This window comes from Camellia sinensis, chromosome 6 (assembly GCF_055761805.1).
Source record: "Camellia sinensis isolate YWXY chromosome 6, ASM5576180v1, whole genome shotgun sequence".
Lineage (NCBI taxonomy): Eukaryota > Viridiplantae > Streptophyta > Magnoliopsida > Ericales > Theaceae > Camellia > Camellia sinensis.
The window spans coordinates 13,739,026-13,883,204 of record NC_138966.1 but is presented as its reverse complement, the minus strand read 5'-3'; the positions used below and the strand labels follow the sequence as shown (position 1 = coordinate 13,883,204).

Sequence of the window (144,179 nt, the reverse complement as noted above, 5' to 3'; positions counted from 1 at the left end):
TTGCATCACATTTGCACCTTGCATGCTTAGCATTGCATATTTGTCATGATAGTTCCATAACATTTGCCATGACTTGAATAATTGGTATCATGTTGCATTTGAACCATATTTGCATAGCATGCATTGCATTGCTTGGTTTGGGGTGTCAAACCAAGTGTGAGTGTTAAGGAGTGTTCATACTACAAGTGATGAAACACGCCTTAACTCTCGGTCGCCGGGGCCTTTGACTTCGACATGATAAGGCTTTGGATCTCATTTGTATGTTGCATGCATCTTTACATTAAGTGGCAAATTTGATCCCTTGGGTTATCATGCACCATTGATGGCTCGAGGATCGAAGGTCATACTTCCTTGAGTTCAAAGCATGATAGGAAGCATGACCATGCTCACATGTGCCCGAAAACCCCATGCCATGCACTGTCTGTTCTCTGTTTGCTGTCAAAACTATCTTCTGCAGGAAGTTTCTGCCGACCGGCAGAATTCAGTGCCGGCCGGCAATCTTTGAATGGCCGATAAATCAAAACAGTGCCGATGGAAATCCTGGACTGTCGGTGGGAATTCTGTTAAGCCGGTGGTACTCTGCAACATTCAAGGAACCTGTCCTAGGGTTTTGGCGATTTTCAGAAAGACAGGGCAGTGTAAACAGAGGTGGCAGAGATATGGTACGGGTTTTTTAGCCGAGCCGGGTTTCGAGCACGCATCATTCGCGCATCCCGAGGCAGAGGCTGCGGCCACCCTCTTCTTTCTTTTGCATTCTTTCTTTTTTTAATTAATTAGAAATTCTGTAATAATTTTATTTGCTTATTATTTGGGACTGTAATATTTATTTGTATCCTCCGAGTGAGGGCAATTGTGTAATAAGTGTGTGTGAGTGTGTGTATGTCTTCCAACCCCACGTCTTCCTTCCCATTTATTTACCCGCTTATGATGGTAGACTAGGACATATTTAATTTAGCATACCTTATGCTATGCATGCGTGCATCCATGCATTTGTATTGCATGCATTGGGCTCGGTACATCATGCTAACTGCATTTGTATTTCAGTTCCAAATTGAATACGTGCATCAAATTGATCGCATTTCATATGCCATGCTTAGGTTAGCCAAGTCTATCTAATTGCATCCTGTATGTGTTGCATTAGGCAATTTAACATGAACTAGGACATGCATGTTTGCTAGCTAGTTTATTGTTTTGGCACGGAGTACGATGTAAGTATTTTTGCTTTAGCATCCCGCATGCTTTTGAGTGTTGCCATGACAGTATGCTTGCCATGTGGCTAAATGCTTATCTGATAAACTGATTGAATGCCTGTGGGTGAAGGTTGGATTGTTTGAGTTGGAAGAACTCATTGAAATCCGTGTTTTAGTCTACTTGCGAGTAGCAAATTCCAAAGCACTTTTCAAAACAAACGGATATGCAATGCTTATTTCCAAATTAGGCAATCTAGTCTATACTTGTTTATTGCGCGCATAACATAGTAATTCTAGGCTAATAAATGGAATAAGAACACATAACGTTTTCAAAAACGGATATCATAGTTAGTAGAGGCCGGTCTTCGGACCGGGCGAAAGGGGGTGCTCATAGCTGACCTTCCCCGATCGTACCCAAGCTCCCGAGCCGAGACAACTCCGGCGATGACGGACATGTAGCCCTCGGCACCGAGTCAGGGTTTCCTAAATTTCCCCATTTAAAAAATATTTAGGTGGCGACTCTGTATCTGGCAAAGCAGTCCATGTTTGGCACTACCTTTTCAAAAATCTGTTTCTCAAAACGATTTGCCAGATTTGGACTCTTTGGTTCAGATTAAGAACCGCGACAACAAAATTGAGAGTCCGAACTGTAGTAGCGAGGCCCCCCTCCGCGGGCGCGTCTACAGCTCCATTTCAGGAGGAAGCGCTACTTGATACGCCACTGGATTGACTTTCTCAATAATCTCATACGGTCCGACATATCGCGGCGCTAACTTGTCTTTAACCCCAAAACGGGTCTGCCCTTTCATCGGTGTCACTTTAACAAAAACGTGATCACCAACTTCATATTCTCTGTCTCGTCTTTGGACATTCGCATAACTTTTCTATCGGCTCTGTGCGGTTTTCAGTCTCCGTTGGATCAGTTTTACTTTTTCAGTAGTTTCCTGTACAATCTCGAGCCCAAGCAAAGGCCCATCTCCAACTTCTGCCCAGCAAATTGGAGATCAACATTTCCTGCCATACAAAGCCTCGAAAGGCGCCATACCAATGCTTGAATGGAAGCTGTTATTGTAGGCAAATTCAGCCAACAGTAAATGACTTTCCTAATTTTCTTGGGAATCAAGAACACACATTCTTAGTAAATCCTCTAGAGTCTGGATGGTTCTTTCTGACTAACCATTTGTCTGAGGATGGTAGGCACTACTCAGTCTCAGTTCAGTACCCAATGCAGTTTGTAGACTTTGCCAGAATCTCGATGTAAACTTCGAGTCCCTATCAGAAACAATGGACACAGGCACTCCATGCAATCTAACAATCTCATCAATATAGAGTATAGCCAATTTGTCTGCATTATAAATTGTTATGACAGGTAAGAAATGAGCAAATTTAGTCAATCTATCAACAATAACCCAAATTGAATCCATACCTTTACTAGAGCGAGGTAAACCAACGATGAAATCCATAGTGATATGTTCCCATTTCCATTCCGGTATCGGTAAGGGTTGTAATAAACCTGCGGGTCATTGATGTTTGGCTTTAACTTGTTGGCAATGAAGACATTTTAACACAAAATCAGCAATTTCTTTCTTCATTTCTGGCCACCAGAAATTCAATTTCAAGTCTTGATACATTTTCGTATTTCCTGGGTGGATAAGCAGTTTTGAATTGTGGCATTCCTGCAGAATTCTTCTTTTCAATTCAAAATTACTTGGTACACACAATCTTCCATGAAATTTCAACACGTTATTCTCAAATTTGAAATCCGGCTTTGGTTTGGATTCCCGTTCTTCGATGATCTTCTTCAAGAAGTCATCCTGTTGCTGTTTCTCTTTAATCTCTTCAATCAGTGCCGGTTGAGCAGAAATAGCAGCTATTGTTCCACCTTATTCACGCAAAACAATCGCAATTTCAAGTCTTTCAAGGTCACAAAGCAACTCTTTCTGTCCGGTGAGTAAACAGGCTAAATTTCCAATCGATTTCCGACTCAATGCATCGGCAACGGTGTTAGCTTTCCCCGGATGGTACAAAATTTGCAAATCATAATCTTTTATCAGTTCTAACCATCTCCGCTGCCTCATGTTTAGTTCTTTCTGTGTGAAGAAGTACTTCAAACTCTTGTGGTCTGTGTATACTTCACATGTCACCCCATAAAGGTAGTGACGCCAAATTTTTAGTGCAAACACCACTACGACAAGTTCTAAGTCGTGGGTCGGGTAGTTCTTTTCATGTGGTCTCAGTTGTCGGGAAGCATATGCAATAACTTTCCCATTCTGTATTAAAACACATCCCAAACCCTTATGAGAAGCATCACTAAATACAGTATAACCATCCGTACCTGAGGGTAAAGTGAGAATCGGTGCAGTCACTAGTTGGGTTTTCAACTCTTGAAAAGTTGATTCCCTCTGATCGGTCCAGTCAAATGACATCCCCTTCTGAGTCAGCTGTGTCAGTGGTAGAGCAATTTTGAAGAAATCTTTGACAAACCTTCTGTAATACCCAGCTAAGGCTAGAAAACTTCGGACTTTGGTAACATTTGTCGGTCTAGGCTAGTTCACTACTGCTTCAATTTTCTATGGATCAACTGAAATCCCATATTTATTGATTACATGCCCCAAAAACATAACATTGTCAAGCAAAAATTCACATTTAGTCAGTTTAGCATACAGTTTCTGTTCTCTTAGGGTCTGTAGGGCAATTCTCAAATGATGTTCTTGTTCTTCCGTGCTTTTGGAATAAATTAAAATGTCATCTATGAATACAACAATAAAGTCATCGAGGAATGGTTTAAAAATCCGGTTCATAAGGTCCATAAATGCAGCAGGTGCATTGGTAACTCCGAAAGGCATAACTAGAAATTCGTAATATCCATACCTCGTTCAAAATGCAGTCTTTTCTATGTCCCTTGTTTTGACTTTTAACTGGTGGTATCCAGATCTAAGGTCAATCTTAGAAAACACTTGGGCACCTTGTAACTGATCAAATAAATCATCAATGCGAGGCAACGGATATTTATTTTTCACTGTTACCTTGTTCAGTTCACGGTAGTCAATGCAGAGTCTCAGTGAGCCGTCTTTCTTTTTCACAAATAAGACGGCGTGCCCCATGGTGAAGTACTGGGTCTGATGAACTTCTTATCTAATAATTCTTGCAGCTAAACTTTCAACTCTTTCAATTCAGTTGGTGCCATTCTGTACGGAGCTTTAGATACAGGCTGTGTACCCGAAATCACATCTATGGTGAACTCAATCTCCCTATCAATCAAATCCCCTGGCAGTTCATCTGGGAAAACATCTGGGAATTCTCTGACTATAGGAATACTGTCCACATTAGTTTTATCATCAATAGGTACAGTCAATACAGAACATAGATACCCTTTACACCCTTTTCTAATCAATTTAAAAGCTTTCATGGATGAAATCAGATATGGGGGAGGTACTACTCCAACTCTGTTAAACACAAATTCAGGCAGTCCGGGTGGACGGAAAACAACTTATTTTGTTACACAATCTATGGTAGCATGATATTTTGTTAACCAGTCTATTCCCAATATCACATCAAAGTGATCAATATTCAGAGGTAGTAAATCAATATACAGATGAACATCCCCAACAATAATTTCACATGCAGGGTACATATAAGCACAAGTCATAGATCCCCCAGCAGGTGAAGATACAGCTAACAGGTAGTTCATGGGTTCTAATGGTCTATTCAATTTTTGTGAAAAAGCATGCGATACATATGAATGTGTAGACCCCGAATCAATCAAAACATACGCATTTTGATCACAAATTGAGAGTATACCTGACACAATGGTCTCGGTATTCTGTACATCTCCTGGTACGAGTGCGAATACTCGGCCTTGCCTCATAGGCTCTTTTCCAGTCGCTTTAGGGTTGGGTTTTGGTGGAGCAGTTGATGCTGCTGCGCTTGGTGCAGCTTTGCTATTGCCTTGGGGAGCAGAAGGGCAATCTTTAACCATGTGGCCCACCTTGCCACACCTGTAATAAGCACCAGAGATTTTATAACAAACTTCCTAATGGTTCTTACCACATTCCGAGCAGGGCAGTATAGAACGGTTCCCTTGACTAAGACTAGTCGTTGACCCTGTATTCTTCTTTTTGTTCGATGAATTGTTTCTGCCTTTCTTGAATTTAAAACCCCATCTCTTACCACGCCATTTAGACGCTGGTGTTTTAGTCTGTTTCAATGCCTCGATGTTCGATTCAGCCATGATTGCTCGGTCAAGAACATCCACATATTTCAGTAGTTTCAGAACATTGATCCTATCAAGGATTTCAACATTAAGGCCGCCTTCAAACTTCCTGGCCTTTTTGTAATCTGTATCAACCATGTGTGGTGCATAATGGGCAAGTTCTATAAATTTTGATTCGTACTCAGCTGCAGACATAGTGCCTTGTTCAGTTGTTCAAACTCAGTCACTATTCAATCCCTGACATACTGTGGGAAATATTTCTCAAAGAAGGCTCCCTTGAACTGAGCCCAAGTCATAACGGTGTCGGTGTCACGGACTAGCATTCACCACCTTCTAGCCTCTTCTTGTAAGGTGAAGGTAACCCGTAGCACTTTGTGTGCTTCAGAACACGGAAAGACTTCAAATAATTTTTCTATTTCAAGCACCCACGCTTCGGCCTTTAAGGGTTCAAGGCCTCCCTGAAAGGATGACGGTTTCATCTTACTAAACTTATGTGTCAGAGCTATTATATCATCATTAACAGGTGGCTCTGGTTGTACTGGAGGAGGTGGGGGCTGTTGGTTCTGTTGTTGCAGCCTTAAGGCCTCAGTCAACATTTGCACTGTTCTCTCTAGCCTTGCCATTTTGGCATCAGATGATTCAGTTTCATCAATAGTTCTTGCATTATCCATTTCACTATAGACAATTATAGCAACAATAAACATAGGCAGTTGCATACTTAAACACATTAGCACATTAGCATAGATATTTATGTCATGGCCACACACACTTTTCATGTTCATGCAATGCCCTATTTACTTTTTTAGGACATCTTACAGCTCATTTGGACACATGTATGCGGTATAACTCGTGGTTTAGTATCGCTCTGATACCACTCTGTCACGACCCAAACCCGCCCCTATGGGTTTAGCACCGTAACTGGTCAGTAATCCGAGATTACCGAAGGCCTGCTTAACAGTAGTAACAGTAATACAGAGTACAGGGGCTGGCGGAAGCCAAAACAGTAAGAAAAGATGTCCAATGAGCTGTGACAGTTTGTATGCAACAAGACTTTTCATATCATATACACATATACAATCAGTACCAAAACAGAATGTATAATATATACAATCATTCGGGACAGGGACTTAATCCCTATTAGAACAGTACAGTACAACATCATTCAGTCTATACAGAACATAAACAAAAAGGGGAAAAACTAAAACACCCCAAGCAGCCTCAGCTTGAACAACTCTTGACCCTCAAAGTGAGACACAAAGGTTGGCTTGACAAAACAGGAGTTAAGCTTGACGCCCATAGCAACGGTCCGGTGCCTGAACACCTACATATATATATGAGCAGTGAGCTAAAGCCCAGTGAATAACATATGCGTAAAGAGGTTAAGAATGAATGTCCTTTCAGTATTGAAAACAGTCATTTAAACAGTATATCAGTCATTCAGTTTGTGGCTCATATTTCAGGCCATAACAGTCATTCAAAAACTATAATAGTCATATGTGGTACATCCAATAGCAAAACAGTACAGTAGGTCTTATCAGACCGAACAGTCAGTTGATGGCCATCATATCAGTAAACAGTAGTGGTTCCAACATGGGAACCGATAGAGATCTCTATGACAGTAGCAGTACAGTACAGTGACAGTAGGTTGCTATGGATGCCACGAATACAGTTCACAAATAGGACATCATTCATTCAGTAACAGTATCATTTCAGAAAACAGTACAGTTCAATTGTTCAGAAGATAATCATTATTGAACATATCTTTACAACATTGTTACTCACAGAGTTCTGAGCTACAGATAAGCTAGTACGCATCCTCGGATGCCAACCCTACACAGTTACAGAGTGAACACACAGTAAGCTACACAGTTGGGAAATAATAACTTAATCCCTAATTTGCCTTGGTGTGGTTCTACCTCAATATCTTCATTAAGATGCCTTAAACTTGGCCTATGAATGCCTAGGATGGAATGAGGATGCAAAGATGTACTTTAAAAATATTTTCAGAATTTTTAGAAAACAGAGGTCCCGCTCGAGCGTGTGTTTCACCGCTCGAGCGGACATGTAAACAAAAGGCTCCACTCGAGCGTAAACTTTCCCGCTCGAGCGTATTGCAAAAGTACTGGATGTGTAAAAATCACGCTCGATGGGCACTCGACACCCGCTCGAGCGTGTGACACAAGCCCCCGCTCAAGCGTATGTTCTTCCGCTCGAGCGGACTGCAAATCAAAGCAAAAGTGCTGGTTGCACGAATTTCCCGCTCGAGCACTACTTTCCCCGCTCGAGCGGGAGTCCAAAATCTGGAATTTTCAGATTTGAACCTGAAGCTCAAAATCAAGTTTCAATATACCAAATTCGATCCTTTTGGGCTAATTTTTTGGAAAACACTTTAGAACTCATAATATAACATGATTCAAAGCTCAATTTGAGAAATCAAAGCCCAAAGGTAGTTCAATTAAACACAATTTCAAACCAAACTTCAAGAACATACCTCAAATGTAACATGCATGATTTTAATCAACTTCAAAGCTTCTAATTCAAGAACAAATGATCCAATTCTATCAAAAACAAGATGAATTCATGGACTAAGCTCAAGGTATGAACATGCATGTGGGATTTCATGAAGAACAACCTCAAAATGCAAGACCATGCACATGCATGCATGGATTAAGCTCCAATTCAACAATCTACAACCAATTTATGATCTTAAGCTCCTATTTACCATGAACTATGCAATAATTAACTTGAATTCACAAACAAGAAGGTAAATGTCTTACCTTAGGTCTTGAATGCAAGATATGAGAGCTCAATTATACAAATTCTCTACAATTGCTTCAAGTCTCCAAGCAAATCTCCAAGTTGAACTCAAGTTTCTCTACTCCTCCCTCTCTCATTCGGTTTTGCTCTAAAAAAGGCTAAGGGAAATGTTGTATCAAAAGTGTATAAGGTGAAGAGAGGTTAGCCTAGATTACTCCACTAGGTGGCAAACTTGTAGATAAGTTCAACTCTTGTAATTTATCATTATTAAATCTAATTTAATCATATCCAATCACATTTCAATTAAATATACCATAAAATCACATAAATTCCACTTAGCATAAAACATTAATCAATTTCTGGTTCGGCCGCCGATAAGGCCTTCAATTTGCAGTTTAAAGCATAAAACATGAACAAATAATTTAACAATCAACAGATAGAATTGCATTCAACTAGCACAATCAATCAATCAGTTTAGTAATTCAGTCGGTCAGTCAATCAACATGCTTAATCATAGATTAGCACTAATCAGTAGTGTTATCAGTAAACATGAGTGAGGGTTGTCAGACTAAGTTCATGTATAATAATTGAGTTTAATGCATAACATTCCACACATAAGTTACTACTACCTAGTGGATACGGGCTATACAAATGAGCAAAGATTCTTAGCACCTTACCGTGGTCAGTGATACCGTGTGTCTATTTGGAGAGAAAGGGCAACTCCAAGTAATTACCAAGAATATTTCAATATGAAACATGCACAAGCCAAGAATGTCATAGAAAGGTGTTTTGGATTGTTGAAAATGAGATGAGCAATACTTCACAGTGCATCATACTACCCCATTAGAACCCAAAATCGTATTATCACAGCATGTTGCTTGTTACACAACTTCATTCGACGAGAGATGGCAATTGACCCATAAAGGATGATGATAATGATGATGATGATGACGACGACGACGAAGAAATCAACCACCAATGGGAGATAATTTCATTGATACTGTTGAGACATCTAATGAATGGACTGTGTAGCGGGATACACTCGCAATGCAATTGTACAATGATTGGTTGGCTAGTGGGAGGGCTGGATGAGAATAGTTTAGTGTTTATATTCATTACTATTGTGCTCTACTTTGATTTGTTGTTAAACCATTTAAATTTTTAATGTGACATTGCTATGTATTTTTATTAATATCTAACAATGTGGATGTTGAATTATTTGATGAGGTATTTTTATTAATATCTGACAATTTATTTTTTGAGTTATTAATGATTTATTGTAATGTGTATGAAATGTTGAATGATTACTTTAGGCATGGATAATGAGGTATCCAGTTCTCGTAAGAAAAAGAATGACAAGGTTGATTCATCAAAACAGAGGCGAATTTGGAGCCCACATGAAGATGATGCTCTAATTTCAGCATTGGTGTCCATTTTTAATGAAGGAATGAAAGTTGACAATGGTTTCAAGGTGGGCTAACTTGCGAGACTAGAAACTAAATTGGCGGATATCTTACCTGGAACAGACTTGCGTAGTTGTCCCCATATTGAATCAAAAATTAAAATATGGAAGAAGCACTATAATTTTGTGTTCGGTAGGCTTGCTACTAGTGGGTTTGGATGGAATGACACCGAAAAAAGAATCGATGTGGAGAGTGATAGTGTATGGGAGGCATATGTTTGGGTAAAGTTACCATGATGTTGATACTTTTTTTTTTTTAATTGCTACATGTTTATGTAACTACTTTTGAAATACACTTTCCTATATTAACTGGGATTAGTTGGTCATTGTAGAGGGACACCAATGCAAAACACTTGAGGAACAAAACTTTTCCATATTTCGATGAATGGATTCAATTATTTGGCAAGGACTGAGCTACAGGGGATTTTGCTGAAGGACCTGCTGATGCAGTTAAGGCTATGAATGCTGAGGAAGATGTGTTGTTGCATGGCCTTGCAGATAATAACACTTTTCTTGAACAAATGGGAGTAAATAATCACATTGGTGAAGGAATGGATTGTTCAAGCTCAGCGACTCAGCGGGCTTGTGAGAGCTTTGCCAAAAAGAAAGACAAGAAAAGATCTAGATTTGATGATGATGTAGTTGAAGAGCTGTCTATGTTTGCTGACAAGTTGGTAGATGTCATGGGTAAAACCAATGAGAAATTGGAATTCATTGGAAAAAGGATAGGGTACTCACATGATGTCGCATCAAAATGAGCATCATTAAATGATGAACTTACAAAGTTGCCAATTACTGTAGATGAAAGGTTAGATGCTTGCGAAATCATATCCCATGATGTCCAAAAGCTTAAAATGTTCTTCAGCTTGACACATGATGATAGGCTGAGGTGGGTAATGAGGCTGCTAAGTAGGAAAGCTCTATAACAAACTTGTGGCATGTGATAGGAATATTTGGTTTTTGGGTTGTGCTCCATAGACTTAATTGTTTCTTTTTCTATTCGTCAAGCACCGTATTTTGTAGGTTAAATTGTTATATCATGATTTGGTGCCTCTGACTCATTTAGTCATGGGATACTGTTGTTTTTGTTGTTGAAGGCTGCTAGTTGTAGGAACAAATATTTGTACCTGCTGACATCCTTATGAACATATACCACTTTCATGTTGGTTGTTGTTTTTATTTTGGTTGCTGTACACAGTTATTTGGATGATTGTTAATTGGTGTGTTGTGTGGATTTGCTAGTGTCAATATGAAGTGCTGGTGTGTTGTGTATTGTTGCTGGTGTGTTGCATGATGCTGCTGGTGTAATGGAACAAATAATTTTTTTGTTTTGGATAAAAATTAGAAGGGGTATGATGTTGGTGTGATGTTGCTGGAACAAATCATTTTTTTGTCTTGGATAAAACTTAGAAGGGATATGCTGCTGGTGTGATGCTCTAGAACAAACCATTTTTTTGTATTGGATAAAAATTAGAAGGGGTATGTTGCTGGCGTGCTGTTACTGGAACAAATAATTTTTTTGTGTTGGATAAAAATTAGAAAGTACATGGTCTTATTTATATTGAAAAAATGTGACCATTAAAAAATATAAATATTGGAAAAATGTATGTTTCAAATATTGAAAAAATTAAATAATTAATTGTGGTCCACTAATCAATTATAAATAAAGATTAAATTTAAAATAGATGTAATATTGTCATTATTTAGTAAACAATTGAAGAAGAGTAAATTAGTCTTTTATTCATTTATCCTTGTTCAGTCCATCTAACTAAACATTGGATTCACTAAAAATAGTCATTTTCAGACATCTAATCCTATGAGAAAACAAACACGGGATACACATCCAATCCAACCAAATAGTCGAGGGGATACACAGTCCTAGGATTCAAGTCTGATGGATTCTAATCCCCCCTTATCTAGTCCGTCCAATCAAACACACCCTTAGGCCACGTTTGATTCACAAGACTTATAGTGAGGTATTAATAATCCTATCAAATTAGTGTGGTATTCACTATCCAATTGGATTAATAGGATAAATTATCCATTGGATTAATAATCTCACTCCTACCCCGTTACTAATAATCCTACAAATTTGTTGGATTAATTATTCATTGGATTAATAATCTTAAACCAAAATGTTAAAACAACATAGGATAATTAGACCCACAGATTAATAATCTCAATCCCATGCTCTAATCCATCCAACCAAACATGCCCTTAGGGTATTCTGTGGCTAGGACTATTAATGGTTGTACCTCTTTGAATTTGGCCTCAACATCTACTACTTTGGTGGATGGTATGTGGAAGTATCTTTGGGGTCTAGATGTTCCTCCAAAGATCCGTCATTTTTGGTGGCAAGTGTGTCATAACCTATTAGCAACTAAGGCAGGCATATTCAAACGTAAGTATGGCAGCTCAACTGAATGCCCAATTTGTCATTCAGAGGATGAAAGTGTGGAACATCTCATTTTTTTACTACCCTTGGACAAAAGCGGTTTGGTTTGGGAGTGTTTTAAATCTTAGAATCGAATAGGGCTTTATTCCAAATGTGGCTCAATGGACTAGTGATCAATTAAGTTCATAACTTTATACGGTTGAAGCCCATAAATTTTTAGACATTGTGGCATTGATTAGATGGTTCATTCGGAAATCTCGTAATGAGTTTGTGTTCAATCATTTTCTAGTCGACCCTTATGCCACCCTTCACAAGTTCTCTCAGTTCTAGTGGAATCTTTCTCAGTTCTACCTCGGTCCATGATCACCTGCAGGAACTACTATCGGTGTCACCCTCTGCAGGTTGGGTTGTTCCCCCCCTAGGCCATCTCAAAGTAAATTGTGATGCTACTTTTTGCCATAGGTCCTCAATGGCTTCCATTGTTGCTGTTTTCGAGACTCTTTTGGGAAGATTATTGATGGTAATGCTAAGACGATAGCGACCTTGTCAACTTCTCAAGTGGAGGCTTATGCAGTTCGTATGGCTTGTGTCATGGTTCATGCTCAAAATCTTGTGCTTGTGGAGGTTGAGAGTGATAACTGTCAAATCATTCAGATAAGTGTCTCAGGAATAGTCCCTCATTGGAAGATTAGTGCTGTTATTTCGGACATTGTTGGTTTGCTTCTCAACATCAAATATCTTTCTCATGTATAGGCCGTGTGAACAACAAAGTGGCACATTGCGTAGCTAAGGCCCAGGTCTCCAAATCTCTCCCTATTTCGTGGGTTGTTGTTTCCCTTGTTCCTTTTAAAGATTTGTTATCATCTGATGTACTTTCCTTTGATGTTTAATCGAATGAGTTTTCATTGTTCAAAAAATATATATTTTTTGAGACATAAATAACACAACTTTGCTCATAATGTCAATCATATTTTGTATAACCAAAATCTCATTATTTAAGATGACAATACTTTCAAAGTGAATAGAAATAATTTGCAATTATTGAATTGGCATGAATTAAGGAGGTAATCAATTAGAATAATAGGTTCACAAATTGATCTAATCGATTATTGGTTTGATATAAGTTAAATAGTTATTTGATTAAAATAATAAAATACAATCTGGCATTAATTAATGAGGACATTAGTGGAGAAGGTTGTTAAGTTTTTGTTATTGGCAATCTTATTTAACAAAACTCTTTTCAGTTGTAATTTTATTCGATTTTTTTGTTTCAGTGAGGCTATGAGTTTTCAGATGCGAATCCAACCTGAATTGTGCTTTACAGAGGAGTTTGTGATCTTAATTCTTTCATATTTGTCACTTCGTTGCAAAAATGCAGTCGAAGTTATTTGACCGCTTGAGCGGTCATTTGTGCGCTTGAGCAAAGAAACAGATCATTTAGTATTTTTGCAGAGTGCTTGAACTTCTGGGAAGAATGTTTTACCGCTCGAGCAGTCTGCACGATCATGTTTTCTATAAAGTGAGATGTTCACTGTTTCTAGGGATTGTGTCATCTAGATTTTTAGAGAAGAATAAGATACAAAGTGTTTTATATTGAAGGGTGTGTTATGAGTGCTTCTTTGATGATTTAAGTGTGATCAATGGATCCATGAACATCATATCAACATCATCAAGGGTTTGTTTGTTTTCGTTTATTAACAAAAGAGAGAATTGTTCTTCGGTGGATTTCGTGGAACATGGGCCTGAAGCTTTGGCGAATTTCGGAGTGGCTCATCGTCGTGGATTTGACATTGGCATTGTGGATTCAACGTTGGGCAAGAAAATTTCGAGGTGAAGACGGTGGTAGAAGAGGCACATAGGGGTCGGTTCAATTCGAACGTGAATTCGTTAAGTAATTGAGGGTACACTTGTGTAATTTTTTTTTTTTTTTGTCTTCTTAGTGAATTGTTTTGTGGCTTTGTCACAATTGGAGGCGCTCCAATTGTGGTTTTTCCACATTAAATCGTTGTGTCAATTTGTTTTTGATTGTTTAATTGTGATTGTTATTTACAATTTAAAATTGATACATAATCACAAATCAATATCTTGGAAAAAGTTTGGCAATCCGTCATGTGTGGGTTGATCGAATCGACAATTACCATTGATAGAGTAACTTTTCCTCAAACCAATTGATAAGTGAGACACAACTAATTACAAAATAGTAGCTGGAATAGTAAAGCTATTAATGAAAACATTGGTGGAGAAGGTAATCTATTTTATTGCCATAGATATTGAACCAAATAGTCATTAGATTTATATGATAGTAAAATCAACTGTGTTGTTTATGCTTAAATTACTAATGAATAACGACAAGTAAACACCCACACTTTATTTTCCTTTTTTTTTAATTATTTTTTTATGACATCACATTATCATTGACACATGATATCATTATTTGATAATAAATCTACACATGAGAATATGAACCCTACAATTAAAATATAACTACCCACTCCAACATAATTATGTAACTACATATATATCGGATTGATCATTCCAACATAATTGTGTAACTACCTTATATATGATGAGATTGATCATTACATAATTGTTTTTGATAATACAAATTCAAAATTTTATTGTACATTTAATCATTTATTCTATTTAGTTTTTTAGTAAGAAAATAATCTTATTTTTGGGAAAAAGTTTCAGGTGGTGGAATGGAATGACTTGTAATGAAATGAAATGATTATTCTTTTATCTTTCTATGGAATAATTATTATTTCTTTTATAATATTTTTCAATTATTTCTTAAGTGAATCAAACATAAAATAAATATTTTACAAAAAGTGTCATATTATTTAATTTCATTTAGTAAACTCAATAAAACATTGGAATTAAAAGGATGGGCCTTTCCACTAATATCTATATAATAAGGGAGATGGGTTTTTGAATTTGTGTCAAAAATGTATCAGAGATACATTTCAATTAAACGGCTGAGATAATTTGTTTTTAACCATTAAGGGCTGAGATGCTTTGTGATATTTTCAACATCAACAATCCTCTCGATTTTTCCTGCACCCAAACATTATTTGCACACTTTCTCTCTCTCCAACTTATCAGGTCTCAATCTCTCTCTTCTTAGAGATCTCTCTCGCTTCCTCTCTCTCCTCTCCACTGCCACTCTGCTTCCACCGTTGCGCCTCCTCCGATCTCCACTGACAGCCACTCTTCATCTCTTCTCCCTCCCAGATCTCAGATCGTCCTGCGCCGTCACCATGTCTTCCCAAAGCAAATGCAAAGAGATGGTGAAACTATAAGTATCCAATTTTAATTTGGTGTAAACTATTTTAATTTGTTGTGGTTGGAGTGGTTGTGATTTCTGAAATGGGTTTGATGGGTTTTGATTTCTGAAATTTGAAATGAATTTGATGGGTTTAATTTGCAGACAAGTTTTCTGGCTTCGGCACTTTCCAGCTCATCCCCATGAGTTTACTCTCTCTATCTCTCTAGCATATACTAGAGTTCAGATATATTCAAATAAATGTATATAAATATATGAATATAGATATTCTCCATGAAATGAGTTTGTGAGTAGAGACCACCATCTACTCTTGACATCCAACAAATGGTATGCTCTCTCTCTGTCTCTCTCTTATTTTGGTTTCTATGGGTATACTTTGGTTTATGTTTATATGGGTTTCTATGAAAAGCCATGAAATTATTGAATTTTAATTTGGTGTAAACTATTTTAATTTGTTGTAGTTGGAGTGGTTGTGATTTTTGAAATGGGTTTGATGGGTTCTGATTTCTAAAATTTGAAATGGATTTGATGGGTTTTAATTCGCAGAAATTTGAAGTGGCAAACAAGTTTTCTGGCTTTGGTACTTTCCGGCTCATCCCCGTGAGTTTGCTCTCTCTGTTTCTCTAGCATATACTAGAGTTCACATATATTCAAATAAGTGTATATAAATATATGAATATAGATATTCTCCAAGAAATGAGTTTGTGAGTAGAGACCACCATCTGCTCTTGACATCCAACAAATGGTATGTTTTCTCTCTGTCTCTCTCTTATTTTGGTTTCTATGGGTATTTTGTAACAACCCTCATACTGTTTACTGATTAATGACTGACCGATTACCGATAATCACCGATTACTGTTAAACGGAACTGATAATGACTAATAACTGACTGATAATTGAACTGATTAAAGTACTGAACTGACTGACTGAAATTGGAAACTGAAATGACTGAGTACATGTTAGTTAATTGCATTTTATCTGTTAACAGTATGATTATCTGTTCATGTTTATATGTTTAAACTGCTAATTGAAGGCCTTATCGGCGGCCGAATCCGAAACCGATTAGTGTTCTATGAACCTTAGATTTAATGTGATTTTATGGTATAATTATCTGAAAATTGATTGGGTATGATTAAATTAGATTAAATAAGCTAATTGAAGAGTTGGACTTAATTACCGTTCCGCCACTTAGTGGCCACCACATCACACCTCTTGAGCCTTTTACACTCCACGTATGTGATCAAACCAAACATTTCTTCTCCTCTTCTTGCCTCAACCGACCTTAGAGAGAGAGAGACTTGAGGAGTTGGTTTTCATCTTGAATTGCTTGGAATTGTTTGAGAATTGAAGTGTGATTGCTACTTTGAGCTCCTACACCTTGAATACAAGACTAAGGTAGGACATTCATCTTCTTGTTGTTGTTCTTGAGTTCATTCTTGCACAATTCATGCTTTAATTGTAGAGTTAAGCCATGTTTTGGTGCATACATGTTGGATTGAAGCTCATCTCTTGCATGCATGTTAGTATTATTGCATTTTGAGGTTGATTACATGGACATTAGTACATGCATGCTCATATTGTTGTTATAGACCATGTTTTCATCTGGTTTTGAAAAGAAATGAGTTCATTTGAACAAGCATTGAAGCTTTGATTTGGTTTAAATCCTTACATGTTTGCATGTTCATATTGTTCTTGAAAAATGGTTTGAAATTGGGTTTGAATAAAACACCCTTGGGCTTTGATTTCTCAAATTGAGCTTTAAAACATGTTATTCTATGTGTTTATAAATGTTTTCCAGAAAATGAGCCCAAGAGGATCGGTTTTGATGCCTTTAGACTTGAGGTTGAGCTTGGAGGTGCAATCTGGGTTTCCCAGATTTCGCACTTCCGCTTGAGCGGGGTAAGTTCCGCTCGAGCGTGGAATTCGAGCATCCAGTATCTCTGCACTGTTTTACAGTCCGCTCGAGCGGAGGATTGGGCGCTCGAGCGGAGTCATATCTCAAGCTCGAGCGGGCGTCGAGCGGAGATTTCACCCATCCAGTACTTTCACAGTACGCTCGAGCGGGAAAGTTTACGCTCGAGCGTGTACCTTTGTTGCATGTCCGCTCGAGCGGGGAAACCTGCGCTCGAGCGGGACTCTGTTTTTCTGAAAATGCTTTTAAATGTACGTCTTTGCATCCTCATCCCATTCTAGGCATTCTTAGGCCTAGTTTAAGACATCTTGTTGAGGAGATAGATGTAGAACACACCAAGGCAAATTAGGGATTAAGTTATGTTATTTCCCAACTGTGTAGCTTAGTGTGTTCAACCTGTTAACTGTGTAGGGTTGGCGACTGGGGAGACACGCTCTAGCCTACTGTAGCCCGAACTCTGTGAGTAACAATTGTGTAAAGATATGTTCAACTGATATCTTTTGAATACTGAACTGAACTGTTTACTGAACTGAACTGTTTACTGAACTGGTATTACCGAATGAATGTATGTCCTTTATTTCTGAACTGTACTGTGGCATCCTTAGTACCTACTGTTTACTGTTACTGTTACTGTTACAGAGATCTCTGTCGGTTCCCTCGTGGAGCCACTACTGTTTACTGATTGATGGCCATCATTACTGTTCGGTCTTTTAAGACCTACTGTTACTGTTATGCTAATGGATGTACCACATATGACTGTTTACTGTACTGAACAATTGAAATACGGATTGAATTGAACTGTTTTCATTACTGTAAGGACATTCATTCTAAACCCCTTTACGCATTATGTTATTCACTGGGCTTTAGCTCACTGCTCATATATATATGTAGGTGTACAGGCACCAGATCGGAGCTAGGAGCGTCAGGGTAACTCCAGTTTTGTCAAGCCAGCCTTTGTGCCTCACTGCGAGGTTCCGAGTTGCCATGCTTTGGCTTGGGGGTGTTTTGTTTGTTTTCCCCCGCCTGTCTTCATACTGTCTAACTGTTCTGTATAGACTGACTGTTTACCATACTGTTATCAAGGGATTAGGTCCCTGTACTGTGTGATTGTAAATTTCGTATAGACCGTACTGTTTTGTACAGACGGAATGTTTTCTGTACTGTTTTGTAGGGTTGAGTCCCTAGTTTGATTGGATGTCAATATTGTTCATACTGTTCTGTACTGTTTATGTATGAATGCATGAAAAATCTTTTTGGCATACAGACTGTCACAGCTCATTGGACATTGTTTAATTACTGTATTGGCTTCCGCCAGGCCCTGTACTCTGTTTTACTGTATTACTGTTAAGCAGGCCTTCGGTAATCTCGGATTACTGGCCGGTTACGGTGCTAAACCCATAGGGCCGGGTTTGGGTCGTGACATATTTCTACTCTGGTTTATGTTTATATGGGTTTCTATGAAAAGCCATGAAATTATTGTCATATATTTGTTATAGGTTTTAGACTTCTTATCAGGCTTCTTTATTATACGCATTGTATGTGTGAATTGGAAGGACTGTCAGCAAAGGAGTAATGTTTTTTTTTTTGGTTTATTTATTTGATTGCTAATTTGTATTTATTTATTTATATTTATTTGTTTGTAGTACAGAGAATCATATGTTTCATACAAATTTGTTTATTTATTTATTAGTGCATGACCAGTGTCAATGGCACTCAATATAAAAAAAAATCACAGTTAAATTTGTATGAAACAATAATATTTGGAATCAATAACTCAAAATACACCCACACAAATATGAAACAACATTTGATGATAAAGAAGATTACATGGTATTCTTATGTGTTTGATTTTTACTTTCACCTAAAATTCATTGCTCTTATTGCAACCATGGTATTCTTCTTCCCATAAAATTGTTGATGCTCACATACTAATAATCATGATATCCTCTGTGAGAATTTGGTGTGAATTAACGTGTTTGGTGTAAAAAGGCTCACATTAGATAGCTTGATACTTCTTAAGAACAGTGAATGATCATTAGGCAACTTGAGGACTTCCAAACATTAAGGTAATAATTTGATTTGTATTCTTACTGAAGCAGTGATTGATCATTGTCATTTAGTAATTATTTTTTTGGTTGGTTGTCTAACTTGACTACACAATTTTTTTTTTTTTTGTCATGTGTCATGTGTTAATGATGAAATAAAAAAATCGTACCTACAAATTCATTTGATGAATGAATGTGTTAATAGTTAGGATTTGTATAGTCAAGTTAGACAACCATGGCTTTAAATTTTTATTTTGTTAATTGTTAGGATTTGAATCTTTTTCAGTTAATTTATTTTGAAATTCACGACTTAATTGGTTGGAATTTGTAGTATCATACTGTTCAAGTTTTAATTAATCTCATTAGCAAAGGTCTTTTTATTTTCTTAGAATTCTCCATTAGTATGATTTTAAATTTTAAACTTTTCCTCCCATTCTTTATTGTTTCAATTATGAAGTTATTTTCGAATTCCAACTTTGGTTTTAGATTTTATATTTGCATTGTAGAGTTTTTTCCCCTCATTGATCTATAGATAACATATTATTAGCTTAATGAAGAATAATATATACAAAGTTCCAAATTAAAACTGTATTTGTGTTTGTGTTGGAAAAATTAAACATGTTTGATTTCTAAAATGTGAAATGGGTTTCATTTTGAAATGTGTTCTGATTTTTGAAATTGGTTTAATTTTTAGAAATCTGAACGGGGTTGATGGGTTTGATATCTGAAATCTAAAATGGGTTTGATTCTATTGCATTTCAAACTCAACCCATTTGTTTGAATGTGATGTTCTCTCTCTCTCTCTCTTGTAGTTTTTGAATGGGAATTTCTGGCTCTTTACTCTCCCCAACCGATTTTATTCCATTTCAAGCTCAACTCATTTTAGGCATTGATTTCCAACCAAGGAAAAATTGTCAAAATTATAGAACTTATAGTTCCCAAGTACTCATACGAATATCCAAAATGTATCAGAGATACATTTGGTTTTAATGGTCTAAAATCTTCCCAAATAAAATGTCTCTCAAGGTACACGACGACTTCCAACTTTTGCAATTCATGATATTTTTGTGGGTTTGGTTATTTCTGATTGCTTGAATCTGGATACTTTTGTGAGTTTGTAAGGTTCAATCTGGATATTTTTGACTCTGGTTATTTTTGTTGAATCTAGATATTTTTTCATTTTGTTGAATCTCAGATCATTTATTTTGTGGATTGTGTATTGCTGTTGAAATTGCAATTCATCAATTTTAAACCATAAATCTTTCTGACATGTGGGGGTGTTTGGTTGGGTTGGTCATTGTATGGGTTTCTATTTACAGTTTGGCTTCTGACATGGTTTTGATTTTGATATAAGAAATGAGTTTTTATTTTTGAAATAGGTTTTGTTTCTTAAATGAATGTAATTTTTTAAAAGGTTTTGGGTCTAAAATAATACTTAATCTTCATGAAATGTGTTTCATTTTTTAAATGGGTTTTAATTTATAAAATTAATTTGAAATGTTTGATTTCTATCGTGGTTTTGATTCTTTAATGGGAAATGGGTGTTTACTTTTGGCATGGGTGTTGATTTTCTATGGTGTTGAAAAGCTTTTGATTTATAAAATGGGTTTTAATTTATGAAATTAGTTTGAAATGCTTGTTGTATGGTTACTTATCTGAAATGAGTTTTCAACATCTGCTCAAGTAGAAAGCTAAGCCACTTTTAGTTATAATAAAACCATCAAAATGGATCATATTTAAATAGCAACTATGTCATAATTACAATAAATAAATAAATTTGAGACCCACAACAACAATAAAGGTGTGCTTTGTTTAGTTTGAAGGATTTATGTATTTCTATTGAAATTATTAGTCATCAAATTTGATATTTGAATTTGATTTTTGCTTTCTCTGGTTCATTTTTAACTCAGGTTCTCTTCATGTTTCTACAAATTTAAAACTTTGCTAGGACTATTTACTTTTTTTTCTCCCATTTTTTTAAATTAATATTATTCCATACATTGCATGCCATTTCATGATGTACAATAAATTTTATATGTTTATTCCTTAAGTTTCTTCTAATAATGGTGTACAATAAACTTATTCCCTCAGTAAGTTTCTTCTAATAAAATTTTCTATTTTCTCCAAGTGATAGGTGCTTAACCTAATTTCAGTCTCATATTCAAGTTCGGAAAGTTCAAATCTCTTCTTCTATAAGGTTTCACTTTAATTTTTCTTTTTAGTTTTAAGTATGAAAGATCTTTTTCTCTTAAAATTAATGCACAATTTTTTGTTGAATTGGAGTGTTGTAGAGAAATTATCAATTCATGTAAGGCTGATGTTTTTATTGTTAATGTTTTGTTCATGTGACGGAGGCATCGGAATTTGGTGAGAAGAATAGTTCCAAAGGCTCTATCAATAGAGGTAATCAAGATTCCATCCTTTTTTTGTTTCTATTTTTTATTTTTTGTACATTCATGTTGTAAGTTGATGATTTAATCTTTTACTTGATTTCCAAAGTTTAAAGACCAACTTTTTCATGTCACTTGACATAAATTATAACCTATTTCCTATTATTTTAATTAAATTGATTGTTATTCATTCCATTGTAAGGATTTGGGTATAATTTGCAATAATTGATCTCCTCTTGGAGCCTCTCTGTCCCTCATTTTCCTGCATCATGATCTCCATATGGGCTGCAGCATCAACCAAGCGCCCATAATCTCGGATCATTGAACCTCCAACCCTTATCTTGAGGTCGCGCCTCAACCTCTTCTTGAACTCAATACAGCGGCGTTCCTCAGACGCCACAAGTTCAGGTGCGAACCTGGACAAGCTAGTAAAAGCAGCCTCATACTCGACTACTGAAGATCTCAACTGCAAAAGCTGACAGAACTGGTCTCTCAGCTTCTCCCTGATTGCTGGAGATAAATACTTCTCCTGAAAAGCCTCCACAAAAGCCTCCCACGTGCCAGTAATACGGCCCCTCATGAATTTCCACCACTGACCCGCACCCCTTTTAAGCTAGAAGGATGCCAAGGTCACTTTCAACGCTCCGTCCTCGATGCCAAGCATCTCGAACGTCTTACTCATTTGCTCTAACCACTTGTCAGCCTTCAGTGGCTCCTTCGGATCCCCAATAAACTCGTCCGGGTTAGACCGGAAGAACTCCCTTTTCAAGAAGGAAGGCCCTGCCTCAACAACCTGGGCCTGAACCGGATTCTCAGCTCGAAAAATACCCACAGACTCCCTCAAAGCATCGGCTATCCCTCGGGCTAAAGCGCCCATAACCTCCTAACCTTCTGGCTCGGCCACATTGGCCTGGCCAACCCCCTCCTGTTGTGCCGGAATATCATCTGGTAAAGGCATCTCCTGCCTACCACGTCTACCACGTCCTCGTCCTGACATTCTAATAAAGGTAACGAAGAACGTTAGCACATTCATAAATGTGCCAAAATTAAACACTCGCGTCCTAAAACATGGACAACTGTAATTCACTCCACGTAAGCACATAAACACATAAGCACTTACGAATTTCATTTCTGGATAATGATAGTCCCGAGACATTACTAGAGTTCCGGTTAGAAACAGCATTGATCAAGTGCTTTTCCAACAAGACTCACAGAAACCCAAGGATCCAATCAACATCTTAGAAACTAAATCCCATACCCAAGTAGTCACATAAACATGTTATCAAATAAACACATAATGTCGCACATAAGTCTCTAACAAACGAGACAAACCCATTGTGATACTAATCACTTCCCACGTACCCAAAGTATTCGAACCCGGTACGCTCTGATACCAAGTTGTAACGCCCTCAAAATAATATATAAAACCCATCTCTTTAGACATGCATTGATACAAAGAAACCAACCCTCTTTCCATTAATCTGAATAGTTCTTACAAAAGTATTACATGTTAACAACAAAGGCAAATGCCCTACGGGCTTACAGCTTTCCAAGTTAACACTTGGTTACAAAAAAAAAGAGTACTAACTCAATACATATTAAGCCCGTGGCTTGAATTTACATGTAATACCTCAAAAGAAAGCAAATAACAAAGCAGTCTGTCTGTTTCTAGCCTCCCAAGCTATCTCTTTGGAGGTGCCATACTACCTGTACCTGAAAATGATGTCCCATAAAAGGTGAGCCACAGCCCAGTAGAAATACACTAAACCAGCCATGAACAATGACTAAAAGATTAGCAGTTAATAGATGGCCAACACAGATACATCGACATATATCACATTTCGATTTCATAACATTAAGTCCATGTTACATTTCATTTCCCATGTCTTTTCCAACTTTGAGTTTAAAAACAAGGCTCAACACCTAGCCAAATAATTTGATGAGATTTAGACTCATCTTTAAAACACTCTCAAAATATATGAGGGATACGCATTCTAATGCGGTATCAATAACACATAAACCATTCCCACACTTTGCGAAAGATACACATTTCGATGCTGTATCAACATAACATAGAATCACTTCTATACTTTACAATTGATAACGATATACATTTTAGTGCTATATCAAATCAATTCAAACACTTCCATAATCAACACTTGATACACATTCTAGTGCTGTATCAATATCACACAAAATCCGGTTTAGAGGTTCATCCCCTATCTTCCCCTAAACCGTGGAGTACATCCCCTATCTCCTCCCACACAACACATGTATATAAACATAGATCATATACAATCAATCAATACATAGAATTAATGTATTATTTCAGTTGCTATATTCAATAGCATACTCAATCGATTAGTTTTAGTTTGCCTAATCATCATGCAGTGTCTACAACAATCAAGACTATCCTCCACCGATAGCCCAAAGCAGTTATTTCTATACTGAAAATAAATGCACCAAATGGATATATAATCAGCATTTCAACTAGGTGAGCAATGAACGAATCAAACTACACCCTTTAATCCCATACACATCCAATTCCAACATTCTCAATTTAATTCTTCTTTCCTTCAAATTAATTATCCCAATTAATTTATCAATGTAATTAGTGCATTTCAATAATTAACATCACAACCCTAAGGTTCCATTTTTACCAATAAACCAATATTGATCTCATTTCTCTATGCCAAATATGCATATAAGTTTATATAAACAAAACCCCAACTGTTGTAAAATTACACAAAGGCCCAAACTTTCTCAAAATTACCCAACAACCCCCAACTCATCAAAATGCTAAAATTCAAAGACAAAACTCATGAGAAGGAGTAGGATATCCCTACCTCGAAGTTAGAGCTCAAACGGGGAAGTTGAAGAAAACCAAAATGCTCCAAACTCAAAGATCCACGGATCAAAATGGAGCCCTCGACGATCCACACACTTTTTATAAAGGCCGGAGGATAGTGAGACACTCTAACTAGATCAAACCCTAGAGACAAGGGAGTTTCTAGAAAGAGAAGCTCTCAAAATACCTTTTTGGAAAGTAAGAGAGAGAGAGAGAACGTAAAAAGTGATTTTAAAATGCCCAGTTGCCGACTGATATACGACATTCCCGTTCGAGCAGAGAACACAACGCTCGAGCGTCAAGAACAAAAAACTAGGTACGCTCGAGCGCAAGAAGGCCCGCTCGAACGCCAAGACTCGAGAATAAAGTGCATCCGCTTGAGCGCGAAAACCAGTCCGCTCGAGCGTAGATTTCTCCCTCGCAGAACTTACACCAAAAAGTACTACCCGCTCGAGCGCCAAAGCACCCGCTCAAGCGCTACCGCTCGAGCGTAAAGAAACCCGTTCGAGCATAAAAATCACACCTACAGAAGTTTTGTAGGGACACGAAAAACTGGGAGTGTGCAATCTCCGCTCGAGCGGAACGACCAAAAACCTGGCAACAAGATTTCAGACCAAGGTTCAACCCACCTGTTCGAAACATGCCCAACACATCCTAGAACTCAAACAAATGGAATTAATGGATGACAACAAGATAGATACAACTACCAACTCCACGGAACCGAGTCCGGAATACAACAGAACAGTAAAGGGACAACCGGGATCGCTATAACCTCCCCCCTTAAAGAATTTCGTCCCCGAAATTAAATACGAGTTTTTCAAAAACAAGATTTTTCTCAATTCCCAACATTATCACAATGCGAATTTTTAACAACTCGACCCATTACCGGTCATCTCATCTCTTTTCAAGAGGCAGTTTACAACATTTTCCATAACATGCATTATAGTTATGCATTCCCTGAAATTCTACAAATTTCAATACTACATTCCACAATTCTATATCATATTCAGTATTCATGATATATTTCCATTTCTACAATACATCCAACATATGATTTTGAGGCAAGTTTCAACATACATCCATTAAATCAAAACATAAACCATGTTTTACAACCTAAGATATATTCAATACTCTTAAGGTTCAACACCATAACAAAATATACAATACATGCTCAAACATCCATAAATAGATCCGGATATCTCTCTCGGACCTCCAACTCACGTTCCCAAGTGGCTTCCTCCACTCCGTGATGTTTCCACAAGACTTTTACCAAGGGAATGGTCTTGTCTCGCAAGACTTGATCCCTCCTATCCAAGACCCGAACCTGTCTCTCCTCATACGAGGCATCCTCATCAACCTCTAAGTCGGTCCAATACAATACATGCGATGGATCTAGCTCATACTTTCGAAGCATACTCACATGAAACACGTCATGCACTCCGGCCAACTGCGGTGGTAAAGCTAAACGATAAGCGACCTCCCCAATCCTCTCAAGGATCTCAAAGGGACCGATAAACCGAGGGGATAACTTCACATTCTTCCCAAACCTCATCAAACCTCGCCTATGTGATATTTTCAAGAAGACATGATCACCTACCTCAAACGCCAAAGGCCTCCTCCTACGGTTGGCATAACTCTTTTGGCGACTCTGGGCTGTAACAAGCCTCCTACGGATAAGCTCAACTTTCTCCGTCATCTCCCTAACCAACTCCGGACCCTACAAAGGTGCATCACCCACCTCGGCCCAACACACTGGAGACCTACACGGTCGGCCATACAAGGCCTCAAACAGTGCCATACCGATGCTAGACTGAAAACTGTTGTTGTAGGCAAACTCCACCAAGGGCAAGTGCCTCTCCCACGTCCCACTAAAGTCAAGGACACAACCTCGAAGCATATCCTCAAGGATCTGAATAGTACGCTCGGATTGCCCGTCAGTCTGAGGATGATAAGCCGTACTAAAGGTCAACTTAGTACCCAAGGCACTCTGCAAACTCTGCCACAACCTAGCAGTAAAACGAGGATCTCTATCTGAGACGATCATCACTGGGACCCCGTGCAATCTCACTATGTCCCGAATATACAAGTCGGCGAGATGATCTACCGAATCTCTCACACGCATAGGAATGAAATGCGCCGACTTAGTCAACCGGTCTACAACCACCCAAATGGCATCACTACCCCGCTGAGTCCTCGAAAGACCTACAACGAAATCCATAGTGACATGCTCCCACTTCCACTCGGCAATAGGCAAGGGTTGCAACAAACCCGCTGGCCTCTGATGCTTGGCCTTCACTTGCTGGCAAGTAAGGCACTTCGATACAAAAACAGCCACATCTCTCTTCATACCCCGCCACCAAAACTGGCGACCCAAATCCCGATACATCTTAGTGCCTCCCGGATGCACCGCAAGGCGTGAATGATGGAACTCTCGGAGTACTTCCTCTCGACAAGACTCCAGCACAAACAAACGGTATCAGTATCTCACACTCTGGTCGAGATACACCGTCAAACCCTTCTCAACTTTCCCACTGGAGATCTTCTCTCGGAAGGACTCTACCTCAAGGTCACCTCTCTGTGCCTCTAATACTCGGGCCACAAGTGTAGGCTGTGCAACAACAGAAAACAAGGCCGCAGCCTCAACAGATTCGCCCAGGAGCAAATCAAACTCGCCAAGTGCACCCAACATCTCCCATTCCCGGATGGCTATACAAGCTACATCACTAATGGATTTCCTACTAAGGGCATCGGCCACAACATTGGCCTTTCCCGGGTGATAGTGCAACTCAAAATCATAGTCCTCAATGAACTCCATCCATCTCCTCTGTCTCAAATTCAAGTCCCTCTGTGTAAACATATATCTCAAACTCTTGTGGTCCGAGAACACCTCGAACCTCTCACCATAAAGGTAATGCCTCCAAATCTTCAAGGCAAAGATCACTGCTGCTAACTCTAGGTCGTGTGTAGGGTAATTCTTCTCTTGTATTTTCAACTGACGTGAGCCATAAGCCACCACTTTCTCCTCTTGCATCAACACACAACCCAAACCCTCTCGTGAGGCATCACAATAAACTGCATAACCCAACCCTCTCTCCGGAATAATCAAGACCGGAGCGGTGGTCAATCTAACCTTCAACTCTTGGAATGACTTTTCGCAAGTCTCACTCCACACAAACTTGACCCCTTTTCGCGTCAATCTAGTCAACGGCGAAGCTAGCATGAAGAAATCTTTCACAAACCGACGGTAATACCCAGCTAATCCCAGAAAACTGCGGATCTCAAACACACTCTTAGGCTGTGCCCAATCTTACATTGCCTCTACCTTGGATGTATCAACAGACACCCCTTCCCCGGATACCACATGGCCTAAGAATTTGACCTCTCCTAGCCAGAACTCACACTTCCCAAACTTGGCATACAGCCTATGGGCTCTAAGCAACTCAAGCACCACTCTCAAGTGTTCCTCATGCTCCTCCTCAGAAGGCGAATAGATAAGAATGTCGTCCACGAAAACAACTACAAACCGATCCAAGAATTCCCAGAAGATCCGGTTCATCAAGTCCATAAAGGCTGCCGGTGCATTGGTAAGCCCGAATGGCATCACCAGAAACTCATAATGGCCATACCGCACACGGAATGCCGTCTTCGGAATATCCTCCTCCCTGACCCTCAACTGGTGGTAACCCGATCTCAAGTCTATCTTAGAGAAACAACGGGAACCCTTCAACTGGTCAAACAGATCATCTATACGGGACATAGGGTACTTATTCTTGACCGTAGCCCGATTCAACTTCCGGTAGTCTATACACAGTCTCAAGGCACCATCTTTCTTTTTAGCAAAGAGGGCCGGTGCTCCCCACGGTGAAACACTAGGGCGAACAAAACCCTTATCTAGCACTTCCTAGAGCTGAATCTTCAACTCACTCAACTCAGCCGGGGCAAAACGATAAAGTGCCATAGAAATCGGCGCTGTGCCGGGCACTAAATCAATAGAGAACTCTATCTCTCGGTGAGGTGGCAAACTAACGAGATCCTCGAGAAAAACATCCGAATACTCACAAACCACCCTCGGCAATACAATCTAGGTCTCATCACACTCACCACTCATAAAGCTAGCAAGTAGACCACTAAGCTTATTCCGCCCTCACGGATCATATATCGGTGGCAACACACTACCAACCCGATCCCCCAAGAAATGGAAACACTCCCCGCTCAAGGTACAAACTGTGACCCTCTGGCGGTAGCAATCAATAACAGCCCGGTATGACGATAGCCAGTCCATACCCAAAATAACATCAAAACCCTTCATGTGCATGACAACAAAAGGAAAAGGAAGCCTATGGTCGGCGACCTCTATATCACAACCTCAAACACCTTGTTTCAAGATCAACTCACCACCAATCGGCGATACTACACACATAGGAGATGCTAACTATGCCAACTCCAATTCCAAAACAGATACAAATGTAGCAGCTACAAAAGAATGAGATGCACCCGTATCAATCAATACACTAGCAACCGAGTTGCAAAACAGAAAAGTAGCTCTCACTACTGATGGAGCCGGTACTAGGTCCTGCGCGGTAACAGCATACACGCGCCCCGTAGGCCCCTGATCCAACTGTTCACCCCTCGGAACAAACGACTGCTGCACTGACTGGGACGACGAAGCTCCCGGATTGGCCCTCGAGGCCTGCACATACTGAGCTGGCTGAAAACCCTGCGTCTGCCTAGAACCAGACGTGCCCGAAGTGGCACTCAACTGCTGGCAAAACCTCTTCAGGTGCCCAGGCTGACCACACTGATAACAAGACAAGGGCTGACCCCTGCCCTAACTCTGGCTCTGTGGTCTAGCTGAAGATGGAGCAGCTCTCTGACCTCCTCCCCTCGGTGGGCAAACTGAAGCCTTGTGGCCCAACTAACCACACTTGTAACAAGTGAACTCCCCGTGATTACCTCTCCCCGAGCCTACACTCGGCACTGGAAAGGTCGACCTAGCAACACTACCCTGAGACTGCTGAGGGTTAGCACCCCTCTGTCTCCTGCCATCACCCTGACCATCTTGGCTCCTCTTGGAGCCTCTCTGTCCCTCCTCTTCCTGCATCATGATCTCCATATGGGCTGCAGCATCAACCAAGCGCCCATAATTTCGAATCATCGAACCTCCAACCCTCATCTTGAGGCCACGCCTCAATCTCTTCTCGAACTCAATATAGCGGCATTCCTCGGACGCCACAAGTTCAGGTGCGAACCTGGACAAGCTAGTAAAAGCAACCTCATACTCGGCTACTGAAGAACTCAACTGCAAAAGCTGACAGAACTCGTCTCTCAGCTTCTCCCTGACTGCTGGAGATAAATACTTCTCCTGAAAAGCCTCCACAAAAGCCTCCCACATGCCAGTAATACGGCCCCTCATGAATTTCCACCAGTGACCTGCACCCCCTTTAAGCTGGAAGGATGCCAAGGTCACTTTCAACGCTTCGTCCTCGATGCCAAGCATCTCGAACGTCTTACTCATTTTCTCTAACCACTCATCAGCCTTCAGTGCCTCCTTCGGATCCCCAATAAACTCATCCGGTTTAGACCGGAAGAACTCCCTTTTCAAGAAAGAAGGCCCTGCCTTAACAACCTGGGCCTGAACCGGATTCTCAGCTCGGAAAATACCCACAGACTCCCTCAAAGCATCGGCTATCCCTCGGGCTAAAGCGCCCATAGCCTCCTGACCTGCTGGCTCGGCCACATTGGCCTGGCCAACCCCCTCCTGTTGTGCCAGAATATCATTCGGTAAAGGCATCTCCTGCCTACCACATCTGCCACGTCTACCACGTCCTCGTCCTGACATCCTAATAAAGGTAACGAAGAACGTTAGCACATTCATAAATGTGCCAAAATTAAACACTCGCGTCCTAATACATGGACAACTGTAATTCACTCCACGTAAGCACATAAACACATAAGCACTTACGAATTTCATTTCCGGATAATGATAGTCCCGAGACATTACTAGAGTTCCGGTTAGAAATAGCATTGATCAAATGTTTTTCCAACAAGACTCACAGAAACCCAAGGATCCAATCAACATCCTAGAAACTAAATCCCATACCCAAGTAGTCACATAAACATGTTATCAAATAAATACATAATGTCGCACATAAGTCTCTAACAAGCGAGACAAACCCATTGTGATACAAATCACTTCCCACGTACCCAAAATATTCGAACCCGGTACGCTCTGATACCAAGTTGTAACGCCCTCAAAATAATACATAAAACCCATCTCTTTAGACATGCATTGATACAAAGAAACCAACCCTCTTTCCATTAATCTGAATAGTTCTTACAAAAGTATTACATGTTAACAACAAAAGCAAATGCCCTACAGGCTTACAGCTTTCCAAGTTAACACTTGGTTACAAAAAAAAAGAGTACTAACTCAATACATATTAAGCCCTTGGCTTGAATTTACATGTAATACCTCAAAAGAAAGCAAATAACAAAGCAGTCTGTCTGTTTCTAGCCTCCCAAGCTATCTCTTTGGAGGTGCCATACTACCTGTACCTGAAAATGATGTCCCATAAAAGGTGAGCCACAGCCCAGTAGAAATACACTAAACCAGCCATGAACAATGACTAAAAGATTAGCAGTTAATAGATGGCCAACACAGATACATCGACATATATCACATTTCGATTTCATAACATTAAGTCCATGTTACATTTCATTTCCCATGTCTTTTCCAACTTTGAGTTTAAAAACAAGGCTCAATACCTAGCCAAATAACTTGATGAGATTTAGACTCATCTTTAAAACACTCTCAAAATATATGAGGGATACACATTCTAATGCTGTATCAATAACACATAAACCATTCCCATACTTTGCGAAAGATACACATTTCGGTGCTGTATCAACATAACATAGAATCACTTCTATACTTTACAATTGATAACGATATACATTTTAGTACTATATCAAATCAATTCAAACACTTCCATAATCAACACTTGATACACATTCTAGTGCTGTATCAATGTCACACAAAATTCGATTTAGAGGTCCATTCCCTATCTTCTCCTAAACCGTGGAGTACATCCCCTATCTCCTCCCACACAACACATGTATATAAACATAGATCATATACAATCAATCAATACATAGAATTAATGTATTATTTCAGTTGCTATATTCAATAGCATACTCAATTGATTAGTTTTAGCTTGCCTAATCATCATGCAGTGTCTACAACAATCAAGACTATCCTCCACCGATAGCCCAAAGCAGTTATTTCTATACTGAAAGTAAATGCACCAAATGGATATATAATCAACATTTCAACTAGGTGAGCGATGAACGAATCAAACTACACCCTTTAATCCCATACACATCCAATTCCAACATTCTCAATTTAATTCTTCTTTCCTTCAAATTAATTATCCCAATTAATTTATCAATGTAATTAGTGCATTTCCATAATTAACATCACAACCCTAAGGTTTCATTTTTACCAATAAACCAATATTGATCTCATTTCTCTATGCCAAACATGCATATAAGTTTATATAAACAAAACCCCAACTTTTGTAAAATTACACAAAGGCCCAAACTTTCTCAAAATTACCCAACAACCCCCAACTCATCAAAATGCTAAAATTCAAAGACAAAACTCATGAGAAGGAGTAGGATATCCCTACCTCGAAGTTAGAACTCAAACGGGAAAGTTGAAGAAAACCAAAATGCTCCAAACTCAAAGATCCACGGATCAAAATGGAGCCCTCGACGATCCACACACTTTTTATAAAGGCCGGAGGATAGTGAGACACTCTAACTAGATCAAACCCTAGAGAGAAGAGAGTTTCTAGAGAGACGAGCTCTCAAAATACCTTTTTGGAAAGTAAGAGAGAGAAAGAGAATGTAAAAAATAATTTTAAAATGCCTAGCTGCCGACTGATATACGACATTCTCGCTCGAGCGGAGAACACAACGCTCGAGCGTCAAGAACAAAAAACTAGGTACGCTTGAGCGCAAGAAGGCCCGCTCGAGCGCCAAGACACGAGAATAAAGTACATCTGCTCGAGCGCGAAAACCAGTCCGCTCGAGCGTAGATTTCTCCCGCCCAGAACTTACACCAAAAAGTACTACCCGCTTGAGAGCCAAAGCACCCGCTCGAGCGCTACCGCTCAAGCGTAAAGAAACCCGCTCGAGCATAAAAATCACACCTGCAGAAGTTTTGCAGGGACACGAAAAACTGAGAGTATGCAATCTCCGCTCGAGCGCAACAAGGCCCGCTCGAGCGGAACGACCAAAAACCTGGCAACAAGATTTCAGACCAAGGTTCAACCCACCTGTTCGAAACATGCCCAACACATCCTAAAACTCAAACAAATTGAATTAAAGGATGACAAAAAGATAGATACAATTACCAACTCCACGGAACCGAGTCCGGAATACAACAGAACAGTAAAGGGACAACCGGAATCGCTATACCTTAAGACAGATTCGTCTTCTCCACGGTGCTTTCAGAATGTGGATGTTTATCTCGCAGGATGCAATGATCAACAATAAATATATGCAGCACTACTATATATTTGTACAACGAACACACTAAGTGTTTTATACTCTTTCTCACAAAAAATTAAAAGCAGCAAAATGAAGAATAAATTTGCAGAGGTGAGGTACGAAATTTATGAATCAAACATCAAATGAGGGCTGTCCTATTTATAGATGGATTGGTGGCTGCAGGTTTTGAATTAAACAGGTAAAAACCTGTTTGGTTTTGAATTTAAACAGATTTGAATCTGTTGGGTTCAAAATTCAAACAGATAAAAACGGGAAGGGACCTGTTTAGGTGTACAGAAAAACAGGACCAGTTTATTTCCGGAATTAATTTGAATTCAGGATTTTATTTTTCAAAAAATAAAATTAAATTCAAATATTTTTGACTCAAAAATACAGGTATTGGGCCGGACAAGCCCAACCTAACCTCACACCAGGCCCAGGTCCAGGCCGCCCGACCGACTGGACGGACGATGGCACGTGGTGATTTTTAGGTCCAATGGGTCTAGCCCATTTTGCCCATAACCTCTCTCTCTACAAAACTTGGGTACCCCTTGGGGCACACCCTAAGTTCCAATGCCATGTCTTATAAACCCATTCAAACCTTCCTACCAAATCAATGTGGGACAAGCCTTATTCAAACCTTTATGGATTTTCCACCAAAACTCCATTTCCATGGAGCATACTTTGGCTTCAATTTCTCATTCACTCGATAATGGTTTTGAGCAACCAAATATACCACGTGAATCATAACGCGGCATAGAACACGTTACCACTTTGACCAGCAAAAATCGACGCACGGGTCCCACCTAAATATTAGACCAAAGTTAGGAAAAAAATCTGTTTTTTACCCAGATTTCCCAAACCATTTTCCAACAAAATTTTCTAAAAAGTGCTTTCAAAATACTTGAAACAAACATAGTAATTGGTTTTACCATTACATAATTTCTATTACCACAGTGTTCACCCAATGCTTGATAAATTGTTTGATAAAAAACCATTTTCATATGTTTGCCAAATGCTTCATAAATTGTTTCTATATTTGATTTGTTTGATGTGTTTATTAATTCACAAGGAATGGAAGGTGAAGGGAGATTAATTGAATGATCAAACTTTTGGTAAAAAGTTCCCCTTTACTTGATTGGGTTGAGTTTATGAATTTATCTATTTTTTGGACGATGTTCTCTTTGCTAATTATTTTTATTATTATTTATTGTTTTTGGGAAAGACCAAAAAATTAGTTTTTTTTTTTTTTTTTTTTTTTGCATTACTTCTAAATAGTTTGAATGCTCTCAATTGGATCTTAGTTGTGAGTTCATGAAATCTTTCTTTTTAGATTGTGGTTTGAATATTTTTGAAACGGACGCTCCTTGTATGTGGTGCCAAAGATATCCATGAAAGATTATCAAATAAAGAACATTTTTCTTGGTCAATAAATCTCTTTTTTCCCTCTATATGGATGTGTCTCTGTTAAACATTTTTTTGATATATAGAAATTTCCTGGGTGGACGTCACATCTGTCTGGGTGCATAAAATATTTGTTACATAAATTAAAAAACATATAGGGTGTGTGGGTGTGGGATGAGGGCGAGTAGAGATAAAGGGAGGCAAAAAATGAAATGGTGTGAGACAAATTGCTTCTTAAAAAATTGTCTATGTAAGTGCTGAATTTTATGTCTCTAAAAAATTGCTCAATGTTAGAAATTAAATATATTTGCTAAATCATTAGTGCTTGACGATGTAAGGAGGCATTTATAAACATTAGTGCTTGATGATGTGTTTAAGACCTAAAAATATAATAATGTGTTTAGAACTTTTTCAATATTTTTTTTTTTTTTTTTTTTGAGAACAGAACTTTTTCAGTTAGTTCTTGATGATTTTTTTTTTTTTTTTTGCAATTATTATAAATAGTGCTTGATGTTTTGAGATTGCTGTAATCCATAGACATATATGCTTGATTGGAGGGTTAGTCGATTGTCCAAAGGCAGGTGGTTTTGTTGATTAAAGTTTAGTTTCTATTTTTTTTACTTTCTATTTTTCTCTTTCTCTATAATTGGTTTATTAATTAAGCTTTAGAAAGAGAGAAGTGTAATATGAAGAGTCTGAGACTTAAGGTTAAGAAAGTGAAATGAGTGTTGTAACCAACTAATACTGTAATATCACTGGGACCTTAAGTGTAATATGTTCATAAGTTTGCTAATCATATATTTTACTTAACTGATACATTTTTCTTGCTAAACTTTGAGCTTTGATACACTTCAATTTTGCACAATGGGGGTGAGCGGCAGTGTACGATTTTTCTTTCCATGCCTTTTCTTTTTAAACATTAGAGATGGTTTGTTAATATTGCAATCATGGAGATTATATTCTTTTTTAATTTTAGTCTAAGTTCAAATGAGACCAATCTCTTCAATTAGAACAAGTAAGATTGATAACTTGGGTAACAATAATAGTGATGCTATAAGAAAGGAATAATTTCTCCAAAATTATTTTGTAAATAAAATTTTCATGTACTACATAAAAGATTGGATAGGATAAGATTAATCTCCATATTATTTCCTTCGTGCCTTTAGACACGAGCATACACTAATATATAGATATTAGACGCTGTGTAGATTCAATAGGTGTGCTAAGAAAATTAATCAATGGAAAATAGAAAGAGAAAAAAATAAATTATCAAAATTTAAAATTCAAAATTCAAAATTAAAATTTAAGTAGTTAGTAATTATGGGATTATGAGTTGATTTTTAAAAAATGATGAAGGGTATTCTTGAAAGATACTAACTTGAACATTTGCTTTATATAATACTAGAATGTGTGTTGTTCAAGTGATAAGAGTTTTTTTTACCAAATATAATATAATGGGCCTTTTTACCAGACATAATATATATAGTATATATATTTTAAAAAGAAACATTTATTTGGTTATTATATGTTTTTTTTTAGGGGAAAAAATGGCAATTATGCCAAAGCAATTTTTGGTTAAGTTGTTCACCTGAAATAAATTGTTGATTTATGTATTCAAATTCCTTTATTTATTTATTTTTATTTTATTCATATATTATATTATGATGAAATTTAATAAATTACAATCATAATAATAAAGATAAAAAATAAAATATAATCAATATAAAAAAAAAAAAAGAAGACCCAATAAATACATGGCGAATAAAACTACGATTCTAATCAATACAAGGAAAAAAAATCCCAATAAATACATAGGGGATAAGACTCGCCCATAAATTGAGGGATTCCAACCATTAACTTCTTAGTAAGAGACTCATGGAGATTTTGAGTTTTTTGGTTTTTAATTATTTTATATTTTAAGTATATCTAGATCAGGTGTATTTATATATATATATATATATATATTTGTATTTCGTTGTATTTAGTGACTTTATTTTATATTTTTTCACAAATATTTTACTTTAAAAAAAAAACTTAATATAAAGATAAAATATATGAACAACAAAACAATTCAAAAAATAAATTTTGAGTTCCAAAACCAATATAGTGTTTGAACCCGGGTGGCTCACATGATCCATATGATCCCAGATAAATTATTCAGACCCGGCGGTGGTCATAGGAGAAAGAACTTTTACTCCTTTTTTTGGATGAAGTAATGTAGTGAGAAATAATAATAAAAATTATGAGAAAGAAAATTATTTTCTTATATTTGATTTTATAAACTAAATGAGAAATAGCGAGAATTGATGATAAATAGTGAAAAATATAACTTTTTTACTAAACATATTTCATTACTCACTAAAATATTGTGAGATTTGATGAGAAAAAAAAAAATTGATAGCGAAATACTTATAAAACTAAAATTACCCTCTAAAGTAAAAAATAAATAAAAAACAAAAAAATTCACTAAAAACCCTTTCCCACATGATTGGGTTTTTCACACCTCAAAACATATGTTGAGAAATTACAATCACTTTCTTTTTCTTTTTCTTTTTTGTCTCATTGTACATCCAAACGAGGAGGGTTCATCGGAGAATTGGCTCTTCTAATTACTTTTTTTATAAAAAGTAGTGTACAAAAGCTAAGCAAATGAACTAAATAAATACATTTATTTACTTATTTATTATAAGTTGTCATATTATTTTTTTATTTTTTTTATATCTTTTCGTAAAAAATTAAAAAATCACTTACTAAGCAAACCCTCAACCATTCCTAACTTTTTGACTATTTTAATTAAGGGTTTGAATTCTTTTAAATTGATCATCTCAACTTGAGAAAGTGTTTAAGTTTAGTAGACTCCATTTTTCAGTACTCATTAAGTAGAATATTTATGCAAAAAATTAAAATGATCAGATATCGATAGTTATATGTTTGAATAACATTTTTATTATAAAAAATGGATTGCTCTTATTGAATTTATAATTGTTGTCAATTTTTTTTTTTAAACAAATGTGATTTAAATGTACAATTATAAGTATCTGATCATCTTAATTTTTTGTGTGAATATTCTATTCAATGAGTCTTAAAAAGTGAATAATTTAATTCACCGAAATTAGTCCCAAAATATAGGGCTAAGCAATGAATCCGTAAAATCTGTATATTGACCCAGTCTAGTCCAATTCGATAGGTTTGGATTGATTTTTTAAATCCGTGATTGGGGTCTAAATTAAAAATTTGAGGAACTGTGTTTCGCGGATCGGTTCTAGATTACACTTCACAATTTCAGATTAGAACCAATCCAGATCGTATATCATACACACCTGATACATACTATCATACCTCTTATATTCATATCATACACATGTCCAACTTGGTGTGGAATTTGCTGCTATAAAATTTTGTTGTTGTTGTTGTGTATTTTTTTAATGGTCTAATAGTGGAACTAGTTTTTATTTATTTATTATTATTTTTTGAATTTGGTGATTGTTGCTGCTACTATGAAACTAGATATTATGCATGCTTAAATTAATGGTGGAACAATATGTATGTTTATGTTTTGAAAAATTATGAAATGAAAATGTTATATAATTTTTTTTGTTAATAGATTATGTGAATCTGTGGATCCAAACAAACCGAATTGTGTTTAAATTATTTGGTTCCAATTGGTTCTACTATTTAAATGAATTGATTTGATTCCAATTTTTATAGAACCGTAGACAACAGATTGATCCTAATCTTACTCAAATCGAACTAATTCAGACTATATTCACTCCTACCAAAACAGATCAACTAAACCCAAACGCTCTCCCAGGTTGGGAGTGTTTGGTGTGGCTTATTTTGGTCAACTTATAGATTTTAACTTTGAAAAAGTTATTTTGAACTGTTTGGTTAAATTTATTTCAAACAGTTTCTAATTCTATCAACTTATTTTAACTCAAAAAAATTGATTCTGAGAAGCTACTCACCCCATGTTTCTAATTATCAGCTTCTACTGTGGACATATTAATTTACGATCATACCCTAAGTTTTTTATTTTAAAAATAGAAATAGACCCAAATGGACTATGAATTAAGTTCTTTTTTTGTTTTTTTTTTTTTTTTGGTATGAAAAATGTGAACTAGTAGTGAATAACAAAAATATATATATATATATATATATATTTCACAGCTTATTTACCAAACACTATATAATAATTTAAATCTATAATTCAACAACTGTACCAAATAGATTAACAACTTTTAATTAAAATTATAATTTATAATCCATTAAGCTATAATGTATAACGTTCGTTTGGGAAGTGGGTTGACTTTTTAGTTATTTTAACCTGGACTAAAAACTCTCGTTAGGGGTAGGTTTTTTTGCCTTTTGCAAGAAAAAAATAAAATAATTATGATGTGGATGCAATATTTTGTCGTATTAACCTTTTAACTTAGTTTTTTTTTTTTTTTTGACTAAAATAATCCCAACCCCACATGTCAAACATAATGGGTGTGTTTTGTTTGTGTTTTGAGATAAATTTTCAAAAAATATTTTGAGGAGAGGGTTTAGAAATTTTTTTGGTTTGTTTAGTTGTATATTTTGAAAATAGTTTTAAAGTTTGGAACGATTGAATATTTTATTGTAGTGTTCGTTTAGCTGACTTTTTAACTTTTTGGCTATTTTAACCTGGGATTAAAAAGTCTCGTTTAGGATAAATTTTTTGATTTTTTAGACTTTCGTAAGGGGAAAAATTAAAATGATTATGCTTTGGATGTGACATTTTGTCTTGTTAGGTTAAAAAGCTTATTTTATCTTTTCGTGGCTGTTTTAGCCAAAAAGTTCTATTTTAGCTAAAAAGCCCAATTTTAGCTCATGTCGCGTAATTGAGTAGATGTGTGTGAGAAAAAAAATAATTGAGAAGGATAGATGAGAGAAAAAAAGTGATTGATTGATATGTAGAAAAGAAAAAGTGATTTTAAAAAAGAAATTCAAAAAATTTGGATCAAACAAATTTTTTTACAAAAATTATATCTTGACATACAAACCAAATAAACCCAATATGTTTTAAAAGGGGCACCAAACACCTGTTACACTGTACCACCACATAATCCAATCTCTTTGATTACCAAACATCCCCCACCCTAGTGTTCATGTAACTCATTACATATGCTTATTAGTGGGTGGCACACGGAATGGGTGTGCAATTCAGATAAGTAAACATAAAAATAAATAATAAAAAAATTAATATTATAATATATATTATCTAAATGGTAAGAGTATTCCTAATGAAACTCAAGATCTTTGGTTCAAATCTCACTCGCGTTTTTGAATAATATTTTTTATTTTAGGATAGAAAAATTTATCACAAATTTACCACATGATAGAAAGAAAAGCCACTACACTATTAGAGATAGGAGTGAGCAGCGGATATACCGATTCGACCAAACCGGCCTAACCAAACCAATTTGCCTCATTTTGGACGAATGCGTGATGACGAGCGGACGATTACGGATTGATTTTTTCCAATTCACCTAGTTTTGGAGGAATGGTGGATTTGAGTTTCATTTGGCTGCAATTGAACCGTCAAACCGCGAGCACCCTTAGTAATTTGTAAAACTTTGTATCTTCAATTTGTTTAGATATTCTATTTATGTTTTCTATTGAAAAAGAGTGTAAATATTCTGTTGAAAAAGAGTTTTTGACTTGAATATATTTTTTGAATTAAAAAAATATATATATATTATTTATCTAATTTTTTTTTGTTTTTAAATCTAACTCTAAAAATAATAAATAAATAAGATGATATATGCTGGTTGGTTTTTGTTTTCAAAAACAAATATAGATGTAACAATACAGAGGCATACAATCTCTATTACTGCTCTGTTCATAGTTTTGGTAGTTTGAATTGTTTTTATATTTTAAGAACCACATACTATAATACTTTATATGGATGAGACATACAGTAATTGTAATATTCTAAAATTTCAAACTTTGTTTCTTTAGATGAGGCATGCAGTGATTGTAATACTTTTTTAAGTTAATACTTTTTTTTTTTTTTAGGAAGTGCATAAATTGAATTATGTTAAAAGTTTATAAAATTTTAAACCGCCAAACCGATTCATATCCATCCACTCAGTTGTCAATCCGCTCAATCACATCCGTTGAATTGATGGACGGATACAAATTGATTTTCTTCAATCCGTTAATCTAACGATGAATGACGGATTAGAGGTTATGTGGCCGTAATCAACCCGCGTCCGACACCAAGTCACTTGCTAAGTGCGTCTCCAACGATTCACCAACTTTTTCACCAAACCTGAGTAAAGAAAAAAAAAAAAACTTCCTCAATCTGATATTAGCTGCTCCAATGGTTGCACTGCAACTTTCATCAAAAGAGAGTGGACGTTCGGCGAGACGACCGGCCAGTCAACTGGACAAGGCAACTAAAAATTTTTTTCCCCTCAATTTCTGTTTCCCATTTCTTTTTCCCTCCATTAAATATTTTCCTTTTTTGTTTTGTCTCCAATAATGATTTCCTTCCAAAAACTGATATAAACACATGAATCCATGTACCATATACCAGAAAAGAGGTACATTATATCTGTAATCAACTAGAACTGAAACTAGAGCATAATGAGTGTCTCAAATTCTTAATTGCTCACTTCATTTTCATTCTCTTCTTCTTCTTCATCCTCTGATGATGAGTCTGATGATAAAAAAATGGTCACACTTTTGGAGGTTTATGAGATAAATAATGCTAGTATGATTCAGATTCTGCAATCAAGTAATCGATTAAAGAAAAGAGGTGGTTCTGTTGTAGGACATAATTACATACATCGCGATAGATGGAAGGGTCATGAGCGATTGTTTGCGGATTATTTTGCGGCAAATCCAGTTTATTCACTTGCAACATTTCGGAGACGTTTTCGAATACGTCGTCCTCTGTATCTGCGAATTTTGAATGCCATTGAAGCACACAATCCATATTTTGTTGAAAAACAAGATGCAACTCATATCCTTGGATTGTCTCCCTTGCAAAAGATGACTTTAGTAATGAGAATATTGTCCTATGGAGTGGCAGCATATGCAGTTGATAATTATGTACCTATTGTGGAAAGCACTGCAATTGAAAGTTTGCAACACTTTTGCAATTCAGTAATTGAAATCTTTGGACCAAAATACCTGAGATCTCCAACAACAATTGATATTGTTAGATTACTTGCTATTGGGGAGGTTCGTGGGTTTCCGGGTGTGTTGAAAAGTTTAGATTGCATGCATCAGGAGTGGAAAAATTGTCTCACGGTATGGCAAGGTCAATACGTAGGCCATTAGAAAAAGCCAACCATCATTCTTGAAGTAGTAGCTTGTGGATTTGGCACGTATTTTTTGGAATGCCTAGATCACACAATGACTTGAATATGTTGGATCGATCACCCTTATTTTCTGATCTTGCCCAAGGTAAAGCTCCCCATGTCCATTACACTATTAATGGACACAGTTATAATATGGATTATTACCTTACTGATGATATATACCCTCAATGGGCAACATTGGTTCAAACAATCTCTTCTCCACAAGGAGCGAAGAAGCAACATTTTGCAATGATGCAAGAGTCAGCAAAGAAGAATGTAGAGCGGGCATTCAGAGTGCTTCAATCTTGATTTGCAATTATAGGTGGTGCCGTACGTTTTTGGGATCCAAAAATGCTTGGAAACATAATGAAAAGTTGCGTTATATTACACAATATGATTGTCGAAGATGAGAGAGAGGAGCATCTTGATTTCAATTATGATATTTTATCAACCAACTCACCAATAGTACTTTCGTGTAGTAATAACAATGACTTTCAATCATTTATGTCTCGTCATTTAGGTATTAGAGATAAAAATGCATATCATGCTCTCCGCAATGATTTAATAGAACATATGTGGCATCTTCACGGAGAAAACTAAATTCACTATGTGGACACAAACATGAACTGTTGGTTATTTTTTGGAATGGAAGCTGATTACGCAAGGAAAGCTGTTAGTGTTTGTTTGTTGCTAGTGGTCTTCACAATGTACACATCCATTTTTGCTAGTATTTTTGGTCCGTTAACTTTGTTATTATCCAAAATAGTGTGCATTTGTTACCAATATACTGATGTCATAATTTACTGATGTTGTGTTCTAGTATGGCTTTGGACTACTGATTGTTATATATATCCATATATATTACAAATGAATGCAGTATATTTGAATGAATTACAAATGAATGCAGCACACTGAACAAATGAATTAAAACAATAAATATTCCAATTAAAATATATATTACAAATCAATTACAAATAACAACGGATAATTCAAAACCTCATGAAACACCTCTGTACCTTATAAATTTGAAAATTCATTTATTGACAATTCAATACCTCATGAAAATTCAATACCTCATACATTTAACAATTCAACACCTCTGTACAATCCAACTACTTGACCATTAGAATGTACATACGACTTGTAGGTTTGGTGAATGCCTTATGAAACACACACCACCATTCAACTACTTCATTTAAGCAATTTACCTACCTCATTACTTCCCTCCACCACCTACCTCATTTATTGACACTCTATATACATTCAATATTAGACAAAATCCGAATACAAATTCTGCTTCACAAACCGCAAGCCAAAGTAGCAACAAGCCACAACAGCAAGCCAAATTGTGCTCCTAAAACACTCTATATCCACTCAATATTGGAAGTGTGCATTGAAAGAAACAACAAGGCAAAGCAATAGAAGCAGTAAGCCAAAGTTCAGCACAAATTGAATACAAATCTGCTCCACAGCCGGTTAACCGGTGGGTCAACCTGTTTCTCTCAATTTTTTTTTTTTTTGTGCATGTCCTTATCTGTTGCACTTTTGCACAGTACACTTCACATCATTTGGTCACCTCACACTAAATTTGAGCTCCTCTGTAATCCACCATTCATATTTAACACATTTCCAATCAAATTTAACAGATATTTACGTCATTCTTAGAACCAAAAGAGCAAGATCAGAATATGGTGAAAGCTCCATCCCTCCACTACGCCAACAACAACAACAACAACAGTTTCAAAGTTCATCTTATCCGACTATTGATTTTCTCACTTATAATCATGAACAAGCCTTTCAAAACTTCTCCAGCCAACCTATTATAACCGGGAGAAGGGTTAATCTTCCACTTCAATATGATCCATTTTTAGTTAGCAAACTCGAGGCAATGTGGTGGGTAAATTTAATTAATTTAGCACAAAAAGTATATCCACGTCTTGTGTCTTTATTTTATCTTCACTTGAAATGTACTAATGAAAAAGATGGAAACTTTAGTCTTCTATCTTATGTAAAAGGTAAGAGTATTGAGTTTGATATCCCCACTTTATCACGAATTATTGGAGTTGAGAAAGGGGATATGCATATCTATTTTCACCGTGAGTCTAACCTACTTGATATTGTTGGCAATATCAGTGAAGTATATACTACTATTTGTGAGAGGAGACTTACCGAGAGTAATTTACAAGCAAAACATTTGAAACCCCACCTTCGGATTATCCGTCGATTTATAGTAGAAAATGTTACTTCGAAAAAAGGACATTTTGATGCTTTCTCATATTATAATGCTTATTTACTATACTATTTTGAAGTTGGCCACAAATTGGATTTGTGCTACATAATAATGAAAGAAATGATGGTCGCAAATCTTGATCAATTCATGGGCCGGTCACTACTTTTTGGGGCTCTGCTCACTAAAATTTTCAAAGCTTTTAAGATCCGACTTGTAGGTGAAGCAGAGATTAAAATCTCTTCGGCCATTTCGGAGTACACACTGACCCGTGTTGGTGGAGCTGAAAATTTAATAGGAAATCTTAGTGCACATGTCCCACCAAATGATGCTCCCGAAGACCCTCATGACAATGCGATGCTAGCAACTAAACAACCTCAATATTGGATTGATTTTTTGGCCATGGAACAGGAACGACATAATCAGCGTGTTCAATGGGAACAAGAAATGGCTAATCAGTTCAATGCATTGGGTACTCAGTTCAATACATTTGTCACTGCTCAAAACTAATTAATTAAACAATTTGGTGAGTTCTGTTTGGACACTGAAAAACGTCATAAAGTGGTAAGCAATCGCATAGATCAAATTGACCATCGTGTAAAAGAAAAATTATGTAGTTTTTGTTTGTTTTCACAATGTATTATTACATTCTGTATTTTCATTGTTTTGTTTTTTTTACAAGTTTTTATATTTTGTTGGGACATTTTGGTTTCTGATTGTGGTGGTTCTGCCTTTTATAACATATTGGACAATTTTCTGGTGGTCATGTAAACATGAGTAATTTGCAGACTTTGTTAACAAACACAGAACAAATGACTAATGACTATGTGAATGATAGATATTTGAACTGATAAATATTTGTGAGCATGTTTTAAAAATATTTGTGAGCATGTTTAAAAATATATATATATATATATATACAAACAAAATTGATAGATATTTTAATTGTGCATGAAATTTTTAAAAACTACCTCTGTACAAATTTTTTAAAAAAACTACTTCTACACAAAAAATATCTGTTGTGACCATGTTTTGTGTATTGCTATCATTTTTATTTTCAAAATTGATTTAGAGTAAGTATGTTTGTATTACTGTTTTTGTTTTTAAATAATAAAACCAATACAAATAATTCCAATACAATCAATAGAACCCACCATCAACATCAACTGTTTTTGTAATTCCAATACAACCCACTATAAACATATATATAATTCCAATGCATTTCCCTACAGAAAATTGATTAAAATGCAAGAAATTGTTGATTGAAATAAGAAATGCAATACAGAAATACACTGCAAGAAATTGAATAGAAATCATGATCTTCATGAAACAGTCAAGGAAATCTATTTGTTGATCGAAATAAGATTTGGCGTTGAAGATCTTCATAGTATGCCATTTGCATAGGATTTAAATTTGTCATGTTTATTGACATTATTTTATGATCCTCATTTTGTTATTCTCTTTCATTCATCATAGATAAGATTTTTAGTTGTTCCTCCTTATTCTCAGCCCTTCTTCGACGCTTTACAACCTTCTGTTGACGGTCTATGGCCTTTTGTTCATCTCGCTCAACAGTTCTAGCAAAGATAGTTAATAATACTTCAACAATTTTGGATTGGTCAGCAGCCATTTCATCAAATCTAACATCGTGAGTTGTTTGATTCTTTAACTTCTCTTTCGCAACCTTAGTACGAATTGGTCGTATTGATGTATTAGTCGGTTTTTGGTTCTCCGCAATATTGTTGTTGGGTTGAAAAGACTCACCTTTAGTTGGTGGATTCGAACATGGATATGCATGTTGCATGGCTTTTTTTGGTTCTGTTCTAAATTCATCCCACTTACAACTTTGGGGCAAAATATCCCAACTTGTATCAAATATGAAGTGTTTTTTCTGTATTGCATGATACATCCACTTCGCTTTAGTGACCTAAAAAAAGCAAATTATAAACATTTCAATAAAAAGTATACTGAGCACTAAGAAAATTGATATTTAATAACAGAAATGAAAATTACCATGTCTGCCTCAGTTGTTCCATTTTGTTGCCTCAATTGAATTTGTTCAAGAAAACCACAGAATTTATTAATTGCCTTTTGCATGACAAACCAATGGTGCGACAAAGAAATACGGTTTCGAGTTGATTCACCGCTCAATTGTGAATTAAAATAAACGAGTACTTGTTCCCAAAATATTGCCATGGTCTGACTATTACCAGTAATGGGATCTTGAGAGACTGCCAACCAAGATCTACATAAAGTTCCACCTTCTATAATTGTGAACGCTTTACTACGAGAAACATAAGAAGTTTCTGAAATAAAATTAATATTAGTGTTGTGCTTTGAAGTTTGTGATTCCTCAAACATTTCAAAATCTTCCATAGTTTGAAGAAAATTCAATATGATACAACATCCAACTTGAGAGGGTAATTTATGAGTAACTTGGACCGAGCTAAGTCTAGATGTTGAAACGGACCGAGCCATGGGCTGAGCTATGGGCCGAGGTAATTGTCTACATAGCTTTACCCTTGATCTTGTCAGTTTGGTTAGAGGTGGCTACTGGTGGCCTGGTCTGGATGTCTTGGACCGAGGTATCAATGGAAGGAAAACCAAGCTAGAGGATAACACTACAGGGCGTAATCTCAAGACTGACCGCGATGCCCAAGATAACACAAAGCTGAGTGAGCCCGGTTAAGTCTGGTGAAAGGCAAGGCTGTGCTAGCTCGGTTGTGCTGTTACCAAATCGTGATATAGGGTTTGAACCATCTCACTTGGTTAAGCAGTGAGGAGGGTGTTAAAAGATAAGCATTATCTTTTAGAGATATGATTCCTAGGCAGATTCTACATTGGAAAATAAGAGTCCTACTAGGATTGTACCAGGCAGAATCTATAAAAACTCGTATAGGATCTATGTACAAGTATCATAAGTTTTACTCTCAAATACACAAACCTTTTGTGTCTATTGTCTATTTGCTGACTCAGGTATCAAAGAGGTTTTCCGGCACACACCCGCCGACTAGCTCACGTTTGTGTTTTTAGGTAGTAAAAGTGATGACGTTTGGAAGAGTGCAAATTTTATCGACAGGATTATACGAGAAGATTATTTTGTGCTTGTACAATTGGTGCTGTTTATGGGAATAGCTTTCACAAAGAACAAACCTCTTGATTAAGTTTTCCTTCAAACTGATTTCAATGGCGCACAATGAAGATTTGTCACAATCTACTATTAATGGGCAAACCTCGGAGGGGGGCGGGAGACGCGAAAGCTTACCTTTTATCCCACCCATGACAGAGTTAGACCCCTAGCGACGGAACTCCCGGAGGGACACACGGGAGAGACGAGGCTCCAGTCCTCGTCACTCCTAAAGTCTTGAAAGGTAGAGGCAGAGGTTAGACCCTCAGGTTCAGGAGAATCGCGTGAGGGAGCAAGACGAATTAATAAGGAGGATGGCGGCAAACATGGAGACTATGAAGTGCTAGATAAAGGGCAAAAGGGCGACGGAAGAAGAAGTGGGCAAGAGTAAGGTGCACCCTCGCCACTCAGAAGATCGTGACAGGCAAATCACACCGTCCCAGACGAAAAGCAGAAGCCTAAGGACAGGTGATACCCAATCATGAACCTCTAGGACTCGTTACTCCAAGTCTGAGAGAACGAGGACTGAGAGGTCGTATATAGAGGGAAGCAGTTATCGGCCCTCGCACACGCATCAAACATCTAAGCACACAGAGTTGCCTAGGTCGGCAGACCTGCGAACAGTGCTAGAGGAGAGGGCCCGATGGAAGGAGGATACTAGGGCGCGCGATCCTCGTAGAGTTTCAGCTCTACATCGATTGGCTCCTAGGACACATGGGAATGTCAAGGTAGGGATGCCAATGCCGCGCCTTGCTTACAAACCAGTAGATAAAGTGTTAGCAAGGTTGCAGAGCTCACCGTTTGTTCCAGTAATTGAGAACGTACTGCTACCCTCAGGCTTCCACCAGCCCAAATTCATTACTTATGAGGAGAAGTCCGACCCCTACATGCACTTAAGCCACTTTCGCCAAGTTATGGCCGTGTATCGACAAAACGAGGCCCTAATGTATATCTTGTTTCCTTCCAGCCTTGGTGACCTGGGTCTAACATGGTTTGAAAGGTTGCCAGAAGGTAGCATAGCTTCATGGGCGCAGTTGACAAAGACATTTGTGACCAGATTCAGAACAAACACCAAGACACCAATAGAGATTGACCAGCTGCTCTCTATTGACATAGACGAGAAGAAAATGTTGAAGTCTTACAATAGTCGATATTGGGAGACTTTCAATCAGATTGGGGATTGCCCCATAAACCTCGCCATCATATAATACAAATGGGGTTTACCAGCCGGTAACAAGCTGAGGGATTCAATGAAGATGATGCCACCCCTCACGATAGAGGCCCTAATAGAGAGAGTACATCAGCACATCCGGGTAAAAGAAGATAGTGCCTGCGCTAAAGCAAAATCTGGCATAACAATGACGCCAGATAGAAAGACTGTAGCAAAAGTCAACACGGTTGAACAATTAAGCAAAAAAGGGTGAGGCAGGCGAGGCAACATGGGGGACTTCCAAGCGAGGAAGTTAAGAGTCCGCACTGCCATCACCACGCTATTCAATAAACCTATCTACTGGATTCTTAGCAAGATACGCGATGAACCTTTCATTTGGCGACCAGCCAAGTTGGGAGAGACGCAGGGAGGCTACGATGAGAGGTACCGTTGCACCTTCCATGATGAAAAGGGGCACCAAACTAAAAACTATACGCCATTACAACAACATCTGGAGGAGCTAGTAGTCGTAGGCCACCTAGACCAGTATATTGAATGGGGAACACAGCCAATCCCCTAGGACCGCAATAAGCCGGATGGGATGCCGGTCGACGGCCCACCCCAAGGCATAATAAATGTAATACATGGGATCTTTGAACTTGAACGGGTATGTGAACTCAGTGGGATGATCAAAAAGGTTGAGCACATGAGAGAGGTACTAAGTACACAAGCTACAGTCAAAAGGGGAAAACGGAGGCAACAAACGTCATCTCCTTTTCTGACAAGGACTTAGCAAGGTTACAATGCCCTCACAACGACGCACTGGTGGTTATTTTGCGCGTCAAGAACTTCGACATCAAGCGGATCCTAATTGACCAAGGGAACTCCTATGAGATAATGTACTATGAGCCCTTCAAGCAACTAAAATTAGAGAACAGAGACTTGGCGCCTGCAACATCTCCCTTAGTCAGCTTCAACTTAATGCCAGAATGGCCGGTGGGCAAGATAATTTTGCCAGTCAAGGCAGGAACGATAACAAAACAAGTGGAATTTTGGGTATTAAAAGTCTCTTCCACTTACAATATAATCTTAGGAAGAGCATGGTTGCACGCCATGCGATCAGTGGCATCAACTTATCATCAAGTGTTACGGCTCCCCAACGAAACCGGTGTGATTGAAGAAGTCTTAGGAGACCAAATCATGTCGAAATAGTGCTTCGTCACAGTAAACGGCAGTCGGGCTGCTAAAAGGTTTGTACAAATGGTAAAAGAGCCATAAAGCATCGAGTTGTTTGTAGACGTCGACAAAGCAGCCGAATAGAAGGCAGTAGAAGACTTGGTAGAGTTAAGAATAGATGAAAAGAACCCGAAAAAGTTCTTTTTGCTCGGCTCGTCTCTGTCCAGCACCGAGAAAATAGAGATCATGGAATTTTTTACCTCTAACTTCGAAGTGTTCGCCTAGACGCCGTATGACATGCCTAACATTGACCCTAATTTCATCTGCCATCAACTTAATGTCCATCCAACTGCCAGACCAGTTATACAGCGAACTCGGCGATTGACACTCCACCACGCAGAGATCGTGGCAGAGGAAGTGGGAAACTTGCTGGAGGCAGGAGCAATCAGAGAAGTACACTATCCTAGGTGGTTCTCCAACACTGTAGTAGTGCCAAAAAAGAACGGCAAATGGCGCGTTTGCATGGACTACAAAACAGTTAACAAAGCTTACCCAAAGGACAGTTTTTCCCTACCATAGATAGACCAACTGGTGGACCTGATAGCAGGGCGTAACCGACTTAGCTTACTTGATGCGTATCGTGGTTACCATCAGATCACTATGTATGAATCGGATTAGGAGGTCACATCATTTACAACACCCAGGGGACTATATTGCTACAAGGTCATGCCTTTTGGCACAAAAAACGCAAAGGCTACATTCCAACGAATGATCACCAAAATGTTTGCACCATTGTTAGACAGAACAATGGAAGCTTACATAGATGATATAGTGGTCAAAAGCAGGGATGAGAGGGACTATCTCAGGGACCTAGAAGAAATATTCCAAATTTTGAAATCCCACAAGTTGCGCCTGAACGCATCTAAATGCACATTCGGCGTAGGGTCAGACAAATTCTTGGGCTTTCTAGTGACTAACCGGGGCATAGAAGCTGATCCCTCTCAGATCAAAGCCATCCAAGATCTTGAGAGGCCCAACACAGTCAACATCTCACTGGTCTAGCAGCCGTGCTTAACCGGTTCATAAGTCGGTCGTTAAACAGGTGTCGACCATTCTTCCAGGCACTGAAGGCCAAGTTTGAGTGTGATAATGAGTGCGACCGCGCCCTGAAAAGTTTGAAAGACTATATAGCCTCTCCTCCGTTGTTAGTACCCCTAGTACCAGGAGAAGAGCTCTTTTTGTACGTAGCAGTTTTCCAGCATGTAGTTAGCGTAGTGTTGGTCAGAGCGGAGGAAATACAATACCTACCTATCGTTTATGTTAATAAGACATTGCTGGGCACTGAAACAAGGTACTTGCCATTGGAAAAGCTGGCCTTAGGTTTGATGATGGTTTCAAGAAAGTTGTTACACTACTTCCATGCCCACACTGTGATTGTCTTAACGACTTTCCCCTTAAAAACCTTGTTTGAGAGGGTGAATTTTTTTGGACGAATCTTGAAATGGGCAGTGGAATTAAGGCAGTTCGACATTAAGTTTTAACCCAGAACCGCAATAAAGGCCCAAGCTTTGGTAGACTTCGTGGCTGAATTCACACTAGGAAGTCATCATGTTTGCCCAATTGACTTGACCGAGGTAACCGAAAGAAGGGGGAAAGTGTCGCAGGAATGACGTAGCCCCCAGAACAGAATGCTCAGTCAAACAGCAGGCCATCCAACCTTGAAGAATGCAAAGAAGGAACAGACCGTAGCATTACTAGCATAGACTCACCCAAAAGCAAAGTCTTGAGGCAGTCAGACAGTGAGAAACAAGGACCAACGACAGACATTAACCTAGGAGAAGACAACGGCAACACCCCTGATCCCAAGACATCTTCAGATCCATCCACTTGCTGGAAACTATTCGTCGGAGAGATGTGGAAACTCTTCGTAGATAGAGCATCCAACAGGTACGGTGCAGGGCCGGGTATAGTCCTCATCTCACCAGATGGCCTAACAATTAAACAGGCAGTCAACCTTGGCTTCCCAGCATCCAACAACGAGGCGGAGTATGAGGCACTACTAACAGGTTTGAAATCGGCACTTCGCATGAAGGCCATCGAGCTGATGGTACACAGTGACTCCCAGCTGGTAGTCAACCAGATTTCAGGCGACTACGAGGCAAAGGATGATAGGATGGCTAAGTACCAAGACTTGGTCAGAGAGGAGGTCATGAAGTTCGAAGTAGTCCGGATAGAGCAAATCGGTCGAGAGGAAAATAGTAAAGCAGATACGCTGGCCGGTTTTGCATCAATGGCAGATACATTTATCCCACACCCATTGCTAATTGATTTCCTACCCAGACCAAGCATTGAAGAACCCGAAGCAGCCGAAGCATGTTGTGCAGAGCTAGGCCCTTCCTGAATGGACCCCATCATAATATTTTTAAAAGATGGCATCTTACCTGAAGAAAAGAAAGAAGCCAACAAAATTCAAGTGAAGTTATAACAATTTTGGCTTTTCCCATCACTAGCATTGTACAAAAGATCCTTTACAGGGCCTTACTTGAAGTGTGTCCATCCTAGCAAGGTCGAGGCATTTTTGTTTGAAATACACGAAGGCGTTTGCGGAAGCCACCAAGGGGGAAGATCATTGGCCTATAGAGCAATTTTACAAGGATATTGGTGGTCATACATGCAAGCAAATTTAGAGAAATATGTTAATAAGTACGAGAAATGCTAGAAGTTCACACACCAAATACATCAACCAGCCAGAGAGCTTCTACCATTGACCACCTTGTGGCCTTTTTCAATGTGGGGCCTGGACATAGTGGGACCATTTCCAACTACACCCGGCAACAGAAAGTTCTTTCTCGCAGCAATAGACTATTTCACAAAGTGGGTAGAGGCAAAAACACTCACATCTATAAAAGAGAAAAACGTTAAGAAATTCTTCTGGCAGAACATCATAACTCAGTTTGGCATACCCAAGGCTCTAATATCCGACAGCGGCACTCAGTTTGATGGCAAAATCTTTAGGGACTTTTACGAAGAATACAAAATAGAATTCTACAACTCTTCACCGGCGTAATCCCAAGCTGATGGCCAGGCTGAAACCTCTAACAAAGTCGTCTCAGACGGTCTGAAAAAGAAGTTGGAAAGAGCAAAAGGCAAGTGGGCTGAGGAGCTTTCTCATGTTTTATGGGCTTGCCGTACCACACCTTGGCGATCAACTGGAGAAACGCCTTTTTCCTTAGCCTATGGCATGGAGGCGGTAATCCCACTGGAAGTAGGCCTCCCCACCATTAGAAGCGAAAATTTTGATCCAAACTTGAATGGTGAGGCCATAACCTTGGAACTCGACCTTGCAAAAGAAAGAAAAGAAAGGGCATTAATACACATTGCCTCATACCAACAAGAGTTATCCAGAAAATATAACAAAACAGTGCACCCAAGGCAATTCAAGATTGGAGATTGGGTACTTCGCAAAGTAATGGGCAACACTTTGGTACTTGGAGATGGCAAGTTAGGACCTAACTAGGAAGGACCATACAAATTGATTGGTTTAGCAGGAAAATGGGCATATCACTTGGAAGATATGGACATCAAAGCTATTCCCAGGCCATGGAACACAACCAATCTCAAACTATTTTATTTTTAGCTTTTCCTTAAAAACACTTGTAATTTTTCTTCTTTTCAAATAAAGCAAGTAGTTTTTTCCAGCACCATTCTTTCTACTGTAAAAGTTGTTCATAGTTATTGCCAATTGGGGGTAATCAACATGGTTGGCAGGTTTAACCAACATTTAGTTCTCTTCTTCAGCTGAGATAAGGATCTAGGCTGGAGAAGTTCGGCAGGATGGACCAAACATCTTTTATTCTTCAACCGAGATAAGGATCTAGGCTGAAGAAGGTTGGCAGGTTTGATCAACACTTTTTTCTTTCCTCAGCCGAGAAAAGGATCTAGGCTGAAGGAAGTTGGCAAGTTTGACCAATACTTTTTTCTTTCTTTAGTTGAGATAAGGATCTAGGCTAGAGAAGTTTGGCAGGATGGACCAAACGTCTTTTATTCTTCAGCCGAGATAAGGATTTAGGCTGAAGAAGGTTGGCAGGTTTGACCAACATTTTTTTCTTTATTCAGCCGAGATAAGGATTTAGGCTGAAGGAAGTTTGACAAGTTTGACCAAACATCTTTTGTTCTTCAGCCGAGATAAGGATTTAGGCTGAAGGAAGTTTGACAAGTTTGACCAAACATCTTTTGTTCTTCAGCCGAGATCAGGATCTAGGCTGAAGAAAGTTGGCAGGTTTAACCAACACTTATCTAAAATCCTGAAGTTGTTGTCCGGCCGAGATGCTTATCTCGGCCAAAAAAGGTGGGCAGGATAAGGGGAGGCCGAGCCAAATTAGGCCAGCTAGGTTTGTAGAAAGTTAGTACTTTAAGGGAAAAAGTACATTAACCGAACAAAAAGTTAGGCAAAATAAGAAATTTCATTCACTGGAAATTCAATACAAATGAGGGGCTTGTAGCCCGGTTACATTTTTTAAAAAGGGAAAAGGGAAAAAAATATATACAACAAGAGAAAAATCAGGCAAACAGGTCATCTAGGTCGGCGTCCAAATCAACACGGGCTTCGCCACTCGGCAGGCCGGTTTTAGAGGCGACCTCCTGAGTTAGGTCGGTCACATTTGCCCCCTCAACTACACTTGGCATCAGTTGGCTACGCGGATCCACCCGAGCTGGCAGAAGAGGCTGGAGACCAGGGTCAGTGTTTGTAGATGGGGCATTATGCGGTTTAGGGTTTTCTTTCTCCTCTCCCTCTTGGAGAAACTTCTATTGGACTGCGTTAGTGTAGTCTGACATGTAGTTTGGAATAAAATGAAGGGGAGGGTTCTGAAAGATCTTGGTGTCTGGCCCCTAACCAAGCTTAACGGCAGCAATCTTCCACCCGCATTTGAAGAAGATACCTTTGGCAGCTTCACACTGCAAAACGTAGGTTGCCTCCCCTTCTTTGAAGCCTCGGTCTTCAGTGTCTTCCATCTTCTTCTGCAGCTTGGTGATCTTGGCACTCTTCTTTCTTTCCAGCTTTTCTAGTTCACGTAGGTATCGGTCTTTTTATTCGGCCAACGCCTTTTGCTTGTCGGTTTCCGTTGTATTAACCAATTCAGTGAGCCGTGCATTTTCAGATTCCAGCTTGGCCATTTTTAGCTTGGCCTCCTTTTGTTCAGCCGACTTGGCACTTGCATCTGCCATGGCTGACTGCGCTGTCTTGCGAAGTTTAAGTACGCGTTTGTAGGCAACATGGTTCTTCTGCAAAGCCTACAAGATAGAAGAGGTAGTGATTATGTTAAACTGAGCAAACAGACGATCAAAAGTGGAAACAAATAGAGGGGAGAAAACTTATAAGTACCATTTACTTGGTTGCCAAGCGAATGGCCTTGAGCTCGGTCAGGTGGTCATGGTGCTCCATGTCTGGTGGCAGACAGACACTTTTGGAGAGGTTGAATGCGAGTATATGGTCCTTTTCTACAACCACTGAATCCGTGATGGATACAGCTCGGTTCTTGTAGGACATCGAGGGCGCCCATTCAGAAGAGCTTGTTTGGCCCGAACGTGCGTGTTTTGGACTCAGTAGGGCATGTTCAGGTAATGTAGTCTCTTCTTCATCCACCAGGTGTTGCGGTTTGGTCGAAGAGGTACGCGCACATTTGCTCAGTTGGGATGATATTGCCCTGGTTGTTGGTAGAGCAACAACGGTCTCGCGTGGTTGGTCAGATGGGGCTTATTCCGATTGGTTTTCGGAGGAAGGTTGTTTAGTGATTAGAGCTCGCATGGCCCTTCATTTTTCCATTTCCTGTTCCTCAGCCAAGGGAATTAAATTAATCTGGGGGAGAGTGGGGTCCGGCTCGGGTGAAGGTTCTAGGAGGAAGTTAGTGACTCTGGTTTTTCTCTTTCCGTTATACCGGTAAGTCGGCTCAAAGTTTAGTAGCTCAGCCCAATCGCAGTAGTGGTATTGAAGTGCGGCATAAAGGGCATCTTGATTAGCGTAAGTATACTGTGATTTAAGCTGGTTCAAATCTGTAAAAAAGAAAGACAAGGAACGCAATGGGTTAGCGCGGTGGTTATTGAAAACAACAAAGAAAGTTGGACTGAGATGTTCTTACCAGCAGTTCCTTTATTCCAGTTTATATTATAGCCCGGTATCTGGGCTTCCTGGTCTTCAAACTAGCTAGAAACCCAGAAGAAATTGTCATTGTTCAAGTCTTTATCTGGTGTATAATTTTTTCTTGGCCTCTTCTAACTCTGAGGTAGTATACCCAACCGTCGTCATTTTGGCAGAGCGAATATTGGTGAAATAGCTCGGCTAATCTGAGGTTGAGGCCAAGCCGGCGGTTTAGCTTGGCGATGCCATTTATTATCCTATAAGTATTTGTGGAGAGTTGGGTTGGACATAATCTTGTTTAACTAAGGAACTCGCATATGAGGGGCTGGACAGGGAACCGAAGCTAAGCTTCTACGATCGATATTACTGTAAATGGAATGAAGCCCGGTTTGCCCCAGGGGGTGGTATCTAGCTCAGCTAAGGAGAGGTGGACGTCATCAGGAATATGGTAGTCTTTTCGGAATTCGGCCATGGCCTCAGGTGAGTCCACCAAGAATCGGTATTTGCCTATTATACTTAAAAATTATGGTGTTCCAAATGGACACAGATGCCTAGCCCGGCGTTGAGGCAGCTTGGGGTGGCTCGGTCGAGCAAAATCGCTCAGGGGCAAAGTGTAAAGGTGTGCCTGGCCAACCTAGTCAAGTCTGCAAAATGGAAATGAAGAAAGTGTTATGCCCAGATATACTGAACCAGGCTAAGTAAATAGGCAACAAGCAGAAAAAGCCTAGCTCGACTGCATCTGGGTTACAGACAGGTCGGTTGAAAAACAGGGCCAGCTCAAGGTTTGTAGCATGGTTGGTGATTAGTGCACGAGGGTATAACTTGCTTCTAGTTCGGTCAGTTTCCAGCCTAAGGGTCGCAAACAAATTCTTAGTTCGGTCACAACACAATTTTTCATCAAAGTCCATGTTTTAAACTAATTTAAAATCCAGCTAGAGTGTTCTTCAGGCTTGAGTGTGAGGTTTTGAGCTTAAACCTCAAAACACTCTGAGCGTACATAACATACTTATATGGGGATTAACTGCTGGGATTTTGAAAATTAATAAAAAAGAAAAGAACACTAGAAAGAGGCGATAGCAAACTTACGGGTTTTGAAACTTGAAGGCAGAATCCAACCAAACAAAGGGGCAAGTGATGCGGATGGTATGGCAACTTGTTTTGGGGCTAGAATACAGATGTAGAGCTCATAAAGGCAAGAAAGATAAGATGAACAACAGGAGTGCTTTGGTTCAAGAAATGAGTTTTTGTATAGGCGCGAGAATTGGTGGGACTGTTCAAATTTTCGTAGTACAAAGACGGCTATGACAGGTGTACTTGACTAGTAGGAGCATGCCACGTGTCAAGAGGAATAAATAACGTTTCAGACGTTCTTGAGTAGTGGAACGACGTGCAAAGCAACTGATAAGACATTTCTGGAGGGGAAGAATACTATTTAGCTCGGTTGGAGGCTTGTACATTTAGCTCAGCTAGAGAAGAATAATCCCAAATCATGCGTTGCAGATAGAATTAAGGGGCAATTGAGAGGGTAATTTATAAGTAACTTGGACCGAGCTAAGTCCAGATGTTGAAACGAACCGAGTTATGGCCCGAGGTAATTGTCTACGTAGCTTTGCCCTTGATCCTGTCAGTTCGGTCAGAGGTGGCTACTGGTGGCCTGGTCTGGATGTCTTGGACCGAGGTATCAGTGAAAGGAAAACCGAGCTAGAGGATAACACTATAGGGTGTAATCTCAAGACTGACTGCGATGCCCAAGATACCACCAAGCTGAGTGAGCCCGGTTAAGTCTGGTGTAAGACAAGGCTGTGCTAGCTCGGTTGTGCTATTACCAAACCGTGGCACAGGGTTTGAACCATCTTACTTGGTTAAACAGTGAGGAGGGTGTTAAAAGATAAGCATTATCTTTTAGAGATATGATTCCTAGGAGGATTCTACATTGGAGAATAAGAGTTTTACTAAGATTGTGCCAGGCGGAATCTATAAAAACTTGTACAGGACCTATGTACAGGTATCACAATTTTTTCTCTCAAATACATAAAGTTTTTGTGTCTATTGTCTATTTACTGACTTAGGCATTGGAGAGGTTTTCCGGCACACACCCGCCGACTAGCTCACGTTTGTATTTTCAGGTAGTAAAAACGACGACGTTTGGAAGAATGCAAACTTGATCGACAGGATTATACGAGAAGATTATTTCGTGCTTGTACACAACTCAAACAGTGAAATATATTGTAATAATATACACTGAAGCTGAGAAAGAGATAATATACACTGAAGCTCACAAAGAAAATAGAAATTGAAATGATATTGTCAAACTGAAACTCACAAAGAAAATAGAAATCCTAATGATATAGTGAAATTAAAAGAATGGTATAGTTTATAAATCATAACAACGGTAACTTTGTCAAATACCCTGAAACACCAACGGTAACTTTTGGAGTTGTAGCTACTGAACGGCCAATTTTGACAGAAATTTAAATCTATATACAATGTAATTTTTTCATATTACATTTTGATAGAAATTTAAATCTATATCAATGTTAAATTTATTGTTAGTGTCACATAAACAACCAACTTTTAAAGCAGTTTGTAGGTCAAACATTTACATTTTCTATATAAATCGGATGACCAATTAGAGAACCGGCCGATTATCCGGTGAGACCTACTTCTAATGTAGACCCATAATAAAATGGTGAAATTTGACCCAACTTCTCAGATTGATAAAAGTTTTGTCCCATTTTTAATTTGATCTCATTTTAATGGAATTGTGAGGGAGATAAAATCTGTCTTTTTTTTGTTTCCGTCAAATTTAAATTTGGTGGTCAGTCTGATGTAGATGGCTGAAGTATAAAATAGTATAGATGCAGTGTCTAGCGGAGACGAAGGCATTTCCATGGCCGCACAAACCCAACGAATCACTGCCTATCTCTCACGCTTCTACACATTCAGGTACAACTCTCACTTCCTTTCTTCCTCAAATTCCCTCTCTCAGTTCTCATTCTCGACCTGTGATTCACTTTCAAACTCTTCCAACAACGAACCACTCGAAAATCCACCCACGTTCCACACTATCACTCACGAATCTCACATCCTGAACGAGCTCTCTCATCTCTTACCAATCCCTCACAACCCATCAATCCAGACCCAATTTGCGAACAATCAACCAGAATTTAGGGCCGTTGATGGGTTTCTAGCACCCGAAGATAAACTACGAGGCGTTTTTCTTCAGAAACTCCTAGGTAAATCCGCAATCGAGCACGCTTTATCGAACACCGGTGTCGAATTGAGTGTCCATACTGTTGCCAAGGTAGTGAATAGAGGGAATTTGGGTGGTGAAGCAATGGTTATGTTTTTTAACTGGGCAATCAAGCAGCCCATGATAAATAAAGAAATTGATAGTTACCATGTTATTCTTAAAGCATTAGGAAGAAGGAAATTTTTTGATTTCATGGTCGAAATTTTGCATGATATGAAGATGGAAGGAATTACCCCTGTTTCGGATACTCTGGAGATTGTAATGGACAGTTATGTTCGGGCTCGGCATGTGTCGAAAGCAATCCAATTTTTTGGACAATTGGAAGAGTTTGGGTCAAAATGTGATACGGAGTCTTTGAATGTGCTTTTATTGTGTTTGTGTAGGCGTTCTCATGTGGGTTTGGCAAATTCTGTTCTTAATAAAATGAAAGGGAAGATACCCTTTAATTGTATGTCATACAATCTTGTTATTTGTGGGTGGTCGAAATTTGGAAGAATTAGTGACATCGAGACGGTTTTGAGAGCAATGATGGAAGATGGATTTGATCCCGATTGTTTAACTTTTAGTTACCTTCTCGAGGGTTTAGGGAGAGCTGATCAAATTGATGATTCTGTTGAGATCTTTAAAAGTATGGAGGAGAGATGGTGTGCGCCGGATGCTGGTGTTTACAATGCGATGATTTCTAATTTTATATCAGTTGGTGATTTTGATGAAAGCAAGAGATATTACGAGAGTATGTTGAGTAATAACTGTAAGCCAAATATGGATACTTATACCAGATTGATTACTGGTTTTCTTAAAGCTCGAAAAGTTGCAGATGCAATTGAAATGTTCGATGAAATGTTAAGTCGAGGGTTCATTCCTATGTCGGGGACTGTAACGTCTTTTATTGAACCTCTGTGTAGCTATGGTCCACCTCATGCAGCTTTGATGATCTATAAGAAAGCAAGAAAAGTGGGATGTAGTGTATCACTGGTTGCTTACAAGTTGTTGCTTATGCGACTTTCAAGATTTGGTAAATGTGGTATGTTGTTGAGTATATGGGATGAGATGCAAAAGAATGGGCACTCTTCTGATATGGAAGTTTATGAGTATGTCATTAGTGGCCTTTGCAATGTAGGCCAGCTTGAGAATGCAGTCCTTGTCATGGAAGAGTCTTTGCGCATGGGTTTTTGTCCAAGCAGACTTATTTGTAGCAAATTGAATAACAAACTATTGTCTTCGTATAAAGTCGACATGGCTTACAAGCTTTTTTTGAAAATCAAAGCTGCGCGTTGTAGTGAAAATTCACGCAGACTTTGGCGTGCTAGAGGGTGGCATTTTTGAGTTTCAAGTCTTACTCAACTGGCGAGAGCAACTACTTGATGGGCCTGTCAGTCTTATATTTCTGGGAACAGGTTTGCAACTTTCGTGTAAAAGAATAATCTTTCATAAGTGCAATACTTGACCTTCTTTGGATGCACTAAAGATTATAAATGCAGTGGCCTCACATATGTTTCCATTTTTTAAGCTTCCCTGTTTATCAGCTGGCAAGTGCTGCAACTATTCTGCACACTATATTGCCGAGTGCATACTGTAAAATGTGAATCAACCATGGCAAACTCCCATCATATCCTTCTATGCATGTATGATAACACTGCTCTTAAAATATTTTCCCTCAAAAAAGTTGGTTTGGGAATCTCTTTATATTCACAATTGTTCTTTCTTTGTTAGTGCTTTTAATTTGTTGTGATAAAGTAGCTTGTTGGTTTGCATATAAGATATACCCATTTTCTGACTCTAGTTTTTAGTGTTGTGCTCTGACTGGACAACAATGATACAGACAGGAATTTATGAAGGAATGGTTGCCTTTTTGGTTTCATAATGACCTAGATCAAATTAGACAACACAAAATATAAGCACATACTGGGTAATTGAAGGGCTTCATGAAGATGCAGACATTCAATGCATTGTTATTTAGAAGGACAGGGCACGTTTTCCTTGGATACCCATTGTTCATCGGTGCATAGTATGCTTTCCATCTCTTCCTGGTAAGGTAGTTAAGTGCTGTGCTTTGCCTGACTTTTTTTCCAACTATTTTTGGTGTGATTTTATTGCTATATAACTAAAACTATCAAGTACTTTTAATGTTTTTTTTCTTGGTTTTGGAAAGTGTGAGTTGTAGTGTTCTAGTTAGCATTGGCCTTACAATATATCAGGTACTGCACTTGTCTGAATACTATCACTTTCCTCAGTAATTAATCAGTATGGGAAGCTGGGTTCTGTCGTAAATTACCGCACAGTGAATGTTAAGGCAGTCTGATTAATTTAGAGTGGCATCAAAGATAAACCAAACTAAGCCTTAATTCCCATCAAATAGAGTCGGTTATATGAATCTTTCTTCTCTACGCGGCCCTATCAAAGGCCATTTCATTAGTCAAATTAGGTAGATCCATATATCTATTTACAACGCTAACCAACGTTAATCTAGGCCTACCCCGTCCCCTAACACTCTCATCTACCGTTACAGTACCGCATCTCTTCACTACTGCCTTTGTTGGTCTCCGTTGAATGTGACTAAACCATCTCAATCGATTCTCTCTCAACTTATCTTCTATCGGTGCTACTTCTACCCATTCCCGAATACACTCATTCCTAATTCTATCTTGTCCAGTTTTGCCACACATTCACCTTAGCATCCTCATATCAGCCACACTCATCTTACCTACATGTTGTTTATTGGTTGTCCAACACTCCATTCCATACAACATCGCTGGTCTAATAGCCGTTCTATAGAACTTACCTTTTAGTCCAGTGGGTATTCGTTTATCGCACAGTACCCTAGACGCACTTCTCCACTTACACCATCTCGCCTTAATCCTATGGGCCACATCCGTATCAATCTCCCCCACTATTGTGATAATTGACCCTAAATAATGAAAATGTTCACTCTTAGGCAGTTTTTGATTCTCAATCTTCACTTCTTTGCTTTCATTGTTACTGTTACTAAATTTACACTCCATGTACTCTTTCTTAGTTTTGCTTATCCGGAATCCTTTTGATTCAAGAGCTTTTCTCCAAATCTCTAACTTTGTGTTAACTCCTTCTCTAGTCTCATCCACTAGCACAATATCATCTGCAAAATGCATACACCATGGCACATCATCTTGAATATTTCTCGTCAACTCATCCATAACTAAAGCAAAAAAATAAGGACTTAAGGTAGTTCCTTAGTGTAATCCTACAGTGATAGGAAATTCATTTATCTCTCCAGCATACGATTTAATAGTGGTCACCACCCCTTCATATATGTCCCTAATCACATCAATGTAACCTTTTGTCACTCCTTTTTTCTCTAACACCCACCATATTATATTCCGGGACATTCTATCATATGCTTTCTCAAAGTCAATAAACACCATATGAATGTCTCTTTTTTTTTCTCTATACTTTTCTATTACTCTCCTCAAAAGATAAATCGCCTCCATTGTTGACCTGCCAGACATAAACCCAAATTGATTCTCTGACACTTTTGTTATATCTCGCAATCGGCGTTCCATTATCCTCCCCCACACTTTCATTATATGACACATTAACTTGATTCTTCTATAGTTGTTGTAATTCTGAACATCTCTTTTATTCTTATAGATTGACACTAAAATACTCTTCCTCTATTCATTTGGCATGTTCCTAATCAACAAAATTTTGTTAAACAACCTAGTCAACCAAGCAATCTTTTTTTTACCCAAACACTTCTAAGCGTCAATAGGGATTGTAGGTACTTGTATCAAGCCCAATACATGGCAAGCCCTACAGGTGCCACATCACCAAAACCTCACACGTGGCAGATAAGGCACCACACGGGCATGTCGTATGTTTGATACATGGCGAGCCCTACGGGCACCATGTGCGAAGGCACTACGTAAAACCAAGACTATATGTTTAGCCTAAATGGGAGCATACATATAAGCCCAAATATATCTAAATATGAAGAGCCTTACAACAGGCAGCACCATAGCCCCGCAGGGCCTATAGTCCTTCATACCTCGCTCCAAGACCAAACAACAATACAATCAGCCCCCGATTCACTTGGACTTGGATTGATAAACACTGGCTCTCCTAAATATTGAGTAGGCCTGCGGCCCATTCTCCTACTTGGTCGCTTAGAAGCGAGCTCCTCTCCTAAACATTGAGATAAGCCCGCGGCCCATTCTCCTACTTGGTCGCTTGGAAGCAAGCCCCTAGCTCTCCTAAACATTAAGGTGGGCCCTAGCCCATTCACCTACTGATATGCCTAGGTTGGGAGTAGAACCCAGGCACTATTGCCCGGGATCATCAGAAGATACCGGATTGGCGGTTGAGGTCATGGGATCGTCGAGATGGTTGTCTTCTTGCTAAGACAACTCCATCTCGACCAAGCTTGAGGAAGAGGCAACAACGACCTTACATTCATGTCATCCGATGCATATACGAAACGTTATTTTCCGTCTGCCATGAAATGTTGCTCTTCGGCTGCCGTTAAGCCACAGACAACAGAAGGGCTTATATCACTTCTGGCAGAGTTGAGGAGAATAAGCCATCTGTCCAATAGTTTGCTTGGGCTCCAATACTCCTGTGGCCTATATAACGTATTGTATATGCAGCGAAACAATAACACAACCAAGTCTCATGTTTAAACACCCTCTCTCACACTCTACATTAGTGTTTAAGGTCTATCACTACCAACCTCTCCCTCTCCAAGCTTGCTTTGACCTCCTCCTCTCCACCTCCGGTGATCTCAGGTCATTGAAGTGCCCGCTATCTTCCCGAACTAGCTCTAACCACACTATATACCCACATTATACTCTGCTGGGGAAGAGTGGTGCTTGCTTCACATGGCACCCAAAAAGAGCACTAGAACTGGAGCAGCGACATCCCAAGGTGGCAGTAAGGAGACCTTGGCGGAGACCTCGGAACACAACTCTGGCGGCTCTCCGGAAAAACAATCCTCCCAGCCGGTCATAGCAGATCAGCTACGTGTATTGACTGAGAGTGTCACCTCTCTTTAACAGAACCAACAACTCTTAATGGATGCCCTACTAGCCTTACAAAGGGCACCTGCGCTTCCATCATCATCTAACCCTCTTTCATCATCACAATTAGTCCAGAATGGCTCAGAAGCCAACCTCGCTACACAAAACAACTTACGAACCCAAGCGGGAGGACAAACAGTCACCCCGCTCCCTCCATTAGCTCCCAGCCAAATACCTCCACCACAAGTTGGATCCATTAGCAGAGCTCCCACCGCAATGGCTTCGACTGGCTCTCCAGCTCTTCTGGCGGATCATAACCCTTCCCAACCATTAACATTGGAGGTAGTAAAAGAGCACATACACAGCCTACTTCAGACGAACAAAGGTCACATCCCTGCCTCCCCAGAATTGGACCTCCGTCCCCCTTACCCTATTCACATCGCAAGTCTTCCATATCCAGTAGGATATACGGTACCCAAGTTTGTCCGTTTCGATGGACGAAAAGGGAACGCCAGGGAGCATGTTTCACGCTTTCTTGACGCTCTTGGAGCTCACCGAGAGGACCGAAACCTCCGCATGGGAGAATTCTCCAAATCCCTCACAGATTGAGCATTCTCGTGGTATGCCAACCTCGCTGCTGGCTCTATCTCTTCATGGTAAGACTTGGTAAAAAAGTTGTACATCAAGTTCTTTTACGTTGAAGAAAGGTTAACCACCCTTCATCTTATGAGGGAAACACAATGACTTGAGGAGGACATCCTCGTTTACGTCCACCGCTTTAGGAAAAAAGCAGTAGACATTCAAGACCCGATAGAAAAACACCAACTGGTGTCATTGTGCATCGAAGGGATGCTCATGACTTATAAACTCCAGTTGGTCAACCACCACTTCCCTGACTTTTCCATTCTATGTGCTATGGCCCGAAACATAAGTGAAACAGTAAGATCAGGGGCACGAATGACAGCACCACAACCCCACTCATGGCGGCCAACGGCACCTCAACCTTCCTCATAGAGGCCTAACCGACGCAACCACGCTATATATCCTCTAGAGGAAGAGGAGACCCGCAGGCAAACAAGAGAAAGTTTGATCAAATTCCCCTGCCGTACCTATCTCAGTGGACGAGGCACAAGCACTCCTCAATGCTTGGGTAAATGATGGAAAAGTTCACCTCCTCGAGCCAAGGCGACCTGTCACCTAAAAGGATCAAGCGCAGGCAGACTATTGCATATACCACTGTTCCATTAAACATCCTTGTACGGGGAGCAAATATTCCGGCAAGCCCGTATTCCTTTCTTCCGAGCTCCGTCGATGTCCGATCACCTGCGAGCAAGTAATGGTGAGCTACGCGGCGGTGTGTGGCCGGAAAAACCCTCCGACGGTCAAGTTAGCACACACCTTAGGATGGATAGAGAGAAGGGAGAGAGTGTTTGAGTGTAAGAAATCCTTACAGATGTGTTCGTGTGTCCCGTATGGGGGGCGCAGACATGCCTATATACCTTCTGAGCCCCTTACCCACTCCCAGTCATCTCCTGACACGTGGCTCTGCTATCCCATCTGTCAGCATAGACCTTGCTGAACATCACCTAATCTCAACTGCCTGACTTCACAGCTGGAGCTCGGCAGCCGTGCTGCTTTACCACGGCCATGCCATGCTTCATACCCATGCGCCTAACCGGACAAACACATGGAGGACCGGGCTAGGCGGCATCCCGGCAAAGCCTAGCCCGGGTACCTCCTTTGGTCGGCCTTCCTGCCGGTCAATCAACTACCTCGGCTGACCACGCCTTTCCGGGCGCCGGTCACTCGGTCTGTCTGGCTTCGACCATCCTCGGACCGAGCATCCTGGTCCGACCGGTCACTTCCTGGCCGAGCAGTTTCTGTTCGGTCCGGGGTGGCACACACTCAGTCCAAACTCTGCCCGGCCCAAATCTGTCTGGCACAACTCTGCCCGGCCCAAATCTGTCCGGCACAACTCTGTCCGGCCCAAATCTGTCCGGCACAACTCTGCCCGGCCCAAATCTGTCCGGCAAAACTCTGTCCGGCCCAAATCTGTCCGGCACAACTCTGCCCGGCCCAAATCTGTCCGGCACAACTCTGTCCGGCCCAAATCTGTCCGGCACAACTCTGCCCGGCCCAAATCTGTCTGGCACAAAGTCCATATCATTAATCTCCCTCTCAATCCTACTACGGAATGTTGGGCACTCAGATCCCTAGTTCAAAAAATGATGTCTGACGACGCTTTGGAGCTACCCTGCCAAACAGAAGATGTCTTAAAAGATCCTCTCCCACGCCACAAGGATAATGGCAAGACAGTTATGATGCTTTTGCATTATGACAAGACGGAAGAGTCGATGGTCTGCGAGCTCTCTGAACTCATAGCTCCCACTTGTCCGGACTTTGAAACCAGGAGTGTGATAGCGCTTAAGAAATCGACAAAGTTCAAATGGTTCTTCGACCAATTCGGCCTATCTGAAGCATCACGCTTTGAAGCCACCAAGGCCTCTTTAAGACTTGCGGAGCAGAATGGTGAAACATGCATGAGTGTAAGCGGATCAGTAAGGAAAGTATTTCGAGGCAACTCCTTGGCGATAACCTTTACCGAGGCCGACAAACAAGTACTGTTTCCACATAACTGTCCCCTCTACGTCCTAATATTCATCAATGGGATGGAGTTTCAAAGAGCATTCATGGATGGAGGAGCTTCACTCAATGTAATGCCTTATTCTACTTTCCAGGCAGTCGGGATCCCACAAAAGCACTTAGTCAGACAACCCATCTCCATCACCGGTTTTGGAAGCCAAAAGATTAAAACCATAGGTCATGTCCAGTTAGACTTAGCAATGGGACCAATTCGCTCTACTACTAAGTTCCATGTTATAGAAGTAGAGACGACCTATCAAGCTCTCCTAGGGAGAACTTGGCTTCATAGATATGCTACGATCCCCACCACCTACCATCAATGTGTCAAAGCAATTTATAACAATGAGGTAGTAGCCATAGCTGGCTCTCAAAAGCCTTTTCGAGTAGATGAAGCTCACATGGCAGATGCAGTATTTTACAACCATGTCGATGAAGATGAACCTCCCCTGCCACTTCAAGGAACTCCCATACCCAACTGGGATGACCTCTCTGAAGAAGATTCATCACCACCTCGCACCAAATCAGAGCCCTCAAGAAAGCACCCTAAAGTCACCAGGTTTCAAACAAAAGATGGCAGAATGGTATACCGTTTATGTCGGTTCGTGGGGTTGGCAAATGTTACCAATGTTGATCCCCAGCTAGACGAAGTAGCAATCGCCCATCGTGAATTAAGTGGAGAAGATCACTGTTGCTACACCTTGTCTGCGCTGGCCCAACGCCCTCCAATGGCAAAGAATAAAAAAAGTAGAGACAAGAGGAGTAAAAGGAGAAAAAAAGGTGTGGCTTTTCCAGCAACAGATAAACACTTTGATAGATCCTATTGTCCTGCGATAACTCATTTGGATGGAGCCGAAGGCTCAAAAGTTAAACCCCTCGCCAAGGCAACTGTTTCATCTCCTAACGAAGTCCCCGCCAACTCGGTTGCAATCCTAAAGGAAGATGGATTGCAAGAAGTCCGACCTGCTCCGGAGTGTTTACAGGACGACCCTCAGCCCCAAAAGCAAGAACTGGAAGAAATCAACATAGCCAATGAAGGAGAACCCAGGCGTCCTATCTTCATTTGCAAAGATCTTCCAGCAGAACAAAGGGGGCCCCTCATTGAGTTGATCAAGAAGTATTCGGACGTTTTCGCGTGGACATATGAACAAATGCCAGGATTAGACAAAGATGTTACCATGCATCGTTTGAACGTCATCCCCCTGGCTCGCCCAGTCAAGCAAGGGGTAAGATTTTATAAGCCCGAGGTGGAGTTCAACATCAAGGACGAAATGGTGAAGCTGTTTGGAGCAGGGTTTATCAAACCCATCCAACATCCCACTTGGCTTTCTAGCATCGTCCTAGTTATCAAAAAGAATGGTCAAATTCGAGTATGCGTCGATTTCAGAGACCTAAACAAATTTTGCCCCAAAGATGAGTTCCCACTCTCAAACATAGACACCTTGATTAATTCAGCGGCGGGGCACCATATGTTCTCATTCATGGATGGCTTCAGCGACTACAACCAGATCAAGATGGCTCCAGAAGATGCCCCAAAGATGGCATTTCGCACTCCCATAGGTAACTTTTTCTATACTATAATGCCTTTTGGATTAAAAAGCGCGGGAGCAACATACCAGAGAGCTATGACAGCCATCTTTCACGATATGTTGCACAAATCCTTGGAATGTTACATTAATGATTTGGTAGTGAAATCCAAAGAGGAGACTAGTCACCTTAGAGACCTCCAAAGAGTCTTGGAACACTGTAAGAAATACAGACTCCGAATGAACCCACTCAAATGCGCTTTTGGAGTCACTACCGGCAAGTTTCTTGGCTGCATTGTTCATCGCCATGGGAGAAACCCCGACACAGCAAAGGTCACCGCCATCAAAAATATGCCACGACCAACCAATCTAGACGAGCTGAGAACCTTTCTTGGTCGGGCATCTTACTTGAGATGGTTTATCCCAGCTATGGCCGAAATAACACAACCAAGTCTCATGTTTAAACACCCTCTCTCACACTCTACATTAGTGTTCAAGGTCTATCATTGCCAACCTCTCCCTCTCCAAGCTTGCCTTGACCTCCTCCTCTCCACCTCCGGTGATCTCAGGCCATTGAAGTACCCGCCATCTTCCTGGACTACCTCTAACCACACTATGCCTCCGTTTGGCAAGCAAAAAGCCAGGCTTTTTTGGCTAAAATAGCCACAAAAAACAAAATAGGCTATTTTAGTCACAAAAAACAAAACATCAAATCCAACCCATAATCATTACAATCCTCTCTCACAAAAAAAACCAAAAAAGCCAAAAAGCCAAAAAGCCCTTCCCAAACCAGGCTAAAATAGCCCAGGCTAAAATAGCCAAAAAGCCAAAAAGCCAAAAAGCCAAAAAGCCAACCCACTTCCCAAACGGAGGCTATATACGCACAGGGATATCATCGAGTCCTAAAACCTTATTTTGAAGTTCCTAATCCTGCGATAGAACCTATAGTCTTGGTTTATCGTATTACTGGCTATTTCTTCCCCTATTACTATACTTCTATGTTCCTTATTTAATAGTTTTCCAAAATAGTTCTTTCATCTTTCACTTATCTCTTCATCCTTCACCAATACTTTAGAATCCTCACTCTTGATGCACTTAACTTGATTAAAAGGCACTTGTTTTCCTCTCCCGTTCTTAGCAAGTTTGTATACCCTCTTCTCTCCCTTCTTACTATCTAGTCTAGTGTATAGGTCATCATAAGCTTTCAACTTAGCCTCTCTCACTACTTTTGTGACCTCCTTATTAGCCAATCTATAACTCTTAAAGTTTTCCTCAGTTCTATCCTTCTGTCACTTTTTAAAGCACTCTTTTTTTTGCCTTAACTACCGCTTGAACTTCTTCCCTCTACCACCAAGTTTCCCGAGAGCTAGGTCTTATCTCTTTCGACTCTCCAAGCACTTCCCTTGAGATTCTCCTCATACAATTGGCCATTGAGTTCCACATAGTGTTAGCATCATCTTCCAAATCCCAAGTACCTTCCTTATCCATTCTATTCTTAAGTATTTCTAGTTTATCCCCTTTTAGGTCCCACCATCTCGTCCTACGACGCCCACCATCCTTCTTAACTTGGTATTATTCTCTAAAACATAAATCTAGTACCAAAACCCTATGTTGAGAGGCCAGGCTCTCTCTAGGAATCACCTTACAATCATTGCATTTTAAGCGGTCCACTTTTCTCACTAAGAAGTAATCTATTTGGCTCTTACCCATTCTTAAAAGTTATCAAATGCTCCTCCCTCTTCTTATACATAGTATTGGCCACCACCAATCTCTCCAGCCTCATTTTTATTACCAAAACCGTATCCACCATGCACCCTTTCATAGCCCAACTTATCTATACCTACATGGCCATTAAATCTCCACCTACAACCAGTTCTCTCCTACGGGTATCTCCTGTAAGATTTCATCCATTTGCTCCAAAAAATCCCTCTTAGTTTGATCATCTAATTCTACTTGAGGAGCGTATGCACTAATAACGTTTACATAGTCCCTCTAATAACTAGTTTAACTAATATAATCCTATCCCCTGTTCTAATGGCCGCCACTACATTCTCCACAAGACCCTTGGCAATAATGATTCCTACTCCATTCCTGTGTCTATCCTTATCACTATAATATAGTTTAAAATCGGTATTCTCAATTTCCCTAGCTTTGTCACCCGTCCACTTAGTTTTCTGTACACAAGCTATACTAACTCTCCTCATAATCATAACATCTACCAATTCTATCGTCTTACTAGTTAAGGTTCCTATATTCCAAGTGGCTACCCTAAACCTGTAGTCTTGGATTAGCTTCTTTACCTGCGCTCGTCCAGAAAAACGTAAGAACCTTTGCCCATTTTTCACCGCACTCAGGCGTCGATGCGGCGCCCCTTGCTCACTTTTCGAAACACCCGGGGTTGTTAACAACTCTGCTGGTCCCAAGCCCGGGTTAAGGAGGAGGGTTGTGTGTTAGGTAGACTTAGAAAATATGAGGAAGAAGAACTCCGAAAATATGAGGAAGAAGGAATATATTTCTGTTATATTCAAAACTTCTTATCTTACAAGACCAAATGACACTCCTTATATAGGAGATATTACAAACATCATTATAACCCATTATATGCCACTTACATATTATATATTACCACTATCTACCACTATCATATTATATACATGCCACTATCTACCACCAACACCACTATCATATTCTATACATGCCACTATCCTTCACCAACACCACTATCATATTTTATACATTAACACAAATTTCCAGCACTCCCCCTCAAGCTGGTTTGAAGATATCTTCCATAGCCAGCTTGCTAGTCAGCTTATCAAATTGCTTCTTGTGTAGTCCCTTCGTTAGTACATCAGCTAATTGTTCACCTGTTGGAAGGTAGGTCATACAGATTATGCCAGCATTGATTTTCTCCTTGATGAAATGTTTATCCACTTCTATATGTTTTGTGCGATCATGTAGAACTGGATTATGAGCTATAGATATAGCTGCTTTGTTGTCACAATAGACCTTCATAGGTGTCGGGTGAGAAAGCTTTAATTCTTCAAGAATTCTTTTAATCCACATTACTTCACAGATTCCATGGGCAACAGCTCTGAACTCTGCTTCTGCACTACTTCTAGCTACCACATTCTGTTTTTTACTCCGCCATGTAACTAGGTTCCCACCTACAAAGGAGCAGTATCCGGATGTTGATCTCCTGTCTGTAACACTTCCTACCCAGTCTGCATCTGTGTATACTTCAACTTGAAGATGCCCATGTTTCTTGAACAGTAAGCCTCTCCCTGGAGTTCCTTTCAAATATCTTAAGATCTTATAAACGGCCTCAAAGTGCTCTGCCCCTGGTGAGTGCATGAACTGACTTACCATGCTGACTGCAAAGGCAATATCAGGCCGCGTATGAGATAAGTAAATCAATTTCCCTACAAGTCGCTGATATTGTTCCCTCTCTTTGACTTCTTCAGCCTTAGCAGCTTGTAACTTCAAGTTAGGCTCGATCGGAGTCTCCACCATCTTACAACCAGGCATACCTGTTTCTCCAAGGAGATCAAGAACATATTTTCTCTGATTAACGAATATACCTTCCTTGGATCTTGCAAATTTCATTCCGAGGAAATACTTGAGGGCTCCCAGATCCTTAATGTGAAATTCTTTTGCGAGTTTCTCTTTGAGGGCTGCTAACTCTGCTTCATCATTACCAGTTAAAATGATGTCATCAACATAAACAATCAAAATTGCAATTTTACTGTTTTTTGAATGTTTATAAAATATTGTGTGATCTGCTTGACTCTGCGAGAAGCCACAACTGATAACTGCCTTCCTAAAGCGTTCAAACCACGCTCTTGGTGATTGTTTGAGTCCGTATAATGACTTGTTCAATCTGCATACTCTGTCGCTTCCAAGTCTCTGCTCAAATCCCGGCGGTAGGCTCATGAACACCTCCTCTTCAAGATCACCATTGAGAAATGCATTTTTAATGTCAAGTTGATGTAGAGGCCAATCTGAATTTACTGCAAGAGATAACAGTATTCTGATGGAATTTATTTTAGCAACAGGAGCAAACGTCTCCTGATAGTCGATCCCATAAGTTTGAGTGAAGCCTTTAGCCACCAGTCTCGCCTTGTATCTCTCAATACTTCCATCTGCGTTACATTTTATCGTAAACACCCATTTACACCCAACTGTTTTCTTGTCTTTGGGTAGATCAACTATCTCCCAAGTACCACTTCTCCTTAAAGCATTCATCTCCTCCATGACTGCTAATTTCCAATTCGGATCATCCAATGCTTCCTGTATATTCCTTGGAACAAACAAGTATGAAATCCTAGATGTGAAAGCTCTATGGTTTTTAGACAGTCTTTGATAGGAGAGGTAATTTGCAATAGGATGTTTAATGCAATTTCGGACACCTTTCCTAATTGCTATAGGAACATCAAGGTCGAAAATAGAAGGAATAGGATTACCTAAAATTTCGATGCCAGAACTCGGGTGGACATTCGGGTCATTAGGATGGACATTCGGGTCATTATTCCTCAGATGAAATCGCTTCCTAGTATAAACCTGAAGCTCAGGATTTAGATCATTTTGTAGTACTTCTCCCCCTAAACAAGAATCTTCTTGACTAGGCACCATAGAACTTGGTTCTCCTAAGTGATCATTATCAGACAGATGTGATTTTTGTGTAGGATAAATGACATTGGGGAGCGGGATAGAAATATCCCAAAAACGGTCTTCTACTCCACTTGTCTCCCCCTGAAGAGAAGTGTTGGGGAAATAGGATTTTGTTTCCACAAATGACACATCCATACTCACATGAAATTTCTTGGTTTGAGGATCGAAACACTTATACCCCTTTTTGTTTGAGGAATAACCCAAAAAAACACATTTTATAGCACGGGGGTCAAGTTTTGAACGAAATTGACTGGGAACATGAACATAGGCAGTACATCCAAAAACTTTGGCGGGTAAATCAGAAAACAACCTCGTGTCAGGAAAAAAAGTTTTGAGACAATCAAAAGGTGTTTTGTATGTTAACACCTTTGTAGGCATCCTGTTTATCAAATAAGAGGCTGTTAAAATTGCTTCACCCCATAAATATTTAGGAACATGCATGTAAAACATTATAGCACGTGCTACTTCATGTAGATGTTTATTTTTTCGTTCTGCAATGCCATTTTGTTGAGGGGTATCCCGACATGTAGATTGATGAAAAATCTCCTTTTTTTCCAAAAACTCATCCAACTGCTCATTGAAATATTCTGTTCCATTATCAGAATGTAAAATACCAATTTTGGTTTGAAATTGGTTTTCAATCATATTGTAAAAATTTGTGAATAAATTTTTCACGTCAGATTTTTTATTCATCAAATAAATCCAGCATAAGCGGGTATGGTCATCAATAAATGTAACAAACCATTTTTTACCAGAAAGAGTAGTGATTTTAGAAGGGCCCCAAACATCACTATGAATCAAATAAAAAGGTTTGGAAGCCTGGTAAGGTTTTGGCAAATAAGTAGAGCGATGAAATTTTGCAAAAATGCAACTTTCACAATGAAAAGAAGAACAATCAATCCCTTTAAATAATTCTGGAAATAAATGTTTCAGATAAAGAAAACTAGGATGTCCTAGCCTATAGTGCCATAGCATTATTTTTTCTTGAACAGAGATTGAACTAGTACTATTAAAGCTCTGAGCTTTTTTATTACTAACAGGTACTTCATCAAAGTAGTAAAGACCTTCAAGCATCCTAGCACGCCCAATCATCATCCCCGAGTTCTGGTCCTGAAATTCACAATGGGATTCAAAAAATGTAACACGACAATTAGAATCCTTAGATAGTTTACTGACAGACAAAAGGTTACAGGCTAAGTTGGGGACGTGAAGAACAGCATTGAGATTAATTTTCTCAGTTAGTTTAATAAATCCTTTTCCTGCAATAGGTGAAAAACTACCATCGGCTATTTTGATTTTGTCATGACCAGAACAAGGGAAATAGGTACTAAATAAATGGGAAAAACTAGTCATGTGATCGGAGGCACCGGAATCTATGATCCACGGAGAGAAGTTTAGGCAAGAGAAGGCTTTAGGATTTCTACCTGTTTGTGCCAACAAAACACTAGGAGTACCGGATGAGGAGTTGGATTTTATCAGCTTTAAGAGTTGATCAATCTGCTCTTTGTTGAAGGGACCTGAATCGGCTTCATTAGGGGTAGGAAAGCCACGATTTTTCTCTCCTTGTTTGCTGCTTTTCCAGTTGACAGGTTTGCCATGGATCTTCCAACACGTTTCGCGTGTATGGCGAGGCTTGTTGCAAAAATCACACCAGACCCGTGGCTTATCATCAAACCTGCGCTGGTAATTTGCAGCCTTGTTGGCCGCAGCATCGCTAATTAAAGCAGAAATTTCAATTGATTCATCAGTACCTTTTTTCTTAAGCATGACGCTCCTTCGGCTCTCTTCCCTTCTGACTTCGGCAAATACTTCGCCAATGGATGGGAGAGGAGGTCTGCCAATAATTCTTCCTCGCACTTCATCGAACTCAATGTTGAGGCCGGCAAGAAACTTGTAAATACGGCTGTCTTCCACAGTTTTCTTGTGGTGGTTGCAGTCGTCAACCGATTTCCATTCGTATGTGTTGAAGATGTCAAGATCCTGCCACAACCTTTTCAACGAATTGAAATATTTGGTGACGGAATCATCTCCTTGACGAATCTCTCCCAACTTCAAAGTTAATTCGAAAACTTGAGATTGATTTCCTAGGTCAGAATACATCTGACTAACATTATCCCACAATTCTTGTGCAGTAGTATAGCACATGTAATTAGAGCTTATATCCTCCTCCATGGAATTGACCAACCATGTCATAACCATGGAGTTTTCAGCGTCCCAACTGTCGAACAGCGGATCATTAACAGCAGGAGCCTTCTTGTCACCAGTGATGTAACCGATCTTTCCTTGCCCACGGATATACATCCGGACAGATTGTGACCAGCGGAGAAAATTATCACCATTTAGGCGGATGGTGGTGATTTGGACAGAGTGAGAGTTGGACGTTTTCATCGGAATGGCAGCGGCAGGGGTTGAAGTTGTTTCGGACGTGACTTCTGACATGGCTATGACGGTTTTAGGGCTGCTGTGTTTTTTGTTGCTCTGATACCAACTTAGAAAATATGAGGAAGAAGAACTCCGAAAATATGAGGAAGAAGGAATATATTTCTGTTATATTCAAAACTTCTTATCTTACCAGACCAAATGACACTCCTTATATAGGAGATATTACAAACATCATTATAACCCATTATATGCCACTTACATATTATATATTACCACTATCTACCACTATCATATTATATACATGCCACTATCTACCACCAACACCACTATCATATTCTATACATGCCACTATCCTTCACCAACACCACTATCATATTATATACATGCCACTATCTACCACCAACACCACTATCATATTCTATACATGCCACTATCCTTCACCAACACCACTATCATATTATATACATTAACACAAATTTCCAGCAGGTAGCCGACAGCCAACACGTAAAAAAGCCACTTGGATCCCTTATGACAGTGGCATCAAATATCTCTTTAGGATTTTCTAAGGCATATATCTATGGGAAAATTTTAAGATAATAAGTTGCTGTTCTAATTTTAAGATAATAAGTTGTTCTTATTTTAATTATTGAAATTACAAATTGTAACATCTATGACTTATACGTACGTATGACACAACAATCTTGCTGGTTACAGGAAAAACAGGTTTTGTTTGTCCGTTGGGCATGTTTTGCAGTGCCATCATAGTCAAATCATAGTATTCAATGATTGTCGAGAAAGGTGGGTGGCAAGGAACTTCCCATGCCCTATTGCTGAAGCCACTTCTGTTGTGGTATAATGTATGTTAGTATTGCATTTACATTTGAAAATTTTATGTTCTGAGATTTTGTTGTTTGTTTCTACATGGAAAAAACAACAATTTTATTTTCTGAGATGTTGGTATATCCTTCAGAAGAGGTAGAATATGAGAAAGGAAAAAAAAAAAAAACTATAAAGTATCTCAGATGAGTTTACATGCCAGGTTATCATATTTATCTATTAAGCTTCTTTAGTAGGCATACTAGTAGCAGTCATTGTAAGTAATACATAAGATATGTTTATCTATTAACTACTATAATAATTGTTAAGGCCTGTATATTTTTCTATTTGCTATTTTCTATTATTCTTTTTTGTAAAAGGTCGCATATGCTGTTGAGAAAGGTTAAATTGAGATCTCCAAAAAAGTTACCACCTTCATACAGATACATACATGCATGCATTAACTAGTAGAATGGTTCAATGACCACCAAGACTGGTTTAACTTGTTTATCTCGAAGAAATTACTGTGGACGTAATGTTGTTGAATTACATGATAACACAGTTGATACATGAATGGCATAGCTGCATTAAAGGGTGGCATGGAATCTCTTTTTTTGTTTGGCGTATTCTTGTCAAAGTTTTAATTCATTTGCTGTATCTCATAGCTTTCTGTTTTTTGTTTCGAATGTAGGAGTTTGTTGCAACTTTTCCTTTATTAGCAATGGAACTTGAAACTATGTTTCATGTACCTGATAATTGTATTGATTAGGGCTAGGGGTGACAAATGGGTGGGTTTCGTTTGGGTCAAGACATGTGGATTAAAACATGCCAACCTGAACCCATCCATTTGTTAAAGGGTTAGAGAGTGGGTGGGGTTGTAACTTGTATTTGATATATATATATATATATATTTCAAATATGATTCTGGCCATTATATATACGCATGTATCAAGATGGTCATGGTCAACCTAACCAAACATGTGTTCATACAACTCATGTTATGTCAAGGTGATGCATATACACATATATATATATTGTCTCTGTTTTTTTTTTTGTTTTTGTTTTCCAAAGAAAAGTAAAAAATAAAGAGACCTTAGAATTCTTTCTAAGTTCAAAAGATATCAAATTTTAAAGAGCAAAAAAATTGGGCGTGAAAGGGAAAAGAAAAATAGAGGATTTCAAGTATACAAATATTAATCTGTCATCTTCTCTGAAACCAATAATTTCATTGATGATCATATCCAACAGAAAAGCGGATTCATACCATCCAAAAGAAAAAGACAATAAAGTAGGAGTACCATCCTATTGCTTAAAGATTAGAATTTAGATTCAAAAGGAAGGGGCAGAGGGGAAAAAATAATAAAGAGAAGCTTTGATGAGAATTGCGCAGCCTACAAACTTGTGCATGAAGAAAACAATAACAAGTTTATAGATGGTCAAAATTGACCATCTTACAGGGCAAAGGGTGGAAAAGTCAAATGACACATGTAATAGAAGGGGGGACTTGCGCTTGATCGAAGTGGGGCCTTTGGAATACGCGTAGGGTTCCTTCATGGAGGCAAACCGAATGAAGTGCAAAAGAAAAGTTGGGTACTTGTGGGGCAAGGCCTCCCAACCTTGAATAGGAAGGGGCTTAACTTTAGATCCCCCCTGCTTGTAGAAATGAATGGATCGGAAGGGGCTGAGTTCTATTTCCGGCTGAATAGGAGGTGAAGACCAATTAAAAGCCAGATGGATGAGCCATAAGTTAACACATATGATCAATAGTATTGTGACATGTGGACTAATGCACTAGTGCCATGTTGAATCACAGTAGAATGACAAGTCTTCTTAATAAGAAATCCCAAGTGTTGTAAAACCTCACCCCAAGTGGTTGGAATATAGTGGCGGCTACTAACTACAAACAAGGTTTGCCTACCCCTTTGAGGCTAAAGCGGCTTTTTACTCATCCCTTTCAAAAAAGCAGCCAAAGGGAACTAAAAGTGATTCCTTGCCCCAATAGTAGGTCATTCCAACTTGCACAATTAATGCAAGATTGGCCAAGGTACATGTGCCATGCTCGGATGAATCCTAGGATGGTCATTTAGGGTATTGGCCCAAGGTTAGAGATAAGGGCTTCATGGGTTGAGTGAGTGCCGGGCCCTGCCCGCCACCATGGCAACTGGCAATTAGGTTGTATTATTTTCAGGAGTGGCAGGCTGGCTGGGCATATTTAATGCAACCTAGCTGTGTTTCCTTTGTTGGGCTTAGAGGCCTCTTATTAATCCAGGGTCCAGCTCTAGTTGATAGGGACAGCCCTTTTGATTTATGAATATCCTGTGAAGCCTAAGGTCAAAGGAGGGTTCTTTTACGCCGTGTTTGGTTGAGGGATTTGAGAATGAATTTGGAAAGGAAAAGGGAAAAAGTATGTGAAACTAGCTGAAATGTAGATATATTTTATTCATATTTCACCTACCTTTTCCCTTTCCCTTTCCAAATCCCTTCCCAAATCCCCCAATCAAACATAGCGTTAGTGCTTCTGAATCTGCGTTTTGTCTCACGGTCATTACCTCTTGCTTCACTCATAAGTTGCATTGCATCTTCTCCTCAAAACAGGCCCACCCACTATCTTGTGTGGCACATCCCAATGTAGTGAAACAAAGATTATCGCCCTAATATCGTTATCGAAACAGAGAAAAACTAGATACTAAGGGGCTGCATTGTTTGTTGTTTTCCCCTCTCCCCAATTTAAGAAAGAGTGGCTGCTGGTGTTTATCAATTCTAAAGTTGGAATTCCCAAAGTCGTAAATGTAATTGTGTGGATTGCAGCACTGAATTCAATTGTGGACTCTGTTTAGCATGCATTACTCAGATGAGTGAATCTGGAGTTCAAAATTCATGAAAGGCACTAAGTTTAAAATCATTTATCCCAACATGATGGCTACCCCAGTCCAACCCACTTTTAACCCAAACTCTAAGTGGTTTTGCATGAATATCCTGGTTGTCACCCATTAACAAGTTTGGGTGGTCTTGGTTAGGTTTCCTAGGTTGAGGTTGAAATTGCTTCTCCAATTAAGAAAGTCTTCTGGACATTATTGTTATTAAGGGTCAACTGTTAAGTTCTCTCTTCCCAATTTATAGATGATTAGAGAAATGTAGGTCAAACAGCACATGTTTGAAGAAGGATTTCTCTAAGAATGTCCAACATTCTTCTCATCAGGGAATATTTTGATAGACACTACTCTTTGAAAAAATTTCAACAGAGCTCTCTTTGTGCCTTTGTGTGCAGGAGGCCCATGATGTTGTAACTTGTGTCCTTTTGAACAATGTAAATGTAATTCTTGGAGTAACAGTATGGGTAGATGCTAGCTTGGAATCAGATTTAAAATAAAATAAAAATTAAGGTTAGGACAGAAACAACCAAATAGTTATTACCTGATTAATGACCAGCAGTCATAATTCTGCTGCTTCAAAAGGCCACAGGAATTGGAGGAGGCTGGATGGATGAAAGGGAGACACATGTTAGGAAGGATGTGATGAAATGAAGTTGCTTTTATTAAACTGAAGGTGAATTAGGAGTTATTTGTTTAGTGCTGTATATGATATATCAAAAGGTAAAAATAGCAAGGCATTATTATGTATTCGTCATGCTCCATACTTCGCATGCTGAGGAGTTAAAGATGTCCATTGATTTATTGGAGCTGAACAAATAGGGGGGAGGAAAAAAAAGAAAGAAAGAAAGAAGAAAGAAGAAATAGTTGCAGTTATGAGAGTTATGGAACACTGATTTAGGGCAATAGATCCATTGCATGTACCTTTATGCTGTGTTTGGTTGGAGGATTTGAGGAATGATTTGGAAAGAGAAAGGGAAAAGGTGTGTGAAATAGGTGAAATATAGGCATGTTTTATTCATATTTCACCTACCTTTTCCATTTTCCTTTCCAAATCCTTCCTCAAATCGCCCAACCAAACACAACATTAATCTCCGTTACATTTATGAGTAATCAATTTGATATGAAATGATGATAGCATAACTTGTAATCACATGACTTATAATTTATTACTTTATTTTTATTTTTTAATTCTTTATACAACTATGATTCCATTTTCTTCTTTGTTAAATGTGAAGAGTTGCCTGTCACGTCATCCCTTTTAACAATATTTTAATCCTTATTTGGTTAAGCATGTGACTCCATTACTTGTTACGAAGCACATACACAACCACACGATATGGCACGAATGCACTAACATGTCAGTTTTTAAAAAATGCAGGACACGATACGTGAGGGACACATTTCAATTATACAGTTTTATATATTTATTATATTTCGTATATATGAATATTTCATTGAAAGATTATAAAAAAATGCAACATAACACTGTAGACACCCAATTTTAACTGACCCTAATACTTTGGGCGCTTGCAAGCCTCCTGATGATGAAATGGTACTTACTTCACCCTTAGAATGTTTAAAGGTGGTTTAGAGTTGTTGACATATAAACCCATTTTGGCCAAAAATCAACTTTTTGCAAATATGACCATTTTATCCTTGGACCCATTTTTAGCCAAAAACTAGTTTCTTAGCCCTAGAAAGACTGATTGTGCTTTAAAGGTTGTTTAAAGGCTTATTATATATGTTAAATGAAATCGTGATCCCTACGAAAGTGACTTAGAGTTATTTTATTTTTCTTATTTCTTTTGTTTTACTTGAGGACTAGCAAAATGTAAGTTAGGGGATTGGGTAAATATTCGCATGTGATGTTTGCACTAGGATAGTTGTTTGTGGTATTAGTAGACTTGTCATAAGTATGCCTTGGTTCACATGAACGCACTATTATAGCGGTGACCTCTCTATTATAATCCCTAGTGTACATTATTGATAATTATCAATGTTGCAGAAAAAGAATAAATGAGTAGCCTTGATTCTCACCAAAAAAATAAAAAAGAAAGAAAGAGAAAGAAAAAGAAAAAACGTGATTTGTTTGGGTTCGTGGCCTCTTTTAACTCGAGTTATTAAGCCCGTAGGGGTGTCAACTAGTATCCTAAAATTGTCTGATTTGGGAGTCATTGACTCAATATTTGCTACATGGGTTAATCAGAAAGCTTGAGGGACTTAGACATTGCACAGTTAAGGAAAAATAATGAAATGACTTGTTCAGATCCGTAGCCTTTTCAGCTCGAGTTATTAAGTCCATAGGAGTGTCTTCACACCTAGTGCCCTAAAAACATTTGGTTTGAGAGTCATTGGTCCAATACTTGTTACATGGGTTGATTAGAAAGCTTAATGGATTATGACATTGCACATATAAAAAAAAAAATTAAATAAAAAAAAATTTGAGAATTCTGGTTGCAAAAGGGGCCAATTAACCACCAAGATCATAAAATAGAAAGTTAGTAGAAGCCAATTTTCGGATTGGGTAAAAGGGGGTGCTTCTATGAAAATGACCTTTCCTTTTTGTACCTAAACTCCCGAACCTAGAATTTTCTTGGTTATGACGGACTAGACCTTAACTTAATTTTCATCGTTCAACGTTACTTAATTCCTCTTTAAAAATTACGTGGCAACTCTATATCAATAAAGCAAGTCGGTGTGGGAAGCAATGACTTAGACTCGAAAAAGGCACGACGCCCACAAACACTAATTTCTAAAGTTTAATAAATTTAATAGGTATAAATTTATATTGTTTTTTCTTTTATCATTGTATTTAAGTTATTTGGTTTAAACATATAATGCACTTTTCATGTTTGTGGACATGTTTGTCCCTTAAGGTAGTGTTTGACTCATTGGAATGAACTGAAATGGAATGATGATTTCATCAAAATGTTCATTCATATATTTGGTTGGACTAAAAATATAATGACAAATGCATTACAAATGGAATCATCTTTCACTATGTTAACGGATGGTCATTCCATAGGAAAACCTAAGAAATCATCATTCCATTCCATTCCATCTCATTCCAATGAACCAAATATAGCCCAAGTGTTCGAAGTATGCGCAGGTTTAAAAAATATTAAAAAATAATATGACACGTTTGGACTTGTGTCTGACATATGTCAATAAAGTGTCCGATGAGTGTTGGTGTCGGGTGTGTCAAACATGGACACGCACCTCCTTAGAAGTGTCCATGCTTCTTAGCTTGTTACTGAAGCCTTGCTCTTATAGTGCGTGGTAACAAACAACTTATTTCAGCTTTCAAAGTAAAAAAGAGGCCCATATCCATCATAAGTTCATCATAACAGTTTTTCATTCCTGAATTTGTTTAACAGCATAACTGATTAGGCAAAACTTTGTGGCAGGTCACAGGGACAGCAGAATAACTGCAAAATGAGTCTTGATTAGTGCCTTGTGGTTGTAAAGCAGACAGTGTGCTGGTTATTGGTATCTTTATTATCACTGCAGTTCTCGGTTCAGCGATCCTTAGGCCTTGGGAATAACGTTAGCCAGTAGTAATCTGTGAGCTAACAAGACAAGAAAAAATTGAAGAAGCATGCGGTATAACAACATGCCAAGAAGATAAAGAGAATCCTAGGGAGCTACTATTCTGGATGGTGCAATTATTTTGTGAGTATCATAGGGGTGTATTTGGAGCTGCCCACTAAAGTCTTGTTTCCTCTCTGGAAATGTTTTGTAACTTATAGAGGAGAGTGACCAGTCCATTGCATGTTCCATTGCTTGCATACTTACTACTTGTCAGCTTCAACAATGGAGCTTAGGCTATGATTCTTAGTCCCGTGGCTGATTTTTTACGACCCTAACTGATAAATCAACAGTTTCAATCTGAGAATCTACTGTGACATGGCGGTTGTATCTTATGTAAATTAAAACGATCATTGCATTCTATATGTTTATGGGGCTGTGATGAAAACCCTCATCGCCTTCAAATTATTTGTGAGTGCACAATTTATTGCAATAAATGACCTTCTCATGCGATTTATATATACATATATATATATATATATCCATGGCCCTTTTTCTTGCAGAACTTAGGTTCCCGTGTCATTTGGAATGGAGCAGGTACAAAGGGAGTTCTGCAGGCTCTGACTGTCAATTTTGCTTTTTGGTCTGGAATTATCTTTGGCACTTATGCTCTAAATTTTGTACTAATAATGTAGATTACAGTTTTAATGCAATGTTATTGATTTTTTTGTTACTATCCGATTTTGATAGATCACGACAATGGAGTACTAGAAAAATGGGCATGCATTTGTTGCAACTTAAATGTATTACTTATGAATTTTTTATTTTATTTTTTTTAACAAAAATGTTAGAGGTCTTAAAAATTCTACCAAAAGTTTTACCAAATGTCTCACATGGTTGTGGGTCCCATATGGGACTCACATTGTGTGGGTCCCACACCCATGTGAGACATTTGGTAAAACTTTTAGTAGAATATTTAGACTCTCTAACATTATTCTTTTTTTAACTCGGAATTTTGAGATTTAAAATGCTTGGCACAACACAGCAACCTCCCTTAAAGCAACACCTAGTTGTCAGTTGACAGATAGCAATGCATACAGCTAATGTTACTTTGCTAATAATGATGGTGTTTCCAATAGTGTAAATGGAACAATGATTTAATTTTAATCAAATATCCACAATGCTTAAAATTATGCTAGTAAAAATTCCAGACATCAAATGAAAAATTACTTGGAAAATTCTGAAAACCCCTCAAATAGGAGGATCATAAAATAATTCTATCTTGTCAAAAGAGAGAACTATTTAAAATTTTAATTATTTGTACTTACTCATTCCACCCTCCAGAATTCCACAAGAAGGAAACAAAAAACAAAAATAAATAGATAAATAAATAATTGCTGGTCAAATTATGATTGGTAAGGGCTAATCTGTTTTTCTTTTAATTCATGAAAATGAAAAAAAGGGTTAACATAAAAATAATAAAATTAAAAAAAAAAAATTAGGATGTGGTTAAGTAATATGCCAGCAACATTTTAATAAGGAGAAGTTTTATTTTCAAGTCATGGCCTTTGTCTGTTGTAATTTATGGGTGCTTAATTATTTTTTTTATATAATTAAATTGAGTACTACATTGTTTGGTGTAGTTTTTTCCAAATAAAAATGTAACTTAAGAAAGTTGATCATTGAAAAATTCAAAGATTTTAGTATCTTATTTTAAATTGTTAAGTTTTAGCTCGTCAAAACTTGTATCAAATAAGGACTGAAAAATGATTATAGTTTGGGATGTGGGTTTACTTTTTGGCTTTTGTGAGAGAAAAAATGAAATAATTATGGTTTGGATATAATGTTTTGTTTTATTGGACTAAAAAGCCTATTTTGTCTTTTTTGTGGCTAAAATAACCAAAAAGCCTAGCATGCCAAACGAAGGTAGAATACAAGATTGCATGAACACAAGGATTGATAGGTCTAAGAGCATCTCCAATTAGATAGACATTTAGAATATTTTTCATATTTTGCCTAGATTGGTTTGGGGTGTCCTAAAAAAGTACACTTTTTGTCTTTTTACGAAAAGATGTGCAGAAAAATAGAGAGGTGATATGATGGAAAAAAGATAAAAAGATGGATTATATAGCTTATGCCAAACCAGGTATAGAAAGGAACGCTAATAGAATTAGCAGCATGATACAAATTTTATTTGATATTTTCTTGACTAACTACATTTAAAGAGCGTTGAATGTTAAGCAAACCAATTTAAAGAGTAGAATGCATTGTTGAAATATACATTAGACAATGTGATTAATCAAAATATAGATAATATACTTTTTCATGTACTAATGTAAGAAAATGCCTACTAGTATTGAAGTTTGTCTAAGAGCTTCAATACCCATTAGCCAAACTAGGGGAAAAAAGAACCCCCTTACCTAAAGAGAAATTTGGCCCAAACCCCTTTCATCAGACTTCTTTTTGATGAAAAAGACAATTCAATTTATTTTACTTCCTAAACCCTTGAGCAGCAGACATATCTTCCATGAAGGGCAGATTAATATTTTTTCATTTTTTTTAGACAATCTTGCCCTTGCCTCCCTGAATCCAAATACTATCGGAACCTTCCAAATCACTAGTACCAAGTTTTTCGTTACAAATACCATTCACATGCTCCTCTTCAATAGGACTAGAAACATTAACTGTAAAAGTAACATCCCTGGACAAATCTTTTTTGCATTTTTTGTGTTTTCATCGACCTTATCTACATGTGGAGATTTGCTTACGAGCAGCAATATCATCCTCAAAGTAACTCTTGAGAAGACGTGGCCATTGTTGTTAAAATTGTATGATTAAATAAGACAAATAGATTCATATTTAACACTTTGAATTTCAGAACAAGAAAACATGCTGGAATTTACAGAAATACATGACAAAATAAAATAGCAAAAGGAAGCAAACCGAAACTTGTATTAGACAATCTCTTAAAACAGATTCACCGCCTCACCAATTGGGGTGCTGGAGGTTGTTCGACGTTTGTCTCCTAAGACACGACGGTTGAACCAGCTATAGCCAAGCACCTATAGTGTAGCTTTGGCTAACAAAACTTTAGCAGAACTCTTTCACTCGGAAGAATAGAAAAACTGGAGGAAACAAAAATTCTAGAGCTCAAATTTTCTGGCGTCTAAGAATGAAGGAGAAGGGTTTCCTTTTATACACATGGAGGGAGAGAAGAAAAGACTCCTGCAACAAATGTAGGATTAATTTCTACATAATGGTGCAAAACTAATGGCTTAAAGTCCATCATGAATAGAAGAGTTACTAGCTCTATTATATACACGTAATGTGTATAATTCTGCAGCCCATATATCTGGCTTAGCCCAAAAAGATTAAAATGGGTGGGCCAAGCCCAACCCCCACACTGAATCCAATCATGCAAGCCTCAAGCTCAAGCCCAAGCCTAAGATCCAAGATCCCCGACCTACGACCCACAGATCACGGACCATGGACCAGGACTCGGCCTGGTCCTGGTGGGCAACTGGCGCACGTGCATGTGTGGCAATTTTTTCATAACCAACTTGGACCATAGTGTTGGCCCAAATCCATCATTGAAACATCCATATCTCCCTTCTTTTGGAAAATTTGAATGCCCTAAAGGGCTCACACCCTGAGACAAAAAATGAGATTTAAATATCCATCAATGCTCTCATTTACAATCAATGTGGGATAGAAGGTTTCACACGTTTCCCAACACCTCTTTCATGAGGCCAACTTAATAAGTCAATTTCTCATTCAAATCTTAATAATTTTTTCTCATTCTTTTTATGGTGTAAAGATTTCACTACAAAGAATCTAAACCCACTTTAATCCACTTCAATTGAGGATTGGCACCACTTTAATATTGCAGCAAAGTCACCAAAAAATCATTATTTTCCAACAATCCCCCACATGAATAAAAACTGACCGAATAACAATAAATGGACAACGCTTAACAACAAAGACTCGAAGAGAGAGTGTAATGGAATAACTCCTACCTCAAAAAATGTAGTTTTTGGCTTTGAACTCTTCCTAGTGAAGTTTATTGGATTTACTGGCTGCCTAGTGAACACGAAGTCTTGAGCTGTGCTGCTGTTTATGTAAACCAAGACAACAGACCTCACACATGCATTACTCTAACCATCGTTCTGTTCTCACTTTTGTGTTCGGTTTGGCCATGGAACACTGGCCTAGTTAAGTGAGTGGTTTAAAGAATTAGGCCTTATCAATTCTTATAGGAGCGACTACACTTCACACTCACATAGTTGACTCTACTTGTGTATCCTTCTATACTCAATTCAACAGCTCAACACACCAGAGTCATTAAAAACTCAACTTAACCTCTACACTTGCAGGTATCACTAATAAAAGGAATATGGCGATCCTAATTTTTCTTTAGTCATTATTTATTATTATTATTATTACCTTATTTTGTTTTTGGACTTTATTAATTGCTTGGCTATATGAGAATTTAATGTAGTATTTAATTAATTTAATGTGTTATTTATTATATATAATTAATCCAATTATTTATATATATATATATATTATATGAAAAAAATTTATTTATATTGATCTTATATGGGATATTTATATTTATATATATTGTATTTATGATTTATTTGTATAGTATAATATGTCAATTAGGTTGTAAGCCTTAGAGGCTCACTAAACAAAAAAAAAAACAAAAAAAAAAAGAAGAGAAAGGAGCAGTAGCAGCCACGAGAATTAGAAAAAAGAAAAAAAAAAAAACCGAGAGAGAGAGAGAGAGAGAGACTCTGTGATCAAGAAAAAAGAAAACCTGAGAGTGCAAGTCGAGGGAGAGGAGTGTTGAAAATAAGGGTTAAGGTTTTGTTTTGTAGCTTCATTAATTCTCCAAATATTTTTTTGATCTTTAAAAAATAATTATGAGTGTAAAATTCACTTTTTTTGATATATGTTTATTTTGTTGTTATTATTTATTTATTTGATGTTGGTTTGATATTGTATTGGCATAAAGATGATGGATTGATTATAATTATTTTGGTTAATTGTGTATTTAAGGTTTAGGGTTTTATATGTATTTATTTTATGGTTGTAATCACACTCATGGATATATGAAATTAAAATAAATTAGGAACCCATAGATAAATTCCAAATACTCCACCATGACTCCATAGATTATTGTTTTAATTAAGTGTTGGTGAGAAAAAGTGTATAAAAAAAAGTGAGAATTATGAGATTTATTTGAATGCCTTAGGCTTGGCATTATTATGTTTGTTCTCATGAGTAGATGAGGAGTTGTATATCTATATATATATATATATATTGTTGCCTCATTCTTGGAGTAGACGAGTGCTTTGATTTACGTGCGTACGTATATGCTAACTGTCTGGGGAGTGTGAGTCAAACTCGGGACAATATTCCCGTGCAAGTTTAGTTTCAAAGCAGTGTTAGGTATATGGGAGACACATGGGATATATGTGTAGGTCGGAAGTGAAGAGCCAAAGTAGCGAAGTTAAGGTAAAAAGAATTAAATATGAACTTATTGATATAGTTTGAATTGCTTTGATTTGTACATCTCGAAAAATAGTAAACAACCTTGATAAATTATGAAATTTGAACAGAGGCATGTAAACGTAGTTGTAGACAACTTTTGCATTTTAACTTTTTACTAAAAAGATTGATTAGAACTTATAATAGGATGATCTTGGTTATAATAGTTTTTATTCATTTTAGCAATACAGATTTTAAATGCTGAAACGAGCTCATTTTTATTGATTTCGTGTAAACTAAAGTAAAAAATTATTCTTGACACTTTTCGTGTTTTGAAATTTTCTGAAAAAAAAAATCATATTAGGACAGTTTCTTTTCGTTTTCAGTTTTAGATTTTTTGATCGAATCCTGTCTAGGTTTTTCGATCAAGTTTTTCTCTCAACCTATTCAGTTTTTACTAAATCCTTCCACACTACCATTTAGAAAATGTGATTCTGTACAACTTTTATTTTTTGAGTTTTGGTCAATTCGAATAATTTAAGCATGAAACGGTACATTTTTATACTTCTTCAGTAATTTACTTATAATTAAATTATACTAACTTTATTTTTTGCAGAATGGTGGGTCTTACTAACTTTTTATGCAGAGCTAACCCACCATATTTTTATTTTTATTTTGTTTATTTTATACTTAATTTATATTTAGTTGTGTATGGGCAAGAAACTAAATGTCACCGTATCTCAGGAAACTATCCCTTCGTCTCGGTGTGAGTGGAACTACTTGTCTTGTCCCGTAACAAGAATTAAATACACTTTTGTTTGTATCTGGTGGACACGTGGGTGTCAAATCTTGTACTCATACCAGTATACTTGTATACTAACCTATTTTGTCTCTTAGCATCTCGGATGCGTTCTGTTTGAGCGTAGCCGAGCTTCCTTTACTGGATTAGTTGGGACTACGATGGTGATGAGAAATAACTATGATTGTAGGACATGTCTTTCGAGCTTCTTTTGTTTTCTGGAGTTTATAATTGATATTAGTTTATTTATTTATTTTTTTTTTATGACCTTAGTATTTTGACAATTTGGCATTGTGGGTTATTTTTTAACTTTACATTATTTAAGTTGTTTTGACTAATTGTTACTACTTTAATATTAGAGGTATTGGATAGTTATGAATCTATGATAGATAGTTTGGTTGACGTTTATTTTATTTTTTTTTATCCCTTGTATCTTTAGTTTTTTTTTTTTTTTTTAGTATTGAAATTTACTTAAACCTTATGGAGACGAAAACATTTAGATTTTGTTTCACCCCTAAGATTTGAATGATGGAATATTGATTGGGGTTTAGTCCTAATTTAATATTTAATTGTCCAAATTTTGGGGCGTGACAAGGAATGGCTGGATTTTTAACCTCCTCAGTGATATACCACCGTTACACACAATTAGGTTCTACCATTGAACATAAATATTGGGATCTCCAGTCAACTAGGTTGGATTTCTATTCCGATAACATCTTACATTAAAGGCCTTTACCCTATTCCTTCTGACGACTGCTCTACTAACTCTCGTTTTAACCCTTTGGCTAATGGATCTGTAATGTCGTCTTTAGACTTTACATAGTCTAAAGTGATAACTTTGTTCAAGAGTAGTTATCATATAGAATTATGTCTACGACGACTATGTCTAGACTTTCCACTATACATATTACTCTGTGCCTGTATAATGGCCGATTGGTTGTCGCAATGAATATAGATTACTGGCACAGATTTCGACCAATGTGGAATATCTTCAACGAAATGATGAAGCCATTCTGCCTTTTCTGTTGCTTTATCCAATGCTATAAATTTCGATTTCATCGTTGATCGTGAGATACACGTCTGTTTGGAAGATTTCCAAGACACGGTTGCACCTTCAAGGGTGAACATATAATCACTAGTGGATTTCGAATCCCTAACATCAAATATCCAATTTGCATCGCTATAGCCTTCTAATACTGTTGGATATCTGGTATAATGCAGCACATAATCCCAAGCGAAACGGAGATACCTTAATACCCAAGCAATACCCTTCCAGTGAGTGGTGTCAGGATTGTTCGTGTATTTACTAAGCCTGCTAACTAAGTAGGCTATATCGGGCCTTGTACAACTCATCAAATACATCAAACTCCCAATGACCCGAGAATATTCTAGCTGAGAGACACTTTCACCATTATTCTTGGTCGAGTGTCGACTCAAGTAACTGGTATCCTAGACACACTTGTATCTGATTTACCAAATTTCTCAATTATTTTCTCAACATAGTGAGATTGAGAAAGTATAATACCATCAGATGTTCTAGTAAGCTTAACACCCAGAATTACATCTGCAAAGCCCATATCTTTCATGTCAAACTTAGAGTTTAATAATCTCTTGGTAGTTCTAATCATCTTATCATTACTACCAACAATGAGTATGTCATCAACGTATAGACATAAAATGATATAACCTCTGTCAGTGTCTTTGACATATATGCATTTGTCACACTCATTGATTTTGAACCCATTTGACAACATTGTGTTGTTAAACTTCTCATGTCATTGCTTAGGAGCTTGCTTCAAACCATACAATGATTTGACAAGCTTACAAACTTTCTTATTTTACCTTGGAGCTGAGAACCCCTTGGGTTGCTCCATGTAGATTTCTTCATCTAATTCTCCATTTAAGAAACTGTCTTTACATCCATCTGATGTATCTCCAGACCACATAAAGCTGCTATCGCAATCACCATGGCGAATAGATGTAATCCTTGTCATAAGTGAATACGTGTCAAAATAATCCAGGCCTTCTCGCTGTATGTATCCTTTGATAACTAGTCTAGCTTTATACTTATCAATTGAATCATCCGCTTTCATCTTTCTTCTAAAGATCCACTTACTTCCCAAGGCCTTACTACCTGGGAGTAGATCAACCAACTCCCAAGTATGGTTCTGTAATATGGAGTCAATCTCATTCTTAATCATTTCTTTCCACAAAGGACTTTCAAGTGAAGTCACAGCTTCATGGAAAGTTCGATGTTCTCTCTTTAATATATAAGTCAAGAAGTCCGGACCAAAGGACTTTTTAGTCCTAGCCCTTGTACTCCTTCATGGCTCGTCTACATCCTCAACTTGATCATCTAGGTGATCATTGTCACCTTGAACCTCTTTCACGGAACTCAGAATCCCTTCTTGGAGACGACAAGGAAATACATCTTCAAAAAAAGATGCATTTCTCGATTCCATGATCGTAATTTTGTGTATATCTAGAATAACAGACCTATACACAAGAAATCAGTATGCACTGCTATTATGTGCATAGCCAATGAATATACAATCCACTGACTTCTGGCTATCCGAACCCTTTTGGGTGTAGGCACCGCCACTTTCGCATGATACCCCCCACATTCGTAAGTATTTATATTACGACATGTGGCCTTTCCACAACTCATATGGAGTCTAGTCTACATTCTTTCAAGGTATTCTATTAATAATGTAATTCGCGGACAGAATTGCTTCTCTCCACAAGTTCTGTGGCAACCCAAAATTTATTAACATTGCATTCATCATTTCTTTTAACGTCCTATTTTTTCGCTCAACAACACCATTTAATTGAGGGGAATAAGGCATTGTGGTTTGGAGAATAATCCCAAATTGAGCACAAAGCTCAGCAAACGGGGATTCATACTCACAACCATGATCACTTCTTAAAGCCTTAATCTTACAGCTTGGCTGATTTTCAACTTTATTCTTGAAAAGAATAAATTTATCAATTGCCTCATCTTTGCTTTTAAGCAAATACACATAATAGTATTTAGTGCAATCATCAACAAAAGTGATGAAGTACTTATTGCCACTACGTGATTCTATGACTTTCAAGTCACACACATCACTATGCATTAAATCTAAAGGCTCGGTACTTCTTTCAATAGAATGAAAAGAAGTCCTTATCAATTTTGCTTCTACACAAGTTTCACACTTGTAATTTGGATTAATCTTGAAAGATGGTTTGTGATCTAATTTGATTAATCTATGTAAAGAGGCAAAATTTACATAACCCAGTCTACCATGCCATAAATTAGGGAACTCAAGCATATAAGTAGAAGAATAAGTTTTCTCATTAATTTTAGGAACAAGAGTCATTATATTGAGCTTAAATATACCGTCCCGGCATATAGCCTTTCCCCACATAGACCCCGCTTTTGATCAACACGACCTTATCAGCCTCAAACATCATATTGAAGCCATGCTTACTTAAGAGTGATCTCGAGACAAGGTTCTTACGAATGTCCGGCACAAATAGGACATCGTTTAGAGTCAGCTCTTTCCTTGTAGTCATCTTCAAGACCATCTTGCCTTTACCCTCAACAGTTGAGGTTGTAGAATTTCCCATGAACAACTTCTCACCATTTGAAACCGGTTTGAAAGTTGTGAACATCTTCTTCTCAGCACAGATGTGGCGAGTGACTCTAGTGTCCACCCACCATTTTTTTGGGTTAGACCCCACCATGTTCACTTCCGAGACAACAACTGACAGATGCATATCGTTCACATCTTGTGACAGATCCTCCATTTCAGCCATGTGGGCACAACGCTTGTTCTATGGAGGGTATTTCTTATAGGGCTTCTTCTTCTTCTTCTTCTTCCAGCAATCAACTGTCTCATGCCCATCGCTTTCACAGTTGACGTACTTTCCATTGAACCTAAAAGTAGGTTCATTCGGCTTGTAGACTAACCTCTTGGAGACTCCGCCTCTAGCCCCTAACTTTGAGCTTTTTCTTATCGGTGGCTTTTCTTCACCCCTGAGGACTCACCATGCTCAATCACATTTGCTTTCATAGTGGAGGTACTCTCTCTTTTCTTCTTGTTGTCTTCCTCACTACGAAGCCTAAAAATGAGCTCTTCGACTGTCATCTTCTTTCACTTGTGCTTCAAGTAGTTTTTGAAGTCTTTCCAACCGTAAGACAGCTTCTCATTTAGCTCAGCTGCTTGGAATGATTCATTTAGGAACATTCCTCTGCATGAATCTCGTGCAGAATCACTTGGAAATCTTGGACCTACCTAATGACAGTTTTTGAATCCACCATTTTGAATTCTAGAAACCGACAAATGACAAATTTCTTTGCCCAGCATCATCGGTCTTGTACTTCTTGTCCAAAGCATCCCACAGCTCCTTTGCCGACTTCTTGGCATAAAACACGTTGAAAAGTGGGTCTGCCAAGCCATTTAGAACATAGTTCTGGAAAAAAAAGTTTGACTACTTCCAAACAGTTAGGGCCATGTACTTCTGCTTGTCTTACTCATTCTCTTCCACAGCTGGTGGATTTTCACTCAAAATCCTCGCAAGGCTTAGAGTATTCAAGTAGAACAACATCTTCTAATACCATCTCTTGAAATTCACTCCCATGAACTTCTCCGGGCACTCATGATGGTTGAACGGGCCTCCCAGAACAACAGAAGTAGCAATAGAGTTGACCAGAGATGTCACAATAGCAGGGGTTGGCAAGCTAGTTGCCCCGGGGTTCCGATCCCCACTAACATTAATAGCAGCATCATCGGTAACAGTTGTCATTTCTGAAAATTACAATAAAATTTTATTATTCTGTGTTTCTAGAAATCAAACTTAATACTAAAAAATTCCGAAGCAGAAATTTAATTCAAAACTAGTCTCATCACTTAATCTAGAATCGAACATGGTCAAGAAAGTTTCCAGGAAGACTGAAGGGGTCCCACTGATCCCACTTAAACCTAGTTAACCTTTTGACAAAACATTCAAGAGCATGTTAACTCCTAATCCATGGGAAACAATTTTCCGAATTAAGTTTTCCAGAGGATAAATTCGGTTAAAACCAAACCAAGTTCCAAACTTGCATGCAATTTAAAAATTGCTAACCAAATCACAAGCAATAAAAAAAATTGCTACAAGAATCACAAGCAAAAAAAACTTGCTTCTACATATTAGTAAAAAATCATAACTAAAGTCCAAGCAAAAAATTGCTTCAATTATATATGAAAGAAAATAGCCAATTCATAAGGATTCTATTTAGTCCAAGATTCCCTTTCCATGCTTAGGTTTCTTGTTCAATAAAAGGGTTCGTAGTCCAATTTTTTTCCATATGGATTTGTATTGTTTTGCTCCATTCTCTTTCGTTTAGGTATTCCTGTAAAGCGAGTTAGCAAAAAAACCACAACAAAAATACAAAACACATAATAAGGGGGAAAAAACCCGTAAAAGCAATAAATCAATTTAAACCTTCTAGCAACCTAGTTAATAGCAAAATTAACTAATCAATTAAAATGCTAGATGAGTTACAAAATAAACCTATAACTCTAGAAATTAAATTAAAAGTTAATAGTCAAGAGTTATATATATATAATTATTACATAAGTTACAAAGCCTTATAACTCCTAAATAATTAATTAAAATTCTAGCCATGAGTTACATATGAATTTAGTTCACATTAAACATGCAAATAACTCTAGCAATCAAAATTATGCAATTCTAAAAAGCAATAAGCATGTACCAAAATAAAAATGAGAAAACTAAATAACATGCACATTTTTCTACAACTCTAGGAACTTAATACACATGCGAATTATATAAAAAAAAATTATAAATAAAATAAACAAGTCTGGACAATAGACTAGGAATCATGTTTAAAAAATTAAAAGCATACTAGAACCAAATAGCATGCAAATGTATTTATGTGTCGAACTCAAGTAGAACATCTCAGCATGAACTGCATAAATTTACATAAATAAATAAGAACATCTCATGTAGAATAATTTTGATTTCCTAGAAGCATGCACTTTACATACACAAATAACACACTGTCGTGTTGAAATAGTAACATGAGTTACAGTAAAATACACAATCATGAATATGTTTTGATGGCAAACGAAATATAGAAATCTATTCATTTAAATAAATAGAAAACAACATCCTATGCATAGAACTCAATTGAATTTCTACACATTTAGCTAGAAATAGTAACATGCATATATCAATCAATAGGCTACGGAAACCAAAACCAAAAAACAAAACTGGGCAACACATGTTTTTATATTTCTATTATTATGAAACACAGAAAGCAAATCCAGTGTACCATCCTATTCCAGAAGAATCTATTTAACCAATTTCATGGAAACTATATATAATTTGTTTTAATATTGTTGTTATAATTGTATAATTAAATAAGACAAATAGATTCATATTTAACACTTTGAATTTCAAAATAAGAAAACATGCTGGAATTTACAAAAATACATAATAAAATAAAATAGCAAAAGTAAGCAAACTGAAGCCAGCACTAGACAGTTTCCTTAGAACAGATTCGCTGCCTCACCAATTGGGATGCTGGAGGTTGTTCGACGTCTGTCTCTCGGGATACGACGATTGGACTAGCTGCAGCCAAGCACCTACGATGTAGTTTCGGCAAACAGAACTTTAGCAGAATTCTCTCACTCGGAAGAATAGAAAAATTGGAAGCAAAGATTTGAAGCAAAACTTTTGGTGGCTTAGAATGAAGAAAAGTATTGCTGATTATGTGGCACAATGCTTGCATTGCCAACAAGTTAAAGCTAAACATCAATGATCTGCTGGATTGCTTCAGCCGCTTCCAATACCGGAATAAAAATAAGAACATATTACCGTAGACTTCATTGTGGGATTGCCTCACTTTTCTCGAGGTATGGATTCTATCTGGGTTATCATTGATCGTTTGACTAAATCTGCTCATTTCTTACATGTGAAAGCTTTTTATAATGTAGATAAGTTAGTTAACATTAATGTGAATGAGATTGTGAGGTTACATGGTGTGCTAGTATCTATCGTGTCTGACAAAGATCCTAAGTTCACCTCAAGATTCTGGCAGAGCTTGCAACAGGCTTTGGGAACTGAGTTGAGACTAAGCAGTGCTTATCATCCCCAGACAGATAGCCAATCCGAATGAACCATTCAAACCTTGGAAAATATGCTCAAAATGTGTGTATTAGATTTCCAACGGAATTGAAAGTCTTATCTACCTTTGACGGAGTTTGTGTACAATATCAGTTGTCATTCAAGTATCGATATGGCTCCTTACAAAGCGTTGTATGGTAGGAAATACCGATCTCCATTTGTTAGGCTGAAGTAGGCGACAGGCCTTTGTTGGGACCAGAACTTGTGCAAGAAATAACTAAAAATGTGAAATTAATTCAGCAGAGATTGAAAACTGCACAGAGTCGCCAAAAAAGTTACGCGGATGTCCGAAGAAAAGACAAACGCAGACTATGTGTTTATCAAGGTGACTCCTATGAAAAGGCAAACGCGGTTTGGAATAAAAGGCAAATTAGCACCAAGATATATTGGACTATATGAAATCCTTGAAAAGATCAATCCAATGATGTATCGGGTAGCCTTACCGCCGGTCATGGAACATATGCATAATGTTTTTCATGTCTCAATGCTTTGGGACTATCTACGAAATCCACTCCATGTGATTGAACCCACTCATGTGCTTCTGAAAGATGACTATACATACGAAGAGAGGCCAATACAAATTATGAACCGCTGAATCAAAATATTGAGAAACAAAGAAATACCGTTGGTAAAAGTGGATTAGCAAAATCACGGATGGACCTATGCAACTTGGGAGACAGAGGAAGATATGATGAGAAGATACTCTGATTTGTTTTTTTTGGACCCGATGTTCTTCCAAAATGAAGGTAATTCGAGTTTGGAGAACCAAACTCTTTAAGTGGGGAAGACTATAACAACCCCGACCTATGATTAGCCGATAAACCATGATTAATTATGCTTAATGAGTAATTAAGATGAAATTATGAATTAATTGCATGTGCGTTGCATTATTTGTGTTTCTATCTGTTTATCGTAGGAATATCTGCTGGAGATTCTGTTATATTTTGCGAATTGAAGGCCTTATTAGCATCTGATCATGAAATTGACTTGGTATATGTGTTATTTGGAATTTTTAGGATTTTATGGTAGGTTTGATTGAAATTCGATTCGAAACCAACTCAATAGAATAAATTAATGATAGTTGATCAAGTTAAGTTGGGATTCATTAAAACCATTAACTAAGCCTATGCAAGGCTAATATAGCTTCTATTAGAACACTCCACTCCTCATCTTTTGAGTTCCAATGTAGAGAGAGAGAGATAGAAGGAGGAAAATTGGACTCAACAAAGGAATTGGTTTGGAATCTAGCTAAAGACTTAAGAATTGGGAGAGACAACGTTGAACTAATTCAAGACTTTAGGTGAGTAAGCAACTTCTAAACTTTGTGATTAAGTCATGAATTGTGAGGAATCAAGTGAAATAGATGATTATATACAAGAATTAAGCTTAAAGAAGTGAATCAACAACTCATACATGCATGCATGCACTTTCATTACATTTTTGAGTTGAATTTCAAGTAATTTATTCATGCATGTCCTTAGTTCACCTTAAGTTTTGGTAAGTTATTAAGTTTCAGACCATTTTACTTTCATTGATTATGTTTTGAAAGATTTGAAGACAAACAATTACATGCATGTGATGTTTTCTATCTTTCAAGCTTGAATTTGCATAATTAGCATGCTATTGGGCCTTGATTTTTGCGAAATGATATTCAATCCTTGATATTCTACAAGTTTCTAAATGTTTTCTTGAGTTTTGGCCCAAAAAGTTGAGTTTTGTAATGTTTGATTCGAGTTTGGAACTAGGGAGTGCAATCTGGAAATTCCAGAATTCAGCCTCTCCGCTCGAGTGACAGAATCTACGCTCGAGTGACTATTCATATTTTGGCCCTTTTGCTCGAGCGACCATAAGTTGGCTCGAGCGTAAAACGCATATTCCCAGAAGTTTACAATTTTTACAGACCGCTCGAGTGATAAAAGTTACGCTCAAGCGAAGACCTTAGTCTCACGCTCGAGTGGCAGTCGAGCGTGTGCCAAGCAGAAAAATTAAGCAACCAATACTTTTGCAAAGTTTACAGACCGCTTAAGCAAGGGAAGTTGTGCTCAAGCGACCACTCACATGTTTGGACCTTCGCTCGAGCGAAGAAAGTTGCGCTCGAGCGAGACCCCTGTTTCCAGCATATTTGACTAAGTATTTTCAAGTGTATTTTAACATCCTCATTACATCCTAGGCATTCCTAAACTAAGATTAAGACATAATAATGAGGATAAGACTTAAAACATACTAAGAATGAAACGTAATGAGTTAAGTATATTCCGAGCATGTGTTTCAATATGTATTTGCTATGTGTTTGTGTAGGTCACGCGTCATAGACAATTCGAATCGCCCGCTTTCTCTATTTTGCTATTGGAGGCATCTGTAAGTAATAACTCTATAAAGTTATGTTTAACTTTAATTATTTTTGATGATACAAAATGATCAATTTTCTGAAATGCTTTGTTTGTTGAATGAATGATTGTCTAAATTTCTGAAAGGTAGTCGTGACATCCTTAGCATCATATGATATGTGTCCCTTTATGGGTCATCGGAAATGTCTCTGTGTACATGAGTCATCGGAGTCACGACCTAACCCCAGGGGATTAGGGTTGGAATCGCAACTCACTAATTTATTCTAATTGTGGCAAATTAAATGGCACAGGTGGAGGTAAAAGGAAATAAAAATATAATTAAACAGAAAATTTACTTCATTTTACTATTTTAATAAGAGAAAATGCATCTATAGGGCTTTTATTATTTTATTATTCAATGACCGGTCCTAAGTAAAAACAAAAGGGAGCAACAATAAAATAAATAAATAAAAAAGAAAAACAAAATAATGGTTCAACATCAAATTCTCGTGTGGGTTCCACTACGTGAAGTTATAGGTCTCCCTTACATCTCGTCACCTGAAAGGGTAACAACTATAAGCACACAGCAGAGTAAGAAATATTATGCCAAGAGTATAGGGAATACAAAATAACCATGGAAAGTTATTTAAGTTAAAATAGTAACAGAACTTAATTTGAATAAACAAATGATTTAAAGTGGCAGAAACTGAAACACAGAAATTATGTAATTAAATGATCATAACCACGATACAGAATAGAACAGAATAGAGGCAACTGAAGTGATAGTCAGAACAGAAGTCAATGGATCCATGACAAACATAGGACCACAAAGTGGCCAAACAGAGGCCAATGGTTATTTAAGTCCCCAAGGCATGGGACTTTCGTAGTGGTACTTACAAAATATAATTATTTATAGAGTCATAGTCAAATATATACTAAAATTTAAATAAACATATCCATGTGTTTCATTTTAAACAAATAGAATTCAAAAATTAATCCACGTAATTGGAATATTAATGTAATTTATAAAACATAAACTTATATAAAATAATTTATGGTAACTCAAAATATACGTAAAATATACTATGGAGACCCAAGGTATAATATAACTCGCCTTAAGATTGAATCTTACTAATTCCTTTATATTTCTGTTGGTTTTCGACCCTTCCCGTTTTTGCTGATTCCTTCTCTTTCTTTCTTTTTTTTTTTTCTTCTTCTTTGTTTTCACGTTGGAACCAGCTTCACAACGCTCCTCTTATTTATATACACATGTTGGGTGATAACTCACCCTTTATTAACAACCCTAAATGATGACTCACCTATCCCCCTATACCTAGACATACAGATGGCTCCTCCTCATTTTCTTAACAATATTTACAAATCCTCCTAATTAAAACAAATCTTCCTAAATCCTACTAATTAAAACAAATCTACCTAATTCATTATTACTTGAATTATTTAACTAAATCTATACATTCCAATCTTTTCACACTAATTAGTGATTAATTTAGCCCCTAAATGATTCTCTTCATATATTTGATAGCACGTATAGCTTAGTTATTTTATTATTTTTACTATTATTATTTTAATATTATTATTATTCTTATTCCATATATTTATTTTATTATTATTTTTATTAGTATTTATTTATTTATTGTTTTAATAATATATTATCACATACAACCACAATTATATATATCTATAAATATTTATGTGGTATTAATTAAACGTTCAGGGTGTCACATTTCTCCCCTCCTAAATAGAAGCTTGTCCCTAAACTTGACGTACCTTGGTTGTCGAAAAGGTGTGGGTATTTAACTCGCATTTGACTTTCAGTTTCCCACGTCGCTTATTCAATTCGATGATTTCTCCATAAAACTTTTACCCGCGGTATGGTCTTGTTTCGGAGAACTTGATCACGACGATCGAGAATTTGCACTAGTTGTTCTTCGTAAGAGAGATCCTCTTCGACTTCCAAGTTCTCATAGTCGATATGTTCCGGATCTCGGAGGTACCATCGGAGCATCAAAACGTAAAACACGCTGTGAACGTTGGACAGTTCAGGTGGTAGTGCAAGGCGATATGTTACAGAACCAATCCTTTCCAGTATCTCGAATAACCCGATATAACATGGGTTTAACTTTTCTCGTTTTCTGAATTGGATAACTTCTCTTGTTGGTGAGATCTTAAGGAACACATGTGTCACGACCCGAACCCGCCCTTATGGGTTAAGGCCATAACCGGCCAGTAATCACGAGATTACCTACGGCCTCAAACCAAAAAAGACAAAACTCATCAGAGTAAAGGGGCTAAATCGGAAGCAAATTTAAAACTTTGTCCATAGAGTCGTGCTTATATGCACATCATAACATTTCATACATACATATGTTAATAACTCACAACAGAAAGTATAGTAGCATGAAGTTCTATACAGACAGGATCATTCAAATCTAAGTCAGCCAAAACAAAGCTATATACAAACGTACACCAAAGTCCTCGCCAACATGACAAAATAACATAGAATGGCAGAAGGGCGAAGACGTGTCTCGTACGTGAGACGCAAGGGCTGACTCTTCAAAACCTTAGTTGTTCCATACAGACTTCACCGGGGCTGGGTTTGGACTTCTCTTGGCTCACCTACAAACACATGAATGAGCCTGAGCGAAAGCCCAGTGAATAATATCAAATAAAGAATATACATTTGAACAATATACATCAAACGGCCTTGGGCCCAATTTACATTTCTACTAATACATACATACATAGACATATGTAAGTTAAGTAACTGCGATTCCAAACACATCATACGGCCTCGGGCCCAATTCATTAGTGTCAAACTGTTATTCGTGTCAAACTGTCATTCGTGTCAAACTGTTATTTGTGTCAAACTGGCCTTTGGCCTTTTCAAACATCCATATCAAACTGGCCTTTAGGCCTTTCAAACTTTCATATCAAACTGGCCTTTTAGGCCTTTCAAACTTTCATATCAAACTGGCCTATGGCCTATTCATGCATGTCAAACTGGCCTCTGGCCCATTCATACATGTCAAACTGGCCTCTGGCCCATTCATGCATGTCAAACTTTCATTTGTGTCAAACAGCCTTTGGCCCAACCATTTATGTCAATCAGCCTTCGGCCCAATCAGTCATGTCAATCGGCCTTCGGCCCAACCATTTATGTCAATCGGCTTTTGGCCCAATCATTTATTCTTGTCAAAACGGCCTTCGGCCCATTCATTCATGTCAATCGGTTGTCCATAATTCAAACTAGCAAACTTGTAAAGAGTAAAGAAATAAGCAATTGGACAATTGACAAACTTCAAAATATCGATATTACTCACAGTGATCGGCTTGTGGACTTGCCCTGGAGCTTGACTTTACACATCACATAACACATATGGGTCACAAACGATTCAATCCGTTCTTTAATTCACATATTCCTCTTTAGGCTTCATTCTTATCTCCTTAACTCAATTACAATGCTTAATGCATGCCTAAGAGTGCTTGCAAGTGAAAGAGAACGGAAAACGAAACACAGAACGATCACACAAAATTTTCAGAAACAGGGTCCCCGCTCGAGCATGGACTTCCCTGCTCGAGCGGACCCTTGAGGCCTGTAAAAGTACTGGTTGGATCGAATTTACGCTCGATCGTCCACTTCGGTGCTCGAGCGGAATGTCTCCCTACATGGCTCCCAGCTCGAGCGTCAACTTCCCCGCTCGAGCGGACACCATGTCTGCAGAAAATACTGGGAGCTCGAAATCCCCGCTCGAGCGTTGGTTCCCCCGCTCGAGCGGACATCATGAATTCTGGGTTTTCCAGAGTGGTTTCTTGAGTTCAATTTCGACATTTCAACCACATTTCTTGCATTTCACAGCCCATAACTCTCATATACATATACCAACATGATATAAACACCAAATTACAACATATTGAAGCCCAATTCCCATGAATCAATCACATGCAAACCCAAATTATACCAAACTTACTTCCAATACATTAAATTCATGCATTTAAGCTTCATATCCTCATCAATCATGCATGCATGTCAATTCTTGACTCCATTTCTATTTCAAATGGTACAAATGGTGCTTATAACCATGAAACTCAACAAACTATGCTTGCATGTATGATTCAACACTCATATTTCCATATTCAACTTAATACATGCTTGGTTATGTAAAAGTCATGGTGATCCTATACATGCATGTGCACATTAACTTCAAATTCATCAATTATAGCACAACTCTTGTTCTTGATTACCAATTAATCTTTAATTCACAAAATTATAAGTTCAAACTCATGAATTTACTCACCTAGGAGCTTTATCTTCCAAGCTTATGCTTAATTCTTGAGTGTAGCTTCAAGATTACCAAGTTCCTTAGCAAATCTCTACCTTGAGCCTCTTCTCTCACTAAAATTCGGCCCCTCCCTCTCTCTAGAGCATAATTGCAGACGTTGGGCTCAAAAAGAAACAAAATGAGAGTGTAATGGCCTTAATAAGAGCTCCCTTGGTCACATTATTTTAATATAAAGTAATTGAGCACTAATTCATCAAATTCAATCTGATTAATTTGATCCGAATCAGTTTCTAATTAAAGTTTACCGCAGGCTCTAAAAATTATGCTAATCATAATGGCGTAATCAATTTCGGGTTCCGTAGCTGATAAGGCCTTCAATTTAAATTCCAAAGCAGATAATCCAACAGATATTCCTACGGTGAACAGATAGAAATTCAAAACCACATATAACAACAAACACATAATCATATGCATAAGGAGGATAAATTAGCATAATACAGAACAGGGGTATCGCAGTCTTCCCCCCTTTAGGAAGTTTGGTCCTCCAAACTTATTTTACCTTTAGTCGAACACAATTCGTAACACTTTTCATTCAACGGTTCCAGTCCTTTTTTATAGCCATTTACTTAGTCCCAAAATCAAGCAACACTCAGTTCTCAATCAGTCAAAGGCTTACCTTTTTCTTCCATACAAGGCTTGTATGGTGCCATACCGAAACTAGAGTGCAAGTTGTTGTTGTAAGCAGAGTCTGCCAATAACGAATAGACTTTCCAAATTCCCTGAAAGATTTGTTGAATATATTTGGAGCATTTCTCCCAAAAGTTCTTTCTAATTATACATCAATTAGCGGATGAGAAGTAGGGCTGACTCACAATCCAGTTCTCATCGCCTCTTAAAGGCTTTCCAGAATTCAAACACATTTTAGGATCCCTGTCCAAAACAATAGATACTAGGATCCCGTGCAAACGAGCAATCTTGTCGATGTAAACAGTTGCTAGTCTATAAGCATCACGCGAAGATTTTACAGAGAGGATATGAACAAACTTAGTAATTCTATATACAATAACCCAAACGGGACTTATACCCTGGGTGTCCAAGGTAGCCCCACAATGAAATTCGTAGTCACATATCCCTATTTCCATTCCGAAATAGAGAGAGGTCGAAGTAGTTCCGCCAATATCTGATATTCGACTTTGACTTGTTAGCACCGAAAATATTTAGACACAATTTCACCAATTGCCCTCTTCAAGGTAGGTTACCAACATATTTATTTCGGATGCTAGCTAACTTTATCACAGAAGTTCGGTCTATTCCCTTGTCACAAAAGTTCAATTCATTCTTCAATAATTCCACAATTCGCAATCTGATTCGGTATTTAGTTCAGTGACTCATCACAGTTATCCAAGGTTAACCAAAAGTCTTCAAGAATATGAAATGGATCTAGACACTGATTCCCGAATCAACAAAGGTAGCATCGAAGCAATCAATTTCTAACACAATACACGTGTCCTCAATTTATTCAACAGTTTACGGTTTACAATTCAGTCCACATTCAATCCCCTGTTCTATCAAGTCTTTCCATATTATCTGATAATCGTCAGAAGCATAAGGCAATGCATATACAAATTCCCATGATGTCAAGGACAATATCAAAGGAGTCAATCATACATTAAGCACAATTTACACATCTCCAGAGCCCCAATTACAGAATATAACGGCACTGAGAAGTTATTTACACAGAGCGTACTGAATTTACACACTTTCGGTTAATTAGGGTTTTTCCCAAGCTCCTTTGATGCTAATAATATCTACATAATACCAAAGGATGACATTCCGGACAAAACAAAGGAATAATCGTCTTGGAATCAAAGCACACCCGTTCACGACCGTCGGTGGCCGACTCGAGATCGATCAAACAAACCCACCCGTACAAAACCGTCGGTGGCAAAAAAGATGACTCAACAAAGGTGCTACATAGGCTTAACGTCCCCTAGCACGAAAGGACGTCCCAAGAATGTCATCAAACAAACACAATACCACTCACCATAACCTGATTTCCCAAAATTCGATAACACTGAAGCAGACATATGAAACATATTCTGATTAGTCGAGGATAAATATTCATTACTGTTTACAGTCAAATCAACCCATTGTCATTGGCTTCCATAGCGTCAAACAAACAAGAATGTGACAATACACAAGCATTGTTCCATAAAACTCCGAATTACAGGATTTGCTCAATCCCGTTCACTTGTAACACGTATGTCTCCAACAACTATAGGCCGGTTCTTCACAGTGTTCATGGTTAGATCGGTCAATTGATAGCCCACAAAAAGTCTTTCAAGTAAGTTGAGTACTCTAAACGGATTCAAGTTTTGAGTCTATCAGTTTTTCTGCCTAGAATAATCTGACCATTTAATTATACACGATTCTTAATCCCCTTTTTTTTTACAAAATCAGATTAGATAGAGGGTCTTATCGATCAATCCAAGCAAAGGTCTTGCCAAATTAAGTCAAACAAAGGCCCCATCAAATTATATTCAATGAGGGTTCTACCGGGCCAAATCAGACGAAGGTTCTATCGTATCAAATCGGATAGAAATTTTCTCAAATAGAGTACATTTGGTTCTGTAAGGCATACTTCGTTTGCTTAGGTACATGGTTGATAGATTCACAACTGTTCTAAGTTCATCAGTCCTTAAAGTCATATCAGAGTCATTCATTACATCTGTTCATATCAAAGTATTTCAAGTCATGTACAATATAGCATTGTCCACATAAGTTCAGGTGTAGTTACATATGCATGCAGTTGTTCATATCAGGAGGTATGTATCATAATCAATATAGCAGTTCTCAAATAAGTCTTAGATGCAAGCACAAGGTACACAATAACACATTAAACAAAGTTCTTTGATTACACATAATATAGGATTTGTCACACAGAGGTTCCAAATCAGTCACAAAACATAGGTTGACGAGTCAAGCTTAATATAGTCACATAGTCCAGTCAATTTTCTACCAATCAGAATACATGATCTCGCAATTTATAGAGTTCATTATTTGGGGTGCTCAATCCGGTCACATAATCACAGAGTCATAATTCCAGTGGTTCAGCCTTTAAAGACAATAATACAATAAATTACCCTAAGCATGGGTCCAGATGTACATGTGCATGTACAAAGTCAATCGATATCCCAATACATTCAATGAATACGGTCTCGATCTTGTGGGTCTAACCAATCTAGATACACATACAACAGATACGAAAAAAAGATTCCAAATCAATTAATATCCCAAGCAAGGATGTGCACATGTACTAATTCAGAATCAATCATCACATAAGCATACGTTTATAAACAATATAGATACCTGGGATAACAGTCGCAGTATTCTGAATGCTTTCTGGAATGAGTGTAATTACTCTATCCTGATTAGCAATTCCTACCATTGGTACGAATCTAGCTGAGGCAGAAGTTTTATCAACATTTTGTCCAGTTCAATGACAGTTCCTTACCATATGGTCCATTTTACCACACCTATAACGAGCCCAGAAGTCCGATAACAGACCCCTCGGCATTTCTTACACTGATGGTGGCAACTGACATTGTTGTCTCAAAATCTCTGTCATTTCTTGTACTATTCTTTCCAGTCTATTAAATCGGGCTATGGAAGAGTCTGCCAACTCGTATGCCCTTACTTTATCCGTATTCTACACAAATTTTTATAAAGTCTTGCCAAATATCGGGATGCCCAATACAAAGATAAACATCGATACACATGCGTACATTCGCACATAGACACTTTGTTATTTTCTCATTTTATGTATTGACAAGACACAATTAATCACATACGTAACAGATGATTGCATACTTATCAGCTATCATATGCTGAACATTTACTAAGTAGTTACATACTCAAATCATGTTCATATTTCACATAGACACCCATTTGCAGAATCGAATGCACATAAGCAACTTCTCATGACTCATATGTTCATGTATGTGTATTATAACAAAGCAAACTTGTTGTACACATAGTATAACAATTCGTATCTCATATAATCACATGTTCTCAACATTTGGTTAAACTTGCATTATAGTTTATACCAAAGATTCACAGATATGCATATACTAAAGAGCATACATGGTCAAGTATTTTGTAATGCAAGCAATTCACAAACCTATAACACATAATCGTTCATATCAAAACAGTTAGGCATATTCTCGATGCTTCCAAATTTATACTTATCACATGAATCCATCCTAGATCTTTTCTAGACGCTCACTGCTCTTTTGGACAAGTGTCTGGGTTATTAACTCGTGCTCTGATGCCACTCTGTCACAACCCGAACCTGCCCTTATGGGTTAAGGCCATAACCGGCCAGTAATCACGAGATTACCTACGGCCTCAAACCAAAAAAGACAAAACTCATCAGAGTAAAGGGGCTAAATCGAAAGCAAATTTAAAACTTTGTCTATAGAGCCGTGCTTATATGCACATCATAACATTTCATACATACATATGTTAATAACTCACAACAGAAAGTATAGTAACATGAAGTTCTATACAGATAGGATCATTCAAATCTAAGTCAGTATAGACGCGCCCGTGGGCCTCGCTACAGTTCGGACTCAATTTGTGTCACGGTTCTTAATCTGAACCAAAGAGTCCAAATCTGGCAAATCGTTTTGAGAAAACAGATTTTTTGAAAGAAGTGCCAAACATGGACTGCTTTGCCAGATACAGAGTCGCCACCTAAATATTTTATTTTGGGGGAATTGAGGAAACCCTGACTCGGTGCCAAAGGCCACGTGTCCGTCATCACCAAAGTTGCCTCGGCTTGGGAACTTGGGCACGATCGGGGAAAGTCAGCTATGAGCACCCCCTCTCGCCCGGTCCGAAGACCGGCCTCTACTAACCGTGATATTCTGTTTTGAAAACGTTATGTGCTCTTATTCCGGTTATTAGCCTAGAATTACTATGTTGTGCGCACAGCAAACAAGTATAGACCAAATCGCCTAAATTGGAGCAAAACATTTCATGCTCGTTTTGAAGATGGTTTGCTACTCGCAAGTAGGCTAAAATGCATGTTTTGCCACCTTCGAGTGGGCTTTTAGAAAAGATGGTTTTGCCAATATCTAGTGGGCTTAAAACTCACAGTTTTAATGCATTTTTCCAATTTAGGCAATTCAACCTCCATCCACAGGCATTCATGCAGTTATATCACATAAGCAGCTAGCCTCATGGTAATCATGTTGTTATGGCAACACTCACACGCATGCGGTATGCTAAAGCATAAATGCTTACCGAGTACTCCGAGCCAAAACAAAAACTAGTTAGTAATCGTATGCATGATCCTAGTTTATGTTAAGATGGCTAATGCAACACATGCAAGATGCAACTAAGATAGGCTCGGCTAATCTATAATGACATGTGAAATGCTACAACTAACACGTATTCAATTTGGAATTGAAATACAAATGCAGTTAGAATGATGTGCCGAGCCCGGTGCATGCAAGACAAATGTATGAATGCACGCATGCATAGCATAAGGTATGCTAATTTAAATATGCCCTAGTCTACCATCATAAGCGGGTAAATAAAAAGGAAGAAAGACGTGGGGTTGGAAGACATACACACACTCATGCACACTTATTACACAATTGCCCTCACTCGGAGGGTCCAATTAAATATTACAGTCCGAATAATAAACACATAAATTATTACAGAATTTCTAATTAATTAACAGAATGAATGCAAAAAAGAAAGGTGGCCGCAGCCCCCCGCCTTGGGATGCGCGAATGATGCATGCTCGAATCCGTCTTGCCCGAAAAGTCCGTACCATACCACTACCGCCACTGTTTACACTGCCCTGCTTCTTTGAAAATTGCCAAAGTTCTGGGACAGGTCCCCTGAACACTGTGGAACACCATCGGCTGAAGGAAATGTCCACCGGCCATTGAAAATATCCATCGGCTGTTTATGAAACTATCGGCCCAGGATGGATTGCCGGTCGGCACTGAACACTGCCGGTCAGCAGAAAGTTCCTGCAGAATCTGGTTTTTGACAGCAACAAGGACAGACAGTGTATGGCATGGAATTTCAAGCAAGTGTATGCATGGCTACTCTCCCAATCATGTAACGGACTCAAGGGAGTATGGCCCTTGACCCTCGGGCTATCAATTGTGCATTTGATGCATGACAGCCTAAGGAGCCAAGGTTGCAATTCAATGTAAAAATGCATGCAACACACAAATGAGGACCAAGATCCTATCATGCCAACGTCAAAGGCCTCGGTGACCGAAGGTTGAGGTGTGTTTTGTCACTCGAAGTACAAACACCCCTCATCCCTCAAGTTTGGTTTGACGCCCCAAACCAAACAATGTAATGCGTGTATGCACTTGTGATTCAAGTTATGCAACATGAGGCTAAGATGCAAAACATGTCAAATATGATGCAACCTATCATGTTAAGTATGCAAAGTGCTAATCATATGAGATGCAAATGTAATGCAAACATGGACAAGTATGCCCGAAGGCTAGCATGGGACAACATGTAATGAGCCAAGTAAGCAACAAGCATATGATAAGCATGTAATGGTGGACTTAAACCATAAATGGCAGACCTCAACCTTGCCATAAACAGTGGCCAAAATGATGCAACAAAGACATGAAAACACACAAAAGCATGCATGCACAAGGCCTTAAACATGGAGCATAAGCCATCAACTCTTCAAAGCATGAAAGGGATGGAAAATGCAAGTATGCAAGCATGGAACATGGACTGAAATGTGGTCTCCAATGATGCCAAATCATGAGAACAAGCCAAGTAAAGCATACTAGTGACCTACACACCTAAGGCTAGTAAGCTAGAATGCAAAGAAGCTATACAAAGCATGGAAAACATGAATCCAAAGACCCAAGACAGACCTTAAGCATGTTAAAACATGACCAAAAACTTCACAACGCTAAGCCAAAATATGCAAGCATGGTGGTCCAAAGGCAAGATGCATTTCTAGGCAAAATAGAGGAATACAAAGCAAGCGTATAATGCATGCCAACGGTCAACAAACCAACATGGGACAGAGGTAAAACATGCTAAATAAACACCAAATACCTACTGAAATAGAGCCAACACATGTTAGAATGAGGTGCTCCTTTGGAAAGCCATGCAAGGGGTTGTTATACACATGCAAGAGGGACACTCAATATGACCAAAACAACTCTGGAAATGGCTTATGGGGGTCCTAAAACCCACTGAAAAATATCTGAACCGAGCTCAAGAAGTGTGCAAATATAGGCCCCTTTGTAAGGCCAAAAAGGGCATCAAACAAGACAACAAGGAGAGGGGATGACCCTCTCCTTCTTAGGACCTTAAACCACCATCCTCACCACTGAAATCCCTCAAGATTTCAGTGGTGAGGAGGCCCAAACAAGGTGGTTCCGGAGCTCACTAAAAATGCACAAAAATGAGGCCAAACAAGGCCTAAGAGGGGTCAAACAACCCCAAACACCAAAGTGGTCTTAAACAAACTTGAAAAGGAGCTAAAACCAAGACTTTTTTCAGTTATACACTAAGCTCAAAACAGAAAGCAAGACAGGCTAAAAATATGTGCAAAAATGGGGGATAAAAGAGGGTTAAAGGCTCACCCTTGTAGACCAACGAAACCAGCAGCTTCTTGGGCAAAAAAACAGTCCCTTAGCCTCTAAAAATGGCCTCCAAGATCCTTAGGTTGATGATGGAGGTGTTAGGCTAGGGGTTGGTGTGCAAAGGAGCCAAGAACCAAGCAATTTTGAGCTAAAATGGAGGAAATATGGAGAGAGATATATGTATGGAGCCTTGGACCAATTCTTGGAACCTCTTGAATGGAAGGATAGGCTCTATATTTATAGAGCAAGACAAGTTGCCAAGCTTCTTAGAGAAGCTAACAAAAAAAAGGGTCAAGGGGGTCAAGCTTCCCTTAGAAGCTTGGAGCAAAAGGGCCAAGAAGGCCAAGCTTCTTGGAGAAGCTAGACAAAAGGGCCAAGCTTCTTGGAGAAGCTAGACAAGGGTTCAAGCTTCTCTTAGAAGCTTGGAGCAAAGAGTTCAAACTTCTTGGAGAAGCTAGAACAAGGGTGCAAAAGGTGCAAGCTTTTCTTGGAAGCTTAGAAGGGTTCAAGCTTCTTGGAGAAGCTAAAAAGGGTCAAGCTTCTTGGAGAAGCTAAAAAAAGGGTCAAGCTTCTTGGAGAAGCTAAAAAGGTTCAAGCTTCCTCAAGAAGCTAAAAAAAGGTTCAAAAGGGTCAAGCTTCTTGGAGAAGCTAAAAAAGGTTCAAAAGGGTCAAGCTCCCTCAAGAAAAGGTCTCGGCCAGGAAAAGTGGCCGATTGATCAGAAACAGTGGCCGGTCAACCAAACACAATGCCGACCGACCATCAATAGTGCCGACCGGCCATCACCAATGGCCGGTGGCAAGGAAACAAGGCCGATGGCCTCAAGCCATGGTCGGTGAGGTGTGGGGATGGCCTACAAGCTACTTCCCACCCTCAAAAGCAAAACCACAAGTGTTTAATACAAAACCAAACACAAAACAAACAAGTCAAGAGGTCTTGAGGTAAGGCGCATAGCCGAAACCTCCGAGAACTCAAGACGAACACAAACAAGGGTAATCATCGAGTGTTCAAATGATGACGTCCAAGTCTTAAGGACAGTCAAAAATGGGGTGTCTACAGTTGCCCCTCTTTGACAGAAGTCGAAAGTCATAAAAATGACGGGAGTGAATGTCAAAGCCCAGAGACGACCTATTTTTGACAAAGCCGAAGACTTAGACAAAAGCATACAAGCTACAAATAAAGGTATGCGCCCAAGGGCAGGGGCAAAATGCAAGACAATGCACAAAGCCGAGCATAACATATGATCATGCAAGAAACATAGGAACGTATCCCGGTGTTTCGGAAATGTATAAGCATTGGAACGTATTCCAAATGCTCTTAACCAAAGAGGGAGAAACATAGGGACATATCCCGGTGTTTCGAAACGAATGAGAAACATAGGGACGTATCTTGGTGTTTCGGAAAAAGAAGGAGAAACATAGGGATGTATCCCGCTGTTTCGGAAAAAGAGAAGAAACATAGGGACGTATCCCGGTGTTTCGGAAAGAAGGGAGAAGAAACATAGGGACATATCCTAGTATTTCGAAAAGAAGAGAGAAACGTAGGGACGTATCCCGGTGTTTCGGAAAAAGAGAAAGAAACATAGGGACGTATCCCGGAGTTTCGGAAGGAGAGAGAAACATAGGGACGTATCCCGGTGTTTCGAAAAAAAGAGAAAGAAACATAGGGACGTATCCCAGAGTTTCGGAAGGAGAGAGAAACATAGGGACGTTCCCCGGTGTTTCGGAAAAAGAGAAAAAAACATAGGGATGTATCCCGGTGTTTCGAAATGGTGTGAGCATTGGAACGTATTCCGAATGCTTTTAACCGAAGAGGGAGAAACAAAGGGACGTATCCCAAAGGTTAGGGACGTATCCCAAGGATTAGGGATGTATCCCAAAGATTAAGGACGTATCCCAAGGATTAGGGACGTATCCCAAAGATTAGGGACGTATCCCAAGGATTAGGGACGTATCCCAAAGGATTGGGGACGTATCCCAGTGATTAGGGACGTATCCCAAGGATTAGGGACGTATCCCAGTGTTACGAACAAGGAGGAGAAACATAGGGACGTATCCCGGTGTTTCGACAAAGGAGAAGAAACATAGGGACGTATCCCGGTGTTTCAGAGAGAAGGAAGAAACATAGAGACGTATCCCGTTGTTTCGGAATGGAAGAAGAAACATAGGGACGCATCCCGGTGCTTCGGAAAGGTAGGAGAAACATAGGGACGTATCCCGGTGTTTCGGAAAAGAAGGAGAAAGGGAAACGTGGGGACGTATCCCGGTGTTTCGAAAGAAGGGAGAAACATAGGGACATATCCCGGTGTTTCGGAAAGAGAGAGAAACGGAAACGTAGGGACGTATCCCGGTGTTTCAGAAAGGTATAAGAAACAAAAGGACGTATCCCAGTGTTTCCAAACAAAGGAGCGAGCAAAACAATGCAATGCAGGTGCACAAGATAGTGCGATAAAATTCATTTTCTATGCAAGTATGGGGGCATTTTCTATGCAACATTGAAAGCATATTCTATGCAGAAACATAATGATGCGCGGCACGCATGCAACCGAAGTGTATATGAAAGTCCACATTCTATGCAATGGAAGGGCATCAAACACGTACTCTGGTGCCTCCGATTTACCTTTCGGAGGACTTGGCAACACAACTCTGCTAAAAAAAAAGGGACACCCTATTTACATTGGCGAGAGATAACATCTGCTGCTGCTTTAATTGCCATTCTGACTTGAAGCAGGCTTAAGCTTGGAGTAGAGGCACACTCATTCTTCGGAGCACTGACAAGGCCTGAAGAGGTACATCCGGAGCACAATCACGGAGTTTTCCGAAGTTGAAGCACACTCAGATACCCGATATTCTCCTCTTTTGCTTTTGTTTTGTAGTCTGGAACCCATATAACTTCAAATAGGTCCTGGTTTTACTGTTCTGACATGACTTGGGTTGAACCCTGCAGTTTTATGAAAGAACGAATCTTGTTTTGTACAAATGTGAAGAATGGCACAGCACTCTGAGCACAAAAAGATTTATTTTTGAAATTGAGAAAGGAGTTCTTGACTAGGTATTGAGCCTACGACTGAACACAACGAAAAAGACTCAACAACGAAAAACAAAAAGTAAACAACCTAAACACATCAGGACACGCTCGGAACGACTCAAATCCAGAATCGAGACAAACAAAACAAGAGACATGACACATAGACGTGTTACAAAGACGAGAGACCTCTCAGTACGCGAGGAGCCAGTTTTTTTTCGGGTATTGTTTCCCACCCTTTTCTCATTTGTGATTCTCACATCACTCTGGCACTCAATCTCTGTTTTTCTGAAGAAAAAAAAAGAAGCCATTTTCTCACTTTTTCTCTCAGCGCACATCTCTCTATTCTTCAATCTCTCATTTTTTTATCCCTCCCCTGTTTGGTGGATAAACAGAAAGTTGCGGGGTCTTACCCCTAGCATTCCGCTAGATTCTTCTTCTTGTTCACAACAGTGAGTTTCTTCCACAGAGGGGCTGCGCTACAATTGGGTGTGTAGCAAATCTGCAGCTGACATCGGTTGACGATGCTCTGCTGGGGAGTTTGGACGTGATTAGATCTGCCCAGAGGAGGGAATGGGATATCTTGTCCCATTTCGGTTCGTGCTTCGCACTTGGCTTGATACCTCGTTGCTTGGAGGATGTGAGAGCTTTCTGCCCTTTTGCAGTCAGCTTCAGTGGTGCCTTTTCGTCAAGTAGAGTGCCCTTTCTGGCAAGTATGTTGACAACGGGAGAAAGACAGAACACCTGACTCAACTGTGCCCCTATTTCATCATTTTGACCATTTTTTGTTTTTGCTTTCTACTAAAACAATCTTGACCAATATGAGAGTTAGATTAACATACTTGTTCGATTTTTGATTTGAAAATCATGCAAGTTAGGTTATGAGCACTGAAATTTTTTCTTTTTGGGTCCAAGAAAATGGTCCAGTTTTGGAAAATGGAATAGTTTTTGAGAGATCAGTCAACCTCAGTAAAAATTCTCAATAATTATTTTTGCAAACGGCTAATGCTTAACAAGCACGAAACCTACTCTTGAGACGCACAACCTCAGATTTGGAGGAAAATTGCCCCCTTTGCTCAAAGAGAGCTGCATGGCAACGGAAAGTTGCCCCTTGTTTGAACGGCACCGCAGCGCATTGAATGGAAACGGAAAGTTGCCCCTTGTTTGAATGACACCGCGGTGCATTGAATGGCAACGGAAAGCTGCTCCTTGTCTGAATGGCACCGTAGTGTATTGTAATCAGTCCTCAGAGCGATGATTGCAACCGAACTCCCGGATACAGAAAAGACAAAGATGACTAGAACCATCACATGGACACAGTTGAATTTGAAGTATTTTACGGCTGGACTTCAGGATGAAGTTGCCTACGTATCCCAAAGATGGGAATCAAGCCTCACGTAGTTCGGGGTAAGGTACACTCGGGTATTATCCTCTCTTTTTTAGGCTCTAACTTTTGCCAAGGCGCCCGTTGCGGGTTTTCGACCTTGTGAGCTTTGTTCTTCTTTTCTTTTCAATTTTTTTCATTTCTTTTTCTCTTCCCTTTTTTTTTTGCATTGTTTTTTCTTTTTTTTTTTCTTTTCTTTTGCATTTTTTTTTTTGCTTTTTTTTTGTATTTTTCTCTTGCTCTAACTTTTGCCTGGGCCGCCTTTCCGGGTTTTCGGCCCAACGAGCCTCTCAAAGGGTAAAAGTGTAACAAGTCCATGCCAAATGGTTTTAGGGTTTTGAAGCCATCTGTATCTAGGAGAGTGGCTGTTGTATTGATCTACTAAAGGATCCATCTTCGGCTCTTCGAGCATATCTGATATTTTTGCCCCTAGTTTGAGGGGGGGCATCATCTCCTCAATTCCTGCATAGTTTCTTGCATTTGGCGCATCATCTCCTCAATTCCTGTTGGTGCCGTCATACTGTTTTGATTTGTCTGAACTACTGACAGATTTGCCTCAAGGGGGATCTCAGTCCAACTGTCCACTGGTGGGGGATACCACTGTTCTGGTGCTCTCAATTCAGATGTACTGCGCTTCCTTTGTTTCCTTCTTGTAACAGGGGGTAAAGAATGGAACACTGGCTGTCCGTCGATTAGATCCTCAGATCGGTGGAGTCGACGACCTCGCGTCCAAGGTGCTTGGGGAATGCCTGTTGGGTCGGAAGCAATCGTGCTAAAACTGACCTAGCAAAAGATAAATAAAGCGAAAAGGAAATAAATAAACAGATGAATGGACAGCGCAACAGCTTAAAATAAAATGCATGACACGCAGTCGGGCACACAGTCAAAAAGCTGAACAACATACTGTCCTCAAACACTGGTTATTATCCCTGTATCATTGTCCCCTAACACTGAATCTGATACCCGCAGATACCTGATTCTCAAATACTGGCTGATGCTCGCAGGTCTGATACCCACAATGCTGAACTGATGCCCGCAGGCTCGGTACTCAAACTTGTATACTGATCTGATGCCCGCAGGCCTGATACTGACAATACTGAATTGATGCCCGCAGGCCTGTTGCCCAAACCCATATGCTGATACATGCATTCCCTGTAGAGACGCACTCCTAAGCACATAACAGATAAGTGAGAGCCAAAACACCCCTATGTTTGGGGTAGGGTTTCCCTGTCCTATTTTGTCAGGAGCTAGGGTTTCACTATGCACGCAGCGGTTTCAAACAACCTATAAACGGGTAAGCAACCTGTCCTAATTTAGAATGGTCACTATGGATCCGAATATGCACTAGGTCGAATGGTCAAAGAGGGTGCCCCGGTAAAACCGGGGTTTGTGTTCCCATACTGGCAGAGCCCACAACCGGTCAGCCTTATGGTCATGCCTTGACAAGACAAGCCTCCGGCAAACCGTTCAGGAATAGCAGATGGCAAACACGGTGTCCTAGGCGCACCAATGCAAATGCAATGCAAAGAATCACACAAGTGTAGTCAAAAACAGATATCATGAGTTCGAGTCAAGTTCTCTAAATCCCCAGCAGAGTCGCCAGAAACTGTAACAAGCCCGCGGGGGGATCTCGCTACAGCTCGGACTCGACTTTTGTTGTCACGGTTCTAAATCTGAACCAAAGAGTCCAAATCCGGCAAATCGTTTTAGGAAAACTGATTTTTGAAAGAAGTGCCAAACATGGACTGCTTTGCCAGATACAGAGTCGCCACCTAAATATTTTATTTTGGGAAATTTAGGAAACCCTGACTCGGTGCCAAAAGGCCACGTGTCCGTCATCACCAAAGTTGCCTCGGCTCGGGAACTTGGGTACGATTGGGGAAGGTCACTTCGTGAGCACCCCCGCTCGCCCGGTCATAGACCGGCCTCTACTAACCATGATATCAATTTTTTGAAAACATTGTGAGTTCTTAATCCGGTTATTAGCCTAGGTTACTATGTGATGCTCACAGCATATAAGTATAGACCGGGTCGTCCGAATTGGAACAAAACATTTCATGTTTGCTTTTTGAAAATGGTTTGCTACCCGTAGGTAGGTTTGAAACATTTTGATGATTCATTCCAATTCACATAACCCAACCTTCACCCACAGGCATTCAGGCAGATATATCAGATAAGCACGTAGCCTCATGGTAAGCATGCTATTCATGGCAACACTCACACGCATGCAAGGATGCTAAAGCATAAAACTTACCGGGTACTCCAAGCCAAAATAGAAACTATATTAGAAATCATGCATGATCCTAAATGTACAGAAATGCCTAATGCAACACATGCAAAATGCAACTATAGTAGGCTCGGCTATTCTAAGATGGCATATGAAATGCTACAACTAACATGTATTCAATTTGGTATTGAAAGTACGATGCAGTTAGTATGATGCGCCGAGCCCGGTGCATGCAAAACAGATGAATGATGTAGACATGCTGTCATACTGTATGCTAATTTAAATATGCCCTAATCTAACCATCATAAGCGGATAAATAAAAGGGAGAAAGACGTGGGGTTGGAAGACATACAACACACTCACGCACACTTATTACAGTTATGCCCTCACTCGGAGGGTCCAAATAAATAATACAGTCCGAATATTACAGTCCCGAATAAAAGAATATTACAGAATTCTAACTAATGAATTAACTAGAAAGCAAATAAACTGGCGTGCAAGCCAGGGACTGCCTTGCTTCTGATGGATGATGCATATCCGGATTGTCTTGCGCGGAAATCCACCGGAATGCCCCAATTAGCCTCTGTTTACACCTATCCTTGAAGTGCGCGCCAAGTCCCGAAAAGTTGTTGATTCCTGATTTTGCTGCAACAGAGAGCAGGAAAGGGGCATAGCAATGTATTTGCACAGATATATGCATGTCTCGATCCTCGTGCCACCAATCGCACAAACCGAGGCATGATGGCCGAGGAATCGAAATGCACAACTCAATATAGGATGAATGCACATGAAACTACAGCTAAAACCTAACTCCATCATGGATAATCCGAAGTGTCGGTGACTGGGGAATTGAGACACACTCCGTCACTCGGAGTACGAAATGTACCTCGTTTCCCGTGTCCGGGCTAACCCCTATTCCGGACACGATGCAATACGCATGATATGCATGAAATGTAACTAAGATGCGATCCTAACATACACAATGCTAAAAATGAGATGCCTCGAAATGCGTGCACACGGACACGCAAACCGAGGCGATGGCAGATACAATGAAAATGAGATGCCTCGAAGTACGTGCACACGGGCACGCAAATCGAGGCAATGATAAATGCAATGAAAATGAGATGCCTCGAAATGCGTGCACGCGGGCACGCAAACCGAGGCGATGACAGAATGATGGAAATGAGATGCCTCGAAGTACGTGCACACGGGCACGCAAACCGAGGCAATGATAAATGCAATGAAAATGAGATGCCTCGAAGTACGTGCACACGGGCACGCAAATCGAGGCAATGATAAATGCAATGAAAATGAGATGCCTCGAAATACGTGCACACGGGCACGCAAACCGAGGCGATGACAGAATGATGGAAATGAGATGCCTCGAAGTACGTGCACACGGGCACGCAAACCGAGGCGATGACAGAATGATGGAAATGAGATGCCTCGAAGTACGTGCACACGGGCACGCAAACCGAGACAGTGATAAAATGACATGGAAATGACAAATGGGCTTACACCAACATGAGTGAGCCTCAGCCACACTCACATCGGATGCCGATGGCAGAAAATGAAGTGCCTCGAAATGCGTGCACACGGGCACGCAAACCGAGGCGATGCATACGCAATGCAAATGACATGGAAAATGACAAATGGACTTATACTAACATGAGTGAGCCTCAGCCACACTCACATCGGATGCCGGCGGACGAAAATGAAGTGCCTCGAAATGCGTGCACACGGGCACGCAAACCGAGGCGATGATAAGATGTGATGAAATAACATGGAAATGACAAATGGGCTTATACCAACATGAGTGAGCCTCAGCCACACTCACATCGGATGCCGATGGCAGAAAATGAAGTGCCTCGAAATGCGTGCACACGGGCACGCAAACCGAGGCGATGATAAGATGTGATGAAATAACATGAAAATGACAAATGGGCTTATACCAACATGAGTGAGCCTCAGCCACACTCACATCGGATGCCGATGGCAGAAAATGAAGTGCCTCGAAATGCGTGCACACGGGCACGCAAACCGAGGCAATGATAAAATGATATGAAATGACATGGAAATGATATGCAAGCATACTAATGGAATTTCAGCAACAAAATATGAGGGAAAACAGTCCCGAAATGAAGCGAAATGACATGAAATGCAAGGAAATGTCCCGAAATGCAACATTAGGCATCCGAAATGGCCTATAGCCATACTAAACATGCACAACATGGACATGCAATGCAAAGACAGAAGCTAGACAGTCCCAAAATAAGCACTTTTCCAGTTATAAACATGGCCAAACAGCAAATATAGGTATGGCAAAAATAGCATACAAGAATAGGGGCCAAGATAGGGGTAATGAAGCAAGTGGTATAAGATAAACCCAAACTGAAAAAATTCCTTCTACAACACTGAAGATGGACCAAAAATATGAACATTTACAGCATATGGCAGCCTCAAAATCAGTATACAAACATGCTAAAAATATGATGCAAAATAAGGCTCAAAAGGTGCTAAAACATGAAGTGTATAAAATAATCACCAAACAGAAAAAAAGTGTGAATGAAACATGAAGTATAGGCCAAAATAAGACCACTTTCAGTTCGGACCAAGGTCCAAAAACAGAAACAAAGAGGGCTACTAATTTATGCAAAAAAGGGGCCAAATAGGGGATATAACTACAAGTGACATATGGAAACACCAAACAATGTTGAGCCCTTCTCCAATGTTGAAGAGGGGCTCAAAATAAGCCCTAAATCAGTTTACCACATGCTCGAAAATAAATTACTCATGGGTCAAAAATAGCATGCAAAATTATGACATACAAGATGGTCAAAGAAGCAAGTGTATTATGGAGGGCTCAAACAGGGTTGAGCCCTTGATGAGAAGTGAAGATGAGCTCAAAATATGGCCCTTTTCAGTTAAGGCCGAAGCTCAACACAAAAAGCATGCATGGCTTACATATTGATTAAGAAAAAGGGTCAAAAGGGTAAAAGTGTAACTTACCCTTGAAGATCTAGACTTTGGTTGCTTCTTGGATGGATTTGCTGCTCCTTTGGCCTTCAAGAACCCTTCTTTGTTGCTGGAAATGAGATAGTGGTGGTAGGGCTTGGTGGTGTAGAAGAAATGAAGGTTAAGGAGTTAGGGTTTTTTGAAGTTTTGAGAGTTATAACAATGGAGTTTAGGGTTGAGCCTTGGAGATGAATTTTTCTAACCTCTATGAAGAAGACCCTCAGCTGGTTTATATGGTCAAGAAAGGGGTGTAAAAGGGGGGGTCAAATGGAGAGGAAAACTCTCTCCCAAAATATCCCCCGGATACAGAAAATATCTGGGGGATATTGCCCCACAGCTGGAAAGGGCACAGTGAGGAGAGCACGGCCGGCCGCTCACTTTGGCCGGAGGTGGCCGGCCGGCCACACCCCCTAGCCGGCCGGCTAGGGGTCAAAAGGGTCAACCATCTTTTCTGGCCGGCCAGGTATTGGGGAGGTAGGCCTTTGTGTGTACAACACAACCATGTAATTGAAATTCCAAGAAAGTGGGCCCAAGGGGTTCAACAGTGGCTCGGAAAGAGGGGTTCAAAAGGGTCAAGTTGACTTACTGGCCGGCCATGAACTTTTAGGGGCCTCTCAGGTGTGTACATCACAGATATGTGGTTCAAAGTTCAAGAAAAAAGGTCCAAGGGGTTCAACATTAGCCCGGAAGAAAGGGGTCAAAAGGGTCAGGTGACCTTAATGGCCGGCCATGAACTTTTAGGGGCCTCTCAGATGTGTAGATCACAGATATGTGATCGAAAGTTGGCAACGCTAGCTCTAAGGTATTCAACATTAGCCCGGAAGTGCGAAAAACGGGCGCCGGGAGGCTCGGGAGGAGAGATAACTGGTTGCTGCAACAATTGCTGGCCTCCCACCCTTCAGTGACCTTCCTCGGGATAAAACAGAGGTACCTGCCAAAAATGAGCGAAAACCGTTGCAAAACGAATGTTCCGGAGCCAAAACACGCAGTTCGGGGTCCCGGAAATGGGCTGTTAAGCAACGAAAATTGTATTCGACCTCGAAGTGGGTTTCTCAGCCCCCAGTGTCCCTCAAAAGGGATGAAATAAGATGTATGCCAAAAATCAGAGCAATAGGAGATGGTCAAGCGGTCCCGAACCGAGGCACACGGCCTGACGGCTCCGAAAACCGGGAACCGGACTCCGAAATGGGCAAAATGGCCTACGGCCACCAAATGTAGCCTACGGACATTGAGAGATGGTCTACGGGACCTCTCCCTCCCTTCAGGAAAAGAAACAGAGAAAACCGAGTCTGGTTCGCAAACCGAGACAAGGCACAGAAAAGGGTTCGGGAGTCCGGAGGTAGGGCTCACGGCCGCAACTCCGAATCTTCTGAACAAGCATATTATGCAATATCACCCAGCGCTCAATCGGTGACGTCTGAGTCTTAGGGTCGGTCAAAAATGGGGTGTCTACAGTTGCCCCTCTTTGACAGAACTCGGAAGTCACAAGTGACGGGAGTGAATGTCAAAGCCTAGAGACGACCCATTTTTGACAAGGCCGAAGACTCAGACAAACATACAAGATAGAAAAAGATGTGCCCGCAGGCATGCCCGCAGGCAGGGGGGGCAAAATGCAAATGACATGCAAGAAGCCGAAGATAGCCCAATGATCGTGCAAATGCAGCTAGCTGTAATGAGGCAAGTATTCGCAAATAGATGCAACAATTTTAAGCAAGAATGCAAAGCAAAAACTACATTTCATGCAGTTAAGAATGCGGAGGATTATTCAATCCCCGCCACGTCTCACACGGAGAAGATACGATACCTGCGCGATTCGTCTGGTCGCACCAACCTCAATTGAACCGTACATACAATATCGTGCCTGCAAGAGAGAGAAATTGCAACAAGCATAATATGCTAACAACATATATTCAATGTGATTCCGAAAGTTTGACACACGCAGTGCTGGTGAGTGGATGCATCGTAATGCAAGAATGAGATATGTGTGACGACGCATGCTCAAACACAGAGATACACAAATATCAAGAAATGTACATGACAATGTGAGTATGCCCATGAGAGTGCAAGACGTGTGCATGAAAGTACAAAACGAGCATGAATCGGAGTGTCATTCGTCGTGAAACAACGAGTATGGAAATGCGTGTTTCGGCGAAGGTAACTCGATCACGACCTCTGATCTGCTTCTTTGAAAGGTTACAGCTCATTCAAAAAGGATACACTTTGATTTCGATGAATGATGATGAGACACATGTCAGCACTCGAAACCGAAGTCCCGACGGAGCAATTTCGCGACCGGAAGTGTACTTTTCTTGAACTTTTTCAGGTCCCGGGAACTCCGATCTTCCTCAAAATTTGCAGAGAGCTAGGTGAGCATGTGGGGGGCATGGCCGGCCGTTTATCTTCCCAAGGGGGGGTGTCCAACCGTTTTCCAAAAAAGCTAATGGCTGGCCGGCCATTTCTGCAAAAAGCAGATGGCTGGCCAGCTATTTTTAGAGGCCGGCCGGCCGTGCCCTTTTCCCAGGGGCATTTTCGTCTTTTTGCCTCCTTTTTGCATGCCTTTCATCCAAGGCTTGAAGCCTATAAATAGCAGCCGAACCCCATTTCATTTCTTGTCTCTTTCAACACTTTTCTCTCCAGTTTTGAGTTTTACGCGCGTTTTCCAACACCTCGCGCAAATTGTTTTCGTAAAAACACTTAGTTTTAAACACTTTGGAGCGACTAAATTCCGGTTTTGAAGCTTCTTTTTGCATTTCCACCACTTGAGGTAAGTTCATCTTAATATTTAGAATATTTTCTCGGGAGTTGACTTTTGTTGACTTTTTATTTCCCGAGAGTTGACTTTTGTTGACTTTTTTCAATTTTTGCGCATTTTGTTCATTTTTGCTCCCCTTTTGCAGATTCTTGAAAATGGCGGGTATTTCTTCTCACGGTGGGGGTTTCCCAGGTGCCGGAGATGACTTCGATCCCATGACTCTACCTCCGAGGACCCGACCTTTCGTGCCCGAGAGGTACCGTCCGGCAGTGCACGTCCTCCCTCGTGCCGTTTTCCGTCATTTTACCAGTTTCGACGAGAGAGCACCTGCGGATCTGCTTCTCAGAGAGCCGGAGCAGCATCTCTCTCACGAGGCCCGAGAGGTATTTACCTCATCTTCCGTTTTTTTACATTTCGCACCCTTGCCATGCTTAAACATTTAGCTTGTGACATAGTACTTTGCTTACATCTTTGAACATGTAGTTTCAACATTCAAATTTCTGAACACTCGGTTCATTAATTAATTGCGAACACACAGCCCACATTAGAACACACAGCTCAAACACTGATTTGTCGAACACACAGCCCGAATTCGAAAGTGAACACACAGCCCACATTTTAAATTTTCTGAACACGCAGCCCAGATAGATAGTGAACACGCAGCCCACAGTTTAACTGAAAGTTGAACACGCAGCCCAAATTTCAAATTTTCTGAACACGCAGCCCAGGTAGATAGTGAACACGCAGCCCACAAGTTAACTGAAAGTTGAACACGCAGCCCAAATTTCAAATTTTCTGAACACGCAGCCCAGGTAGATAGTGAACACGCAGCCCACAAATTAACTGAAAGTTGAACACGCAGCCCAAATTTCAAATTTTCTGAACACGCAGCCCAGGTAGATAGTGAACACGCAGCCCACAAATTAACTGAAAGTTGAACACGCAGCCCAAATTTCAAAATTTTCTGAACACGCAGCCCAGGTAGATAGTGAACACGCAGCCCACAAATTAACTGAAAGTTGAACACGCAGCCCAAATTTCAAAATTTTCTGAACACGCAGCCCAGATAGATAGTGAACACGCAGCCCACAAATTAACTGAAAGTTGAACACGCAGCCCAAATTTCAAATTTTCTGAACACGCAGCCCAGGTAGATAGTGAACACGCAGCCCACAAATTAACTGAAAGTTGAACACGCAGCCCAAATTTCAAAATTTTCTGAACACGCAGCCCAGGTAGATAGTGAACACGCAGCCCACAAATTAACTGAAAGTTGAACACGCAGCCCAAATTTCAAATTTTCTGAACACGCAGCCCAGGTAGATAGTGAACACGCAGCCCACAAATTAACTGAAAGTTGAACACGCAGCCCAAATTTCAAATTTTCTGAACACGCAGCCCAGGTAGATAGTGAACACGCAGCCCACAAATTAACTGAAAGTTGAACACGCAGCCCAAATTTCAAATTTTCTGAACACGCAGCCCAGGTAGATAGTGAACACGCAGCCCACAAATTAACTGAAAGTTGAACACGCAGCCCAAATTTCAAATTTTCTGAACACGCAGCCCAGGTAGATTTCGCATGTAGCTTATTTCACTTCATCGATACACAGCCCATTTCATCTCTTTGGCACACAGCCCATTCATTTCATTGGCACACAGCCCATTCATTTCATTATTGACACATGTATTCATTCTGAATGCAGGGTGGTTCCCGCAGTGTGCGAGGGTATGGCTCCACCATGGCACGAGATTGGTATGCTGAGCTCCCGGAGGGCGTCAGAGACTTAGTAGACTTGGCAGGGTTTGGGCCCTTCTGCGCCGGGTTGTCACGCTGTCCTGCTAGGAGGACCTTGATGGCAGCTTTGGTAGAGAGATGGTGGGACACCACCAATTCCTTTCATTTCTCTGCCACCGGGGACATGACCATGACCCCTTTTGACTTTGCTGTATTGACCGGCCTTGATGTCGGAGGTTGGGCCATCCCCTATGACGAGGATATGGGCGAGTGGGAGGCTGCCTGGATGTATTTGTTGGGGGCTCGCCCACCTGTTGATAGGGTTTCAGGGAGAGTCAGATATACTTGGTTCTCCTCCCATTTCCGGCGGGCTGAGATGGTGCCCGAGACTCCTGAGGAGACAGAGCAGTATGCTCGTGGCTTCCTGATGTTCCTCTTCGGGACTACCCTGTTCGCCGACAGAGGGAACACCATTGGGCTATATCTGTTGAGCGCTCTAGTCGACCTATCACAGGTCAGTAGATATGATTGGGGTGGCGCTGGCCTGGCTACCCTCTACTTTTACATGAGCGCGACCTCCCGCGGGCGGGGCGATTTGCTTGGCGGCTACTGGAGAGCCTGGGAGGTACTTTCTGTCCCCTTGATTTATATTTCTGCTTCTCATTACTTGTACATCGCATACACAGCGCACTTTTACAGTCTGTATTTTGCTCTCAGCATTTTGTACTTATATTCTGCACTGCTTCTCTCAGTTATGGGCTTATGTATACTTCCCATCGTTAGCCCCAGTGCTGGAGGTGGTGGGGATTCCCGTGACCCCATATTCATTGATATTTGAGGGCCCGCACCGGGCGAGGCCTCGAGAGACCCTGGTTCGCCTGCGACAGTACTTCGACACTGTGCGACACTCAGAGGTACTTCAGAACTTTCAGTTCTTTTCATTTTCATCTTTGACTTGCTCTGTATATTCTCATTCTCTGATTGGTTTATACATTTATCATCCGCAGATTACTTGGCAGCCTTGGGCACCCTTGGGTGATGATCTCCTACTTCAGTATACCGGAGCATCAGGCATCTCCCGGTATAGGGTCCTGCTCGAAGGGCCAGTCGGCAGAGTTTGGTTCCTGGGGGAGCGCTTTCTGTGCCAGGTACGGGGGTATCTTTCTCAGGATGTTCCCGCGGTACCTCCAGCTAGTATGCGGACCGCTGACAGGCTCTCTTACTCAGAGGTAGTCGGCGCCATGCTGGGCAGTGATGCTTTGTTATATGTTGCGGAGGGGGACTACGCCACCTATCGTCACATATATTTGATGCCTCCATTGACAGAAGCTCGTATTCCGATGATGAGACCTGCCGGTATGTCATCCTCGGATCAGGCTCAGGCTCGGGCTACAGACATCCCTTCTTCTAGCAGGGCTGGCGCATCTAGAGGTGGGAGTAGACCGTTTCCTCCGAACCCGTCGATTCATCCTCATCTGGGATGGCCAGATATGCCTACTGAGTTGATGGCGTGGCAGTATGGGACTAGCTCTCCGATTCCAGTTCCACTAGAGCCTCGGATGCCCAGTGATCGATATGCCATTGATCCGGACTCACCGCCGGTACGCTCCACTTTCGTCATTCATCATTTCAGATGTTTAAATACTCATTTGTTCACTGATGATTATGAACTCATTTTTGCAGCCATCGCGAGGGTACATGGAGGAGATGGTTGAGCTGGTGGCCACACTCGAGGGCATGGTCCTACGCAGGGAGGCACAGTTGTCTGTTGCGGGCATTCAGGTACCCTTCAGTTTTTCCTGGCATTTATCATACTTCTGATGACATGCTGATTTCTACTGCATTGATAGACTACTTGTGTAGAGCACATCTGACACACACCTCACTTGTACACTGTATTTACACGCACCCACTTCATGTAGCTTTTGCTCGTATCTGTATCCGATGTACATATTTGGACTGATGTATTTGATTTGAACTCCTCGTTTTCAGATGCCTACATGGTCCGGTCAGCCGCAGGCCAGGCCACCTGGGCCTCATTGGGGAGCTGGGCCATCCGGGCCTTATCAGGGAGCTGGGCCATCCGGGCCTTATCAGGGGGAGGGGCCATCTCGGCCTTCCCGAGGAGCCGGGCCATCTAGGCCTTATCGAGGAGCTCGAGGAGGACCGGTCCGCAGGCGCAGGGCTCACGTCGTGGAGGTGGAGCCTGATGAGGAGGAGGAGGAGGAGGAGGCTACCGACCGCCAGTTCGAGACATCTGTTGAGGAGGGAGGCTCCGGTTTTGGCTCGGGGAACAGAGGCGAGGCTGAGGAGGATCCTGAGGATGACAGCTCCGACTCTGACGATGGTGTGGAGGTTGTCCCGCAAAAGAGGACTAGGCGTGCTTCTCGTTCCCGCTCCCGAGGATTTTGATGCTGCTATTTCCATGCTTTATTTTTCTTTTTACTAGTAGTTTGTAGCACTTTGCACATTGTTAGGCGGTTTTATTTTTGTAAAACTTGTACCTTTATTTGTTGTAATGCATGATGAAATGAAATAGCTTTTGGAAAGGTGTTTGTACTTTTAGCATCGTATCGCATCAATTTGTTTTGCACAAGAAATGAATTTGAGTGGTAATGCGCATTGTAATCACCAAATCAGGTAGTGAACCGACGCAACAAACTAAACAACCCAACTTACTAAGATATAACAGAATCTTTAGCAAGTTTACAACTCGATAAGCAAAAAGCAACAATGCAAACAAACAAGACTTTAACAAAATTTGCTTAAACAGAGAGCAAGGACTCAAAACACAAAACACGTCCGCTCGACAAACAACTCGATAAACAAAGTACAACAACTCGATAAGCAAAAAGCTCAAAAACAAAAGGTGTACTTCTGACGATCTGGGCATCGGAACGCGTCTGAAATGAAGGCCTTCGGCTCTCCTGTTGTATGGTAATGCTTGGAGTTCTCCTTCGAAGAGCAAGACAAGGCCGAGGGGACACACTGCAACATTGCCAGTCATCCATGGGAGCTGGCCGGCCAGAGATATGCCACGGCATGGAGGACTAGAGAGTTTCTGGCCCCTGTTTCAACCTTCAGTTGCACTTTGTTAGATGAATATGTGGATTGGCTCAAAAAAGGAGGTACAAGTTGGGCCCAGCTTGGCATCAGATATCCCGTCCAACTCTGGAGTGGGACACAGAGATACTTGATTCAACTATGCCCCAAATTTATTGCTTATTAGTATTTTCAAGTTTTCTTTATGATTGTACTAAAAAGCAACCTCGATTGTAATGCAAGAGCAGGAGAACTCTATTTTGAAATCAATGAAATTGAAAGTTATGGTACTGAAAATTTTCCACTTTTGGTCCAAAAATGGTCTAAGTCATAAAAAGATTGATTTGAACAAAGTCAACTTTTATTAAAACTTTTCAAAACCATTTTCGATGTGGATCAGAACTGGACATGCCGAAAATCTGTCACTGAGATACACAACCCCAGATCCTTGCAACTGGAAAGTTGCCCCTAGTCTGAAGAACAATGCGGCACTCCAAAGCAACGGAAAGTTGCCCCTTGTCTGAGTAACTCTGCACCGTCGCGGCAACGGAAAGTTGCCCCTAGTTTGAACAGCACTGTACCGGAGATCACGGTAAACGCTGATAGATAAAGATGACTGAGATGATCGAATTGGACAAAGTTGATCGGGGAAAAGTTTATGACTGAACTTCAAGACGAAGCTGCCTACGTATTCCAAAGATGGGAATCAAGTCTTACGTAGTTCAGGCTTAGGTTCGCTCGAGTATTTTCACTCTCCTTTTGCGCTCTAACTTTTGCCAAGGCCGCCCTTTGCGGGTTTTCAACCTTGCGAGCTCAGTTTTTATATTTTCTAATAATTTTTTTTTGTGCTCTGAATCTTGCCTAGGTCGCCCTTTCGGGTTTTCGGCCTAGCGAGCCTCTCAAGGATAGTATTTCTTCAACTTGTCCATATTGATCGGTTGTGAGAACTCCAAGCCATCTAGATCCATCAGAACCGCAGCCCCACCTGACCAGATAGCTTTGATGATATAAGGACCAGTCCAATTGGGTTTGAACTTGCCCCTTGGGTCGTGGATGGGAGCTCGGTTGTCTTTGAGTACCAAATCTCCCTCTTTCAGATTCCTGGACTTAACCTTCTTGTTGAAAGCCCGGGCAATTCTGCGTTGATAGCCTTGGATGTGGTACAGTGCTTTCAGTCTTCTTTCATCAAAAAGCATGAGTTCTTCGAATCTGCTTTGCTGCCAATCTGCTTCGGCTATCTGGCATTCAGCCAATACTCGTAATGATGGGACCTCAATCTCAATGGGTAGAACAGCCTCCATTCCATAGACCAATGAATATGGAGTTGCTCCAGTAGAAGTTCTGATTGAAGTCCTGTAGCCCCACAGAGCAAATGGCAGCTTGTCTGGCCAATCTCGATAGGTTTCCACCATCTTCTGTAGTATATGCTTGATATTCTTGTTGGCGGCCTCAACCGCTCCGTTGGTCTGCGGCCTGTATGTAGAGGACTTATGGAAAGCCACATTGTATTTCTCCAACAAGTCTATCACTTCTTTCTTGAAGTGGGAACAATTGTCTGAAATTATTTCGTTTGGCACCCCGTAGCGACAGATGATGTTGTTCCTGATGAACTTTGCGACATGCGACGCCTTCAACACTGCGTATGATTGGGCCTCGACCCACTTTGTAAAATAATCTATCGCTACCAGGATAAACTCATGCCCGTTTGACCCCTTCGGGGTAACAGCTCCGATCACATCAATTCCCCAGACTGAAAAAGGCCACGGCGAAGTCATGTTGTATAGTTTTGACGGTGGGATGTTCATGCGATTTGCATGAATTTGACATTTGTGGCATCGTCGAACAAAACCAATGCAATCCTCCTCCATGGTTGACCAGTAGTAGCCCTGTCTGAGGATCTTTCTGGCCAGCATTACTCCATTCATGTGTGCACCGCACTCCCCCCCATGGATGGCTTCCATCAGGCGTTTTGACTCTTCAGCTTCTACGCAGAGCTTATGCATTCCCAGATGACCCCTTTTGTACAGCTTTCCCCCGCAGATAACGAACTGAGCAGCCATTCTTCTGACAGCCCTCTTATCCTTGGCATTTGCCCCTAGTGGATATATCTCCTTTTCCAAGAAGTTCCAGATGTCGTAGTACCAGGGGTTGCCGTCTTGAACCTCATCTATGGCGGAAATCGACTCGTACGCTGGCGCAAACTTCTGATCAATAATGACTGGACGCATCCGGACTCCGGACGAGATGTCTATCATAGAAGATAGAGTTGCTAATGAATCTGCAAACCTGTTGTTCTCTCTTACGAGGTGGGTGAAATTTAGCTTCTCAAACCGAGGAATTAACAAATCCAAGGTTTGGTGGTAGGTTATCATCCTTTCCTCTTTGACCTTCCAATCTCCTTTTGCTTGAGACACAACGAGGTTCGAGTCCCCAATGACGTCCACTCGTCTCGCCCCTAGTTCTAGGGCTGCTTCTAGGCCAGCAATACATGCCTCATACTCTGCTTCATTGTTGGAAACTTTGAACCGGAGCTTGAATGCTAAAGGAATACGGGAATCATCAGGCGCTATCAGCAACACCCCTATCCCATACCCATACTGGTTTGACGCTCCGTCAAAGTACATTGTCCAAGTTTCATCTTCGACGTGCAGAATGGCTTCATCTGGGAATAGATACTCAACCGCTTCATCCCCCTCAACCGGGTGGTCGGCAAGGAACTCCGCTACCGCTCTGCCTTTTACTGACTTGCGCGTCACATACTTCAAATCAAATTCGGAGAGCAACAGCAGCCAACGAGCTAGCCTACCTGTAAGTGCTGGTTTCTCGAAAAGATATTTGATGGGATCCAAACGCGAAACCAACATTACAGAGTGGGCTAACAGGTAGTGCCGCAGCTTCCTGGTTGCCCATACCAAGGCCAAACAAGCCTTCTCCAGCGGTGTATAGCGGGTCTCGTAATCCAACATCTTTTTGCTCAGATAGTAGATGGCTCTTTCTACTTTGTCTTCTGATTCCTGCGCAAGCATGCAACCCATGGTGGTCTCAGTTACTGAAAGGTATAGTATCAACGGTCTCCCCGGCTCTGGCGGTGACAACACGGGTGGGTTCTGTAGGTACTCTTTGATCTGCTCAAAAGCTGCTTGACATCGGCCGTCCCATTGGAATTTCTTTCCTTTCTTCAGGAGACCAAAAAGTGGTTCACAAGTCAAGGTTAGTTTAGAAATAAACCGCCTTATGAATTGCACTTTACCTAGAAAGCCTCGCACCTCCTTTTCAGTCCTTGGTGGTGGCATTTCTAAGATGGCCTTGATTTTGGAAGGGTCGACCTCGATGCCCCTTTGTGTGATCAGAAACCCTAACATCTTCCCTGCTGTAACACCAAACGTGCATTTCTGGGGGTTCAGTCGCAGCCGAAACTCTTTGATCCTTTGAAAGAATTTTTGTAAGGCGGTGTAGTGGCCCTCTCTATCTTTGGACTTGACAATCATGTCGTCCACGTACACTTCGACCTCCTTATGGATCATATCATGTAATATTGTAGTTGCTGCCCGTTGATACGTAGCTCCAGCATTTTTCAAACCGAATGGCATCACTCGATAATAATATGTCCCCCACGGGGTAGTGAACGCAGTCTTCTCTCGGTCTTCGGGTGCCATTACTATCTGATTGTAGCCTGAGAAACCATCCATAAACGAAAGCAAGGCGTGTCCTGCCGTGAAATCTACTAATTCGTCGATGTGCGGCAAGGGAAAATCGTCCTTCGGACTGGCCTTGTTCAAATCCCTGAAGTCTACACAGACCCGAATTCTGCCGTCCTTCTTTGGCACCGGGACTATGTTGGCCAACCAAGTTGGATATTCAGACACCAACAGGAACCCTGCGTCAATTTGTTTGGTGACCTCTTCCTTAATCTTGAGGGCCCAGTCCGGGCGAATCCTTCTGAGTTTCTGTTTGACAGGGCGGGCCTCTGGATCAAGAGGGATCCGGTGCTGTACAATCTCAGGATCGATTCCAGGCATGTCTTCATAGGACCACACGAAAACATCTTTGAAATCCTTTAATAAAGCGACTAAGCACTCGCGCTCCTCTGAAGACAACGTGGACCCGATCTGGACCAGCCGCGGGTCCTTCTCAGTACCAATATTCACAGAAGTGATTTCATCGATTAAAGGTTTAACAAATCTTTCCTGCTCTTGATCAATTAATCGTTGCAAAACTGGAGGAATTTCTTCCTCACTATTTTCATCAAAATTTTGAAAATCCTGATTTAAGCAATAAATCAAAGGCACAGAAAAATACTCGGAAACCACATCCGCATCATTCTCATTAAATACTTCCAAGCCGTCAGATTCCTCTGTTACAACAGACTCAAAAGAAAATGAAAAAGACGACTTAGACAGGACTGTGGTATCCGGGTTATCACCCCCAGGAATACCGGACTCAGACTCAGTCGAGCTGGAATCTGATTCCGACGCAGAAGATTCGGTAGAATCAGATTCCGGCTCACTACCTGACCCGGAACTGCTAGATAAAAAGCCTTCTTCATACTGCCAGATGAGAGAAGGTGCGATAGATGCATCCAAGATCGGCGCTGGAAAGCCCGCGGCTATTTCATCTCCAATCACAGAAACCGAAGAGTTATCCCCCAAGCACTCTTGGCTGATCGGAGGATCTGATAGTAGACTCGCCAGTGCTACCCCCATTTCCAGCTCTGTACTCTCGGGATCCACTGCTTTACATTGCTCAACCCCGGTTGGTGGGTCTGTCTGCGCCTCGGCAACGTCATCCCCAGATAATTGTATGTCGAAGAAGATTTCAAAACCAGGCACGCGCTTCCCCTTTGCGTTTAGCCATGGCTCCGGGAAGCCGCAGAATGGAAAATCTTCCCCCTCCCGGACGAAACGTCCGTTCAGGGTACCCCAGATGGGCCTGTGCATTAAATCAAATGGCTTCCCGGCCTTCTTTGCTCTGGCCCTTCCGGCCATTTCTTTCCCTTTCCTCACCCAATCTTCCTTGGTGGGCAGATAACCCAGTCCAAAGGCGTGGGGGTTGTGTGGCACTTCGGCCAACACTGAGACGCCCTTCCGGCCGCTTCTCCCTAATCCCATCCCAGGGGTATGTTTTAGCTTGTTCATGAGGTATATGGATTGTGCACTAACATACATGCCCTCATTCGCAGCCATGACATTCTGCACTACTTGAGCTTCGGCCAAAGTGAACCCCGACAAAAACACATCCTCCGTGCCGTGTTCGATCTCCAAGACGGGTGTAGACACCTCTGGCGGGGGATGGATCGATGAATTTCCAAAAACGATTGCTACCCCTTTCCCGTGAGGGTATTTCAGCATTTGATGAAGGGTGGAGGAGACTGCTTTGACCTGGTGCAACCACGGTCGCCCCAAAAGTAAGTTAAAGGTTGCGGGAACGTCCAAAATATGAAATTCGATACTGTGTTGTCCTGGACCAACCTTAGTTTGAATTTTAACAGTCCCCATCACCTCTCTGCTGGTATTGTCATATGCCCTGATCACTTGGGTGGTTGGGACGAAATCTACAGGCTTCAACCCGATTGCATATGCCGTTCTGGTCGGGCAGACGTTAATCGCAGACCCGGTATCAACAAGTACCACCGGTATCCACTTATCTCTACATTCCACAGAGATGTAGAGAGGCTTATTATGATTTGCGCCCTCAGGCGGTAGCTCCTTGTCTGAAAAAGTTAATGCCGGGGAACCTCCTCCCGGAAAAACCAGCCCAACCAGCTGTTCAGGCGTGGTGTCTATAGAAAGTTTCGACTTGTCCATGGCAGATAGGACAGCTTCCCTGTGCACTCGTGATGCCATTAGCAGTCCCCAGATGGAGATGTCTGCTTGTATTTTCTTTAATTGTTTCAACACAGCCTCGTCTTCAATCTGCTTCTCCTTCTGTCTCTCTACTTCTCTGTCTTTCCCGGATGCTTCGGGTTGGTCTAAGTGTGGGGGCTTGAAGTACCGCCCACTTCTTGTCATGTGGTCCACTTCATCAAGATACCAAGTATCATCTGGTTGGCCATTTCCCCAGTCTTCATCGGTGTGGGCAAGACACAAATCGTCATCTTCCCACCACATTCCGCTGGCAGCCAACAGACATCTGTCCGGCTCCAGTCTACTCGCACTTTCAGTGCTCTCTGTCCAAATGCTCGCAGCGTTGTCTGTCTTTGTGCACACAGCACTTCCGGTCCCCTCAGGGCCCTTCGCCTTTCTGGCTCTCTCAGCTTCCTCAAACTTTGCTTGTTCCAACTGCGTCAGTACAGTTGTTTGTTCAACAGTTCCCACATCCGTAATGCCCATGTCCTGAGCGGAATTCTTAACACCGGCGCTCTCCGGCGGTACAACTTGATTTTCGGCCGTTCCGGTCACAAGTGATGTTTCTGCCCCCGCCGGGCTCTGTTCTGGTTGGGCTTCCCCCACTGCATCCGGTTGATCTTCAAGCCATCCAGTGGCCTCCTCTGATCCCTCATAATCATTCCAGTTAATGGACGCGTCCTCCAACTCCTGATCATCGCGAAATTGCAAGTTAGCAAAGTCCTCTTCTATGGTTGTCGGCTCATCTGCCCATAGCCTAGATCCATCCTCTCGGATCATGCACAATTCTCCTGTCTCGGGAAATTCTACAATTAGCCCACTTCGGCTCGTTGATAGGATGTGCCTGCTCGGATCATAAGCTCTCTCAGCGAAACTCTGCCCAGTCCCAGATTCAACAGACTCGGTCTCTCCCAAAATCTGCCCTGCCCTGCCTTCGACGGTCACCACCATCGGTTCTGGTTGGGTTTTGGAGGTGTCCACCATGCACAAGAAGTCAGTGCAATCGGGGAGGAGCACCTCTGGCTTGGGTAGGTGGGTGGGAGTAATGTAGATGCTAGGATCGTAAGATGCGACCCTAGTCTGGATAAAGTTAATTCTTTTGGGAGGAGGAGCTTGGTTATGTGATGGGAGAGGGTTGGTCGTAACATTGGGTTGGTCGGGAGGTGCGATCACCTGTTTGTCAATAAGATCTTGGATCTCATGACGCAGTCTGTAACAACGGTCGGTGTCATGACCGTGTTGTTGGTGGTATGCACAGTATTTTGACGAGTCATATGAGGGGGGAGTGGATTTGGTAACGGCTTTGGTTCCAGGGGTTTCAAATGATTCTTTCTGATCAGTATTCCTAGAACTTTGGTCAGAGGCATATATAGTGGAGTAAAGGTTCTTTGGCCTCGGGGTTGGAATCGGCTGTTTTGTGAGTTGCTTCCGGACGCGCCGGAGAATGGTGTGGCAGTCGTGGGTCTTGGAGGGGGAGGGGGAGTGGTGGTGACCATACCAACTTCCGAGGCTCTCGTATTTGCAGCGCCGCTCGGGCCTGCGTTGTTGTTGCGATTGAAGGTCCTCCTCGGTTGTTCTCTGTCCTGGTCAAGCAGTCCTTGCCTCATAGCATCTTCTATTTGCACCCCCATATCATGTAAATCTGCGAAAGTAGGGAAGGGGACCACAATCATTCTTTGCATTAACTTGGGGTGGAGATTGCGCACAATCATCCGAATTTGATCCCTGTCAGTGGGCCTTAAGGTCATCGTCGACGCTTTTGCCCTCCATCGGATCACAAAGTCCGAGAAAGATTCCTTGGGCTCTTGCCTCGTTGTTTCAAGATCACGGGTTGTGATCTCGATCTGTGTGTTGTATGAATATTGTGTGACAAAGGCCTCAGCCATCTCGTCCCAATTCTTTTTCACCTCATCCGATAATCTTGCGTACCAATGGGAGGCCACACCTGACAGGGTTCGGCCGAATAGTGAGAGCTTTTGTTGTCGTGTTAGGCCCATTGGCCGCAAGACATCCGCAAACAGTCGGATATGGACCATGGGGTCACCAGTCCCGTCAAAACGGTCTATTTGTGGCATTTTGAACCTATCGGGGAGTGTCACGGCCTCCTCGGTATATCCATCTCCGATATCCGGCATAGCCTTAGCCCCTTGGGATTTCTTAAAGAGTTTCTCCAATTTGCTCAATTTCAGAGCCGTAGGATCAACCTCGTCCTCGGATGGAGAGTCCGGGTGATTGGATGTATGAGCCTTGGACAGTTGTGGTGGAATTGGGGGCGGGACAGGCCCCGTTGGAAGACTTGTGTCCTCTTGCAAAATTTGGACAGCCGGTACAGTATTCGGGGTGTTGGGAGGGACGTCTTGAATAACAGGAGCCTTCTCGGGTAATGGGGCCCTTGCCGGGGGAGGGACTTGTTGCAAAGCAGATGCCTCATTCTGCTGTTGCAGTCTGGTAATCAGCTCAGCCTGATGGGTCATAATTTCAGACTGTTGCTTAGCGAGTTCATCCCGGCGAACGGCATCTTGCTGCATGGCCTGCATAGTTTCTTGCATTTGGCGCATCATCTCCTCAATTCCTGTTGGTGCCGTCATACTGTTTTGATTTGTCTGAACTACTGACAGATTTGCCTCAAGGGGGATCTCAGTCCAACTGTCCACTGGTGGGGGATACCACTGTTCTGGTGCTCTCAATTCAGATGTACTGCGCTTCCTTTGTTTCCTTCTTGTAACAGGGGGTAAAGAATGGAACACTGGCTGTCCGTCGATTAGATCCTCAGATCGGTGGAGTCGACGACCTCGCGTCCAAGGTGCTTGGGGAATGCCTGTTGGGTCGGAAGCAATCGTGCTAAAACTGACCTAGCAAAAGATAAATAAAGCGAAAAGGAAATAAATAAACAGATGAATGGACAGCGCAACAGCTTAAAATAAAATGCATGACACGCAGTCGGGCACACAGTCAAAAAGCTGAACAACATACTGTCCTCAAACACTGGTTATTATCCCTGTATCATTGTCCCCTAACACTGAATCTGATACCCGCAGATACCTGATTCTCAAATACTGGCTGATGCTCGCAGGTCTGATACCCACAATGCTGAACTGATGCCCGCAGGCTCGGTACTCAAACTTGTATACTGATCTGATGCCCGCAGGCCTGATACTGACAATACTGAATTGATGCCCGCAGGCCTGTTGCCCAAACCCATATGCTGATACATGCATTCCCTGTAGAGACGCACTCCTAAGCACATAACAGATAAGTGAGAGCCAAAACACCCCTATGTTTGGGGTAGGGTTTCCCTGTCCTATTTTGTCAGGAGCTAGGGTTTCACTATGCACGCAGCGGTTTCAAACAACCTATAAACGGGTAAGCAACCTGTCCTAATTTAGAATGGTCACTATGGATCCGAATATGCACTAGGTCGAATGGTCAAAGAGGGTGCCCCGGTAAAACCGGGGTTTGTGTTCCCATACTGGCAGAGCCCACAACCGGTCAGCCTTATGGTCATGCCTTGACAAGACAAGCCTCCGGCAAACCGTTCAGGAATAGCAGATGGCAAACACGGTGTCCTAGGCGCACCAATGCAAATGCAATGCAAAGAATCACACAAGTGTAGTCAAAAACAGATATCATGAGTTCGAGTCAAGTTCTCTAAATCCCCAGCAGAGTCGCCAGAAACTGTAACAAGCCCGCGGGGGGATCTCGCTACAGCTCGGACTCGACTTTTGTTGTCACGGTTCTAAATCTGAACCAAAGAGTCCAAATCCGGCAAATCGTTTTAGGAAAACTGATTTTTGAAAGAAGTGCCAAACATGGACTGCTTTGCCAGATACAGAGTCGCCACCTAAATATTTTATTTTGGGAAATTTAGGAAACCCTGACTCGGTGCCAAAAGGCCACGTGTCCGTCATCACCAAAGTTGCCTCGGCTCGGGAACTTGGGTACGATTGGGGAAGGTCACTTCGTGAGCACCCCCGCTCGCCCGGTCATAGACCGGCCTCTACTAACCATGATATCAATTTTTTGAAAACATTGTGAGTTCTTAATCCGGTTATTAGCCTAGGTTACTATGTGATGCTCACAGCATATAAGTATAGACCGGGTCGTCCGAATTGGAACAAAACATTTCATGTTTGCTTTTTGAAAATGGTTTGCTACCCGTAGGTAGGTTTGAAACATTTTGATGATTCATTCCAATTCACATAACCCAACCTTCACCCACAGGCATTCAGGCAGATATATCAGATAAGCACGTAGCCTCATGGTAAGCATGCTATTCATGGCAACACTCACACGCATGCAAGGATGCTAAAGCATAAAACTTACCGGGTACTCCAAGCCAAAATAGAAACTATATTAGAAATCATGCATGATCCTAAATGTACAGAAATGCCTAATGCAACACATGCAAAATGCAACTATAGTAGGCTCGGCTATTCTAAGATGGCATATGAAATGCTACAACTAACATGTATTCAATTTGGTATTGAAAGTACGATGCAGTTAGTATGATGCGCCGAGCCCGGTGCATGCAAAACAGATGAATGATGTAGACATGCTGTCATACTGTATGCTAATTTAAATATGCCCTAATCTAACCATCATAAGCGGATAAATAAAAGGGAGAAAGACGTGGGGTTGGAAGACATACAACACACTCACGCACACTTATTACAGTTATGCCCTCACTCGGAGGGTCCAAATAAATAATACAGTCCGAATATTACAGTCCCGAATAAAAGAATATTACAGAATTCTAACTAATGAATTAACTAGAAAGCAAATAAACTGGCGTGCAAGCCAGGGACTGCCTTGCTTCTGATGGATGATGCATATCCGGATTGTCTTGCGCGGAAATCCACCGGAATGCCCCAATTAGCCTCTGTTTACACCTATCCTTGAAGTGCGCGCCAAGTCCCGAAAAGTTGTTGATTCCTGATTTTGCTGCAACAGAGAGCAGGAAAGGGGCATAGCAATGTATTTGCACAGATATATGCATGTCTCGATCCTCGTGCCACCAATCGCACAAACCGAGGCATGATGGCCGAGGAATCGAAATGCACAACTCAATATAGGATGAATGCACATGAAACTACAGCTAAAACCTAACTCCATCATGGATAATCCGAAGTGTCGGTGACTGGGGAATTGAGACACACTCCGTCACTCGGAGTACGAAATGTACCTCGTTTCCCGTGTCCGGGCTAACCCCTATTCCGGACACGATGCAATACGCATGATATGCATGAAATGTAACTAAGATGCGATCCTAACATACACAATGCTAAAAATGAGATGCCTCGAAATGCGTGCACACGGACACGCAAACCGAGGCGATGGCAGATACAATGAAAATGAGATGCCTCGAAGTACGTGCACACGGGCACGCAAATCGAGGCAATGATAAATGCAATGAAAATGAGATGCCTCGAAATGCGTGCACGCGGGCACGCAAACCGAGGCGATGACAGAATGATGGAAATGAGATGCCTCGAAGTACGTGCACACGGGCACGCAAACCGAGGCAATGATAAATGCAATGAAAATGAGATGCCTCGAAGTACGTGCACACGGGCACGCAAATCGAGGCAATGATAAATGCAATGAAAATGAGATGCCTCGAAATACGTGCACACGGGCACGCAAACCGAGGCGATGACAGAATGATGGAAATGAGATGCCTCGAAGTACGTGCACACGGGCACGCAAACCGAGGCGATGACAGAATGATGGAAATGAGATGCCTCGAAGTACGTGCACACGGGCACGCAAACCGAGACAGTGATAAAATGACATGGAAATGACAAATGGGCTTACACCAACATGAGTGAGCCTCAGCCACACTCACATCGGATGCCGATGGCAGAAAATGAAGTGCCTCGAAATGCGTGCACACGGGCACGCAAACCGAGGCGATGCATACGCAATGCAAATGACATGGAAAATGACAAATGGACTTATACTAACATGAGTGAGCCTCAGCCACACTCACATCGGATGCCGGCGGACGAAAATGAAGTGCCTCGAAATGCGTGCACACGGGCACGCAAACCGAGGCGATGATAAGATGTGATGAAATAACATGGAAATGACAAATGGGCTTATACCAACATGAGTGAGCCTCAGCCACACTCACATCGGATGCCGATGGCAGAAAATGAAGTGCCTCGAAATGCGTGCACACGGGCACGCAAACCGAGGCGATGATAAGATGTGATGAAATAACATGGAAATGACAAATGGGCTTATACCAACATGAGTGAGCCTCAGCCACACTCACATCGGATGCCGATGGCAGAAAATGAAGTGCCTCGAAATGCGTGCACACGGGCACGCAAACCGAGGCAATGATAAAATGATATGAAATGACATGGAAATGATATGCAAGCATACTAATGGAATTTCAGCAACAAAATATGAGGGAAAACAGTCCCGAAATGAAGCGAAATGACATGAAATGCAAGGAAATGTCCCGAAATGCAACATTAGGCATCCGAAATGGCCTATAGCCATACTAAACATGCACAACATGGACATGCAATGCAAAGACAGAAGCTAGACAGTCCCAAAATAAGCACTTTTCCAGTTATAAACATGGCCAAACAGCAAATATAGGTATGGCAAAAATAGCATACAAGAATAGGGGCCAAGATAGGGGTAATGAAGCAAGTGGTATAAGCTAAACCCAAACTGAAAAAATTCCTTCTACAACACTGAAGATGGACCAAAAATATGAACATTTACAGCATATGGCAGCCTCAAAATCAGTATACAAACATGCTAAAAATATGATGCAAAATAAGGCTCAAAAGGTGCTAAAACATGAAGTGTATAAAATAATCACCAAACAGAAAAAAAGTGTGAATGAAACATGAAGTATAGGCCAAAATAAGACTACTTTCAGTTCGGACCAAGGTCCAAAAACAGAAACAAAGAGGGCTACTAATTTATGCAAAAAAGGGGCCAAATAGGGGATATAACTACAAGTGACATATGGAAACACCAAACAATGTTGAGCCCTTCTCCAATGTTGAAGAGGGGCTCAAAATAAGCCCTAAATCAGTTTACCACATGCTCGAAAATAAATTACTCATGGGTCAAAAATAGCATGCAAAATTATGACATACAAGATGGTCAAAGAAGCAAGTGTATTATGGAGGGCTCAAACAGGGTTGAGCCCTTGATGAGAAGTGAAGATGAGCTCAAAATATGGCCCTTTTCAGTTAAGGCCGAAGCTCAACACAAAAAGCATGCATGGCTTACATATTGATTAAGAAAAAGGGTCAAAAGGGTAAAAGTGTAACTTACCCTTGAAGATCTAGACTTTGGTTGCTTCTTGGATGGATTTGCTGCTCCTTTGGCCTTCAAGAACCCTTCTTTGTTGCTGGAAATGAGATAGTGGTGGTAGGGCTTGGTGGTGTAGAAGAAATGAAGGTTAAGGAGTTAGGGTTTTTTGAAGTTTTGAGAGTTATAACAATGGAGTTTAGGGTTGAGCCTTGGAGATGAATTTTTCTAACCTCTATGAAGAAGACCCTCAGCTGGTTTATATGGTCAAGAAAGGGGTGTAAAAGGGGGGGTCAAATGGAGAGGAAAACTCTCTCCCAAAATATCCCCCGGATACAGAAAATATCTGGGGGATATTGCCCCACAGCTGGAAAGGGCACAGTGAGGAGAGCACGGCCGGCCGCTCACTTTGGCCGGAGGTGGCCGGCCGGCCACACCCCCTAGCCGGCCGGCTAGGGGTCAAAAGGGTCAACCATCTTTTCTGGCCGGCCAGGTATTGGGGAGGTAGGCCTTTGTGTGTACAACACAACCATGTAATTGAAATTCCAAGAAAGTGGGCCCAAGGGGTTCAACAGTGGCTCGGAAAGAGGGGTTCAAAAGGGTCAAGTTGACTTACTGGCCGGCCATGAACTTTTAGGGGCCTCTCAGGTGTGTACATCACAGATATGTGGTTCAAAGTTCAAGAAAAAAGGTCCAAGGGGTTCAACATTAGCCCGGAAGAAAGGGGTCAAAAGGGTCAGGTGACCTTAATGGCCGGCCATGAACTTTTAGGGGCCTCTCAGATGTGTAGATCACAGATATGTGATCGAAAGTTGGCAACGCTAGCTCTAAGGTATTCAACATTAGCCCGGAAGTGCGAAAAACGGGCGCCGGGAGGCTCGGGAGGAGAGATAACTGGTTGCTGCAACAATTGCTGGCCTCCCACCCTTCAGTGACCTTCCTCGGGATAAAACAGAGGTACCTGCCAAAAATGAGCGAAAACCGTTGCAAAACGAATGTTCCGGAGCCAAAACACGCAGTTCGGGGTCCCGGAAATGGGCTGTTAAGCAACGAAAATTGTATTCGACCTCGAAGTGGGTTTCTCAGCCCCCAGTGTCCCTCAAAAGGGATGAAATAAGATGTATGCCAAAAATCAGAGCAATAGGAGATGGTCAAGCGGTCCCGAACCGAGGCACACGGCCTGACGGCTCCGAAAACCGGGAACCGGACTCCGAAATGGGCAAAATGGCCTACGGCCACCAAATGTAGCCTACGGACATTGAGAGATGGTCTACGGGACCTCTCCCTCCCTTCAGGAAAAGAAACAGAGAAAACCGAGTCTGGTTCGCAAACCGAGACAAGGCACAGAAAAGGGTTCGGGAGTCCGGAGGTAGGGCTCACGGCCGCAACTCCGAATCTTCTGAACAAGCATATTATGCAATATCACCCAGCGCTCAATCGGTGACGTCTGAGTCTTAGGGTCGGTCAAAAATGGGGTGTCTACACATGATCTCAATCATTAAGGGCTTAGCATGCCTCTCTTTCTCTCAATTGATCAAGTTTTGCAAAACCTGAGGAATTCCTTCCTCTTCGTTTTTATCATAATGTTTCGAAAAAAGTTTTGAAAAACTTAGGTCATTACAATGACTTCAAAGGCACAGAAAAGGCAGGCGAAGAGCACTGTCATTTCATTCAAACTTCTGGCACAACTGGCACACGGTAGAAGCAAACACAAGAGTGTGAAAATCACTTTTGTTCCATTCAGATCTGTTGGCGTAACTGGCTCCTCGGCCGAAACAGACTCCAAAGAAAGCAAAAAAGACAAACACAAAACAAGCAAGTGATGTCCGAGGTAACATCCCCGAAATCACCTGACTCTAACAAAACAGGACAGACTCGACACAACAAGACAGACCCGACTGACTCAGTATGAAAAGACTGACTCAATACAAAATGACAAGACTGACCCAATACCCAAGTCAGAAATCACAAAAGCTAGCATTCGCAAAATGCTCAAAACAGTGCGTGCCATACGCCACATCCGGAGTAAACTGAGCGCCGCCCGCAGGTGGTCCAACCTCTGATCACATCACATTATCCCCCACAAGTCCACTGATTAAGTGTCGATAGACTTTGCAGGACCTGGTGCGGGAATGACCTTGCTGTCAATCAAATTTTGTATCTCGTGGCGGAGACGGACGCAACTGTCGGTGTCATGACCGGTTTGTTGATGAAAAGCACAGTACTTAGTCAGGTCATGCTTTGGAGGGAGAGGATCGGGTAGAGGCCGTTGTTCCAACGGTTTCAGATGTCCTTTCTTGAGTAGGACCCCCAGGGCTTTAGACAAAGGCATAAAGAGTGGGGTGAAAACCCTCTTGCCTCGGGGTAGATAGTCCGAAGTTCGGGGGTTTGGATTGGATGCACCAACAAAAGGGGTGGCTGTTCTTGGTGTGGTGGTAGCGACCACGCCCACGTCTGAAGTCCTAGCAGCTGCATCACCGCTGGTGGTCGCATTCGAACTGCGGGTAAACGCCCTCCTGGGCTGCTCATTCTCCTGATCAATAAGGCCCTGCTTCATAGCATCCTCGATCTGTACCCCCATCTCATGCAGATCTGAAAAGGTAGGGAAGGGGAGCACGATCATTTTCTGCATTAGTTTGGGTTGGAGGTTGCGCACAACCATCCTTATCTGGTCTTTGTCGGAAGGCCTTGTAGCCATCATCGAGGCCTTTGCTCTCCACCTCGCCACAAACTCTGAAAAACCCTCCTTTGGCTCTTGGCGGGTGACTTCAAGATCACGAGTTGTGACCTCAATCTGTGTGTTGTAGGAGTATTGATCACTGAGGCCTCAGCCATCTCTTCCCAATTCTGTTTCACAGAGTTCTCCAATTTTGCATACCAGATTGCGGCTATCCCAGACAGGGTCCTGCCAAACAATGATAGCTTTTGTAATCTAGTGAGGCCCATCGGCCTTAGAATGTCTGAAAACAGCCGTAAGTGCACCATGGGATCCCCGGACCCATCGAAACGGTCAATATGTGGCATCTTGAATCTGTTTGGCAGCGTCACAGCTGCGTCGGTATACCCATCCTCGATGTCTGGGACGGATTTCATGCCTTGAGCCTTCTTGAACAACCTTTCAAGCTTGCTCATCTTTAGCGCCGTTGGATCCGTCTCTAACTCAAAAGGGGAGTCCGGTAGGTTGATGGGTGTCTTGGATAGCTGGGGTAGAACCGGGGGCGGAGCTGGCCCGACTGGAATGTCTGTATCATCCTGGACGTGGGTTGCCTCCCCGAGTATGGGAACTCTTGGTGGGGGAGGAGCTTGGTGCGAAGTAGATACTCTAGTTTGCTGCTCCAATTTGGCAATTGTCTCTGCCTGTTGGGCTATGACCACAGCCTGTTGCTTGGCGAATTCTGCTTGACGGACAGTGTCTTGCTACATGGCTTTCATACTATCCTGGAGTTGGCGCACCATCTCTTCCAGACTCGACATACTGTTTTAATCTAACTGAGCAACCGGTATATCTGTGTTGACAATAGGCTCGGAAATCTCAGCCCGACTGCTCAAAGATCATTGATCTGGTAGTTGTTGTACTGGTGGTCTGTGCCTGACAAGCCTTCTGTGGCCCTGATTACCCTTGAACTGAGTCTATGACCTGACGAAGTCTATCAGTACAAGTCCAATGAACCTCGGGGGATATTGGAGTCTTCTGAAGCTATGGTTCCAGGACTACCTAGCAAAAGAGAAAATAGGCAGTATCTCAGCCAAATTTCATCAGAACAGGCATAGGCATAACTGAATAACTGTATTCTACTACTGATCACTGTTCCCAAAAAATCGCTACCCCAAATCTGAATCTGATACCCGCAGAT

The 144,179-nt window shown here is 40.3% G+C and overlaps 6 protein-coding genes across 22 annotated transcripts; 5 read left to right on the top strand and 1 right to left on the bottom strand.

Annotated features, from left to right (window-relative positions):
• Positions 1 to 41,151: 41,151 nt before the first annotated feature.
• On the top strand, positions 41,152 to 42,092 carry LOC145793177 (uncharacterized). Its single transcript, XM_082875928.1, has 2 exons — positions 41,152 to 41,680; positions 41,890 to 42,092. The coding sequence occupies exons 1-2, from the start codon at positions 41,152 to 41,154 to the stop codon at positions 42,090 to 42,092; spliced, it is 732 nt and encodes a 243-aa protein (XP_082732054.1).
• A 3,371-nt stretch (positions 42,093 to 45,463) lies between these two features.
• LOC145793176 (uncharacterized) lies at positions 45,464 to 46,386 on the bottom strand. The gene is made up of 2 exons (XM_082875927.1): positions 46,024 to 46,386; positions 45,464 to 45,937 (listed from the first exon to the last, which is right to left on the bottom strand). Exons 1-2 carry the CDS (start codon positions 46,384 to 46,386, stop codon positions 45,464 to 45,466), a joined length of 837 nt encoding a protein of 278 aa, XP_082732053.1.
• A 1,491-nt stretch (positions 46,387 to 47,877) lies between these two features.
• LOC145793175 (uncharacterized) lies at positions 47,878 to 48,345 on the top strand. The gene has a single exon (XM_082875925.1). It carries the CDS (start codon positions 47,878 to 47,880, stop codon positions 48,343 to 48,345), a length of 468 nt encoding a protein of 155 aa, XP_082732051.1.
• A 9,813-nt stretch (positions 48,346 to 58,158) lies between these two features.
• Positions 58,159 to 82,799, top strand: LOC114286722 (Pentatricopeptide repeat (PPR) superfamily protein). 17 transcript variants are annotated; one of them, XM_028229938.2, is made up of 4 exons: positions 58,239 to 60,477; positions 60,675 to 60,882; positions 75,774 to 75,857; positions 82,156 to 82,799. In XM_028229938.2, the coding sequence occupies exon 1, from the start codon at positions 58,490 to 58,492 to the stop codon at positions 60,176 to 60,178; it is 1,689 nt and encodes a 562-aa protein (XP_028085739.2). In that variant the 5' UTR covers positions 58,239 to 58,489; the 3' UTR covers positions 60,179 to 60,477; positions 60,675 to 60,882; positions 75,774 to 75,857; positions 82,156 to 82,799. The 17 variants fall into 17 exon arrangements, with proteins under 17 accessions (XP_082729457.1, XP_028085739.2, XP_082729455.1 ...); XM_082873337.1 differs by having other exon boundaries at positions 58,243 to 60,249; XM_028229941.2 differs by having other exon boundaries at positions 58,243 to 60,249; positions 75,774 to 75,916.
• On the top strand, positions 66,072 to 76,644 carry LOC145793174 (uncharacterized). The gene is made up of 2 exons (XM_082875924.1): positions 66,072 to 68,342; positions 76,567 to 76,644. The coding sequence occupies exons 1-2, from the start codon at positions 66,072 to 66,074 to the stop codon at positions 76,642 to 76,644; spliced, it is 2,349 nt and encodes a 782-aa protein (XP_082732050.1).
• A 41,340-nt stretch (positions 82,800 to 124,139) lies between the features above and the next one.
• LOC145792233 (uncharacterized) lies at positions 124,140 to 126,631 on the top strand. Its single transcript, XM_082873024.1, has 5 exons — positions 124,140 to 124,784; positions 124,912 to 125,073; positions 125,167 to 125,760; positions 125,843 to 125,941; positions 126,152 to 126,631. The coding sequence occupies exons 1-5, from the start codon at positions 124,164 to 124,166 to the stop codon at positions 126,569 to 126,571; spliced, it is 1,896 nt and encodes a 631-aa protein (XP_082729150.1). The 5' UTR covers positions 124,140 to 124,163; the 3' UTR covers positions 126,572 to 126,631.
• The last annotated feature ends 17,548 nt before the right edge of the window (positions 126,632 to 144,179 follow it).

What these genes read in the sequence shown, in the direction of transcription:
- LOC114286722 (XM_082873331.1), top strand. Translation starts at nt 58,490, where the DNA reads ATGGCCGCACAAACCCAACGAATCACTGCCTATCTCTCACGCTTCTAC.
- LOC145792233 (XM_082873024.1), top strand. Translation starts at nt 124,164, where the DNA reads ATGGCACGAGATTGGTATGCTGAGCTCCCGGAGGGCGTCAGAGACTTA. An exon ending in GCTACTGGAGAGCCTGGGAG is followed by an intron (nt 124,785 to 124,911) that starts GTACTTTCTGTC and finishes TGCTTCTCTCAG; the next exon opens with TTATGGGCTTATGTATACTT. An exon ending in TTGATCCGGACTCACCGCCG is followed by an intron (nt 125,761 to 125,842) that starts GTACGCTCCACT and finishes TCATTTTTGCAG; the next exon opens with CCATCGCGAGGGTACATGGA.
- LOC145793175 (XM_082875925.1), top strand. Translation starts at nt 47,878, where the DNA reads ATGCCGCGCCTTGCTTACAAACCAGTAGATAAAGTGTTAGCAAGGTTG.
- LOC145793176 (XM_082875927.1), bottom strand. Translation starts at nt 46,386, where the DNA reads ATGGAAGATTTTGAAATGTTTGAGGAATCACAAACTTCAAAGCACAAC. An exon ending in GAACAACTGAGGCAGACATG is followed by an intron (nt 45,938 to 46,023) that starts GTAATTTTCATT and finishes TGCTTTTTTTAG; the next exon opens with GTCACTAAAGCGAAGTGGAT.
- LOC145793177 (XM_082875928.1), top strand. Translation starts at nt 41,152, where the DNA reads ATGGTCACACTTTTGGAGGTTTATGAGATAAATAATGCTAGTATGATT. An exon ending in GGAGGTTCGTGGGTTTCCGG is followed by an intron (nt 41,681 to 41,889) that starts GTGTGTTGAAAA and finishes ATCTTGCCCAAG; the next exon opens with GTAAAGCTCCCCATGTCCAT.
- LOC145793174 (XM_082875924.1), top strand. Translation starts at nt 66,072, where the DNA reads ATGTCTGACGACGCTTTGGAGCTACCCTGCCAAACAGAAGATGTCTTA. An exon ending in GAAACCCCGACACAGCAAAG is followed by an intron (nt 68,343 to 76,566) that starts GTCACCGCCATC and finishes TTTCGAATGTAG; the next exon opens with GAGTTTGTTGCAACTTTTCC.